Source organism: Echeneis naucrates, chromosome 14 (assembly GCF_900963305.1).
Source record: "Echeneis naucrates chromosome 14, fEcheNa1.1, whole genome shotgun sequence".
NCBI lineage: Eukaryota > Metazoa > Chordata > Actinopteri > Carangiformes > Echeneidae > Echeneis > Echeneis naucrates.
In genome coordinates this window covers 1,011,141-1,155,319 of record NC_042524.1, presented here as the reverse complement: position 1 = coordinate 1,155,319, position 144,179 = coordinate 1,011,141, and the positions used below count along the sequence as shown (strand labels likewise).

The window sequence follows — 144,179 nt, the reverse complement described above, 5'->3', positions numbered from 1 at the left end:
GGACTCGGTTATGTTGCCCTGGTGGCTTCGTACAAGTTTAATAATGATGAACCGCAATGTGCTGTTGATTACAAGCTAACAAATATTCATCACACAGCACAGATTAAATGTTCTGAAGCAGCTTATCCAGCATCTACCTGCCTTTTTTTCTGGGAAACAAAAGTTTCTTTGCGAACCAGATCAGCAGCTGAAGGAGAAAAAAGGGATTCTCTGTCAGATAACAGATTAGGAGAGAGAAGGAGTCATATGGATCTGAAAACAATAAATTAAACCTGAAACAAACTTTAATTAAGTCGCTCATAGTTCTGATTTGAATGGTTAACATTTTGATTGCTAAGTTTCAGTTAATTTTCCAAGTTTTAACAGTGAAACAAACTTTTTCCCTTCCTGCTCCCTCTCGTAACGAACCAGCCCCTTGGTCGTCTGCCAGCAGGTATATAGGTATAAGACTTCATAGTTGGATTCTGTTGCTAGGCGACACCTTGCTGTGAAGAGAAAATGGTGGAAACATCTGTTTCAATTTTTCATTTCTTATTTTATTGTTGTACAGCACTTTGCTTCAGCTGTGGTTGTTTTTAAAGGGCTATATAAATAAAGTTTAGATGAGAAAGAGTTCACAACTGTGTTCAATTCCCATGTGATAGTGGCAGTTTGTTGTTGCTATTGTTGTAACCATGACAACAGAGCTCGTCTGATGTTAGGGAAGGATTGTTGTGTCACTGTTTAATTAAATGACATTTTACACAGTTTTTTTATATTAACAATCAATTTGTGGAATTGCATATTATAAAGTAAGTAACAGAGATAGAAAAGGACCGACAATTTCAGTGTCCTTGAAGTGAAGTGTTTGAATTTACAGCCATTAAATCTGAAAATCTACATTAAAAATCCAGGAATAACCACATTAACGTTAACCTTCGATGATTCACAAACTCATTATGTGTAGCCTTCGGCCGAACCCTAACCCGACTATATATTCAGTTTTCACTCAAAAATAGAAATCAAACAAAAGGTCTGAAATAGAGGTCAAACAAGCATTAAAGGGGAGGCCGGGCATAATTAAACTGGTCAAAAATAAGTCGTTTTGGAATCCATTTGTTTTCTGTCGTTCTGCTATATTTTAATTTAATAACAAAATGTCCAGAGGATTTTCATGCAAATGAACCGCCATCATCATCCTCAGGCACCCGAGCGTTGGTCTGATTATTGGAAAAAGATTTTTCTGAAAACTCAACAAGCTGTTCCATTGAATTTAAATCACATGAACTCAGCATGAGCACTTTGACTGAAGCCACAGCGTTAAGCTTTGATCAAGTAAATGTAATGATTTTTTTGTTTTGTTTTGTTTTTTTCTTGGCATAAATTTCAGACCATCGGAGCTTCTCACTGTGTCCACCTGAGCCCAGGGAATGAACGTGGAAATAGTTTGGATTACAGAACGCAGAGCTGCAGAACCCAGAGGGCTTCGGACAGAACCAAAATAAATGTGTTAATGTGGTTGGTGAGCATTGACATCTGTTAAATGAGGCGTCTCTTGTACTAATGGATCCTTCTGACACAGCTGAGCACTGTTGAAGCGAAACCAGAACATTATGACCGCCTGCCTGACCATGGAGGTCTGGACTCCTCTGGACCTCTGAAGGTGAGCTCTGGGATCTGGACCCAGACGTGCACAGCAGTGGCTGTTCAGTGTTTGTACTTTTGATTGGAAAGCTGTCAGCTCATCCGAGAAATTCACCTCCTTTTGCTTCTCATCTTTGGGAGGGAGACTCTCAAAAGACTCTCTTATGAATAAAAAAAACATCCTGAAGTGAGAACCTTCTTGTTAGACCACATTTGTAGCTCATTATGATATCTGCATCAATATTTTTGAGGCAAAAGTAGTTTGTTTTGTGGTTGGGGTTTTTTTTTTTTGGCCCTCCCAGCATCCCTCAGTGACTAAACCAGGAGTCCTTATGTTCAATCATACCACCCTGACGCCCACTGATGCTCCGCCAGCAGCAGAATACAGCAGACCACTTCTGATCCAGGTTTTGGTCTCTCGATCTCGTTTCACACTGAACTTGGCGACTGACGTTCACAACAATCATGACTTTGGACTCTCCCTGCAGGCTGTATAGATTTATCTGCACTTCACAGGGCAAGAGGAGAAGCTTGTGAATAACCCACAGCAGCTGGAGGGGCTCACGCTGTGTTCCTTTTCTGTTTTTTTGTTTTTTTTTGTTTGTTTTTTAAATCTCTTTTAGTATTGTTTTGAAGTTGTGGCACAGTGTCTGTGTGCACAAACATCCACATCCTGCTTTCATCCTGCTTATCCTCATCTTTGGAATCTTGTTTGTCCTTTTATTTATTTATTCATTCATTAATTTTGAGGATCTTCCTCAAACAAATACGCAGTTGTTTTTCTTTACATTTCAGGACATTTGCTGTATTTGATATCAGTTAAGACATCAGATAAGCTTACAAAATTGACACAAAACCTGTCGCTGCCTCAAATTCCAGTTTGATAAAAATTATCCGTTATTTAAGGTAGACATATTTGTAGTTAAATGAAGCTCTAAGACAACTTCCCGTTTCTTTCCTCTTGTTCTTTTTAAACCTCTACCCCTCAGAGCTCAGTCTTTGATCAGTCTCTTGCAGCGGTTGATCTCCGACTGCAGTGAAAATTTAACAACTGCATGTGGATTTTAACCCCAGAAGTTCCCAACGGCCTGCGGCTACGCTCTGATGTTCAGAATGTTTTGGCAGCAACATTAGAGATCTCCAAAAGAATCCAGGTCTGGTTTTACGAGCTTGAGCCTTCGTTCAGGTGTACCATGTTTCATTTCACCTCCTCCTTGTTTTGACTCGCACTCAAAGCTGCATTCATTGATGCTTTGAATAAAACAGTCAAACCAAAAGACTCTAAGGTGATGATGACACATGAACAAATAATCTAGTGATTACAAAACACAAGATACAATTATTACAACACTGTACAGTATTAAAATGGAGAGCAAAAGAAAGAAAACTCTAAAAAGGTATAAATATATTAAATTATACAAAAACACTGCAGGTGCAATGCGACATAGGACAAAATAAAGCTTTGGTCTCTCGCATCGTTTCAATCGAGTTGAGCTTTGAATATTTTAAATTTATTTTTTGTTGTGTGAATAATTTATGGACATGTTTTGCACACAAGAGATGGGAAGGATCGGTCAGAGTGAGCAAATCTGGGCTAGATGGAATTACTCAGAGAAATCATAAATTCACAACACAGTACCACCCTGGAACCAAAGACTGCAGATTTGACTAACGATGAGCCAAATTAACAAACCAATCAACCAGCAATTAACACAAAATCATCCACAATAAAGAGACATGCCAGCTCAGAGTGTCACTATTCATTTCTCAAATATGTAACCAGACAATCAATATTTCTGGACGATAAAAAGTTAAATCCCTTTTAGGATCAACAGCAGCAGCAGAAACAACAGCAACTTTCAGATAATTGTCAAGATGGCCGACAGTCAGTGTGTGTCCTTCATCGGTTCTCCGGCCAACAGATCCACAAACATGGCAGCCAAACAGAGAATAATCAGCCGATACCTGCTGGACTCGGCGGCATCCAGGTGACACCACAACAACCACAACAGCAACAGCAACAACCACAACCACAACCATAACAACAACAACAACCACAACAACCACAACCACAACCATAACAGCAACAACAACAGCAACAATCACCACAACCACAACCACAACTACAACCATACCAGCAACAACAACAACAACTACAACAGCAACAACCACAACCACAACCATAACAACAACCACAACAACCACAACCACAACAGCAACAACAGCCACAACAGCAACAACAACCACAACCATACCAGCAACAACAACAACCACAACAACAGCAACAGCAACAGCAACAGCAACCACTACAACCACAACAACCACAACAACAACCACAACCACAACCACAACAGCAACAACAACCACAACCACAACAGCAACAACAGCAACAACAACCACAACCACAACAGCAACAACAGCAACAATCACCACAACCACAACAACAACTACAACCACAACCACAACTACAACCACAACAACAACAACTACAACCACAACCACAACAACAATCACCACAACCACAACAACAACTACAACCACAACAACAACTACAACCACAACCACAACCACCACAACAACAACAGCAACAACAACCACAACCATACCAGCAACAACAACAACCACAACAACCACAACAACAGCAACAGCAACAGCAACAGCAACCACTACAACCACAACAACAACAACAATCCCAACAACCACACCAACAACCACAACCACAACAACAGCAACAGCAACAACCACATCCACCACAACAACAACAACAATCCCAACAACCACACCAACAACCACAACCACAACAGCAACAACAGCCACAACAGCAACAACAGCAACAACAGCCACAACAGCAACAACAACCACAACAGCAACAACCACAGCAACATGACACCTGCTGGCCCATCAGACTCTTACCTTGGCGGTTCGGTGGCTTCATCAGCGGTGGTTCGGCCCGTGTCCAGCCTCTGTGCGGTCACTCCGGCCCGGCTGTTGGCGGGCTGGTGTCGGTTGTCGTCAAGCTAGCATCTTTCCGAAGAAGTCGCCTGTTGCTGCTCCTCAGAGTCATTCTTTTTGTAAATCCGAAAACTGCGTGTATGTTTCCCTGTTTTCTTTGAGACACGATGACTGCTAAACATGGCAGTAAATACGACTTAGTTCCGAAACTGAGCAGGACCAGAAGTTCGGTACCAAACTGCCCAGAGCGGGTCTTTTTCTTTTTCTTTTTTTTTTTCACGTCTGATTTAAAGTGACCTTGAAGACACAGCGCCCCCACGCTTCGGTGGCGACGACTGGAATTGTACGCAGGCCGACATCTTAAAGTGAAATCATATATAAACATTTTTTACACATGATCCATGATTATGACAGCACGAAAAAACTGCCAATCTTTTAGAGACCCCCCCAAAAAATTTCACAAATCATGTTTTCAGGGGAGCTGAAACGCCCCCATGCTAGTTGGCACCCTGATCTTCTGAGACCGTCTGCAGACTTGGAGCTTCCAGGTCCTCTGACCAATTAGATGGCCGGCCTGGTCTTAGCCACGCCCTCACCTGCTGATTGAGTTCAAATCCCTTGCTCCTGGATTTGGCTGGCTTCAGGCCTCTATGTGGTCCAGACCCCAACAGGTAGAACTGAGGTCAGCTGTCCATTCTGACTGCCAGATGATACCAAACGTCCGCTGACGTGACCTTTGAGGTGTGAACGCTGCTTCTGTTAAATCTGTGAAAAGCTCTGTGTTAGTCAAGTCTGACTCTGCAGAGCTCGGTCTCAGCAGCCGTCTGCTGCAGAGTCGCTTCTCGAACTAATGCAAGGAAAAGCGTTGTATATTTAAAAAAAAAAAAAAAAGAAATAGACCCCAACTGGAAAAATTATCTCTTCATTGTGCTGAAATGAGCTGAAGGACACAGTCGGGCGACGCCACATTGGACTAAGACCTCACTTAAAATCTCCACGGGGAGAATATCACTGCAGCAGAAAGAGATTGTCTTTCTGCAGAGACCTGAGGAGGAAAAACGGCTCAGATCCAGGTCCTAAAGTGGGGCTCATCGTTACATACAGGGAAGGATTTGGGAATGTCTCCAAATATAGGATGTACAGATAAGCCTGTGCTGTTGTTTTTGTCTTTAACTCCAGTCATTGTGATTTAAGTGTGGATTCATAACGAAGGTGCATTAGTAATAAGGCAGTTTGAGAAAGTATTATCTCCTTTAAGAGGCACCAGGTGTGGAGATAGTTTCTTTTAATGGCATGTTTAAGATTAGACACTGTATGAATAACTGACACCCACACTATTGTATTCCACAGCATATTAAAGAAGAAGATGACTAATTCAAAAAGAAAGTGAACAAATGAGTGCATAATGTTCGGATCGGTTGTCACGTGACAGACTCAGTCATTTCTTTCGGGTGATGAATCAAAGTTTTCCGATATTTCCATCGACGGCGTGTTTTGGAATCATTTGTTTTCATCCCCTTTTGTTCTAATCTAGTTTTCTGTACCAGTACAATACATTTTGTCAGTGATTAGAGTGATTGTAACGAGGCGCAGAGCTCGTTACTCACCGAATATGATCCAGTTCCTTCGCTGCAGAAACAAATGGCTGTTAAGGTGCAGCCTCGTAATCAGCCCAGCTTTTAGTGAGACACAGATCGATGTTTGCAGGGGCTGGAGTTGTGTTTGCTGTGTCGGTGTTGATTGTTGTTCACAGCCACAAAAGGGGGCTTGGACAGTGCTCAGGAAATGGTGCAGCAGCACAATTAGCTTTTGTTTGTGAAATGTGTCCCGATCTGAACTGTGAGTCACGGCACACTGAAACTTAGAGCTCAGTTTCAGCTCCAAAGTAAATCAGAGCTGGTGTGCTGGTTCTTTTTAAAGCAAGGAAACAACAAAAAACATGTTTTTGAAATATGTATTTTAGTTTGTTCAAAATACGAGCAGCAGGTTTGATTTCAACCTGAAGTGTTGGCGTTAGCTTCCCTTTGCTCTTGTTGTCCTCTTTTCAGCACATGATGGTTCACTCATGTGCTCTCTGGCCATTTAGTCAAGTGATCTCTGGTCAAGTTCAAGAGAACATCAGACTCAGTGTCCTGAACCTCCAGGTTCACAAACTGAAAAAAAAAAAGGCCCAAACTGTCCGAGCATTTACTTGATTCTTATGTCAGGGCCCCGATCATCAGTGACCATCACTGAGATCAGACTGATTCTGCTGTGAATTATGGCAGCGAGGTGTGGGGATCAGAGGATTTCTTTGTGTTGTCTCTGTGTTTGCTCAGCTGTGTGTGATGGTTTTTCTGACTGCCAAGACCCCCCCCCTCAAAAAAAAAAGAGAGAAATCTGTGTATGCTGCTGCAAAGAGTCACCATCTGTGGGATGTATCATTAATGTTTAGCTCCGCTCCCAGCTTTGTGCAAAACGACTCATATTTTTCATTTTCTGAACAATAAAAAATAAGTTGTTCATAACGTAGAGGTCGTGTTGTTTATTTTTTTTATGATGTAGCAGGTCTAGGTTTTACGCTCGTACTGAACTGTTTAGTCCACAGAGAAATGCTCACAGCTTGTATTAACTTTTTAAATCAGCTGTCAGGACTTCTGGTACTTATGTGATGTCACAACAAAGCCGTTATCACTGTTTCTCCTTCTTCTGCTTCTTCTCAAGGATTGTTTTTCCTCCAGAGAGGAGTTGTAAAACTACACCAAGATGGATTTTGGTCCTTTAAACCACAAATACATCATCTCGGAGATATCAGCACTCCAGTTAAACACCACAGAGGTGTAAAACAGTACCGTACTTTACCTGCGCCTCCAGCAGACTGTTTGGATGTGACTGGGTCCAGGAATGAGGCCGAAGCTCTGTGCTTTATAACTCCTTGTCACCTCCAGGTGTGAATTTGATGCTTTGAGACTTCTCAAGACTTTTTGTTACATCATTAAATTTAGTGCTTATGCCAGCAGACATAGAAACATCTTATGCCACCTGAGTGTTCAGGGAGACGTCGTGGATATGGAAAGTTTGGAAAAAAATGGCTTCATTTGGTTTGAGCTTCATCAGCTCTCGTTTGTGAAGCTCCATATTTGTCATGTGGGAAATAAACAAGTTTTTTTTATTTTTAGATTTTTTAACACTATTTTCACACTCACATTCATGGCGGAGAATCTCTCTTCTGGTCTGCAAATAGGCCCGATACATAATTTCGCCCCCACAGGTCTGCATCATGGGAAAGAAAATGTATTTGGCCTCTGATGGATATTAATGCTAATAGCACTTAGCACGTTTGAATCGAATACATCGGGTGACAATGCAATCCCCCTGAAATTTATGACTCAAACATGCATCACACAAATATGTGTTGTATTTTTTTCCTCTCTCTCTCTCCTGCCTGAAAATCAGCAGCATGCTCATTCAGTAATCTGCAGCATATTGGTTTGTGACAAATGGCTTCACTCTGAGTCAAAGGAGGAACAGAGAGTATTTGTAAACAGCCAGTAGCATTCTTCAGCATTTATTACCAGAACATTAATCTTGATCCGTCGGAGCATATGCGCTGTAATCTCTCCGATCCTGATGAATTTGTTAAAGTTGTGACATAACTCCCATCAACCTGAATGATGGCGGGCTCGGCTTGTTAGCTAGTTCACTGTGGCTCGTGGTCAACTGACAGTTGGACTGATTTCAGGTAAATGCAAAGAGAAGCCGAATCTTGCAGGTTTACATGGCTTTGTTTTGTGACATCAAAAAGCCCCAGAAGTCCTGATGGCTGGTTTTAAAGTTCACTTTCTGAATATTGGATATGCTGTGAGCATTTCTCTGTGGACTGAGAGCTTTGATTATAGATCAACTATCAGGGACAATCACAAAACGGGAAATGCTTAAACCTCAAGTAGTCGTCCCTGCTTTCTTCTCCTGGAGGGTGAACCTTTTGTTATCAGGTTGTTAAAGCAAGCTGCAGGAAGGGATCGTTCTACTGTTTACCCCAAATCAGGAGAGAAAGGCTGTTTGCCTTTCTTCTCTTGCCTTACAATATAGATCCAGTTCATACTGGGTGTTCTCTTTTAGTGTGAAATGAATTGATGTTAGGTTGCTGCACTGTATAGATCACTGGACAGTGTATATTATGTAAAATGGGCCACAGTCTCATCCCAGACCCCACACCGTGCCGTGTTGGCACAGCCCATCATAAATCTCCAGACCGCACTCCAGAGTCTGTGCTAACATCCATATACAGAGTACATAAAACCGATCAAACATTCATTATACAAAATCAATAAGTGTGTAAATGTGCTACATTAACAGCTGTCATCAGCCGCAGATGTCAAACATGTGACGAGTGGCCCCATCCATGGAGCATAATCACGATCTGAAATTTCTATCTCTATCTGATCAGGAATTCTGATGATGAAAAATCTGCACCAAAGCTTCTGATGCTCTAAATATCTGATTGTCTTTATTCTGTCAACACGATAAACTGAGAAACATACACGGATCCAGAGACTCAGCTAGGCCTCTGATTGGCTGTGACATCACGCACCGGACGATCTAATATAAAATAAAACCGATCCCAGCAGCAAACAGTCATTCTGCAGATATCCTCGGCTGCAGACGGTGTCACTTCCTGTTTGGGGATGAAAACATGCTTTTGTATGTGCTTCATCACAATGGACTCATATTGAGTGGATTATTGCACCTGGCATCTTGTAATGGCGTGCTGTCCTGCAGGACCACCAGCGCACCAGAATCCTATAAGACCAGCAGCTAAGACCCTGTTGGGACTCAGACAAATCCACGAGCTTACATCGCTGCCTTTGAAGGGATACAAATCACCAACATCGCTGCTGGAACAAGCTCAGGCGGTGGGGAGCCGTTGCTGATGCATTTATCCCACCGCTCATCTGGATTATTGTTGTGAGTCTCTCAGAGACCTGGCGCTCAACAAGTTTAGATCCACAAAAATTTACAGACCTGTTCGGTTCAGTCTCAAAATCTTCTTAAAAGGTCCCATAGTTTACGTTTCTCCTGTCTTTTATTTTGAAATGCTGACATCCAGAATGAAAAGATATACATTCGACCCAGCAATCATCTAAATGTAATTTTACATTTCATCCCTTCCCTTCCAGCCTTGTTGAGACATCACAAACTCCCAGAGGTCCTGACGGCTCTTTTGAAAATCAGTTTCTGAATGTAGCGTTTCTCGGTGGATGGAGATCTTAGAGACTTTCATTGGATTAATATAAAACCTGGAAATTTGATGACTTCATGCAGCATGTGAGAAGAACACGAGTCCACAAAGACATTTGGGACAGAAGCTGAAAAACCTATTTTTCACTTACATGACTTCAATTTTGAAGGATGTGTGATTACTGTAAAAAAAAAAAGGAGAAAACATGCTTCTCTGTGTCACGGGGTTAAACTGAACAGGATTTAAAAATACGGAACAACAGCTGCTCTTTTCCAGCATCATAAAAACATGCTTCATCACAGACTCTTCCAGAATATTCAAATGAAAGTCTCAACGTGGAAGATGGAATAATGCTTTTTAAAAATGAAGATCCAGCTGCAGCTCTGGCTTCTCCTGCGTGGCATTAAGGAGGAATATAATCAAATTTCTGCAGATATGACAACGTGTGGCAGCTCGTTCCCCAACTTGGTGTTCATACGGAATTGAAAAATGTCCTCTTCTTCCTTCCCTTCCCCCCTTCTCTCCTTCTCTTCACTCCTAACCCTCTCTATCTCCTGAATCCACTCAATCATTCTCCTCTTCCTCCACCTTCTGTCTCTCTCGTCTCCCTCCTCCTGTCCGATGTTTTCTTTCTCTGCATTTTTCACTCCACTCCCTCTTTTTTGCATCAACCTCCATTTTCTCCTTTTTCCATCTTCTCTCTCTGTCTGTTTGTTTCAGTGTTGCTCTCTCTCCACTCAGCCATGTCCTCCCCCTCAGTATGCATGAACAGACTGTGGGAAGGTGGTGGTGGTCGGGGGTGGGGGCGAGCTGGACCGCTGTGCTCGTTTATTAGAAACTTTGAAAGAGTTTCAATTTCCCAGAGCAGCCTGCAGTGTGGAGTATCTCCTCGACTGTATTCATCGCACTCAGGCAGAGTACGGCGAACTGAACCAGCTGCCTTTTGCATTTGGATTAAGAGAAAATATCTCTTCTCTTTGCTCTGACAGCACATGCAGTCATTCTGAACTACCACCGCCCCTTTTTTATTTTCCTCCTCCATTCTCGGCCCAAATGCCCAAACCGTCTCTTTAACTTTCCTATTCCTCCCCCGCAACCATTTAATCCACTTCTCTCTCCATCAGGCAGAACTCTCCGTCCTCTTTCGTTTCTAATTTCTACCAGGAATTCCACTTATGGCTGCTTCTGGATTCAGCACACGCCCCTTCCCCCCCGCTCCTCCTCCTCCCTGCAGCCCGGCACAAATGAACAAGCCAGCCAACAAAACAGGCAAACAAACAGACAAATAAATAAAAGCGAAATTACATAACAAGATGTAATTCATCAGAACACAATCAAGAGGGAAAAGGGGGAGCGGAGGAAGCAAAGTCAAACACAAAGTCATTCTGCAAAAGACAAAAAAAACCCAAAACAAAACAGCAAAAGCCAGAGGAAAGGAAAGAATTCAACAATGGGACACTCCCCCGGCGCATTTGCATGAATTATGGGCCTAAAATTGAGGAAGCGGTGATTGTTAGTCTCTATTAGATGGTCTGTCTCTCTCCCTCATCAGCGCGGAGCGGCATGCTGAATAATCATTCGCTTCAAGGGCAACGCAGCATCCTCAGTGAGCTCACAGCGAGCCTGTCACCGCAGCCAGAGCGGCGCCCGATGTGGGCTCGCCGTGGGTGTTGGCATTAATCTCGGTCACTTCCTGCAGCACAAACAGCCCTACCCTTCATCCCATGATGCTCTAGTTTACTGCTTCCACCATCGAACTCTTGCCAGCCCACTTTCCAAGGGGCCCCGTGGCCTCCTCGAGTGCCCAGCTGCAGCCAGGGGAGGAGATTGGGCGCCGTTATCTCAGCTTCTTAACTTTCCTCTCAGTCCCAGACTTCAAATCCAGGCGTGACTTTGCAATATCTTTGAGGAATGGGCGCCCTTGGCAACTGCGTTGGGGATGTTGATGGAGCAGAATGAGAATGCCGGTGCTGGCGTTGCCAACCGCTGCCTTGCCTTTTATTAGGTGGCAGTTGCCGGTGAGGTCAGACGAGGGCGGGAGGACAAGCAGGTGGGGATATTATATCAGAGCTTGATGCGACTGGACCGTCCGTCCTCATGTTGTGCTCGGACGTTTTAGCTTTTCTGCAGAAATCTTAATTTTTTTTGTTTGTTTTTGTTTTATATTATCTGGGAGAAAATTTAGCTGGAAAATAAGATTAGATATCGTTATCTGTCCCCAGAGTCACAGACAAGCATCAGGCAGTTTGCTAACACATATTTCAGAAGTAAATCGATATCAATATCACTCATAATTCCTTTCTTATACACACCTCTGCTCATTAGTTGAAATAAAACAAATTGTTCATTTATTCAATAAATTAGCTTCACACACTTCACATGTTTGCTGCAGCGACGCGCTGAAGATCCTGTCATTTGCACGTCTGCACATGTTCAGACTAGAAACAGCTTGAGTAAAGAGAATAAACACACAGTTGGTTGGAAAATAAATATCGAGAATAAAAGGGAGGAGAGCTCGGAGCATGTTAGTGCTGTCAGGACGAAGCACGGCAGTACGGCAGCAGGAGTGTTTCGGTGTGTTGTGTGTTGTGTAGACGGGCAGATTTCTTCCTGTCGACTTCTTCAACATACACAAGACACCTGAATCTAAAATAAAACATCCCGTCTTTGTTCAGATTGTGATATTTGGTTTCTGGTGTGAGTCTGTGTTTGTTTTGCACAGTTTGTAATGTCTGCGTGTTTCGCTGTGTTGCACTGTGTATTTCAGATGGTGCCTGCTGCTGTGCTGCAGAATGCACTGTACTGTTTGGGTGAGCGGAGTAACAGGAAGAGCCTGATGAGGCCAGCAGAAGGTCCGCTAACACGCTAACATCGCTCAGTGCCTGCTGATACTTTGTGGTCATGATGGAATGTCTCCAGAAATTTCACACTGGAAAAAGCTCAGCAGTGGAAACAGTTTAGGTGTAAAGTTCAAATATATTCGACAGCAAAAGTCTGAAGATTCAACAGAGTGTTGTTTTTTCTTTTTCTTCTTTAATTCTCTTGTTTTGAGAGCAGTCATTTGTGCCCAACAATACGGCTGAAAGAGTTGAAATGAAAATATGAAAACAACTGTGATGTCTGATTAAAGACAGCAGTAGGTTCAGCCTTGGCCATTTTAAATGTCCCATAATTGCTTTTACCTGAGACTGAGACCTTTGAGACTTTCACTGATGAATATAAAACTCCGAGACAACGTGGAGGTTTACCTTTAAACTTTCAGACCTTCACTGGATTAAATGTTGCTATTTGCTGTTTTGACCGAGGAGAGGCCAGTTGAGGCAGGGAGACGGCGAGAAGCAGAGAACATGTCAGATGTGATGTTATTGATGATGTTGGAACAATTATGAGCTCATTATCACACAAAGCTGTGCATCCATCAAAGCCTGAGCTCGGAATAATCACTATAATGAACCGCTCTTGCTCTAACAGGCTCGTGGAGCGCAGGTCTAAGTAAGGACGGCCGCGGTCGATGTGGGTGTCTGAGCTCAGGTGGCCTGCTGTTTGCTGAACACTGAGTGGAAGACAACCATTGTCAACGCAAAAGTGTCCTTTAGGGTCGCACAAAACGGAGGCACTTGTGAGATATCCTTTAGACATTTAATATCACCTCCATAAAAGCTGTATTTCAAATGATTACCATATTACTAAACACAGAAAGGTGACGAGCGAAGGATGTATAAATGCAAAAATGAAGTTGGTAGCAAGCACCTCAGCAGGCAGCTCTCTGCTGGTTTTTGTTTTCATCTGTGAGTCATGAACAAACAGACGTAAAACAGACCCACAATAATTCACCAGCAAAGCTGCTGAGTTCCTGTTGCACCCAGTTTCATTTTGGCCTAAAAGGCCCTAAAAAAAGATCGCTGCCAAATCGTGAGGAAAGCAGAAAAAAAAGGTCTTTCTGACAGCCACATGCTCGGATGTGATGGGAGAATCATGTCGACTGCGAGCGCTGGGAGTCGGCGGGCAGACAGAGACTCCAGTGTAACGGGAGAGAAGCCTTTCTGTGCTGCGACTCAGATTGGGGAAAAGGTCAGCGGATTCGGTTGGTATTCTGTGGCCGTTCACCGTTTTTTTTTTTTTTGGCAGGACACTTGACGGCGCAGCAGGCACTCGAGCTTGAAATGATCTCGCTTCCTGCGGCCAGGAGGCGAAGGCTCCCGTGCCACACAGCATACGCAGGACGCCATAAATCCTACAGTGTAAATAAAGACCCTCCTGACTCGCTCCACCACATCTCGCTCCTTCTGTCCTTATTTTGCTGTCTTGTCTCTTTCCATTTTCAATCTTCCTCCTTTTTTTTCCTCGTGTTTACTCCTCACTATCTCTGTCTGGGTTTCTCCGCTTCCCTTTTCTTTTCCCCTGTTATTTCAGAAGACATTATTTTCGAGTCCACCTGGCTTCGCAGCACCAAAGTGTGGTTTGTGGCAGGTTGTTATGAAGAAGAAAGGGAAGGTAAATTTCATTTAGGCACAGTTTGACTTTATTAAGTGCGCAGCAGGCGGTGACAGAGGTTTATCCGTTGACAGATGTTCCGAACGCCGCTCACGGTGTTAGACCACTACCCCCCATCCTCGCCTTGCACGCACACACGAATATACGGTCCCTAATTACAGGCTTACGACTCCCCGCCGAGCGCGTACAGCTTCCAGGCCCAGCAGGTTCGCTGCTGCAGACAATACTTTGCTGCGTGTCACGCAACAAAACAACATTAATATTTACTGTGACACAAACCCTGTTCCACAGCCAGAGAGTGTCAAGCTTCTAAAAAAACAAAACAACAGCGACCAAACAAAACACTTCATCCTATGAAATGGTAGCTGCACTGATGCTGCATTACTAATTTATGGTCAGTGCCACCTAACTATTATACGTTGAATTGCAAAAGAGCAGCAGCGAGTGATCTCCCTCCGTTTCATTTCCACTGAGGCTGAAACGAGCCTGACAAGGAAACGTCCTGCTGAATGATTTTTGATGTATTATAAATGTTAATAAGGTGGATTAAAAAACAAACAAACTATTTTTTAATATATCTTTCCTCACCATTGTTACGATGTCATTGTTCTTGTTGGAACTTGTCGGGAAATTATTTCACCCCTTGCTGGTCTCTGAGTAAATTTGTTAAAATATGTTGAATATGGTGTTCCTCCACCTGTCTGAGAAGCGGATGAGCTGTTTTTAATTTAATCAACTCACAGTTTATGATATGTGTCAAAAGCAAAAGGCAGCTCACTGTGATGTCGGTTTTTAATCTGTCTGCCAGCCATCTTTGTTTTTTTGTTTGTGGAGCTGACGAGGCATGAATATATATATGTACACATTAAATAAAAAAAAAAAACAACACATATATTCGTGTGCATCATTAGAGTTACAGTTAGTGGCGTGGTGGAATCCTTACCCAGCATGCTCCGGGGCAACATGTTTATGAAAAAGGAATATTATCTTTGAATGCTAACTAGTTCCCCTGTTTTTGTCAATAACTCTGCAGCGTCTCTGGTGGATTTGAGTCCCTTGATGGAAGAAGTATGTTCCACCATGAGTGAAGTGAGTTGTCCAGTTAATGACATCCCTGGAGGTTCAGCGTAACACAACTTTACACACAGTGGCCATACAACGAAAAAAGCACTGGGGTGGTTATTCTTGTATTGTTGACTTGCTGCAGTATTTATTTTTCTTCCTAACTGCGCATTAATCTAAAAATCTCCATCATCCCAATAACATCAATGTGCATTTACAGACTTTAATATAGAAATGTATTTATAATACATTTATATTTTTTTTTCTCATTTTTAGTACATTTCATATACAACTTTTAACGTTCATGTGTAGATAATGCGTCTGTGTTTTAACTGTTGCTCTGGCTGATTTAAATAATCATCGTTTCACTCTGAGCTGTGGGAAACTTTACAGGTAAACAGAAGATGGGAACTGACAACACAGAGAGCTGCATACTGGATGCAGTATAGTTTTTGTGTAATCACTATATTTGTATAATATGTTGCTAAAATGACAGTCACAAACTTTACTTTAGATATTTTGTCATCTTTATTGTAAAGGAAACACAAACACAGTTCCCCGTGTTTGGATATTCCCTCTCAGCCAGTCGGGGAATTTCTTTTCTGCCTTCTGCTTAGCGTCACCTGAACCAGCTTGGACCGTATGCCGAATGAGGATGAGTTATGTAGATTCCTGAGAGTGTTTTGCTGCCCTTGGCCTGTTGGTGTTGTGGGGGGCGGGGGGGTTGGCCTGGCAGAGCAATTGGTCTTCCTCCAAAGGGAAGAAAGAAATTTGCATTTTAGGCAAAGATTATTCATCAAAGCTTCTGTTCCAAGTTCCTGTCTCTTAATATCATTTCCATATCTTAACATTAGGGTAACCTTGAGACCGGCTTCGACAGTAAAGTGGAACCTTGTGTTGGTCAAGTTGATGAGGAGGCTCATTAGCTGGATTTCTCCTCCAAAGTCCACCTCATTTGGCCTTTTAAATAAATTGCACTTATGCCGACTAAGAGGTGTGGCGAATACGTCGTCATCTTTCAAACTGTATGAATTTGCTTTTAGAATCAGCTCAATGTCAAGCAGGACTTTGTTTCCTCTGAAATGCACGACCTCTCTCAGGGAAGACTTAAAACGTATTGCAGGGTAAGAGCCTTCCCTCACGCTGGCAGAGACTCCGGGCGTCTTATATGAGCCATAAGATGGTCTCCTGAGTCGCCCCCCCGCCGCCGCTGCAGGTGTACACAACACGCAGCTGCTGGCACATCAGCAACTCACTGCCCAGATATCGAGGTCACAGCCTTCCGGCCGTTTACTTCAGTAATAATATGTCGATATTTGATGACGTTCTCCTTCTTGAAGATGAAATTTGGGCTCTGAGTCATTATGATCATCGACCAATGGGTTCGTTTCCTCTGTCTTTGATTTGTGGGCAGATTAACCCTTCGGGTGAGTCAGGACGTCCTCGTGAAGGTGAAGCTGATGTATAACAACATCGGGAAATCCTGACATCTGTAAAATAATCCTAGTTTCTTTCTCAACTTTTATGGTTGCAGCTTGATTTATTGTTTGCCGAGCTGAGATGCACCAACAAGAACAATGACGAATTACCAAAATAATTTACTTTCAACAGACAGCAGATGGAACAAACAAACAAAACATTTTAAAAACCTCCCTTGTTGCTCCGTTTGAGAGTTTTCTGAGATCTGCTGCTTTCTGACAATCAACCACAAATAAAATTGGCCAATAATGTGATTTGAGATGTATTTATTCTCAGTTCAGCACTGATATCCTCTGAGAAGACAAATCACACGAACCACGGAGTCAGAAATCCTTCTCAGGGTGAGACGGCAAACACAGCGACACCTTCAAATCAGCTCGCTTTCACCGTCTTGTCTCTAAAAAGGTTTGTATGTGTTCAAAAATCCCAGTACCTTGTACCTGAGCGACGATAATTAGGTGTGTGGTAGATTATTATATTTCTTTGTTATGAAGGCGGCAAGAGATGTGTTCAATTACACGACCAGGCTGCTTTAAAAATGTGATTTTACTCATCAGCGGCTCGAAACTTTACATTGTTTTGAATCACATTTGTCCATTTAGCCTTCTGAAAGCAAAACGCTGTCGAGTGCTGAGAGACTCTGGATTGTCGTTGACTTGTTAATTGTTTTAGGTGAAGAGAGACGTGAAAAAACCAGACGAGACAATAAATAACAACTAAATACTAATTTAAAAACTAGGGAAGAAGGACAAAGCTGGAAGGTGGGTTGGGCCTTTTGGTTGACAAGGACAAGTTGGGCAAAGTAGGGCCATTTCCCCATACACTTCAATACAACCTGAGTGGTGTCAGCCTCTGATTGTTATTAGAACGAAGGTTCTTCAGCAGTTTGTAATGAAAATGATCTCAAAAATAAATGAAACAAGCAAACAAACAACAACAAGGAGGCGAAACGATCTGTCCGTAACTTCTGCTGCAGCAAACTGGATGCTGCTGATGATTTTGTCCTTTAAAAGTGCTGAGAAACCACATTTTCTCATCACACAATGTGCCGCTTTCTTCAGATAAGCCTCAGAACACACTGTCAACAGTTTAGAGAGACACACTTCATCTGCATGGATAGATAGCTCTGAGCACAAGAGGGAAATAAAATCTAAATATTTCAATAAGTTGGATGAACTGAGCGTTTTAGATGCAAGTCAGCAATTTCAAGCTTACAAGTATAAGTAACTTTCTACAGTCTCACTTTGTGCTTTCTGAATGTATAAAACAGGGAGGTTTGCTTTCTGAGCTACGGTGGCCCAGATGGGTCTGTACTGTGTCTGAGGTCATTTCTGCTCCATGTTCGATGCTTTTAGAAGGAAATAAAATGAAATGTGATGCTAATGAAGCTTCACAACAATGATGAGTTGGCAGATGACACAAACAGCATGGAAAAACATTTTGTGTCAGCGACCAACAAACAGTGGCTCCCTTATGTTTGGACTTTTGGTAATCCCTTTCGTATTTCATCGACCCATCACAGACACAGATTTCCATCAATAATTAATCTGCATTGCGCCCACAGCGAAACAAACAAGTCTCCTTCAATTCATTCAGACTTCCAAATTGTGTGTGTGTGTGTTGCGTCTCCCTCCAACATCAACCTGTAACTTTCGGTCTTGTCTTTGGATAAAACTTTTTCTTTGAACACTTTTGATGCTTCATCTCAGCGCAGCAGGACGTCGACAGGCTGAATGGCTGTAATCTTTATTTTTGTTTTTTAGCACAAAGGGAAGTGAAATCCCCTTTAAAGTAAACAGGCGCTGAGCTGGATCCACATTGATTGAGATCTTGTGTCTTCATCGGAGAGAGTTTCTGCGGCAGGTGAAGAGCCAGGTGTCGCTCGCCTCTTTAACTTCCAAATTTGCACTTTCATTGCCGAAGCAATTACCAACACTAAGAGTGTGACAAGAACAGCAGAATGTGAGGAGTGGAGAATTGAATGTGACAAGCCTGAATAAATTGCACCACTTAGCAGCTATTTTTACTTTCCAATGTACATAAGTTAGTGATGATTAGATGGCCCTGAAGCACGTCTGTTCCAGTTTCATGTCACATTCTGCTTCACAGCAAATCGCAGCAAATGTTTTGCAGCTCCAGCATCGTCAAAGCTGATTGGACGGCAGGCATTTACTTTATAAACGGAGTGACACCAGGTTTTCTGTCCACGGAGACGTTAATTATTCCGGCGTCACCCCCGTCTGAACTGAAGTCACACAGCTCCACTTCTCCAAGTATGGAGCTCGTGCTGTCGATGTCTAACGCTTGGCGGGACGATGCGTCACCTCGGCCTTTAAGACAGCTATAAAACTCGGCCACTCGGACAGCAGCTGAGATGGACGGCGTCTTCCCCCACGTTGGGACACAGCTACGGACAGAGGTGTGTCCAACACCGTCGCCATGGTAACCACGGTGACCATAATAATTCCGTCTGAAGCACCGCAGCACCGCTGACCCCACGATACCGTTCCACCACCATTTTACGGCCTCACGGTTTAAAGGAGTAACAGGCAGTGAATACAAAACCTCCTTCATCATTTCGCTCCTTCCTGCTTCGGGTTTCTAATCGTTTTGTTCCCGCTCCACTTCTGTTCCTCCCTCAGGTGTTTTGTTGTCGTCTTTAAAGAAACTGACTCAACAGAATTGGGGGCGATCCATTATCCGGCCAAACTTTTTCAGTTTTACTTAAAACTGCAGTGTGTTCAGACAACGCACAATTCAATATTCAATATTCAGGAACTTGTTTTTGTCTCCTTCTTGCTTCTGATTGGCTGGTTGAGTGACGTGTGACAAAGAAAGCAGGAAGTGTGAGGACTACAGAGAAGAGATGTTGTTGTTGTTGTTTGAGGGTTTTTTTGGCTTCATTCTGAAACAATTCCACCAATGAAGCCACAAACTGTGCTCAGGATTATTTCACTGCTGTGCTGTCCCTTTTAAAAAGAATTATTGGAGTTCGACATTTTTTACCCGCTGTGGATGTAAACACCTTCAGTTTAAACATGACTCAGCACTTTACCTCTCTACTTACTCTTTTTATTTCAAATCCAATATGGTGGAGGACAGAAAGGATCCAACTTTGTCCCAAAACGACAAATCCAGCAGTCAGCGAGGCGACCACAGAAGAGTTGTCTCTGCTCTCTGTGGCGTCCAGCTATTTTTCATGGCAACATGAGGAATAAAGCAACTCCAAGTATTCTGACCTCAGTCCGAGGTGGGTGGGGGGCCGCTACAGTTAAATGATGTGAGAAGCAAGTTTTGAGGGTATAAGGACAAAAAGGGAGCTCGTACTTTCAGATATGTTCTGAAACAAATAAAACCTGAAGGAGAAAGTGGCAAATTTCAAATAACTCTTGGGCCTTTATTCTGCCGTCTCTTTAAGCGCTTTGCTCGCCTCCCAAATGGGCCGTACAGTAAATCACAATAAGTGCTTCTTCCGTCCGCACGTTGCCTCCACAGAAATATGACAAGGGTGAGGTGAGGAGCGGTGGCTGTGCGCGTTAGCGGGCCGATGAATAGAAATATTATTGTTGTTATTATTTTTATTTATTTACTTTGTCGCAGTATGTGTGGAGAGGGCGATAATGTTCCTGTAATGAAAGCTGGTTCCGGCTGCTAACAGGATTAGAGCTGAGAAATGAGCATGCAGCATTTTTTCCTTCAAGCTACACGGAGTTCAATTTAAACAGCTCTCAGTTTTCTAACTCTTCGCCCGTCATTGTTTCCCAAAGTGCGTTTCTTTTTTGGGTTGTTTGTTTATTTCTGCTGCGTCTCACCTGTCCAACCTGCCTCGGTGATGAACTGCAGGACAAGTAAAACCGAAACAAACTCCGAAGTGAGTTACAGTTTCATTACGAAATAATATTGATGATTTTATTTTCCAACAGTAACACAAATTATTCAACAGCTCTTCCTGATGACATGAACATCAGGAAAAGCTCAAACCGCTCTTGACTTTAGCTGGAAGACTGAAAATTTAAGCTGATAGCCGAGTGTGTGACTGGGCGTTGGTTGTGACATCACAAAGTTGCAGAAGTCCTAACAGCTGATTTTAAGGCTCAGTTTGATACTTTGCTGTTACTTCATTTTTTCTGTATTTCTGTTTTGAGGTCACTTTCTTCTTGTAAAGCATCTTTGAGACTTGTTAAAAATGTTCTGATGACAAAATGTGCTGTTATTAATATCATTACTTCTGAATGCTCCAACAAACAGAAGCAGAAATAAGGAAATCCAAGTGAAAGTCAGTGAAAAGTAAAAGCAGTTTTAGGTCACTCCTCCTCTCTGAGTCATGCTGTTTATTTCCCTCTCTCTCTCTCTCACTAATTACTTTGGGTTTTAAGTAGCTTCATTAATTCTGTAGTAACGATGCAGCGCTGACCACAATACCTGACAGTAATTCATAATTAACACATAGCACTTCCACAGTAACAGCAGAGTGCCTCGGAGTTAATTATGCGGGGGGACCGGTGGAAGCGTATACGAGCGCTCGGTGACATTGTTTGAGTAAAATGCTGCTCTCTGCTTTTTGGAACAGTCGTCTGTGAAAGGAAGTGGCAGCAGACCCAGTTTCCACCAAAGCGCCGCCATCAGCAGATTGTCGATGTGCTTTAGCTCAGAGACTTTCTGACTGGATTCAGATCATCCCAAAAAAAGGAAATCAGGTGATGTCCTTCCTTTAGTTGTTATACTCACAGACACATGCAAAGCCATAATTCAAAAAATCCAGAAGATAAAGATCCATGTCCGCGTGATTCCATATCAAAGCATCAAAAGTCTCAGTCCACTTTGTGATGCGATCCCGGCCACTCCATCCATCTGGGCCCATCTGCTGTGACGCCAGCCAGAATCTGACGGATCCAGAGCCACCATCACACCTTTCCAGATCCATTCGAGCGCCGATGTTGCTGAGAGAGCAGCCAAGAAACATTTAGAGAAGTGATCCAGTAAAGATCCTGCTCTGTCTGTAATCATCCCCTCATTCAGACACTTGAGCGTTTTCATTTGCTCTCATTCTGTCCATTTCATCATCTCGGCTCAGTCGGCTCTGGCAGCAGAGACTTTTTTTTTTGTCAACGCAAACAAAGATGTGAATCAGGAATCAGGAGTCTCTGAGCCAATCAGCTGTGTGGTCTTTTTTTTAAGAAAACCTTTAACATGTCTCTGAAAGGGATTGTCCAAAGCTCTGAAATGTTCAAACACACGCACTCCCACGTGCACGGCTGTTATTCAAATGATCGCTGGTTTGAATTATGGGCTCCTTTCTTTTTGAACAGTGAACTCTTTGAACGGAGTCCTGACAGAGACGGAGCACGGGAATAATTGTTTCGTTGCTCCGTCTGAAGCGGGCTCATCCATCAGACTGCCACGTGCTCACACTCGATGTGTATAATGTGGAGATGAGGACGAGGCTGCCGGGCGGCTCGCAGCTCGTTGCTGATATGTTCATTCTCTTTTTTTTTTCGCCGCACACAGAGAACAGATGAAGATGATTTTTCTGACCGTGGTGGCTGTGTGTCTGCTTTCGTTGTTGGAAGGCAGGTTTGTACTACTTTGGCATTGTCATAAAAAACCTCCCAGCAGATTCTCAGTGAGCTGCATTTGTCAGAGTTGCGAGGGCGCCTGCAAATAATATATATATATCTGATGTAATCTCTGAATAAATGAACAAGCCCACTATTTTCTTTATATATTCAGTCACAGTGCCTGTGATGATGAATCCAAGCTTTTGTAAATGGATAAGCACATTCACACGACCTTAAATACCTGGAATAAATCAAAAGGCGCCGCCTCAGACATAAGAAATGATCATCTTACAGCCATAATCTACCTGAGTAAAAACAAGGTGGAGAAAATGAATCAGACGCTGCTTCGACGTGGAGGCAGCATAATCAGAAAATTAGTTTCCAACTGGGAATGTTCACGATCCGGGACGCTCCGAGTTGTGGACGTCACACATGCAGAAACAGGGATGAAGACGTAAACGGTGTGTTGATGGATGGCCTGGTTTATTTTCCATTATTGTAGTTGTTCTACTTCTTATGACTTTATTATTCAGGAACAGAGCGCATGCAGCAAATACAAATTTAAACTAACGTGTCTGTGAAGGGACATTTAAAGGACAGCACAGTAAGAACTGTCCAATGTCGACATTTCTTTAAAAATCTAATTCTTGTCTGTTTACTCTTTTGGGAAGGAAAGAAAAGTTTTAAACCAAACAAAAGAATGAAACTGAAAAAATGCTTTGTTTTGATCATTTCATACCTCGATGAACTCAGAGGACAAACTTAAAGTACGCCACTGTCACTTGTCACTCCACATGGGGACACTTATCCTAAAAACACTGACCCGCTTCTGACTTCAAATTAATTAAAGCAAAATCACGATTTCCACTAATTACAAAAACCTCAGAGTCGTCCTGTTTACTGAAATGGAGCTGTGGTGTCGGGGGAAGTGTTACATCAAATGTGAAATCATTTTCCTCTCTTGTCTCCTTCTAACACATCACACAGACGCAGGCTGGGTTGGTTTTAATGAGCAGCTGACTGCAGGAGTGTTTTAAGATTCAGAAAAGTTTGTAGATTTTGGGCTATCGACAACAGAAACGGGATCGACGGGACATGAGACCATCGCAGCGAAGCAATCAACATCAGTAACAGGAAACAGAACAGAGAGATAAGATCCGGCTCAGGATTACACTCAGATCCAGACAGAGGCCGGCTCAGATCTGGAGGCCAAGAGGGTGAACGGCATTCAACTGTCCGTGAGAGCATGTGAAGGAAGGAAGGAAGGAAGGAAGGAAGGAGGTAACTGCAGAGGGAAGAGGAAGAGTGTATAACTCCGGTCACATCCTGAGCCTCCTGGGACAACAAAGCGGGCCTCGTCACCCAAAGGTTTGTGAGAGAGGTGGGAGCCGTGTCGATGTGAAGTGCTGAGCTCCGTCAAACTGAGAACAATCTGAACGTGAAGAGTCGTTCAGCCTGATATTTACATAAATCTGTGAAGTCGCTCTTCATCCGAGGCAGAAGAGGGGAACCTTTCTCCTGATTGGCCGACTGTCATCTGCATGATTTATGGGCGTCTGCTTTCACACAGCGTGGGACCTTTAGGCTCTCTTTCTTCAGACTTTGCTGTCGCACCAACGAAAACATCTCAGCGTGACAGGTTGCAGTGAAATTCATTCGTAGCTGAGTGGGAACATATGAACTACAATTATAAAATATAATTACACTGTGAATAACTGAAAACCTGAAGTACAATATTATGATTACATCATTACTGTGTGTTTCCAATAAACATGCATTATGCATGTTTATTCAGTCACCCAAACATGTCATATATTTATAAATATATACATGAGAGTGGCCGATGACATCAGACATTCACCTCATGTTCGAGCAATAACGTTTAATCCGCCGTCACTTTGCACCTCGAGACGAAGGGGTCCTACAGTTGGACAGTCAATCATCGTTCCTGGACTGGTGGAAGGACATCACAGTGAATTAAAAATCTGCCCTGCTGCACCTTTTCTGTGGTCGTAATGTAATTACAATAAAATACCGTCTGACTTCCGACGACAGAATTTTAATAGAGCAATTAGGTTTGGGTTTCTACAGATGAAATGACAACGGTTGGATTAATAAGAGCGATACCTATTACAGCTCTCATTGCGTTGATTTAATATTGCTGAAGAAGATCTCGAGAAAACCCAGAAAAGGAGCAAAACAACAACACCCAAGGAGCGCCATTACTTTATGATGGAAAAGAAGAAATGTTTAATAGTTAAGGGAAACAGATACCAATACAGCTTAATGAGAAGATGAAAGCGAGGAGCCCGAGTCACCTCATTCAGCCGGCGTCCTCAAAGGAAATTAATATTCATAAGGATGTAATGACAGAATATGAAGAGAAGGAACAGACAACCTTGTCAAATTCATTATGTCTGAATAGACATTTCAGTGAAACAAAAGAGCTCACTTTATCATTTGATGTTCATCAGATCCAGCGAGCTGGCGTGCTTCCAGGAGATACCGAGGATCCTGACGCCCTCCAGAAGTGCTGTTATAATTTAAGGATTTTGACTGATTCCGGTGCAGCGCTGTGAAGTAGCGAGATCTTCCCTGATTGAAACATTAAATCAGAGTGGAAAGGACAGAAAAAGTAGGTGCATCGCAAATTGGAAAAATCTCCGTGAAGTGTAGAAGAAGCTGCGCGGCTCAGAAGTGCTTCATCGTACTATCGAACTCTGTAAAGGCGTTTTAGAGGTGTAGATTTTTCTGCGACGGGGGAAAACAGAAAAGGGAAAGAGGAAGGAAGATGAAATGAAACATCCCACATCAGTAAAGGTGGATGCTACTCAGATTTAGAGATTTAGAGATCCTGGATTTGGTGAATTCAACAGAATTTCATCCCACTGAAAAACGAGAAGCTGTCTAAAGCACAAACATGGCCGACCGCTCACATGACATCACGGCATCATCAGTATGAGACAAGCACAGCTGGATGTTTTAACTATAATCCAACTACAGCTTGGAAAAGTTCTGAAAAGTACAACAACTCAACCAACCTGTTTTCATTTAAATCTCTTCATCTCTTCAAGCGCTCGTTACGAGCCCCGGTGCTTTAGAGAGACTCAGCACAACTCAGCGTCTGTCACCAGCTCGTGGTTCGTCCCAGTTCGTCCCCGCCGCCACCTGAACCGCTGCGCCTCGTTAGGGGAAGTTAGGTCGTCTTTCACGTCACATCCGGCTTTTCTTCTCACAGACGACAAACAAAACTCTCTGATGATGACCTCATGACCTCCAAATGTTTCATCCTGGTGCCCGACGACAACAACAACAAAAGTTATCAAAGACTGTGAGGCTGCGGGGCTCAGAGGAGCAGAGCCTCTTTAGGTTTTCATTTTTTTAACATTACTTCAACGACCTTTCTGTTTTATCAGGCAGCAACGCAGGAGAAATTATCAGGAGACACACGAGAGACAGGGTGACATTCAGCGACAGTGTGCTGTTGGATTACCGCTCATATTGCCACGGTGCCGCTACCGAGTCACGCACAAATAAAGATGTCGAATGCACTTAACCAAAACGAGGCTGGTGCAGGAGCAGGTTGAAAGCATCTGATCATTTAACACAACAGCTTTGTGCGGCAACTTGAGTGTAAAAAAGCACAAAAACATGCTTTCCAAGATTGTCAACACCGCAGGGGGAAATGATTTCCAAGTCACAAAAACAACTTGGCAATATATGTGACAACGCTGTAAACGTCGGTTCAGTCCCCAGGAGCTCCTTTATTCCATATGCTGCCGGTGCATTGAACTCAACATGACTACATCAGGAAAACTATTTGTTTGTTGTGTTGTTGTTTTAAAAGAGCTGACATTTGTAAAACCATTGGTGTCCCTGAAGGACGCCATCTGCGAAGGGCTGGTCCTTAGCAGCCGCTGTGGACCACCAAGGCCCCCCCTTTGGCCCCATCCAATCACACTACATCATCAATAATACACAAACTTCCAACTTTACAGACAGGCAGAGCAGCATGTTGGTTCTGTGTGTTGTCATTGAGAGGATGAAATATGAACCTTCAGTCAGCTTTACTCGCCTCTATCAGCCTCCGCAGGGTCAAAGGGCGCTCAGCTTTATGTTTAGGGACACCGGCCAACATCGCTGTGAATGTGCTGATTCGATGCGGGCTAATCACGGTACAAGTGGCTCATAAATTATGGTCTGTGCACAGAATTTACGCCACATCGGCTGCACAACCGCCATCATCACCATCACCATCATCATCAGGGCCTGACACAAAGCGAGCACAGCACCAGTTCGTTTTAACGACTCTGTCATCGACTTTGGTTAAAAATAGAATCTCTCCGGGCTGATGGATGAGTCTGTGGCTCAGATCAGTGCCGTTTCCTCTCTCTGATTTATCTATAGATATGTAAGTATTTATTTTTGAAACATAAAACACTGGAACGAAGCACCTTGAGCGTGGCACTCCGGCGGCACCGGCGGACTAAAGCCCAGGTGTGCACCTGTAAGACAGGCCGACGTGTTTCACAGCTGGATGATGTCGGCTCCAGATCTGCATCGGCGGTTTCTCATCTTCCCGGAGCTGGAGGAGTTTTTCTCTTCGCCTCCGTGCGTCTGTCTGTCCCTCCTTCCCATCTGCTGGAGAGAATTAGCTCGTATTATACATCTTTTAGAAAATGACCACAGATAGTAGTGATTAACAGTTGAAATGCAGCGAAAATGGGCCGTTAAAGAAGATTTCTTGGAACTTTTATTTTTATTTTACATTCAAATATACGTTTTTATTCACTTGAATGGGGATGTGAGCTTTTCATTTTTTATTTTTTTGGTCCCTGGTGTATATTTTTCAGATTCACTAACTCCAGACAGTATTATCATTAAAAGATGTGAGTACAACCAGATTACAGCGATATGAAGGCAGAACTATTACAGTTTTATTCCAAGGTGACTTCCACGGCACCTTACGACCAGCCGGCCCCTCAGCTGAGAGCTGCGTTGGTTTTTTCACCCTCTGCGTCGCCATTTTTAAAAATATCTCAGCTAATCTTCAGCTGATTAAACATGTGACTTTACTGTAATTTAAATGCCGCGCCTTTGGGGTCAAATATAAGACGTCCATCGCCACGGATTGTCTTCCCCATGCGGTCAGGGTCAGCATATGGCGCCGCGACCGCTTGCTGAGCTGGTTGGTGCGATTTACGTCACAGCTGATGCAGACGCTGACACATGTTTGCCTTAAGTTCCCCCGGGCGAACATTTGCTGTCGCTCCCTATCCGCGCCGAAGTCGGTGTGCAATCGCAGGAAGTGACAAGGTCGCCCGAGGCCAAGCATCGACTCTGCATGCACAATCCATTGCACACAAGTTCGACTGTGTTTGCTGGCCAAACAAAGTGTCTGCACAGCCACTTGTTTGGTTTGGAAGATTAATAATTATTCCCACAAATCAAATCCAGCCAAACACCTTTTCTTTTTTTTTAATCATCTCATCCTTCGCGCCGTCTTCGAGTGCAGCTCGTCTCTGTCTGGTTTCTGTCTGGGAAATGACTCAGGTCACTCACAGGCATGGCGTCGCACACAGGCACGTAAATCAAGTCGACACATCCCCATAGGAGCGCACATATGCCTTGACACACACTCAGACGCACACTGATGGCTTTCCTGGAGATTCACTGTGGCTGTAAAATGATCTTGTAAAAGGGAGGTGGGGGCCCTCCTGCTTCAGCTCTGGAGGGTTCATTAACCAACACACACACACACATACACATGCAGACGCACACGGACAGACACACAAACAGACATAAAGTGACCCCAGGAAGAAATTCATTCATTTTTATGCCCCCTCTCACCTCGAGACTATTTATTTGTTTTCCGAGTCATTAGTTTAGTTTAGCAGCTTTTCAGACTTTCCTTTTTTTAGGGTCTTCCTCACCAGCTCTCTCTCTCTCTCTCTCTCTTCACACACTCCATCATTGACTTGTTTCCATCACAGGCTGTCTATAAAAGTTGGCCTGGACTGGTTGTAAATAAAGGTCAGATTGTATTGAAGTCTATGGGGAAATGTCCCCACCTCTCACTTGATTTATCAGCTCAGTAAATGTTTCTCTTCAGTTTATGGTCTCAGTCTCTAGTTTCAGTGTTCATGTTTTAACTGATGCTGACATTTAAAGGAAATGGATGGATTAGGGGGCGGGGCTACATCTGCGGTCGCATCAACCCCTTGTATGGTTATATCCCCCCCACAAAAAAAGATGGCTGACGGACAAATGACTCAAATCTTAAACTGATTTCTTCTCCGTGAGGACCAGATGGCCTATTGGACATGACTAAAACAATAAACAAAGTAAAGTTCAGTAATGTTTTTATGTGCATTTGTTTTTTGATTCCCATGAAGATGACTCAAAGCTTCGTTGCCTTGTGTCTCTGAACAATCAGCCCTCCATTTTAGTGACAGCAAAGACTCCAACCTTCCTCTTTATAACATCACTAAGAGCAACGTGCAAAACAGAAATCTGAATGATTTTAATGAGACTTTACTGTCTTAGAGGACGGGAGGATTTAGGAGGTGATTTAGGAGTGAGGAGTGGAGCTCCTGTGTGTCTCTGACGGCAGAGAGCTGAAAAGATTCAGAGGATGTTGCCCACAGTGTGTTGGTAACAAAAACAGAAGACAAATGTTGTGCATTTTAAAAACACAGCAGCACTGTGGAGGGAATTAATCACTATCATCATCAGGAGCTGGCTCATGTTAACGGCGCCTGAACAAAAACACATGCTGCCGAAATCAAATCCAGAACATGCTTTCTTAAACCACGCGGATGTGTTGTTGTCCTGAATGTCTCTTTTTGCTGATATCATTCCTCCAAAATAAAAGTCTGAAGCTGAAGACACACAGAGTCTTTCACTGCTGGCTGAAAACCACCTTTTTCAGATAAATAAGGTGTTTTTGTGTGAAGGAATCATTTTAACCCGACAACATGTGAGGTACAAAAATCAATCACTTAACTCAACGGGAACAAAATCCCAGAGCGAGTCCTGCATGGACTCCTTATTTGGCACAATAAAGAAAATGTGGTTTCAAGGGTGAGCCGGTGGGTTTGAAACTGTCTCTGATTTCCCATCATGCCGCAGAGGCGCCGTCCAGATGGTAGCGGTGTGAATAAGTGATGATGGAGGTGGGTGGTGTACCTGATTATACCCTGTAACCTCCTGCCAAGTCTGGTACGAGTCTCCTGGTGGTGTTAGCAGTTTCCTATCTAGGATTCGTGCTTCCTGCTTTAACGAGCGACAGCAGACCGGCTCTGAGAGGTGCTGCGGGCGCCCTCCAACAATTACCACGAGCCACGAGGATGCCTCTCCTGCGTCTTCCCATTGTTGTCGTGGCTCAGCTTGCGGTGCGTCTCCACGGGCGCCATATTGTTTCCAGACATGACGCACGTCTTTAAACAAATAAACACACAACACAGTGTTTGGCTGCTCGGAGCAGGTGCTGTGTATTCTGTCGACCTTGTTCCGCTGGGTGTACAGTCTCCTCCTGTATATTCATGTCAGCATATTCATAGCTCGCAGTGAACCATCTGTGAACTCGGCCCATGCCAGGACGACTTTCTGCCCCGGCGACATGAGCCAAGTTTGACCCACAGCGCACCATTTTGCTAATATATGTGTATATATGGAGGAGTAATATGGGGGGGGGGCGCCATTCAGCAGGTGGTGAAGGTTAAGAGAACGGTCTGTTAATGTGGCTGCTGAACAATGCAGACATTTAACGAAGCAGACGCGCTGACAGATCTACAGAAACGTGGTTCAGACACAGAGAGCAGTGCTGGTTAAAGCCACTTCCACTCCATTTAACCAGCGTTTCCAGCTGACCTTAATCATTCAAATGGATGAAAACACTTGTGTGTTTCTTCATCCGAGCAGAGTTAAAGGTTGGACGTTTTACGCTTCAGCTGCAAGGTTCAGTCTGAAGGAGCATCAGTGACAACATCCCGTTTTCTGTCGTTGACGACGATTAAGGCGAAACTACCTCCACTCGGAGGCGCAGATTTGATTTTAATCTCCATCTTGTGTGACGCTAACTGCTGACAAAGAAATTGGAATTTATTCTTTTTGATTCTTTGATGCAAACATCAGCCAGCAGAGGGAGAAGCAACATAAACACAGTTTTAAGATCCTGGACCATTCACACCACATGGACCTTTAAAAATAGCGTTCTCCTTCCCCTCTTTAAAGGTCCGCACGGTCTAAAGCTAGATGTTAAAGAGAGATTCATATCAGATTGAAATGTGATTGATGGTGTTTTCATGCCCACCTGTGAAATATTTGAAATTTAAGGATTTGACTTTAAATTGTTTGTGCTGAGCTGCAGAGCAGAAAAGAACAATGTTCAAAAACAAAGCCAACACACTGAGCTGCTGCAGTTTGAGGCTAAAAAACAAAAAGCCTTGAAACTAAGTCAGCCTTTGAGCTGGTGGCCATAGTTTTAGGTTTTCTTTCATTTTAATTATTCATGACTGAATCACTTTGGTGGTTTTTTTCTGATTTGCATTTGCAGCAGTGTTGTATTCAACGAATCCAAAAGCTCGAAGAATCAAACATGAGATTTTATGGCGTGCTAAATCTTTTCTGCAGGAAAATCTTATTGAATTGTTGTTGGATTTATGTGTAAAGCTGAGAGGCAGAAATGAGTGAGGAGGAGGAAGAAAGAAAACAAATGTTTGTTGTTTGATCAGAGATGGAAATTCAGACGGCTTCTGAGGTCGACTGAGAAGAGTGAAGGCCAGAGAGGAACAGACCAGGAGGCCAAACTCAGCAGAACGAGCTCTCGGTGGCGGTGATGGCGGGGATCCCCCTGACCGCCCCCCGTGGCCTTCTGTCCCACAATCCATCAGGGCGTCTGAGGCTGCGTGGCCAAATCTGCCCTTTCAGCCAAACACACTCACAGCACGACAACTTGGCAACTGAGCAGAGCTCTGACATTCACCCAGATCCCAGGACTTTTCCACACCCCCCTCTCATAGACCACGCCCCCTCTCATCAGCCAACTCAACTCACCTGTGGCCTGCTCGTCCTGCCAGCATAAACGCTCCTCCAGCTGAGAGCCTCCTGTTTTGCCAGTTTGTTTGGTGCTGAGGTTGTGGATCTGACGTTCTGCTCCTGAGGTTCTGCTCCTGAGGTTCTGGTCCTGAGGTTCTGCTCCTGAGGTTCTGGATCTGAGGTTCTGCTCCTGAGTTTCTGGATCTGAGTTTCTGCTCCTGAGGTTCTGCTCCTGAGGTTCTGCTCCTGAGGTTCTGCTTGACTCTGGTTGTGGTTTCTGACTTTTGATTTTGAGCTGTTAGCTGCTCTTCATTGGCTGCTGGTAAAATATAGAGTAGAATTTAAAATCCTTCTTTTAACGTATAAAGCTCTTAATGGCCAAACTCCATCATATCTCAGAGAGCTCATAGTTCCTTACTGTCCTAGCAGGCCACTCCGCTCTCTAGATGGAGGTTTACTTGTGGTTCCTAGAGTCTCCAAGAGTAAATCTGGAGGCAGATCGTTCAGTTATCAGGCTCCTCTTCTATGGAACCAACTTCCAGTATCGGTCCGTGGGGCTGGACTCTTTTTTGTATGACAGAGCTGATAGTTAAAAAGTTAGTCATCTACTCTTTAGCTATGCTGCTGTAGGCCGAGGCTGCTGGGGGAAGGACTGAGCTTCTCTCGCTCCCTGCTGCTCTCACACCTTCATGAATTCCACACTACAGCATCATGTTCCTGCCTACACCTGTTTTGAATGTCCCCCTCTCCTGCTCTCATTCGCAAACTGAACCTTAAAACCAGCCGTCAGGATGTCTGGGACTTAGTGATGTCACAGTGAAGCCCCGCCCACCTGGACCCAGCATCCAACCTGTCAGGAAATCTGATTTGATTTAATAACTGAGCAGCTCACAGCCAACTTTAAACTTTGTTGGGTTCATGAAGATGTTAAACGAAAAATTTAGTCTTTTTTTTTTTTTTTTTTCTCCTCCGGAGCTGTTTCCCAGTTGCAGATGAAAAACTATTTAGTGAGTAAATGAGGTCACGCAGATTTCATGTTTGGATGATCAAATCGAGCACACACTGGTGATCAAAGCATCGTTGTGAAAACACACCAAATGTGACATCTTCATTCTGTCAGCCTGAACCTCTTTTCCAGCAGATTTCTCACAGATTCAAGCGAACAAAACACTTTCAGACATGAAAAATATCCAAGTTTAAGACTGCTCGGAACGTTTAACCTTTTCCAAAACACTGCAGCTTTTTATTTATTAATTGGATGTGAAATTTAAAAGGAATCAGGAGATAGAAAGTCGGATGTGACGTTGTGGATCTCTGGAAATGTCAGCTGTGATGGCTGTGTAATAAATCAGCCGTTAGTTGCTGGCGACAGGTTTCACTGAAGGAGAAGTTGGTAATTAATAAAATAATCAGTGAGATTCAGATCCAAAAATACGAGACGATGCCCACGTGAAATGTTTTGACATCTGTAACTCGGCGTGAAAGATAAAGTGGAGTCTCGATATGTCGATGGTGTGGGGGGGGGGGGGGTCGTCATCTCTCTGCGCCTGATTGTCGTTGTGTAGACAAAAACAAAGCCCTTTGTGTTTTATTTTTCTGTCTTTTTGTTCCTCCTCCTCTGTCACCTCACTTCCTCTCCGGCTGTTGCTTTGGTGAAAGTCAGATTGTGTTGAAGTGAATGGGGGAAAATGGTACTCCCTCTTCCTTTACTTATTGCATCAAGCAATGTTGAAGGTAATTTTATTTTTATTTTTTTTCAGCAACAGCAAAACAAATGAAGCACAAAATTCACAACAAATATTCATCAATGCGGAGCTGGAGGTGCTGCTTTGTTCTCCTGACACTAATGAATGTGCTTTTTGTTCCTCATTTGTCCATGATTGAAACTTACAGAGTGACAAGAACAATAATTAAAAGCTTTTCATCCCCTGAAGTTGAGCTGATTCTGAATAAGTTTAGCGTTTTGATTTCTTTTTTTTTTTTTTGACAACTTTTATACGGGAAAAACACACATGTGACAATAAACTATAAAAGCTTTAATGTGAGACTAAAAGGCTTTGACTTCAAAAGTCAACAAAATGTGACCAAGCTGCGTTTGTGAGTTTTTTTTTTGTTAGCTTGAAGTGTGACAGTCGATGTGGCTGTGTTGTAATTGCAGTGAGTGTGTTGTCAAATTAATGAAGATGTGTTTAGTCCATTTCCCTGTGCTTTTTAAGTGGCAGGAAAATGGGCCACCGTACTTCAATATTTCTCACTTTCAACCTTCCTCAAGTTCCTAAATTTGATGTCACATTTGAAACAGAAATAATCTACAGGTCCAGCTGAGGGTCATTCTGAGTGTATGCTGGGAAATGTTTACACGTCATTGATCTTCATTTAAAATTCAAGTTAGTATCCAAAGCACAAGCAATAATGTGATTCTAAACTGATATTTGCATTTTGAAATGATACAACAAAAAATGTAATATTTCAGAAAACTCATCTAATCTGATTGGGAAGTCGCCGTCACATCTTTTCGCTCCATCATTTCAATTTGGCCTCTTCTTTCTTCAGCTTCATCACTGAAATGAGGATGTTTTTTGCTTATTTTATCTGAAGTGTATATATTTTTTCTGTGGACAAAAAAGCTAAAGGTTATTTCATTTAAGAGCTTACTTAAATGTGACGCATTTCTTTTTATTCAGATAATTCACCGTCAGTCCACATCTGCTCTAAAGTGGGGCGAAAGAAGAGAAGCATTAGCATTCATGTCCCCGTGATTACAAGACGTGACCCAAGTGGAGGCGCCACAATCCTCCACATGATTTAATGAATAAAAATGTTCTGCTTCAGACTACTTTTCTATTGATTGAGGAGGTTTGATTTTTCAACGCTGTAGAGCCTTCTTTAAATCATCATCCGTTTTAAAATCTTGTGAAAAGAAGTCAAGCTGTATTAAAATCAAGAACGTCAGCGACGGCATCAAACAGAAAAGTTAAACATGATGTGAGCTGAACTTGATCTAATTAAAATAAACATATTGTTTCTCTGACCCTGAATTCGGCGTGCTGTGGCGGCCGCCCGCTGGGGACTCAGCAGCCCGGCTTGTTGCTCTGGTTTGTCATTAGTCATGCAGGTTGTGGTGTGATGTGGGGCTGTTTAGGTCACGCTGCTCCCAGGAGAGTCCATTTCTGCTCCTGTGACCTCGCACACTGCATCAGCATCTCGATGATGACTCTGAGCAAACCCCCGCTGCATCTGCTGCAGCCTGTTTAGCTCCCTGCTCAGGCATCACAGGGCCGGCCGCCATAATGTCGAAGTAGAGCAGGCGTCACCTTCGTGTTTGGGATTACTGGAGTGTTGAAGACGGAGCCCTCGATTTACCAGCTGATCTACGTCTCAACCTCCACGAATACAGTCTTTAGCTTCAGGTGGCGGCTGAAGGAGTCACAGAAAGGGCCGTCTTTGCAGGGTGCAGTCTCCCATGACTGCATCATTACGCTGCCAGGATCCACCTGAGGCGATTTGGTGTCTTATCAGGATGCAGCCTGGATGCCTCCCCATGTCCAACCAGGAGGCGACCGCAGGGCAAACACAGAACTTGCCGAAAGGATTATACATCCCAAAAGGTCTGGAAACACCTCTGCATCCTCCAGCAGGAACCTGAAAACAGAGCTGAGGAGGACGCCGCCTCGCTGCCACAGACTCAGATAAGCAGCAGATAATAGGCGGATTAATTGGATAAGGATTTTATTTTGTTACAAAACAATTTCTGTGAATATTCTTGTTTACATCTAAGTGCAGCTCGGTGAATGCCTCGGAGGAGAGACTCCGAAAATGTGCACCATTATCCTTTTATTTATTTAACAATTATTTGCATCTCATTGGTCTCTGTGACAACGCAGACTGGCTAAAAACACATTACGGTCCCACTTCAGACTCCTTTTCCTGCATAACCAACATTTAAGGTGTCTGTTTGTATAAAACCTAATGAGGCCCGTTGTGTTTACATTTCCACAGATCTCCCTCAGACAGAGCTGTCAGTGTCAGACCGGACTCCGGTGGATTTGTCTCCTGATCTCCTGAATTCTTATTCAGCCAATGTTGTGCGTTTGTGGCGAAGAGTTTAACGACTAAAATCTAAAATACTCGATTGGCCGACCTACTGAGGTCAACCCGTCGGCCAAACTGCTCGGCAAGGGCAGTCGTTAGCTGCTCGCTCTACGTGTTGTGTTTGTTTATTTACGAGCTCGTACAAGCGTGTGTGTATGTTTGCACATAGATCGGCGTGTCGCTTGTCAGGAGGGGAGAGTGTTTAACAAATGACTGCCAGCTTGTGGACACAGGGGCCAGGGACCTCTGCTCGGGAGTGGGCCAACAATAAATCTCAAAAATCAATATGACAGGGCCCGGGGTAATCAGTATCAATGATTTTAAACTGGAATAAGTCCCTCAGGGAGAAGTATGATAAAATCCTCTGAGCCGCGAGTCTGAAAAACATCCCGAGGATGAGGGATGGAGAAAAGAAAGAAAGGGAATATTGATGCCTTTTCCCAGAATCCCCTGCAGCAGGGTTGGGCTCTGTTGTGCTGTGTCCTCCTTTCTTCGTCTCAGCTCCCGTCACTCTGCTGTCCGATGTTTCAACCTGCTGCTTTTTTGCTCTGTATTTTTTGTGTGTCTGATACCACAGACCTTTAGATTCCTTTTTATTTTGTTTTATTTTTGAAATTCAGTATGTGAGACTGACACGCTCCTCCTACTCTCCGGCTGTGTTTTTAACCTTTCCTTCAAATAAATCCAAAGATCAGATTTAATTAAGCAGCTCAATTGTTTGAAATCTTGTGAATTCTAATTCTTATTAACCAACACGAGAAACAAAACTGTCCTGGAAGAGTGAATTCTCCAAACCAGAGAAATACCAATCACAGTTTTTAGTCACCACACGTGGAACCAGATCTGATTAGGAGATAAAAACGCTGCTGCAGACAGCCACATGGGGAACGGAAGGTTCCCGTTGGTAAATCAGTCCTGGACAGAAGAAAAACTCTCCAAACTGAACTGTTTCATTGTGGAGCTCCTTCACTTCTGATCCGTTTGTTGTGTAGATTTCATTCCTCACAGGACTCCTGCTGTTGGCTGCAGGTCTCGGAAACAGCGACCTTTTGGCCATTTGCTGAAGTCCGTATTTAATCTTTTTTTTTTCTCCACCTCGTCTTGGCACCGGTTAGGAATCTGGTGAATGCTCGTCCGTCATGCGTGAAACATCTGGAGCCCTCTGTGTGTAAATGTCAACAAAGAGCATTTTGTCAGCATTTTAAACATTTATCTGCCTCAGAGTTTCTCTTTGCAGGATTCCCCCCAGCTGCCCTGGGTTCCCCCCTGGATGTATTTTAAACCCAGATAACACTCTAATACCCTCAAACTGACTACAGCCAGAGCTCCACAGGCATTCATTTCAAATGTATTTTTTTCCCAGCAGATAAATGTTGGCATGCCAAATAACTCGCATTCAACGGAATGCAGAGCAGACGGGCTTCATTTTGGCTTCAGTGATACCAGAAGGCGAAGTGACGCACGTTTCACCATCACATAGAAGGAAAGGCCCCATTTTTATTTATTTATTCCCTCAAACCTCCACCTGAGTTGATTGAATACACCTAATCAATAGCTGTGATCTTGATTCATATTCCTCGGGGCTCTGCGTGAAATATGAAGGTTGAGGTTGACGATTCAACTCCAGTTCATGACCTTTACTGAATGTCATCCTTCTTCCCTGACATTGTTTGCTATTCTTGAATATTAACTCACATAACTTGCCCGGTGTGCGGCCACGGTGCTCAGACGGGCTGCGCTGAAGGTCTCCATCGCTGCTCGTTTTAGCTTTGTTTTCAGATATCAGGTCTCAGATACTGAGTGAATATCACAGTGGAGGGAGCTGCAGACTAAAGTCTTCATCTCCTCTTTATAACATCTTCAATCACAAACAATCAGTAAAACAAACAATACAGAGAAAAATCAAAATAAGACCAGAAATGGCACCGGTGGATGTTGACAGTAATTAGCATTAGCTTTGGCTGTAGCCATTAAAATAGTTTCTACTGTAATCTGGATCCTGAACCTCCAAACAAACCAAACAGAACATTCTGGAGCTGGAGGTTTGACATGAAAATGCCACGCTCGAGCAGAAGAGACAATCGAATCTTACAGCTCACTGTGGGGAGGGGGGCGTTTGGTGCTGTGACTTTCCCAGGATTCTCCAGCTGAAGCTCCATTCATGTCTTTCTTCCCACCGCTCGTCATTTCATTTCCCTCCCATTGTCTCTCCAGCCCTGGACTCATTGTTTTGCCTTGTCCTTCATCACCTCAGTTTTTATGTCCCCTCCCCTCCCCAGTCAGTCCATCTCTATCTGTAACCGTCTTTTCGGAGCAGATTAGTCGCCATCAAACTGCCAGCGGTTGCTGACTCATGAGTCTGAGCAGCTCCAAGGTTAATCTTTTGCCAAATCTTTGTTTAACATTAGCTGCTGGCTCACTCCGCCGTCCTCGTCACTCTGTTAGTGTTGCCAATGCTGACGCTTACCAGTATGTGCACAAACGCTCATGTTCCGGGATCAATGGCCAAGCTGATGGCGGGGGGGGGGGCTGACAAGCAGCAGTGATGAATTGCACTCCTCCCTGCTAAATTTGACCACCTCGACCTTCACGGCAGAGCAGCTTATCGTGACACGCTGCGTGTTTTCTGCCTCAGTAATGTGCTGTAAATCTCAGCTGCTCTCACAGTTCACCATTCATCCCTTCTGTAAATATCACTCACCTGAAATTAAAGTTGGGCCACCTCCATGTGGCCGACATTCAGTTTGTTCCAAACCAGCTGAGCAGCTTTGTTTTGTTTTTGTTTTTTCGTTTCCAAAATTCAAATACATCTTCATGGATGAAAGACTGGGAGAGTTTAAAATGTGATCTCTGACACATTTAATTCATCAGTGTGCTTCTTAAACTGTTTAGTCTTTTGTCCTGGTCAACGTTTCAACAACAGTGAAATCACACCTTGTGTGTCCTTTATTGTCCTTTTGCGTTGCTGACAAATGAGTCACGTGGATTTTTAAAATGCAGCCTTTGAGTTTGAAGACCTCGGCAGCTGAATCTACCTGTGTAGTACGGACTCGCTTCACCGGGAGAGTTTCCTGATTAAAAAAAAAGAAAAGAAACTTTTCAAACACAATTTTTGACCTTCAAATCAAATTAGCGCTTCCTGAGCGCAACAATCTGCAGAAATTACTTTTTGGGTTCTTCTTCAGCAACATGGTCATCAGGGCTGCAGAGCTGAGGTGATTACATCAGTGTTTTCTTTTTTCTGCAGTGATAGCACCGACTTTCACATGCAGCATTATCCTCTTCGCAGCTTATTCAGGCTGATGTTTCTGTCCTTCCTCCAGCCCATAACGAACCACCAGAGGTCAGATGTGGAGAAGCTATTTCTAATTACTTTGTGCTGCTGGTTATATGTCTTATTGAGTGATTAATGTTTTCATAGATGCTTTTTTTCTGACAGGGTTTCAAATGTAAACATCTGAATTCACTTTGTATGAAATGAAGAGAACTGAGCAGAGCAGCCGCCTGTCAGTCAGCAGTCAGAAGCTGCATTTGCTGGTCCAACCTCCAAATTTGGAATATGTTAAAATCCATCAGGTCGTATGTTGTGGTGCTTTACCTCCACCGCTGGGACAGACCTGAGACCTTTAGCATAGCCAACAGGTCAGGTGGGCCCCATTTTTTATTTTTAAAGCAGGTATTTCCATTTGCAGCTGAAGGTCAGCAGGAGGCTTTTCCTGCACGTGTCTGCTCCTCAGCAGAGACCTCAGTCCACATGAGATGTGTCTCTGTGAGAGGAATCACAATGATGACAAAGCAGGAGGAGCTGTGACATGTAGGCAATGTACAGACGTTCACAGCCATAAACCCGGCGGAGCTTCGTCCCTGTGGAGCCGTAGCTGCAGCATTCAGCTTCCATACAGCCGATAATAAGTCATCCGAGCTGTGAGAGCTGAAGGACCCCCAAAGCTTTATTATCACTGTCTTCACACACATATGGGGGGGGGCACACCGTCAGCTCAGGATTTACAAGATGGCACATATACTGTATGTTGCTGTTCTGACTGCAGGAGACAGCGCTACATAAGAAAAGGACCGACCTACAAATCAACAGGGTGATAAAAGATGCTGTTTTCTTGTCTTAAAGGTCTCGTATTTTAACTTTTCCTGTGTTCCAACCTGAAGTGTTGATATCTATGAGAAGACAAACATCTCAGTGTAGTTTTACATCTCTGGAGCGTAACAGGTCGGTGAATCTGGAGAATAAGACCATAAACTCATGAAACGAGACGTGGGCGATATGGGACCTTTAATTATCTAATTTAGCAGATGTGGAGCAACTTGGCAACCACGAAGGAACCAAACAGGCCCAAAGTCTTTGAAATATCTGCACTTTCTGTGTCGGAAACGATTTTCTAGAATTTGACTTGTAGTTGATGTCATCCTTCAGGATATATAAAACCATCCAGCTTCTTATTTATCACCGAGCCGCCATTTGGCAGGTTTCAGGGTCGTAGTAAAAAAAAAAAAGAAGTTCAGAACGTATCAGTTCCTGTTCATTCTGCCAAAGATTTCCTCACAGGAGCGTCCGCAGTGCTGTTGTGACGTCTGGCTCTGTGTGAGGAATCACCAAATCAAACAAAAAGCCAAATCCAAGCAAAACAGTTACACAGGATGATGAACCTGTGAAGTCACGACAGGAATGCAGGTGAATATATCAAATGGGCAGCAGCTTTGGAGGGAGATGGCTGTTAATGGCCCCCCCTCCGTTCCTACAACCTTCCACGACTAATTAAGAAATAGTGGAGAACACCTGCCGGAGGTGGAGTGTGTTTCTGCTTTAGTGAGGATGAAAACTGCCAGAGTGAGGATTTATTATTATTCCTTTTTTTGTAAATGAGGGTTAATTCAGTCCGTCCTTACTCTGACATCAATCCAAATCTGTAAATTAACCCCAAACTGCTGCACGGACCTGAGCCTGGAAGTCTTCCAGTCCTGGAGTGGACTCACACCAAATCCTGTCCTCAGTTTTCCCTCCAGGATCTGATCTGCAACCCTTCAAAATAAAATGACAGAAGAAAATATAGGTATATATAGGAGCTTTTTTAATAACATTAGATAAATGCTGAACTTATTGAATTTCTTATTTGTAAATGTTAAGATAAGAGGACTATACAGTGTGTGTGTGTGTGTGTGTGTGTGTGTCTGGTCCATCCGGAGGTTCGCCTCTTGACTAATTAAGCAGGTAGGCGGTGCAGATGGTGAAACTGCCAGCACAGGAAGAGCTGATGGCCATTACTGCGACTTCTGCCTCCACTTTAATCTTTCTTAGCTGGAGACAGAGAGCGAGAGAGGAAGATGACCTAGAAATGAGGAGGCGAAAGGAAGAAATAAAGGTTCAGACTGAGAAAACAGATGGAAAACTGTGAGATGGAGGAACAAGGATGGGAATATGAGCGGCAGAAGAACGGGGGAGGACAAAAGCAAAATAATAAAAGTGAATCGATGGAAATAAAGATGGCCAGCGATAACTCTCCCAGGCAGCCGTTACAGCCCATCCAGCAGCAGAATAGAAATATAAAGCAGCATAAATGGACATACTCAAGTCAAACGTTCAGGTACTTCAGTTTAAACTGCACTTGAGTACACATCAAATAAATATATTTAATTACATTCCAGCGCAGTGGAACATATTTCCCTCAGCAGCACATTTGGGTTTTAATATTGAAGTAAAACTCCTGAATCCCCGAGTGACTGTCAGGTTTTGGGTTAAAGCTGGTGTTAGTGTTCTGTCCATGTCACTTCCTGTTTTATTTTGTAGTCCTGGTCCCTTCGTGTTCCCGGTTATGTTACTTCCTGGTTGTGTCCCATGTTGATTGTCTCCCCTCCCCTGATGTGGATCACCTGTGTCTTGTTTACCACGGTGTATTTAAGTCCTGTTTTCAGTCTTGTTGTTGTCTTTGTCGCGTTGCCGTGTTGTTGCCCTGCCCATGCCCTGTCCATGCCCTGTCCACGCCCTGTCCATGCCCTGTCCACGCCCTGTCCACGCCCTGCCCATGCCCTGTCCACGCCCTGTCCACGCCCTGTCCACGCCCTGTCCACGCCCTGCCCCTGTCCATGCCCTGCCTATGCCCTGTCCATGCCCTGCCCCTGTCCATGCCCTGTCCATGCCCTGCCCATGCCCTGTCCATGCCCTGTCCATGCCCTGTCCATGCCCTGTCCATGCCCTGCCCATGCCCTGTAGATTTTTTGCTCTGTCAGTTCGTGAGTAAAGTCCTTTTTTTCCACCTACCTGGTTTTCCGGCTCCTGCATCTGGGTCCTACCCACAACACGCTCACCGCGTTCTGCCCCCCCAGTCCTGACAGTGACAACAGAGAGGACATTTACTGTCGAATATCAAAAAGGTAAAGGACTAAACTCATCAAATCAAACTCCATTTTGATGTCAAAACAACTGATCCAAACTGATATCAGAAATTGGCAACATAAGGCCAAATTATTTCACACAAGCTAACTTTGGTTTAAACGTACGTTTTTATTCACCCACAATGAAAACGCTCAACTGACGTCCAGGTCCAGGTTCTCCCAGAATTCTTCCAGAATTCCCTTCTGCGCTGTCTTTCTTTTCCAGATATTCATTTTATTCATTCCTATAAGGGACAAAATCTGCCTGCGATAAACGTCAGAAACATTCCAGGGGTTTAATCGGGTGTGTAATATACAGCGTTCATTAGTTTATGTAGCCTTTTATTCCTCTTAAAGTAATTAATAAAGTCAGTCAACGTTTAAATGAAAAATAATGTCCTTGTTAGGAGCTCTGATCCGCTCTCAGGGAGGAAAGAAACTGCAATAAATAAATAAGAAATGAGGCCGGTGTCTTTTCCTCAGAGATATCAGGTGTCCTTTCATGTCTGCCCCCCCCACAACAACTTCGGTGTGTTGGTTCGCTGCAGCTTGATTGGTTTGCAGTAGCTCATTTCTCAGCCGGGCTCCAGCAGGATATTTGCAGTGTTCAGGATTTCTGAGTCCATTTGAGCCTCGTGTGCCGTCAGCCGCCGCCTCCACAGGAAATTGAAGCCTTCATTCTCCCCAAAGAGTCTTTTTTTTTTCTCTTTTCGGGGGAGTTTGGTTAAACTCTCCCCTGCAGACGCTGAGTTTCCCAGCAGACACATTTTCGCTCTCAGCCTGTTGGGTTTGCACGTGTGTGTCTGTGTGGAGTTCACTCCTGTTCACACGGACGGCTGCAAACGTGCCACCACGAGGGCATGAACTGCATTCAGAGCATCTTGATTAAGGAAAAAGCAGGTTCAGGATATCGAGACCTGAACTGAACCGAGCGGAGGAGGACTGAAGAGTGAAGAGTCAGATGATATCGATAGAAATAACAGCCTCCAGATTTACACACAATCTTCTTATCAGTCCAGTCGGTGTGTTTCTGTCACAAACAAACACAACGTAATCAGATAAACGGCAGCAAACGAACACTGTCAGATTATTCCACTTCTTCTCAGTGAAATTTTACTCTGAAGAAAGAAACGAAGGAGCTAAATATGGAGATTGATTATAAAGCAAGTTCAGGTCTGTTTAACTTATTTCCAGAAAACCAAAAAAATCCACGCAGCAGTGAAGTGACGAACAGGTGCTGACCTAAATAACAACAGATGTGCATTAATTCAAACACCAATAACATTAAAACAGAGCCCAGCTGTTTTATCTGGATTCTTCTCTTCACGTCAGACTTTCCCTGACACCGTTGAGAGATTCCTGTTTTCTGTTTTCATCTTTCAGTGTTATTCAATTCAAAAACTTTCTCTGTTCCTGCTGAGTCTTGTGTTAAAGAGTTTCACTTTAGTTGCTGCCAAGGCCGAAGATCACAAAGTGACCAGCTGAATAAATGAGCAAATCACAGAAGGCTTCTGCTCCTTTTGTTTGATTTCAGGATTACAGGTTACACAGAGAAGTGAGAAGCGTGTTCTCAGGATATTCAATCATCTCACAGCAGCAGTAGTTTTCCCTCTGAACTGATTTACAGTTGCTGGATTGCTTGTAAAAGTCTTTTTTTTTTTTTTTTTGCTTTTTCCTGCGTCTGCGGTGGGATTTAATTTTCTCATATTGGTGAAAATAAAGTTGTGTTCGGGAGGCGGCCAATAAAACATCACAAGTCAAGCGCCCGCCCTCGCAGCAGCTGCTCGGCATGCTAATTTAAAGAGTGATGGCTCGCACACGAGGCGGCACTAACATGATAATGCAGAGGCTCGAGGCGGGGGGAGGGAGGGCCGCTCCAGAGAAACTTCACTCGGACACAAGACGCAGGTTTTAATTTCAGCCCTTGGCAGATCAGCGCCACCCTTCATTAACCCGCCCCGACCTGCTCATTACTCCACACTCCTGCTCTAACTGGGCGGCGCCCTGTGTAACCCTTCGCTGCTGGAGGAGAGAGGAAGTCACGAGCTGAGGTGGCGTCGAGGTTGGGGAACGGATGCTGCTCCCCAGATTGTGGGTGAAGTGGCTGCAGCTCTTTTCACCTTCGACTGGAGTGTGAAATGTGTGCAGGGTTTTGTCCTGACATTGGCTCTCTGTCTGTTTGTTTTATTGGCGGCTGCTCTGCTGGCCTTGACAAGTTTCAATTACAAACTTCTTCAGTATTCAAACAAACGGTATCAAAACCTGTTATTTTGTGTGGTTTGCACTGAGAAACCATCAGAGCCGCAGACCGTCGTGACGAAGGACACCGTGTGCTTGTGAAATGTCTTAACTTTAACAGATTGCAGAGAGCAAATGAGGAGTTACGGCAAGAAACCATCACAACCTTTGACCTTTGACCTCTGACGCTGTGTGTCATCACACAAACAGGGTTGCAAACACTCGCTCTTTTTCACACTTGCTTCGACTTGAGCATTTTCCCGAGTCGCCGTTAAAGGAAAGCTGCTGATTCAGCCTCTTCTTTAAACCTCCATATGCTGCGCGGCTCCACTTGGCTGAGCTGCTAATTCCTTAAACTGTTTTTATTCCCCGGAGTGTGGCGTCGGTGTGCACAATGACCCTGGACCTGCTTTTGGCAGCTTTCATCTGGACCGGATGGAACCAAAGTTCAGTTCAGCTTCTGGGTGTCTGAGGCTCAGAATCATTCAGGTTTCTGTATCTGGATTATCACAGCTGGTCACTAAGAGGGATGACTGTGAACGTGAAGGTTTAATATTGATAACAGGACGGTGACGGGATGTTCTGAGTGATCCTGTAAAAATAAACACTGATTGGATTCCAAAAGTTCTGACGGTCAGTTCGAAGGCCAAATCAATTTTTTTCTACTTTCACGATAATATTGAACCGAGACCTGATTTCTGCCTTTTGACTGTGTGGGACTAAATGAGTCGCTCTCATGAACAGTTTATATTGAAGCAGTTGTTATTTCCGTTTTTTACTAACTGATGTGATGGATCGGTGTCTGACTCTTATCGATGTTTAACCGCCGGCTGCTGTTTGGTTTAAAATCTGGGCCGGGAGAGTTGACGTGACCTCCAGAGCTCCGTGAAAACTTCACTGGTGAAGTTTTTTTTTTTTGGTGCTGATCCGGTCCCCAGGTTGTTCTCCGGATCTACTGCTCCCTCTCAGTACCAAAAACGATGACTGCAGGAGATCCGTGCGCTGATCCCACATCAGCACTTGGCTAATTGGAGGAACTTGGGAAATAATAATAATAATATGGGCTTGGGAGGAGATGATCAGCTTAGAGACGGGCCATCCCTCACCTGCTGACTGTTTCTTTCTACCTCCTCCTCTCAGGTGATTAGAGAAATCCCCCCGGACCCCATCAGAAAGCCCGAATCAGCACACTCATACACTGAGGTAAGTGTGTGTGTGTGTGTGTGTGTGTGTGTGTGCTTGATTCCAATTATCCTAACAGGAGTAAATGGTCCACTTTTCAGGGACTACTTTCAGCTGCGGATTAGAACATTTGCGGTGCCGTAGTGTTGGTCTGTGTGTGTCAACAGTCATGAAGGAACATGTCACACAGTGCGACTCGGAGTGACTCACTGATGTGTTTTTAATAGTTCCTGAACATCGACGGCGCTCTCAGACTCCGACAACTCTTAGCTGGAGAAGTCCGCTGTTTATTTTGGCAGTTTTAAGGGATTTGTTGGCAGTATGGAAAATATCCTCGGCTTCACTTCATCCTGTAACAGACACTTTGTCAGACAGAATGTCTACGCCAGGACAAAAAAAGGAATCCCTGTTTTTATCGACTAAAGCTGCATTTTATTTTTTAAACTGCTGCAGGAAATAAAAAGAATCTCTGACTGAGGCAGATAAAGTCACCGAACTCTAATTACATACGGCTCTATAAATATGTACACTTTATCAGCAAAGCACTTTTTGAAACTTTGATTACAAAAAAATAAACAAAACTGATTTTAAAGAAAAAGAAAATGAAACAACAAAAGTCCAAAAAAACGATCAATGACGAGGTGTTACACTTTAACTGCTAAAGTCATCAACCAGAAAGTGAACGTTTTGATCCTGACGGCTTTTCACATTCGTTGAAACCTGCATTCTATCTAATGACCATCATATTGAAGTCTATGGGAAAATGGCCCTGCTGTGAATGTTTTATTCTTGAGTTTCGATGGTAATACAGATGGCAGATCTGATCCAGAATCTACCTGGGTGTAGCTGCAGGTCTCCGTGGCTTCCTGTCAGCGGTGAGAATAAACACACAGTCACGGCCGCGTTCTGTCATGTTACAGTACGGTTCGACCGATTTCACAGGTGTTTCCCAAAGCAAGAAAACAGAAAATGGCTTTTTAAAATCAAATTGAAGCACACGGAGAGGCCACGCCAGGAACAATAACCAACGCTGTCTTGTTCCCGAACCGGTCATGAGTGCACGTTTGGCTCACTTTGCTTCCAGCAGTCTGCAAAATAAGAACGAATGACTTTGAGGGAACTTCAGCAGCGAGTGTGTGCATGCAGTGATTTTGTGTTTTCCTCTACAGCAGCTTCTCGTGTTAATTTGTTTGGTCCCTTATCTCCTCTTTGCTGAAAGGAGCGAAAAACCAGCAGATTATTACTTCAGGAGGAAGAGGCGGGTCAGGTTTGGGTCCCCCGGTCCGGTCCACTTGAGAATTATGTGATAATGCAGAGAGCTAAAGGTCCGTCCTGAACAATAACAGCTGAACCGGGAGGTGAAGCTGCTTTCACATCAGACACACTTTAGGCAGTTTGTTTTCTTCTTGTCGGATCCTAAAGGAGGGATTAGAAAATTACCTTGACCGCTAATTATGTAAAGCTAAGGCTGTTTATTTATGTAACAGGCTGTTGTTGTTAGAACAACCCAGAAAAAGAGCAAAGTCACTGCAAAAATTAGCAAACAAAATGGTCATGAATGCAAGTTAAAAAAAACTAAACAAAACAAAAACAAACTGAGCGAGCGAGAGAGGACGCAGAAATGAAATAAAAGAAGAAGAAGAAGAAAAGAAAACGGAGCTGCCAATTGAGATATTGAGTTTAGAGTCGTGAATGTGAGAGATGAAAAGGTGGAGGTGACGTAGAGGGGGGCGGGGTTATGATGGCGGCCTGGCCTGACTCCAAAGGTTCCCAGTGGCGATCCAGCTGCTGCTCAAAGCCTCTTCGAAAGACTCGGAACGAGCAAGCGGAATGGAAAAGTTGGGAGAGAGCGGGATGCTCAGCCGAGGCTCAGGAGGGAGGGAAACAAAAGCAAAGCTTCAGATTCTCTGCAGCGACAAACAGAAAATACTAAATAATTCAGAAAGATCCACTCTGGTGGTTTGACTGCAAAACGCTCAACTTGCATTTTGTGTCATCAAATTAAAAGTCCGTGTAAAACATTAACTCCAAATTAATCCAAACCCAGATTCTTCCACTTTTACAGTCATTTCACTAATTCAGCAGAACTTGTGCCGGAGTTCGGTTCAGTGGGAGGAAAGAAACTGGAGCCTTCACAGAGCGAAGGGATTTCCACCGGCTGGATGTTCTGCTGCTGATAATGACTTACAAGATGTTTTCTCTGATTGATATCTTCACTCTGCCCAAAGGTTGAGGAATAGACTTTAAGGCTTCATCATTTTAGCCACTTTTAGAAATGTCACCACATATTCACAACCAACCTCAGCCAGCGTGACTCAAAGGCTGTGATGAGGAAGAGGAGCTCATTTTTCTGTGTTTGGGTAGTTTCCCTCTGTGATCAGGAGTTAAACATCCAGCCGCCTTTTGTTCTGCTGTCCAACATGCTTTATTTTATTAAGACGCCATCAGAGTCGTCCCAGATGATGATGTTTCAAACGTATTTCCAGGATGTAGACACTTTAAATGGTGAATGCTCAAAAAGCAGATGGTATCAGACTGAAGAGAAATTCCTCAGTTATCTTCCGGTGCAGCCGGCGAACACTCGTTTCTCAAGGTGATACTTTTGTCTGCCGTCCTTTTTAAATGTAAAAAGGATGAAACGTCTCAGACTGAGGAGGACACTCGTCCTCCCACCTGCCTCTTTTTTTTTTTTTTTTTTTACCGTCTGCTGGATATTTTTTAACAACATTTCCGCTTCACTGAAACAGCAAAGCCCCCAAACTGCTCATCTCCGGCCCGACGGAGGGCCGACAGAGGGGCGAAATAAAAAGCCTGTTGGCATTTTAAAACGTTCCTTGTCACTTCTCACAGAATAATGGTTGCAGGAAATATCCTCCCATGAGGCCTTATGATAATAGGCCCATATGTGCTGGCCACGGGTGGCGGTAATTAATTGCTACACGATACTTGTGAGGTCGCTCTGCCGAGTACAGTGACCTCCAGACATGAGTGCAATGACACAGAGGGGCTTTTACAGAGCGGAGAGTGCTGCCGCTGCCGCCGCCGCCGCCGCCTGGGGATGACCGAGAAGGGGGAAGAGGGAGGGGGAAGGCAGATTAGTTAGCAATTTGACCTTTCCCGTAAGGCACCAGCTCATCGCTCGGTTCCTTTTGTCACCAGATTAGAGAATTTAAATGCAGTGGGAGGTCAGCGGAGGATTTACTGCACTGCACCGTCGACCGGGCTCCGTGACCATCTCTAACTCTACACCGTGGCCGTGTCGCTGGCTGAAATATGCTAAAGCCGTGCAAGAGATTGAGTGAGCGAGCGAGCGAGCGAGCGAGGGAGGAGAAGGCAGGAGAGATTACAGAACAGATTAGAAAAGGAGGAAAGAAACCAGAGGTGGAGAAAATCGGTGAGAGAGGAAAAGGCAGAAAGGCCACAAGAGAGGGAGGAGATGAAAGCAGCCTGAAGTCCGAGCTTTTCAAGATAGGCTGAGATGAACGGAGGGAAAACGAGTGAAGTGAGGAGGGCGCCAACAGGAGCCGCTCAACGAGGGAGGAACCCACGTGATCTTACAGAAGTACAAAAGCTGTTTAGCCCATAAAGGCGGGTGGGCGTGGCTTTCTTGTGACATCACAGAGTCCCAGAGGTTCTGACGGCTGGTTTTAAGGCTCAGCTTCTGAATGCAGGCTCTGACTGAGACCTTCAGGTGCTCCACTTTAAAATAGAAGCTGGACCTGATTTCTGATCAGAATGAGAAGACAGCAACTTTCAAACTGGCACCTTTAAGGGACATTTTGGGAAAATGTACACTAAATATGAGGCTCCTGCCAACATCTGCTTATCTTAAAGCTGGAGACACATTGAAGAATCAACTATATGTGGATTAGTGAGCTTTAGAGGTGGGGGGACGACATCGATGTTCACCCGTTTAGCATCCATCTTATGTAACCTGTTGGAAAAAGCACAAAAAGCCAGTTTCCTAAATTGTGGAGTCATTGCTGTGACGGTTGGAAGGACAGATCCTTGCAATGACTTAGGGGATTTGTGTGATGCTGATGCAGAGGCAGAAGGCCTTTAAATTCTGGAAAACATCAAGGCTTGACCAACCACGTCCCCGTAAAGAGGCGTGACAAACTTTATGGATAGCAGCCGCTGTTTTGTGACACCAGACTCACTGTTGAAATCTGAGAAACAGACGTCATCCCTAAAAATAGCTTCCAAGACGTGACAGACGTTCCCTTTGAATCCCGATCAGTTGCTGAGTCATACTTCATTTTCTAAATGATTCTACTGGAGCTGCCGCAGGTTCCTATTTCCAAAAGCAGACTCGAAGCCCAACAATGACAAACCCGTAAAAAAGAAGTGCATCGGTGCGTTGAGGCGGTGGAAACTTCATGTTATCGACGGCCTGCCGGTGAAGATGAGCCGGATTGTCGTGTTGCTGGCGTAATTACAGCATCCCTTAAACTGGAGCTGTTTAAATCCAGCAGATACACTGAGGTGCTCGGACGGGGATGTATGTGCTGCTGGGTGCCAAACTGTTGGCATGGCAACCTGATTGTCTTCGACCGGTGTCGTGCTTCCCTGAGACGGAACAAAGAGCTAACCCTGAAGCATCCTGGTCCTGCTGGAGGGTTTTAAGTAAGGAAGATGAGGCTGGAAATACATTCAGCACTTAATTAGCGTCAATTCATTTAAAAAAGGAAACGGCCACCGATTCTATAACGGAAAAGTCTGAGGAGAGAAAGTGATCAGGATGAGGGATGTTAGATGAGCTGAGAGTGTAGCTTGCTGTGTTTTTAGAGGAAACCTCAGCTGAAGTGTTGGTCCGTCTTAAGTCTTTTAATTTTTTCCATAAAAAGTTGAAGGTCTATTTTTCTTTTCCACACTCAGATAAAATGAACCCATCTTTGTTAAGAGCAGAGCAGAGCACCAAATTCATCTTAACAAGAGAAGTTGGTGTGAAAGGGAATCATCCGAGGAGAGTCGGGCCTGAATTAATAAAAAAACCCCAAAAAACTCAGGCCTTCTAAAATTCAGTCAACCTGAACGGACCTGCAACCATCTTTTCTGCACTGAACCCGCTTTTAACCCACAAACTGATCCGCTTAACGCCGCAATTATTACTTTTTAAAATCAGATTCTTTGTCTTTATTGTTATTAGAGTTGGACAGTCTAATATATTCAGATAAATCTGTGAAGTCGATCTCTACTCCGTCTGGAAATCCTCCAAACTTTCTGAGACGCTGGATGTTGGTTTCACCTTTTGCCGCCTCCGTCTCAGCACATTACTGCGTCTCACGCCAGAGTCTTAATTAACACTAATGACCAATTTAGCATTTCTACACGGAATCGACTTGTGTGTAATTGTGATCGATGGATGAAGCCGTCGCGTTGATCAGTCAGCACATTTATGTAAATGAAGTGGAGAGATTGTCTCTGCAGGTTCGGTTTCAGACAGACAGATGCTGTGTGGCGGGCCGCGGATTTCACTTCTTCGAAAACAGCAAACGACAAAAAAACAACGACTGCAGCAGGGAGATGGTGGCACGGACTCGGCACCGAGCAGCGGAGGCCTATTAGCGGCAGCTGGAGCTCGTTCAGAGCTCCATGAGAGACGTCACGCGACACTCTGAGCGCTAACAGCTCTCCGTGGCTCTATTTCTGTCTGAATATCGACAACCGCCGTTCTGAGGCCGGCCATCCGTGCTCAGGGACCAGATGAGTGACCTGGACTCTGGATTCTATCTAATGACCATCAAAAAGAAGTTAGACTGTGTTGAAGTCTATGGGAAAATGTCCCTCCTCCTCCTCCTCCTCCTCAGTAAACGTTTTCCTGATGAGTTTATGGTCTCAGTTTACAGTCTTCAGTACAAAATCTGTAAAACATAAAAATGTCCTCGTCTCACGGATTCCAAAAACTGATGTGGTCATGCATCATCTCTGCAAAAGAAAAACATCAACAGTGATGAGTTCACCAGTTAGCTCCAGCTTTTATCTCACTGACTGGGCTCACAAGTTAATGATGTTAGCAGGCAAACATTTATTTTCCTGCCCCTTTCAGGTCTGACCGGGCAGAGATTCATCAGTTAAATGACGCACAAACGTAATGAACTAAAATGAAGTTGTTAATAGTTGAAGACTCACTTTAACAAACGAACCCGGCTCCCCCTTCAGCTGGATCAATCAGAGAAAAATGAAGTTCACCACCCAATTTAGTTCAGTTTAAGTCGAGCAGAACTGCGGCTCAAAGTTCAACATGAGACATTGTTAGATCCACTCCAGTTTTTCACACTTCAAGTGAAGTATTTCACACCTGAGTTCAGTTTCCATCAGCGGTCTAAAACACAGCTGTGGACGAGCTCGGCAGCTTCAAACTCAGACGGCGGTCTGCAGCACAAATGTAAATGTTTACTGTCGTCGTTCGATCAGCTGCATCTTCCCTTCAGAAGGTAGAAGGCGTCGATTTGTTGATTTTCTAGTTCCAGAAGTCCTGCAGCTGGCTTGAAGGCTCAGCTCGGGTTAGGGTTAGGGCTAACCCTAACCCTAACCCTTTCATAATAAATAATAATAATAATAACTTTATTTATCTCGCACTTAAAAAAAGGAGGGCGTAGAGAAGGAACAGAGACAAACAGTCTACATCAATGTAATTAAACATACAGACAGTAAAACCAATAAAAGGCTGAAACAGAGACAGAAAAAATATAACAAATAAGAGTAACATGGTAAAACAACGTCACACAAAAGCAAGTCTAAAAAGAGTGATTTCTCTGCTCAGACACAGTAACTTTATACATTAAATGGCACTTTTAACCTTTTTAAGTCTTTATTCCTCCAAAAAACTAAACTAGAGAAAAACCTCCATCCGTCCATTTATTTCCAGGAATGAAGACGTCGAGAGCAGATCTGACAAATAAGTAGTAATAAAAGGCACTAACAATATTTTCCAAACGTCCTTTTTCTTTTCAGTATCGGCTCTGAAGAAACAAAAGCCGTCTTAATGTTTCCTGCGATGGATCGCCCACACAAATGCAAGTTTTTAAATCCCTGAAAATGATTTTCAAACCCTCACTGAAGGGACGGAAAACTTCTGCGAATGGGAGGTTTCAGGAAAATACATCAGTCAATACGAGACGCTTTTCTAAAGAAGAGCAGCACATTTCGGAGATATTGGGTTCAAGCACGTGGCGGCCTTTCAAATGTAAAGATGTTCACGGTGTTGGCAGCCGGCAGCCGCTGCAGGCTGGTGCGACTCCAAACTTCTGCTTATTGTGGGGGAGGAAAGCAATGAGGTGAGGAGGAGCGAGCGAAGGAAATGAAGAAGTGGAGCTGAAATAAAAGAAAAGAGGAATAAGAAACAAAAAGATGAAGAGATACTAAAACCTGCCGAAGGCAATCAATTAATTTCACCATCTGCGCTTCAGCCACTGTGTTTGCACGGCACTTTCTTTCTTTTTGCAGTCTTTAGAGCGCACATGTGAATAATTCATTATCTTTATCGATCTGTCGGTGACCAATAGGAGCTGCAGGGACAGGGACTAAAGCCGTTCTGCTGAGTCTCTGGGGCGGACGGCACAGCGCCTCCTCGTCCCCAAACAGATGTCAGCATTAAAATCTCACTCTCCCACAAAAGCGGTGCCGGTCCAACAATCGTATTCTTTCTTCAATGACCCTTAAAAGCAGTTTTTTCCGGTTCAGAAACTAGACAGTCACAAAGGTGTCGTCACCTTGTTGAGCGGCTCTGCTGCAGCCAGAGGTCAGAGGTCAAGCTACCCTTCTGGTATCAAACCAGAGAATCTTAACATCATCCCTCCATCCCTGGCTGTCAAACTCTCACTTCAACTTGTTAAATGTAATCTGAGTACTCGAGGAAACCAAACTGCCGGAGCAGAGCTGTCAGGATGCTGTTTAATGACCGCTCTCACCTTTTTGATAGCCATGGCCGGAACAGGGCTGACCTGTTGAGACAAAGAGCCGGCCCAGATCCCAGTTTGGGGTTTCTTTGGTTGTTTGTTTTCATACACAAATCGCAGATCAGGATTTCCAGTCTTCTCAGGCTTCTTTATTCTTCTGCTCATCAGGTCTTCATGACGGCCCAAAGTCGGCGCAGACGACACACAACCCTATTTTAGGATTCTGTTATCAGGCGTCACTGAAAGGACGATCGCAATATCTCTTAGAAAAGTGCTAATTATTGGTCCAAGATGGCAATAAATGGAAATGTAACTCAAAGGTCATTGTATCTTAGCACACTGTTCCATTAGCAGGAGATTTAGAGGCTACGTTTTACTCTCCTCTCACTCCAGCTGCATATTATTAGCCTTCAATACGGCCAACGGCATTTTGTTATTTAAAAAAGAATAAAAAAACTTTTTCAGTCAAGTCTCTTCCCAAGTCAGACAGAACTGTGCAGGATTTTATCCCATCAAATCAAAGAGCTCAAGTCCTTGTTGTGACTTCCAGTTGGTCTTAGGATAAATTTTATGATCTCAGTTCTTGTCCATAAATCTCCTCAGGAGTTTGTCCCTGACTCTCGTTGATGTACTGTCGAGATGTATCGCTGGTACGCTCCTCGGACTTTCTGCTTAGTGTACCGATAAGTCAAAGCAGCCTCTTCAGTTTCAATGACGTCAGTAATCAGTCTGTCATGTATCAAAACTGTAAACAAGTTGAACTACATTCATGTTTTTTATCATTAACGGTTTTCAATTAGAGCAGATTCTCAACAGCTCTCCAGACGGGGCGTTGCTAGGAGGTTTTTGTGACGCAACACAAACACACATAAGTGTGTTTCAAAATAAGTCCCGCCCCAGGACCGGATGATCTTTGTTGTCATGGTTACAGTAAGATTCTTTTCATAATGATAATAACAGACAGCAGAAGAAACAACACGAACTGCCACTTTCAGCAGGGAATCGTTTTGTTGAATCGTACATCCACCCTGGTGATTGTGATGCTCTACAAACACTTGTACCGGCTGTTGTCATGACTACAGCCACTAGATGTCGCCTGGCAACAAATCATCAGCGCAGGAGAGTCTGTTATTTAGCAGCATCCACTCCCGTTTACCTGCAACTTGAAGAATGCCAAAGTTTGATTGTGTTGAACTTGTATTTGTACACAAATCCCTGATCTGCTGGCTGCTCTCTCTCTCTCTGACACGTATACACAACTCACGGCTCATCTGGTCAACTGCCAGCACCGACACGTTGCTCAGTCAGCTTCTGCCAAACAGTGCGACTCATGGAAGTGTCTGACATTCGGTGGCAACAATCCCAACAACACTGATCAAACAGCAGATATGAGGCTTACACGCAGGCGGCGCTGCGCTTATCAGCCTCCAGCAGCACAGGTCTGAACTCTCTCCATGCTAAGTTGATTTCAATAGACGGAAAACTCAATGGCACTTCAGCTTCCTCCAAGCCAAGTCACTTCTGTTCCACTCAGCTCGCTGCAATTTAATGCATTCGCTGCAATTCTCGGCTCATAATCAAATGCGTAACAAAACGAAATATATTTTTCGTGCGTGTGATTGTGTGTGTTTGATAAAAGTAATCTGATCCGGAGTGAAGAGGTGTTTTTAATCTGAGGCCTTCCAATCGTATCGGGCCGTAAAACTGACATGAAAAGCGCATTAATGACGGAGCTGGAAGAGGTCTGACATGAAAAGGCAGCAATCCCTGAAATCGTTCCTGCATTTGCATATAAATGAATGTCCATTTTGTCACTTTGTAGAGATAAAATATAAAAGTGATCCAACCTAAATGTTACTTATTAAAAGCTTCAAATCGTTTAAAGGCACATTGCTTTTATTCGGTCACCGGTGAGACATCATTTTTTAAAAGGAGGAAAATGTCCCTCGCTCCTCCCTGGGAACGCTGGGAACTGTCCACCTCACATTGACGTGTCGTGTCCACACAGTGAGACATTCAGCCCATATGTCCGTGTTTCTTCTGGCCCGAGTCCGGCCCATATGCTGCATGATTGTCGGATTCTACTGCCAGATCTGGACGTCCGGAAAATCATCCGGCTGACGGCCAGCGTTGGCTGTTTTTCTCACAGCTGGACTCCACCCAGATGTGGAGGTACATGGGCCAGACTTGGACGAACTCTGCGGACCCAGAACGAAAACCAGAGCAGAAGTTTCATCTGGCCATCTGTGTGGTGAAGTAACTTGTACAGGTTGGACGTTCATCATCAAAAAAATAACTTCGGCATTAAAAAACTACGTTTAATAAATGACTAACTTGGATTTCAACATGGTGAGATTGTAGGTGGACGAGGTTTCAAACAAGAACAGAACAGGAATTTAACTTAACACGTTAACAGGATCTATTTTAAAAAAAGCACTAAGAAAGTTGGGAAAACGCAGATTGGCCCTTTAAGCAGCAGAAATAGCTGAATGTGGTCCAACAGGTAGACGATCGAAGCAGATCAGATGAAGACGTGATGCCGCCTTAAACTGCCTGTTTTCCTGTAAGCCGGCGTCACCTCGGGGGCTCCGTGAACTTCTTGTTCAGCTGATTTTCTGCAGGAAATGGATGGGGAGAAGCAGCAGCTTCCTGTCTAAGCCGTTCAATAAGCCGCTGTAGAACAAGGATTTCCATTTACATGTGGAAGCAAAAAGAGAAGATCCTGAGATTGTGGATTAGTCCTCTGGCTTTTCTTCTCAACGGGAAGAATTAAGGAGTCGACTTGGGGGAGCTTTATGTGGCAAAAGGAGTTTGTGTGTTTGTGTGTGTGTGCAGGTGGTAAAGTCGAACAATTCACCTGCTATAAATACACATTCGATATCTGAAATGCTCTTTATTTTTTTGTTAATAGTTTATTTGACTGACTGTCATCAGCGTGTTAACAAGCTGAAGGTTAATATCAACAGTTACTTTTATTTGCTTATTGCAGTTTTTTTTTTTTTTTTTTGCAGCTAAAAGTCATGAATTTAATTTACCTCCTTAAACTTCTTCCGATGATTAAATCACAAATAATCATAATTAAAATGTTAAAATCTGCAGTGGATGAGACGGCATCCCGCGCCTCCGCTTTGAACAAGACAACAAGAGCAGAGCTGAGAAAAAGCAGTAATGAAAATCTTGGTGCTTTCTAATTTTGTCATCTGAACGGCTGGAATCTTCTGCCGTCGATAGTTAATTCCACATGTTCCCCTTTTACTGCCATTTATAGTCATTTCTAGTTATGATGACCAGCTGGGAGGAAAAAAAGGATGAGAAATGGATAAATCCTTCACATTTGTTTTAGAATTATACTCATTTCTTTATCACACAAATCTGTGTATTGGCAGTCAGATCCAAAATGAAGGCGTCTCAGTTGTAGTTTAAAATGTCCTGAATAATAACATCCAAATCTCGTCCAATTCACCAAGAATGAATCACAAAAATTCACGATGGTTTGACTGCAGCTTTTCTGATCAATCTTTAAAATATGGGAGAATGTTGAAAGATGGACTTTAAAAATCTTTTTTTTTTTTTAACTGCACGACTGTGTGAGAAACTGGAAACGGTGCCTTCAAAAATGTTTCAAAAATGCAACAGACCAATGAAATATTGCTTTCGCAGAATGTGCAGCTCATTTTACGGAGCTCTGCGAGGTCCAACTGGAATCACACATCTTCTTATAGCTTCAGAAACCTTCAAGTTTGCTGTGTGTCATAAGTGTGTACATGTTTGTGCTGTTATGGATTCAAATGGATAAATGATTCATGATGTCTTACACAAATTAGTGTGTTAACTGATAATTAGATGACAGGAGGAATGAATGAAATCCTGAATGACTAATTATCATTTCCTTTGTGTCTTTATTCCCCAGACGTGGATTTTAAACAGCAGGACACTGAAGTGACGTTATAGTCGACCATAGTAATGTTAAGGTACAGTACGCTTCCCGTCTTTCTCTCTGCAGCACCAACAAAAATCTCAAACATTTTCTTCTGTTCTTTTCCACCTTTGAGAAATGACGAGGCGTCACAGGCTGCCAACACAATTCCAGTTTTCTGTTTCACACCTGTCAAAGATGGTTGAAGATTATTTTTATAGAAATGTTTATGTTGGAGCTGTGAACTGAAGAACTGATGGCAGAAGGATCCAAACTAGGTGTGTAAAGCAAAAAGGTTGCATTTTTAATTATTATAATAATAATAATCAGCATAACTGTGACGTAATTGTGATATTTCTCATCATTTGGTCTCCTTCATATATGGCCAACAAACAACTCCTCCTTTTCCCGGGAAACTGGGCCGGAGCTATCCAAAGATTCATTGGGTACCCGAAATGAAGCTTACCTGGCATAAAGCACACAAAGTGTGTGTGAATATCGAGATATTGTTAAAGACTGAACTACTAAAAGGCTTTAAAAACAAACAAAAAAAAAAGATCTGGACATCAGGAGGCTCGCTGGAGACACAAAGTGGAAACGTTTCCTGCTGAAAAACACTCAAGTTGACTCGAGTTGACTCAAACAGCGTCTGTAAAGCTGCTGCTGCTTGTCTGGTATCGAGAATCGAGGTAGAAAAAGAGTTTCCCCGACAGATTTTCTGTAAATGTCACAGAAAAAAAAAAAAAACGTTTGTCATCGACTTCCTGCGGAAAGGAAATCCAAAATTAAATGTAGATTTCAAACACAAATTGCTGTAATTTTGTATCATCATTGTGAGTCAGAGTGTAACAGGAAGTCCTCGTCTGTTGTTGTTTAGCGGATAAATTTACCCACTCAGACTCAGACACTCAAATAAAATGGCGGACAGTAAATGCAGCGGCTGTCCAGAAAACTGGGAGTCGATAATTCAGACTGAGTGGAGCTGCTCTAACCTGAACGAAGACACAGAAGAAGTTCACTTTGTTCCAAGCAGTCGAGGCAAAAATCCATTTACAGATAAAAATGGATTTTTAATCTTTAGAGTTGTGCAGCCAACAGGAAGAAAAGTCATCATTCATTTTCTTCTTAAAGTTTCACCTTTCGAGAAATTCCGGCGGTTTCTGAGAGCAATATAAGATCGCTGCAGTAATTCCACCGCGTTGTTGCCGAATCGTTCCTGTTGTTGTTAATCTGTAATACGTTCCTTCGACGAACAGTAAACTGCCAGATGTTGAAGATTCAAAGTGTTCTGGGAATACCAGAATCTTTGGTGTGAAAAGGTTCAGAGAAGGTTTTTAGTGAGTGGGCGGACTTTAGGAGGTCTGGAGGTCTAACTCATCCTGAGGTGTGACCCGGATTCTCTGCCATCCATCAGAGGAGACGGAGCTGAAGCCTTTCTCCCCCCAAAAAATCTGCCATGGACGGGACGAGCCGCTCCAAAGCGCTCCTCTGCTGGGCGGGAATGAACTGTGAGATGCAGGCCATCTTTTTTCATCTCCTCCATATCTGAATGTTGTCCGACCTCCTGCCTCGGCTGGACGCCAACAACTTCATCCTTTCTCCCGTCTCTTCTCGGCCGCCTCCGGAGGAATGTCAGTGATGTGCACGCTGTTGGGTCAGCCTCTGTTTGCACAGGCGGGAACACAGGTGGAATAATCCTAAACCATGCATGTCCCCCCCATGTCCCTGCACGGATAATATTCCATATCATTCCTGCTGTCCACATTATGATGACTTCAGGCAGCAGAGGACACCAACTCCTGCTGAGACCTTTGTGTTAAACCATGATCGACTCGCTGTGTAACATTTATACAGTTTGTGTGGACTAAGATCGATAGTTGGAGCCTCTTTCCCAACATCGGCCTCCGTCGGGTTCTCGTTGAACTAAAAGACTGACAGATCCCTTCTGACCACCAAACAATGAGGTGGGGGGAAATTAACAGCACTCAGGTGACGGAGCGACGGTGTGTTGACTCCTGTGGGCCGGGTCAGATTGTTTTGTGAAGTGCCAAGCGGTGATGTTTTCAGCCAAAGATGCCATTTGCTAACAGATCAATGCGGTGCTTCACATGTGAGCGGTGAAAATGTGTGAATGTTGTGCTTAAGGAAGGAAGTTTCATCCGACACTGGTAGTTTAAGTCGCTGTGTTTCGTCTGCGAGGGAGACTTTTATTTCATAACCATTATCTCATCCTCTCTGCTTCCCTCTGAGGACCTCGAGCGCCATCCGTCATCCGGCGGTGACAGTCACACCCCACAAAGACAGCCTCCTCGTTTCTGACTCAATGAACCCCCACGGCAGCGATGCCAAACAAACGCTAAACGCTGCACCATTTTTCATGCCTCCCGTCTCCATTCTCCTCCAGCAGCGTGTTAGCTCATCAGACCTGGCCCGACTCCCGCCTGCCAAAGCCATCATCGACATCATCGCGCTCCAACGGAAACACAAGCACTGCTTTTCCACGGAAAAACCAAATGTTAGGGCAGAATAGGAGCACTGCTCAGATGGTGCGGCTGAGGAGGAGCACAGTGAATGAGCTGAAGCAGCACAAACTAGGGAGGTGAAAGATGACAATTAGTCTGACCAACGGCTCACCTTCCATCTTCCAAAGGATGCAGCTTCAGAAAACAAACTGGAAAGGACAAAAAACTGAAGACAAAAAGTAGAAGTTAAAGTTAAAGCAGCACAGACACACGTCTCTCTGACCCGGGCCGTGAACCGGGATTTACAGCAGGAGGGTGGAGAAGGTGGCGGATGCCTTTCTTTACCTTTTAGTGTGAGAGCTGATTAGAGGCCTTTTCGAAGTCGACCGTCTCCTCGATCACTGTTTTATTTCAAGGACAAATATGAAAATGGTGTCTTGCCCAGGAGGTTGGAAACTCCTCAGACCTTCCAGTAACAACTTTCATCATTGTTATTTCAGTCTGGTGAATTTCACTGGGATGGAAAAAAATCCTGCCAAGATTTGCACATTTTGGCCCCCGTGCCAACAAATGACCTACAAATCTGTTTGTGAGGCCGGCTGCAGCTGAGGGTCATCATGGTAACCCTTATTGGATTTGGCACTTTTGCTCTTAAGGTGTATTTATCTGGCATTTTAAGAATTTGCAGTCGGAAGCTTCAGGCTCAGCTTTCATCGCCGTGCGGTGCCTCTTTGTGTCTAAGCCGTCAGATTTCAGATTTTATTTTCTCGCAGGTTCAACCAGCGACACACCACAGCTGACCTGCTTGATCCCCAGGGAGGGGGTTCCTGTCCATCTTCAGAGTGCCCTCTGTGACATTTCCAGCAAATGGAGGCAATACAGGGTAGAAAAGAAAGAGAAAAAAAAAAAACAACACAAACACACTGGCACCAAAAGGTTTCAGTGCTGTCACAGTCGCACAATAGTTCCAGACAGCAACGGCGGCATGTTGATGCAGCTCTCTCTGATACCCCTGAGAGGCTGGATATTGGGTTGAGGTGGGCGGGGCAGGGCTGGGGGGCGGAGACTGCTTTGTTGTGACATCACAAAGTTGCTTCTCTGTGGACGGGCTCCTTTGATAACACACAGGATTAGTATAAAAGCTAGACCTGATTTCCCTTCAGTGTTATTCTCATCCTGTCAGTCTGGGCACGACTTCTCCTTGAGACACTCGTGGCATAAACCTTGTGATGATGACTGCTGAGTATTCGCTTTATTTGCACATTTAGCAGGAAGACCATTGTTGTTCTTCAGTATTCTTCCGAGCACATGCAGTCCTATAAAAGGTGCTGCTCTGAGGCTGGTTAAGCAGGTTTCTGTTGAGCTGTGATGCAGCAAAAAAACTACTGCTCCTGTACTTTTTGGGAGAAAACATCAGCGCGTTGGAGGAAAGTGAAGGCAAATGACAGACCAAGAGAGTACAGGACGTGCTCCACATCAGCGGCTGGTGACCGACAGTTTCATTGATTGTTAGAGATTTCAGATTACTCTCAGTGATTTCACGGAGTTCACTTCCTCAGATAGAGACGAGGGAGCACACGGTATGTAAACGATGAATACCTGTCGAGGACCACAGCGCTGCTGACAAAAGTCCAGGTGAGCCGCGGCCGCCTGCGACGTTCCAAATGACTCATTGACGGGCAGAAATCAAAATCACTCCACCTGCTCCTTCAAGTGCTGAAGTTGGAGCGCTAAGTCAGCAACACTGAGGAAGTTGGGAAATTAAACAGGCATTCAGTGGCAGGAAAGACATCAGTCCACATATAAACTGATGCTCTAATGAACAGAGCAGTCATGTTTCTGTTTAAACTCACAACGGCTAAAGGTGGATGTAGTTGCTAACAAGTAGGTTAAATATTGTTGCAATGAAAATGGAAACAGTCCACCTTAACAGGCGGCAGGCAGCTTGTGTTGTGATGTGTTAACATTTTCACCCCAAATGAAAATAATGATTTCTTTACTTTTAGAAGAGGGCAACAGAGCTAGCGTGGGCTGGAGTTATGGCTCTGTCCGGTCTGGCTCCCGGCCCGGGGCCTCCACAGACATCCTGTTTGGGTTCATTGGTGACTCTAAACTGTCCGTAGGTCTGAGTGCTTGTTGGTCCTGTCTGTCCAGGCTGAGCTGTGATTGGCTCCAGAACCCCCCGTGACCCAGAAACAGATAAGGAGTAGAGGATGGATGAATGAATATGATAATCACTCCTTCCTCAGCCCTGCTCCAACCGGCGCTCTGTGATCTGGCAGCATCTGATCTCCTTCGTGTTGCAACGAGGCATTAAGGAGAAAACGAGGCCAACATGGCTGCCGTAATGAATTTGGGTTAATTGTTTTAGTGTGAGAGTATCAATGCTGCTCAGACCGGGTTTAAAAACGGAGAGTCAGATCTGGAGCTGCAGGAGAGAGCGCGTAAACAAGAGAGGCTTCAATTTGATTCTAGTTGGAGTTTGAAATAAATAGTCATATTTATTCATGATGACATCTGTGACACAATTCATATTCAACCAAGGCTGCACGCATTTGGACTCGGCTCTAAAACCCCGTCACTGGGCCGGTCTGGGCCTGTAATTGGCTGTTTTCATTCGCAGAGAGAAGCAGGCTGGGAGCGATCCAGGCACTGCAGCTGGGGGGGGGCAGGTTGGGGATTTTTTCTGGCTCTGCTATGAGTCACACAAGAACACAATAAAAAAAACAATAACATTCATTATGCATTACAATGGGAACGATGCACAGAGACACACCTGATGGGGACGAAGCAGACAGACGAGTGAATGATGGACAAACAAAACGTCCAGCTTCCTCCTCTCCCATCAGACACACACAGAAAAACGTCTCGTCCTTATACACAGACACGGATTTACGCACTGACAGACCGTAAACAGACAGATTGGTTTATTTGTTATTCAGCCTTTTCTCACAAAAATAATCTAATTGGACAAACTTAACATGTAAAATTTGGAGCTGTAGAAGTCAAAGGTTTCTGTCTGAGGGGCCTCAGATTTAACTCCGCTGCAGCTGTCAGACACACCAGGAAGATCCCGCCAAAGTGTCAAAGGTCTCGGTGTGCAGAGAAATATTCACGGCCTGCATTCAGAACTTCTGGCCCACATCCCATCCAACCCTTCAGGACTTGTTTTCTTTGTCTGGCAAACCTTTAAGTAAAACAGAGAGAGAGTGTCCAGACTTTGACAGACTCCGGTGAAACTCGACCTTGTCCTTGTGGATTTGGAAAAAAGAAATTACTGAGCTGACTTAACTGAAGCTGAACGCGACCTTTGGCCCCGAAATCTGCAGCATTTCTATTGGCTCATTCAGTAAAACAATGGTACGCCGAGCTCAGAGCTTCAGACACTTCATAATAAAAGATGGAGGGTGAAGTGTAAAATATGTGACCTTTAACCTTTTTAACACATCTACAACTTTTTAGACTTGCAGAGACTTGAAATATGGACTGAAGCGCTTTAACTATCTGATCTATCTCTGCACCATCTCCTCCTCCTACTCATTTAAGGACCAGTTCTTTTAAATAAAGACCTCGCCTCCGCAGCATATCGGCCTCCACTACGTCTCCATTAGGAGACGGAGCGACGGTGCTTTGACCTTCCTACCTCCGGCCTGCTGGGGATTTCCCCTCTCATTTATCGATTAATACATCATCAAGTGGAGCAGGAACAACAGCGAGGTTCCCTCGCCTCCCCACTTAAGATGCAGGACTCGTCTCGCCAGTTTAACAATGATTGCTATTATTCTTTCTTTTTCTTCTCGGCTGCGTTGCGCTCAGTGAGAGAGCGGCTGCGTTTTCACTGCGGAGCGAAAGAGGAAAAAAAAAAACAAAAGCCCAGAAGACGCAGAATTGTCCAAATTACCAGACTTAAAAAGAGAACATCTGTGAACTGGAGGGGGGTGTGGACGTGTCCGCCACTTAACCTGTTTCATGTATGTAAAAGGATTTTAACCTCTTTTACTTAACAGAGCACCTTCCTTTTTTCTTATCAAAGGCGTAGCGCCGCAAAACTGCTGGATGTGACATCAAAGCAGCGAGTATTCCCCGAACCTATGAAATCAGCCTCACCACAAACAAGCCGGCAGAGAGAATGGGATCAGTGTGGCTGCGGAGAGAGAGGGAGGAAGAGACGGAGGCGAGGGCGGGGGGGGGGAGAAAAAAGAAAGTGCAGCTTTGTATGAGAAGCTTTGTGAGGCTTTTTCCTCCCTCGCTGTCAGGCCAAGAACGCTGTAGTGGAGGAGAGAGGAATTTACATTCTCCAAAGGACTCCGTCGACCGTCTCACACATGATGCTGTCACAAGCTCCAGCTGACCAGCAGGAAACACAAATAAAACAGCAGAACTGTAAAGGTCATTGGGTCAACTCTGGGCCAAATGCTGTTGAATCTTTCAATATCATAAAAATTTAAATTCATCTACTCATGAACGTATTTACTTAAAGACTGCCTGTTTGATTACGCTGTGTTGGAACAACTAAAATAAAAAAAACCACAAACAAGTTAGTCAGTAACACTGAAAACCACCAATATTACAATTTATTTATCCAATCAATCACAGCTTTAGAAGGAGGTAAGACCAACTATCTAATTAACATATATCTGAAAATAATTTAACATAGAAGCACAAAAACTAAAATGAAAACATGTCAAGGAATGCATCCAAAATGTAATAAATATGCAAATAAATGCAGAAATAAATTGTAAAAATAGGAATAGCATTAAAAGTGTTTGTTTTGCATTGATTTTTTTTTTATCTATCTGTTTTATGTAATGTAATTTTTGTCACAAATGGCTTCATAATTTCTATAAATAAGCAGCATTTAGTGAAAATGTCAGCAACTTTATGGAGTTTTTAACAGTTTAATTTCAAACAAACCATAAAAAGATAGACGTAATAACTGCAATGTTACAGCAGCAGCTGATAAACATCTGTTGAGGGGGCGTGGCCCCAAACTGCTGGAAAAAAAATGGTGGATTCGTCACGACAACACGACACTCTCCCACAAGTCCCGCCTCTTTAAACTTCAAACCACAAGCCCACATGTGTGCCTGCTTCTAAATCTGGAAAGGAAGGCAAAGAGCGAGACGGACGGCTGCAGCAAAAAGACAGAGTAAAAGGAAAAGAGAGCAGCAGGAGACAGTCGGGTCACAGGAGTCCAAAAGAGGCGGGGGAAGCAGTTTGGTCTTGGAAAAGCTGACAAGAGGGCAAGGCAGAAGGGAGGGAGGTGTGGGGGGGGGCAGAAAGAGAGAGAGAGCAGAGGTGGCTGTCTGAGTTGGAGCCGGTCAGTGAAGGCCTCATGCAGCTTCTGAGCACCTACTCAGTCCCAGTTTGATCTGCCTGACACACCTCAGGACGCCGGAGGGGACGCAGAAGGACGGAGACGGGACAGGAAGGACAGGAGCCATGGTAAGTTTGGGCTGCTCATTCACTGCTGTGTTAGTGGGGGGGGGGGGGGGGGGGGGGGGGAGGTGGGCCGAGCTCTGAGTGCCGTGAACTCATTTATCAGAAAAAGAATTAAAGCTGCAGTTTGCTTCTTTTTTTTTTTTTTTTTTTGGGGGGGGGTGTTTATCAGAAGTTTGGAGTCCCCCCCAAAGAAAACAAAGCAGTTAAATGAACTGATTTGCTGTGAAGACAGAAGTTAGAGAGGAAAAGAAACTTTCTTTCCTTCTTCTCCCAAAAATGACATTTCAGGAAAAGTGATTTTTAAGGCTTTCCCCGCTCTTTATCTTCAGCGTTGGTGTATATAAAGGAGGGGAGGGGAGGGGGCGGGCTGGCTGGCTGGTTGGTTGGTGGGGTGACCCCCCCGCCCACACACACACACACACACACACTTCCTTCTATCAGTCCCCAGCAACACATTTGGTTTCAATTACTCTGCTCCTCCGGGGATCAAGCTGCTATAAATAAGTAACAAGAAGCCGAGTGTGGACAGGCTGCTGCCTACTGTCAGGGTTCAACTGGGGGGGGGGGCAGTGGCTGCCTCATTCTGATGAAGGGTGTGTGTGTGTGTTTGGGGCGAGAAGTCTTGTAGTTCAGAAGGTAAAACTAAAAGTTTGGAGTCCAACTTAAGCTCCTCCGGTCTTTTATTTTGAAAGGTTTGGATCCATGAAGAGATATATTTGAACCAAAATCCATCTCTGTAGTTTTCCATCTCCTCCCTCGGGGTTCTCTTTAGAGCTCAGGTCAGTACGCCAGCCAATCAGGAGAGAGGATGAGCTCCTCTCTGATTGGCTGAGTGTTTTCTGATCAATCACGTGAAAACGGCAGATTTTACATCAATGCTCGGACAAACCAAATCCTGCGAGGCGAGGTGTGACGGTGGTTCTTGTTTGGTTTTGGCTTGGGGGTGTGGCTGAGGGCGGTGACTGCTCAGTTGTGACATCACAAAGTCCCAAAAGTCTGTTTGCTGTTGATCTGAAATCAGCTCTAGGTTCTTTATGAACTCAGTCCTTGTGGAGGTCCACCTTTACACCTTTATACCGTACCGACCTGCATGTTGTTTGAAACAAACTTCTCAAAGTTCAAAAAGGAAAGTCTCATAATCAACATGAGGAAATCTTTGATTTGAATCAGGAGCTTTCTGGTGAAAGATCAAAGAATGGAACAAACTTTTTCAATAATTCGATCATCCCGAGCTCAGACGCTGCAGCTCGGTCCAGATCGGGTTTGTGCTCAGTTTACAAATGACTCCAGTAATGACTGGTTCACAAATAAATCTCATCTTAATCAGGCGATCGTTTTGATCAGCAAAGGGTTCAGTAACGGAGGAGAGTTTGTTTATATCCAGACAGAAAGCCGATGAATTTTACAGAAGGGTTAAAGGTTCTCTGCAGAGAACGTGAACGTGACGAGAAAAAGTTTTCCCTCCTTTTATTCTCCGCTTTGGATGATCACTGATGTGAAATTCATTCATAACTTCATCATAACTTTCTAAGGCGCAGAGAGCTCAGACAGATCTGGTGAAACAAAGAATATTTAAACACCAACCTTTAGATCGTATCCTTTTTTTTAAGTTGTTCCATTTTGAGCTCACGTAAACAGAAAAGTTGCCAATAAAATCTGTCTGTTAGACGCAGAAAGGTGAAATGAGTTTTGTCCCCTCATTCTTATTTATTGTCTTTTATCTTGTACATTGAACAGACAACCTTTTTTTTGTGGTCTCAGGTTATTGTGAGCACCATCATTGTCTTTTCAAAACCAGAGTTCACGCAAAGATCAAGCTTTGTGTTTCCAAAGTCGGACAGGAAGAGCCAAAGGAAATTAGCTGCTCAGCCAGCAGCTTTTTTATTTTTTACACCGTGACGTCCCCGAGAGCTTTGACCTCTCATTGTGATGGACTCAGAACATTTACTGATAAAGCTTATAAATCAGGGAGGAGGAGGGACATTTTCCCATAGACTTCAACACAATCGGACTCCTGCTTACAACCAGTGGAGCCGGACCCCCCAGAATGACCATTTAAGCCTCTTCGACGTTACAGAACAGACCAGAGTCCAGGTCCACAGACGGTCCATGCCGCTTGTTGCCCCGCCCACTGCCCACTTGCCCCGGGGCCAGACAGCAGCTGTCGCTCCTCACGGTTATATTCGGTAACAGAGACTGTCTGTTTTTAGCATCCAGGTCTGTCACCAACACAAAGTTAAACAGACTCAAAGAGTACCAGAGAATCCACAGACAGCAGTTCACACCACCGAAGGAGAAGAGTCCATTTTCTTTAGTTTAAATTCACGGCTACATACATTTTCTGCCCGCCGCACGACCCAAAGCTGATTTCCTGCCTGTGAAAAGACGCTGATTAACGTGAACAAAGCTCTCACTAAGAGTCCTGCAGCTGATTCGGGGAGACGTTCAAGCTGTGATAACTCAGATTGTAAACATGTTAGCATTGATTTTAGCACAAAGGACTGCTGCGGCATCACAGAGACTCTTGGTCTTATTGATATTAAAAGCAGTCAGGTGAATTATTGATTTTGTTTTATCCTCTAATAAAGCCTGAAATAATGAGTCTTAAAGCCGAGGTGGGCAGCAATTCTCCGCCGTCGGTGGGAAAACATTCGTTATAATTCCTGAGAAAACAAGATGCCTGCGCCTCCAATCACAGACAGCGTTCCTATTGGCTGTTTGTTTTTTTACACGTCCGGTCAGATTGGAACGTGTTAATGAGTTTGTCCACGTTGCTGATAGTTCATCCTTCTGTTAACTTTGCGGCTGCAGCCTTTTCTGGTCTTCGGTCGATTTCTAGATTCAGAAGAATTCTTTTGAATTCTTTTGACGTCCTCGGCTTTTCCAAGCCGCCGCAGGTGACAGCTGTGATGCCTCCAGCTGAATTTGCGTTTGGGGGTGTTGACTCTGGTTCAGGTCCATGACTCCGATTCAGGACAACATTCCTGCACAAATGCGACAAAGGTCAACATCTTTTCAGCTCTGCTGCACTCTGGCTGTTTATAAAAGTGCACCTTGGCCAACAACCATCAGGGCGCGAAATAAAGTCAGATTTTTCTTCACTGTGCTATCAGAGGAGCTAACATTAGCAGTTACCAAACCAGAAGATGAGAAACAGAGCCAACGGAACATTTTCATTTCTTGTCTCTAACTCCAACCCTGTGAGGAATCTTTAATATTTAACATACCAAAGCTCCTTTTCGTGATCATCAGATGGTGGAATGTTGGATCATTTCAAAGCTTTTTTCAAAATCCTCTTCATTTTAAAGCTGTTCATGAAACATTTCATGTATTTAATGAAAGCAAGACAGAAATAAGATGGTAAGCTTTATATGGGGAATCTGTTTAAGTCTTTAGCATGTGTATATTTTTCCACCTACAGTTTCTATCAGCAGATGCATCAGGTGTTGTTGTGCAGAGTGCTGCCTGACAGTAATGGCTCCTTTTATTCCAACTTGGGCTCCGAGGAAAGCTCTAATTAAACCTTAATAAATGCAGCTCAGACGCACATTTAAAGATTTTACACGTGGTGACATTTAACGAGTTCTGGCTAACAGTAGTTACTGAGCTCATTAATTACAACCACAGGCGCCGCAGGCTGCTTTGCTGCAGTCACAAAGTGTTGGCTGGATTAGAAATCACAAACAAACAGCCTCTCCAGAGGCGTCCACCTCTGAGTTCGTCCCAACGCAACGGAGGACGCTTTGAGTCAACATGGCCGCCCATATGCAGCCCAAGATTTAAGAGCTGGAGGCTCTTCTTGTTGTTCGTAGTTACTTCAGCCTTGAGTGAGAATAAACTCAGTCTGAATAACTGGCTTTCCTGGAATACAAATATCAAAGATATTTTTCTGCGCTATTCTGTAGCGTTTACAGAAATATTTGACAGTTTCATCCTGAGGAACCGCCTCCTGATGTTTTTGGGGGTGTGGTCATCGGGAGTGATGGGCGGCTTCACAAATGCCCCGCCCCTTTGCCTATTCACACCGCTGCAGCTGAGGCGCCCAGTCTGAGCCTCAAAACTGCCCCATCTTTAGCACGATCTGTTTCTCAGACTTTCCTTCAACTCTTTAGAAGTTTTGCAGTTTCTTTGTCGACTTTGTTTGACGCAGCCGGTTTCAACGTGACGGATGACGACAGTCGATGAAACAACCGCCACCTCCTCAGCAGATTTATTCTACAGATAAAGCCTCTCTTTCTATTATTTTCTCAGCCCTCCTGCAGACAAATGGGGGGGCATCAGTGGAGAAGCATATAAGCCTGAGAAGATGAGGTGAAAATAGGAGAGGGGGATTTGGTGAGTGAGATAATTTGGGGATTAGATTTTGGAGCAGGAAATGGGGGGGGGGGCAGTCCAACCTCTCCCTGTTTGGCTCGGCTCTAATGCTTGTGGTCATTTGGCTGCAGGCGAAAATCCACCTCAACCCTCGAATGGAGATTTCAGAGATTCTGAAATCACATCGACGTAGAAAAAGTAGTCGGAGTGTGTTTGCTCCATTTTTTTCATTATTATGATTAATTTCACTGTTTAATGAGCTGTGTCTCTGAAGCTGTGTGGACACCTGGGGGGTCCATCCGTCACCGTCTTCTTAGTATTTGTTTCCTATTGATGTGCCATGCAGCCGTCCGCAGCCACCAGGCAGGTCAATTAAGAGGGAAAGTTCTTATTTCCTGTGACGGCCCGATGGAGCCTGCTGCCATTTCACATCATTATAGCTTCCTCAGACCTCGGCCAAACCCAGAGACAAATATAATTATGCTCCACAGGCCGATTGGTGTTGGCTGCTTTAAACTGCACACTTAAAACTGACTTGAAAAATAAAACAAAATGAGATTATTTTATTCCCCACTTTTTCCCGCTTCAGGCTCAGGTGCTGACTGTTGGTTCATCCTCTCTGATTTTATTTTCCTTATTACCGGACGGATTGTGTTCATTGACTTCTGTGATTATGACACATTTATTGTGTATTTAAAACAACAAAATGCCTCCAACAACGCCTCCACCCGTCCATCAGCCTCTACAATGCTCATAATGGAAAACTAAGACTGCAGCGATTTAAATGTCTGCAATCAACTTCTCTTTTTCCGCTGTTTATTTTTTTCCTGCCTTGCTCCATAAAAATTGTTATTCATGGCACAGATAATAATAGTGGGTGGAAAGATGTGGTGCAGCGCTGACACCCAGATGAATGTGTGTTTTATGAAAAACAGCTTGTTCTCCCGGTTTCAGTGTGTTAATTGATGGTGTAACAAACACAGAAAGGTTTCCGGTCCAAGTTGGTACAGCTTGCTTTATTAATCAGTGTGTTTTGTTCGGAAAGACTATTGTTTAGAATATCAGCCAATCAAAAACTAGCCCATGAGATACCATTACACACCATCTCTATATCTGCACAATCAATGTGCTGATAGAGATTTTGTTCAAGTTTAAATTTCTCAGTATTGATTTCTTAGGAAGCGTATTTACTGTGAAAAAAGGTCCCGAATAAATTAGAAGCCGTTTTGTGTGATTTAATAAATATTCCGCTCTTAATGCTTCATGAGATGAGGTGCAGTCAGTTATTTCTATTTATCCAAAACTTCACCACTAATACATCTATTTTCCTGAAATGTCCGTGTGAAGAAATGTGAGAATTCAGTTTGTGGCTTTGTGGCGAGATAGAATATGGACAAAGAGTCTGACTGTGACTTCGACAGGAAACATCTCGAAGCAACAAGTTGGCATCTGTTGTCTGGATCAAACCATTAACTTGGCGTCCAGTAAACAGTCGAGGCTTTGCTGTTTACACGACTCCGACTCTGATTACAGCCACCATTTCAAGCGTTGTGTTAATTGGCAAGGTGTTTGTCATGTTTTAGTCATGTTGACAATTAGGAGGACGAGGCAGCAGCGGCAGATTTTCAGCCTACATGTGTGCTGTTGTTGTTGTTGTTGTTTTTGTTCAAGTTCTCCTTGTGGTTCTGGGTTTCTTAAAGGTGAACGCCAGTTGTGCGTTTGACACAAACTAACATCACAAACGGCCCAGATAAATGAGGAGGTCACTCTCTCTACAGCTTTGAGTGTTCCTAAACAGGAAGTGTCAGATTTCAGGTAAAGCACTCAGAGAAACTAAATCCTGCCGGTCTGGAGGTCCAGGTGGGCGGGGCCTGTGACTGCTTCGTTTTGACATCACAAAGTCGCAGAAGTCCTGATGGCTGGTTTAACGGCACAGACTGAGACCTTTGATAATTTCACTGTTTTAATATAGAACGTACCATTTTGAAATGAAACCATCTTTGAAGTCAAAACCGACATCGTTCAACTGTGAAAAGGAATGCAGAGACGTTGGGCTGCAGATTGGAATGTTACAGTGATGATTGTTGAGCTGCATCTCATCAGCTTGTGGAGAAGTTGGTGTGAGTTTATTGTGTTGACAGAATAAAGACAATCAGATGTCTGGAGCTGATTTTTCATCATTAATGAGCAGAACTCCTGATCAGATAAAGACAGAAACAACTTTTCTTTGGAGAAGGAGGAAACATTCAGAGTCATCTTTGTTTTTCTTGTATTGTGATCAACTCTCCCCTGAGAACCGGATGAAGGTTCTGGATCCGGAGAAGGTGACACGTTTTCAGTCTCTGATCCTGTTCCACTCTTCCAGGGTGTGTTTCTCATTTTCCAAACCTTTGACCTTGTTCCATCCAAAGGTTGAAAATAAACTGACAGTCAGCCAGCATCTCACCATCCTTCATCTCCTTCTGCAGAGAATCTGGTTTGTTGTATTTTGCGCTGACTTCCTCCTTTTTTGTTTCTGCTTGGCTCTGCAGGTTCAGAGAGTTCTTTATTTGTGCCCACTTGTGCTAAAAGCCAAAAGGACTCGTGTCAGTTCTGAGCCACTTTGGATAAAAGTGCTCTTCAAAAGGAGCGCTCTTGAAAAATAAATGAAATGAGTGTTCAGTGCCGCTGACACGGTGGAAGGCTGAGACCGGTTCAGCTCACATTCTTGAGCTGTCTGTCTTCGTTTCTTATCGCAGCAACTGATTGGAGATGGAGAGAAAACTTTATTTGTAAGATAAACAACACTAAACAAACATCAGTCCCACTTTCCTGTTTCACCATAAAAACCACAATCATGGCAGAAGCTCATTTGTAAATACAGCGTAGAAAGGGACACGCTCAAATTCATTTGAAAGAGGAATTGCTCTGTGCTGGACCTCTGTGCATGTTCTTCACTGAGGGATTATGGATATACCGAACCGTTTCACAGCCAAGGAGGTTGTTTGTGTTGGTGGGGACCCCTGCTGAGCCAACAGCAAACACCACAGCTGAGACTCCAAGGATCCGTGTCCAGGAAGCTGCCTCCGGCTGTCGGATTAATATTTATTTACTGTGGTTTTGGAAAGAGAAGCTGTGTGCCATCTTGTAGAAGCCACAGAAAAGCCACAAGGTTCCTCTGAGAAATCCCCCACAGACTCGTCGGATAGGCAGACGGATCCCGCTGAGCCGGAGGAAGGTGGACGACCAGCACTTCTGTTTTCTCGTCCTGCAGCTGCAGCCCAGCGAAGGCCTCCATGAATCCGACTCATTTCAGTTAAAAACAACGACGTGGTCTGGGTTCTATCTCAGATATCTCACAGGTCTCGCAGTCTGGATTCAGAAACAGCTTTGAGATGTCAAGCTCCAACAAATTTGTGGGAATTTTGTGGAAAAGTTCAGAACTGATTAAATGTTCTATTCTTTATTCTACATTAACACAAATGAGGTGTGAAAATAAAGGAACATGCTGTTAGTAGTTGTTTTCAGAGGCGAGCGTACGAGTGTTTATGGTTGATGAAGATGTTGGACCCTCAGAGGCGGCGGTGGGGGATAAAACCGAAGGAAGGGAAGGAGAAAAAGAGAGCGAGCGAGGAAAGAGACAGGTCATTTAGCATCACGGCGAGGACTCAAACATCAGGTCTTCTGTTTCTTCATCCGTCCCCATTAAAGTCTCAAACTGCCTCGCTGGCTGCATTTCCATAGAAGCAGCCCCGGCAGTGTGAAGATATCGAATTATTTATCATACATTAGAAGTCTTAAAGATCATTTTCAGAATTTCTCTCAACACCTTTTTGATAATTTAATGGCACAAAGCGGCAGAGATTAATACAACAAAATCAATATTTCTTACCCTCAGAAACACGCGGAAACACACTGATGCCGGTTCAAAGCCTCAGCTCTGTTAATACAACATCGGACAGCTTGTTTGTTGTTTTTTTTTTAAACCAGAAGAAACCATATTTGATTGGAGCTGAGGATGGATCTGCCCTGCTCTGTACTCTCTCCTGATTGGTCCAGTCTGTCAGTCACAGAGTAGCCCCGCCCCCATCCCCTCCTTTGTTTCCCTCTAAATGGAGCATCATTTAAAAAATGTAAACTACACACTGAGACCATGCATGGGGCATTTCCCATAGACTTCAACAGATCGATCTGACACTCACAGATGGAGTGATCATGTCCTCTAATGGACTTTGTGTTCTTCCAAAAATATACGTGAACATGTTCAAGGACAGCGAGAGCAGAGAAAGAGATCCCTGGAGCGGAAGGTCTTCCCTATATTTACGTCCTGAATCCTTCCCTCCTCTATCCTCCTCCTGCCCAAACTCTCTTCATCTGTCTGAAGGGCTCGGCTCACGTCTTAATCACCGCAGGGGGCCGATCCAGACTCTGAGCTTGGTGCAGTCACGCCCGCCTCCCTGCCGATGCTCGTGTCTCTCCAGCTGAAAGTCTTCAGGTGTATTTCTGTTCTGCTTTGCTGCGACGCGGCCCTCTCTGATTCAACGTGCTTTAAATCCGCTCAACGATGAGAAGCCTTTGGTTTGATAATAAAGTCGTGCTAACAGAGAGCCTGTTGGCCCGAGTGACATTAAAGCTGAAGTTAATTATACTTGGAGTATCGCCTTGGGGTTCTCAGGCTTCGCACTAAAAAGGTGGAACTGTGATCTGTGAGGTTTGAATGAAAGGAGTTAGCTCACTGCTGTAATGACGCCTCGTCATTTGACCGTCACCATCTTGATTGTTTTTTTGTTTTTTTTGTATTTCTGAGGTTCGGTCTGTCAGTCACACAGTAATAAACACATAAAGTCAGCTTTGGTCGATTTCATTGTTTGTATTGAATCAATAACAAGATGTAGACGAGTTGTTGACTGTAGATTTGTGGAAAAAGAACTCCACAGCAGCACTGATCTCCCCTTCAGATGTTTCTCTCCTCTTGTTTGAATGCTCCCAGAATTTGGAGATGCAGCTCCACGCGAAACCGGAGAGATCGTGTTTGCTTTTCTTCCAAACTGCTGTTTTATAACCGTGTTTCATTAACGCTTTGATTATTTGTCTCTTAAATACTGTGTGTTGGGAAATTAAGTGCAACAAAAGCAATTCCAATAAATGGTTTGCTTTGTGTTTGCAGCGTGTGCGACAGTGTGAGACACACTAACAACCCCAACATGAATCTGAGTTCAGAATAAAGACGTAATTCTCAAATGTTTCACCAAATAAATAGAACTTTAATAACAAACCAGACCTACAAAACTCAGTCGCAGGAAATCTGTGTAAAAATGACAGTGTGCGATAAAACGTGGATTAAACAGATATCAGTCACCGGCCTGCCAATTATCCTAATCATGTGCTCAACAATGGCTAAAGCCAGGGAATAAAAAACCAAACGAAGCTTTTCTTTCTTCATACCAGATGAGGAAATAAAGAGAAGGAGCTCAGAGTTACTGAGCTGTTGAAGTATTCATCATGCCCTCCGGTCAAACTCGCCTCGAGGCCGGCCTCACGTCTGCACGGTTGAATTCCTGCTGCAAATAAGCAGTTTCCTTACCAGCGAGGTGCTGCTGCTTCAACGGGCATGTGTGCGTGTTTTTACGTCCCTGTGGAAACTTAAACTTGACCCGACCCACGAGGATCTGGTGTCCCTGCAGGGATCCAGATTAAGGCTCTCTTTTCTGGGTTACAGTTTTCTAAATATTTCCGTTCAAACACATCTTTTTAACTTTAACAGCTCCCGGCACAAACGTTTTAGTTAATTGAATTATTCACGGCTGTATTAATTCAATATTTACAGTTTTGTTTAATGCCATCTTTGAAAATGAAACGTTAATTCACCACTGATTCCTCTTAATCACTGCTGACGAAGTTCATTGCGAACTGTAACGCTAACTGCTGGCGACAACGGACGACAAAAATGAGCCACAGAGACACAAACTGAGGAATGATGAAAGAAACTCTAAAGTGGCAGCAACATACAACTAAATCTGAGCATTGTGAACTTTGATCTTTGGCCACATGAGCCACCGCTAACTTTGGATAAAGGTTAAGGTTTGGCATTTAGCTGTGAGGCTGTTGTCCAACCTGCAGGCGTCACAGCTGATCCAGTCTTCCTCCTTTTCCCAGATCGGGATCAGGTCAGACCGCTAACTGTTTGAGTACGCCGTTATTCTGTGACCTTTTCAGTGTCTGTAAGTATTAACTGCACTTGTCTGATCGGAAACGGGCCGGTAAGCAGCCAACGACGAGGCGGCCGTGAGTTTGGCCTCCGTGTTAATGAGGAGCAGCCCTTCATTCACCGAACGTGATAAAAAACACCGGCATTTATCTCTGAACTCTGTTTCCTTCCATTCCATCAGACAAATAGAAAAATACCTGAATATCACGTTTATTTTAGAGTTCAGAATATTCCCGTCACATTATAAACTGCCTGTGTTAACGCTGTGAAGGAGACAGATGTGATGTTCAAATCAACCTTAAAGAGACATTCACATTTTAAACAATCCATACTGATCAGTCAAACTTTTCTTTTGTTATTCGTGTACTCTGCACTTTTGTGAGTCTTCGTCTTGCACTTGTTGTGTAACATCATCAGGAGCGGACTGGTGGCTGCAGGGAAAGTTCTACCTTTGACACAGTTGGGTATGTTTTGTGGATAAATATGTCCATGCTGTATGAGAAGTGTGTTCTGTCTTGTGTACATCCACCGGACTGATGTTGAGATAAACAACGTGGACGGTTCGGAGAAGAAGCTGTTTTCATCAGAGTTTCATCAGATTTCTTCTGCTCTTCGGCTCCACTGGTCTGATACTCTGCTGCTGCCGCTGCCGCTGTTGTTGTTGTTGTTGTTGATGATGATGTTGAGGGTTATAAAGGGAAAAAATAAAAACTTGTTCTGAGGTTCTGGTGCTTCAACTGTGCAATAAAAAAATAAAAGAATTGCTCTCGGGGCTCTCCAGGCGAAGGAGGAGGACAGTTAATGGCAAAGTCGGAGCAATACATGACAGTAACTGCTGGATCTCTTCAGCCTGACTTAATGCGCATTAAAGATAAAACAAATACGTTTGGTAACATGCAGCACATCTGAGTAAAACCCCAAAACCATTTAGAGAAGAGACGAAGCCTCCATCTTTTTAGCTCCTGGAGACGACGACATTCAATCACCCAAAACCACGAGTCTGTGAAACGCTGAGTAAATGTTATCGGGCAGCCGATCACATCTCTCCACATGCCTGTTTGCCCACACGCCGAAACGGCCAACAAACCGCCTCTGGCTGTCAGCCATTTTGTGAGGCGTGCGGGCGGCTGTAATGGCGTAGCCCGTTTGGCAGGAGCCGTCAGCTTCCTGGTACCGATCCACGTGTTGTCTATAAAAGTCTTAATGGTCGGAGCTGCCTGGCTATTTGGCAGCAGGAATAACCAATAACATTTTGTAAAAGCTAATTTCTCTCTCTAATCAGAGACAGACTTTGTTTTTGGACTGTTGGGTTTTCTTCTGGCTCTCGGAATGAATAGTTGGCTGAACAAAAGGCGACCGTTGGACGGCAGCAGTTGAACAGAGAAAGAAAGAAAGAATGAAAAAAGACTGCGAAAGGCCAATGATTTGATTTGCCTCCAATTTGCCGCTTATTTTCTTCGTCTCCGGCTCTTCAACTCTGCTTTCTGAACACACACACACCTCCACTCTTATGAGAGTGGCCATTATTTAGCCTGTAACCAAGCACCATTTTCTTTTCTCTGTCAGCCTGTAGCCCGAGAGCTTATTGGAAAGCTATCAGTACTCTTTGTGTATGAATGGTGACTGTAGAAAGCGCGGAGGGAACGAGGAGTTATATTTCATTACCGCCGAACATTCATTTGATTTGTGATACGCTTTGAGAGGCGAGCAGATCCATAATGTGCCACACTGTTCGTGTACAAGAAATCAAACAAAGAGCAGGTTTCTAAAACTTGGAAAACTAGTGTTTTTTTGTTTTTCTTATCAGAGTTCATTTTGGCGGCACAATCGCTCCCTCATTCTGGAATATTTAAAGTGAATGTTGGTTTTAAAGTTCATTAAAAAAAATCTCCGGACTAATTCATCAAATGTCGGACTTTTTCATTTCTCTGTTTTAGTTCCATATCAGTTTTCCAGACTCAGTTTATCTCAGTCCATCACGGCAGACGACGGAGAAATAAACAAATGTGGAGAGAGGAAATGGAAAAACCTTCCTGTCAGCGTCAGTATCTCATACGTGGGTTTCTTTTATTTATTTATTTTTTCATAATCACACTTTTTGGTGTAAACAAACGTCAGCTGGACCGAATCAAGCGGGGAGAGTCGGAGAGAACGCTTTATTAATCCAGTTTAAAGTGAAAACTGTTGGCTTCTGAAGAATAATCTCAATCTGCTTCTTCTGCATCGACGCTCACAAACGTAGTGATCAGAAAGACGAACTGAACTGCACATGAACCTGTGACATCACAATGCAGGCTGATTCTGACAGTATTTCCTGTTACCTGATTGGCTGGCCGGTCGTTCATGGCCGTTTCTCTTTGGTTGAATAACCTGAGACAGTTTTCAGTTTAATATCGGCCTTTAGACGACCCTGAAGAACCCCTCATCTCTCTCCATCTCCCATCAAACTTCTGACCATGCACGATGAGATTTCTCCAGTTTTCTTTGTTCTTTGTTGTTGTTTTTGTTTGTTTTTGCTTTTTGCTGACTGCTGCTTTGGAGTGTCCTCTGGAGCTTTCGGCGCTTTCTCCCCTCTCTCCTGCACCATTTGTTTCAGTTAGGGGGTAATGTGTGTGGTTGTCAAAAACGATTGGCTTTGGTGGTCTGAGGTGCGCACTCTCAGGCGCAGAGGACAGTAAATTGTATTTTTCCACAGAGTTATTAGGCCATTATTATGCCGTGTGAAGTGAACAATGCCTCCTCGTCTTCACGGGCGGACAATTAGAATCATCATTAATCGGTACTATCGGCGCATCGACGGGGCAGAGGGGGCATAATAGAGTTATAGACCACTTATGGGGCAATCAATCAATCTGATTGCTATCTAAACTGTCTTTCATTGTGCCAGGACTGAGTGGCTGGTCAGCGGCGCTCTGCAGACAGTGTTGGAGGATGCGTGAGGAATGTTTATGGCATGTTGGCCTATTTGTGCTAATGGTGAGGTGAGCCCGCCCCCCCCATCTCTGATGTCATCATCATCTTATCCACAGAGGCTCTGCAGCTGCATCACAAATCTCTGGGCTCTATCACAGAGGCCCAGTGGGTACAAATGATGGCTGAATATACAGTCTAACAGCCAGGGGGGGGGGGTGGCTGTAAATTGTTGCTGTCATTAATACCTGCAAGCAAAGTCTGCATCTGAAATCACAGGGAGGTCTGGTTGGCTTGTTTTTGCCCCAACAGATCGATGGTGCTTCACACGTCCGTCCTGTCGGTATCATTTTCTCCAAATCCAGCTGAACAACCTGATTACTAATTTGTGCCAAAAAAAAAAAAAAAAGGAAGATTTGCTTCCTGTTGTCCTCTGATGGTCGGTCTCTTTCCCCCCGCCTGTTCATACATGCAGCTGCAGGGAGATAAGCAGCAGCGTCGAGGCAGAGGTGGTTATGTTTTTATGGAAACTTGCTGCACTAAAGCATAAAAGGTGCAAAGACCCAAAGCTGCGATAAGGAGAAAAAGGTTTAAAGCCTTTAAAGCCCATTCATCTCATTTAGATCAGCGCTTTGGGGTTTTTATTTTGCTTCCTTCTTGCGGACATGCTCTGATGGAGGACCCAGCAGCAGAAACAGGGACCATACTGGATGTGCATTCATAAAAACAACCCATAATGAATGATTATAGTTTGTCTGTCAGAAAGTGTGTTTGCCATCACAACTTTATTAGATGATAATATATTAAAATGTTCTGTTTACAGCTTGTTCTGCAGAAAAAAATGCTAATAATGCAGCTTTAACTGCAGAGTTCCTGTCGTGCTCTGGATGAAACAGGAGCACACAGGGAATAAATGTAAAGGTCACCGCCGCCCAGAGCTGCAAATTGATATCAGTAAGTGACATCCAGCTCTAATAGGCTGCTCTCTCTTCTGTCTGCCTCCCCTTTAGATGACCCAGGAACAGTGCACTCATAGGAACAATGTCCAGAGTTCAGAGAAACCACAAGTGTACAAAGTGGGAATATACGGCTGGAGGAAGCGCTGCCTTTACTTCTTCGTCCTGCTGCTGATGATCCTGATCCTGATCAACTTGGCGCTAACTATCTGGATCCTCAAGGTCATGAACTTCACCATAGTAAGTCCACCTTTGATTCGGCTCAGACGGGAACGTGTGCATGTTGGAGGTCATTTGGAAGCTGTGTGAGGCAGGAAGGGACATAAACTCATGTGTCATGAATATCTGAGCAGCTCTGCTCTATAATAGATGTAAAAAAAAAAAGATCCAATATCTACAAGCTCGGGCCTAATTTTTTAGCCTCTCACTGAAATTAATTTGGTTCACATGGATGTCATGTTTGCCCCTCTTCCTGATTTATTAATGTGGTGTTTGATCTGCTGCTCTGGAGTCCTCGTGTGAATGTTGTTTGCAGGTTTTGGTTTTGATATGTGAAGATTTTATCTTACTTCTGCAAAACAAAATGAAGATTAACAATCAAAACTCATCAGCTGATTCAGCAGCAACCAAATATTGTCATTACTGATGAATTAGTAGGAATTGAAATAACTAAATAAACATGAAGCTGATCTGAGCAGTTGGAAATGAGCGTCGTGCAGCTCGTTCTGACCTGGGTGACACCAAGTGGTCGTCCGAACCGCGACGGCAGATGGACAGTAAATAAAGTGAAAACTGCAGGAGCCGTTCGTCTGCTGCTCGTCTTTGTTCTCTCCATCTGGACCGCATTTAGTCCAGGAGGATAAAACCTCCTCGATCCAACACAACACAAAACCTGCTGGAGGCCAAAGGTGCTGACGTGAAACGCAGTGTGAAGTTGTTGTTGTTGTTGTTGATATATATTTGTATGTATACTGTCTTTGTAATTTTGGTCCGGAGCCGAATCACTGCTGGGTGATCACACAGAGCACAATCAGCAGAGTCCTGATTTATGGACCCCTCCAACGTCAATACATTTACATGACATTTACTTTCTCTCATCTGTCAAACGCTTTTATCCAACGAGACTGAAGCTCCAGCCCCGTAGAGGACTTGGATTATCAGTATTAATTATCATTAATCATGAAATGGGCACTTTGGTCTGTCAGAGTCTCTGGATCAGTCCTGTATGTTTCTGAGTTTATTGTGTTGACAGAATAAAGAAAATCAGATATTTGAAGCTGATTTTTCATCATTACTGAGCAGAACTGCTGATCAGATAAAGACAGAAACAACCCAAACACATGAGAGGAACTTTTCTGTGGAACAGAAGGAAACATTCAGAGTGTGAACTGATCAGACAGATTACCTGAATATTTTTAAAAATGACAACTTTATTAATAAAAACATTCTGCATGATAAACTGATTCGCTTTAATGCGGCTCTAAAGGGGTTAATAACATGAAATAATGGAGAACTAGCTTCATCCATCTGGCCTGCAGTGTCTGAGATTTTATGAGCTGATGATAGAGTCACTTTTATCCAACCAATTAATGAGCAGTAAAAGATCAAAATAGGCATTTAGCTCCATAAAAGTAGCGTGGACTATGATATTAAAATATGCACATATTTAATAAAAGACGCTGCCTTCAGAATCAGATCGTTGCGTCTGTTACCTCCCCGGTTAACTCTGTGCTTAGTAATCCACTGTGACTGTGATGAGTCAGATACAGATGCAGCAGAGTGCGAAACACACGCATGTAGCACATAAAAACACACGCACACGGCCGCTGCCGTGAATAAAACATGAGGTTTGCTCCACAGCGAGGCCTTTAATATGAGATCTACATAAATCAGAGAGCAGTTTCTCAGATGCTGAGCCGTGCGCTCCAACAGAGCGCCTCTGCGCTGTAATGTTTTTAATGTGTCTGTTTTCTAGATGATGGAGCAGGAAAAACACGAGGCAGATGTTTGTGGAAATGGAGGAAATCCAAAATCAGAGTAAACGTGCTCCTGGAATTAAAGGTCCGCTCGGTTCATGCAGATTTATGAGCTCCACAGCTACAACCATGGAAGCATGGTACCTTTAATTAGCATTAGCCTGTTAGCATATTTGATGAACTTTATCCACCAATGAGTGCATTTAATGCCGTAACCATGACAACCAAAGGACGTATTTGTTTAGCTCCATACAGCAGCTTCTCAAACTATCAGATGTGTTTTGTGTTTTTACTGCTCATTAACATCAATGATGTCTGCTGTCTACAAAAATGACTTCTTGTATTGAACAACCTTTTGATAGCGTAACATTATAAAATATTGATCATTTGGACCTGTTCAACTTTGCAAACCTTGAAATTCGATAATGTTTTTTGTCTTCGGAAAGCTGCAGCTGCTGCGGCAGAGGTTAAATCTGCAGCTACGGGACGTTTCGTTATCTCCCGAATTAATTCTGAGGCTGCAGAACACGAGGGCTAAATCCAGACACCAGCCTCAAGAAATCATTTTCTGAATAGAAATCCATGAATGTACATGAGAGCCGCAGATGCTGGGAGATTTATACCTGTATTCGTAGCAGCTGAACTCAAGGACTTTGAGAGACTCGGAGCTTTGGAAGGAAAAAAGAGGTGAGAGGTGTGAAGAGATAAAATATTTAAACCCACTGTATTTACAGAGATGAGTTTGAATAATGAATACAGCAGCGGTAAGCAGCATTCGAGTATGCTGTAGCTTGCGGGAGGAAGTGTTGTTATTTCTACAAATTGTAAAGCATTTTTTAAAATAAAGCTCTTGAACTTCAGTTAACCTAAAAGCATCACGCAGGATCAGGGAGGGAAGCGTGTAAATGCACAGTAAGTAACACATAAGTGTTGTGAATATAACATCTGCATCACCGAGCAGAACGTTAAAGCTCTGACCTTTGACCTCAGCGGATTTTTAGCTTCAGAGAGTCTCATATCAATATCGCTGCTGTTGTCACAGCCGATCTCTTCACCGTCCACACAGATCGACAACTTAAAAGCTCCAAACGTTGTCACGACCACACACAAACACAAAACCGCCATCGACAAGAGCATATTTGATATCAAAGCGGTGAACATTCAGTTCGTTGGCTCTTCAGGTTAGTGGCTGTCTGAGTATTTCATTAGCCATTTGGCTGCTTTTCTCTGCAGGAAACAGTCAGCTCTGGCTGCTTAAAGCTCTCATTTTGTATAAAATAAAGTCCAGATCGACACGTTAACAAGGTTCAGAACTTGATTTCCATCAGAGCCGCTCTTTAACCCGATATGAGGAAAAACGCTGCACCGTAATTCCCCAGCCGTCTCCTGAATGCACCTATAATGTTGTTGCCCCACAGCTTGACAAAGTTTTCCAACCTAATCACATCTGCAAGCTTAAAACTAATCAGCACGTAAACAGCCAACACAAAGGGGGATCTGTTCTGTTGAATAATCAGACTTGTTGACACGTATTACCGGCTGGCATTTTCGCCGTCCGGGGCCACGTTCTCCTCTTGTATTTTCAGCGATTATGTAAATGTGTGTCAAGTCCAACCGGAGAGGTCTCTGCTCTGTGAGCGGCTCTTTGGGAAACTCACATTAGTGCCGGTCAACAGCTCATCGTTAAGTGTAATTGTCACACGGGAGCACACAAACAAGCACCTGTGCAAATACTCGTGTGTTTTTGTGTACGCACACACGCTCTTTGTATGAAGGTTTATTCAGGTCAGGCTACAGTCGCACACTTCATATTTGTGCATCTGATCCTCCGGTTTGGCATTTTAAAGGGTCCTGCTCTCACTTTGTGATCTGCGCTCCTCCTTCCTCAAGATAAAAGCTCGCAGGTGGAAAAAGTGTCTTTCAGGTTGTAAACAGTTTGTGTGTCTCGTTTATTTGTTGGACACGCTCGGTTGTGTTTCCTGTTTCCTGTCATCTCTCAGCTGTTACTGTTCAACCGTTGGCAGAAATCATTTTTAAAAAATGTTCAGGAAGCCTCTGAGCCTCCTCTCCTCTGATTGGCTGGCTGTGTTCTGCGGGAGCTAATTAAAAATATCACAGATTTCACTTGAAGAAGCCAAATCCTTCAAGGCCAGATAAAAGGAGCGTAAAACGGCAGCAGGTAAGAAGAAAGATCTCCAGCTGAGGAGTGTGTGAGATCTGCACTCCGTTCTCCGTGGCTGTCAGTGTCTGCAGCGTTTTAGCAGCTTCCCGTCGCGGCAGACAGGTTGAAGTGGCTGCACCTGAGCTGAGGTTGTAATGAGTGAAACTAGGAGGAGGTGCTGATGTATTAGCTGCCCTCCTGTCCAGGTCCTTCCACTCCACTGAACCGGCCTATTTGCCTGCCAGACGAGAGGCCTGCAGGGAGGAAGGAAACTGATGTAATGGAGAGACTTCAGTGCTGTTAACTCACCGGTGTCAGCGTTCCTCCTGATTAGCTGAGTCTCTGCAAACCGGAAAAAAATAACACCAAGTACCTCCTCCGTCAGGGAGGATGTGTTTCCTGTTCCGGGCAGGAATGAACTTCAACTCATTGATTGACTTCATTCATTTTTTTATTGTTTTTGGCAGAATTAGCAACTGCAACATTGCAAAATGGAGGAGTAACAAAGACAAGGTGACGGCAGGAGGTCTAAATCAGGTCAAAGTTCTGAGAAATTCTCACAGCCTGGATTCAGAAAGTGGACCTTAAGACGAGCCAACAGGACTTCTGGGACTTTGTGATGTCACAACGATGCAGTCTCCAAACTGGACCCACAGTCCAATCATGCAGAACTTCAGTTTACCTGAAATCTGGTGAACCATCTCTCCTGCTGCGTCGTGGGACACAATCTGACAGGCGAAGCTCAGGGAAGCATCTGTGCTCATGTTTGTGTTTGCACTGAAAGTGTGTTGGCCACGTTTGAAAGCTGAGCATATGTCCGACAGAGCCGAAGCCTTTCTGTTTTAATCAGCCCAGCCGTGCACGCAGGCGGCGTGAAGACTCCCGTGTGACTCCTGTGAACGTGGCCCGAAGCTCCATTTTATTGTTTTTACACGTGTAACTGCAGAGTGTGAGCTTCCAAACATGCAGAAGGTGTTAACGTGTAGATCCAGTGAAAGAGAAGAGATTTATTTCGTGTTTTCATCAGAGAAAACAAAATGTTTAAAGGCCCGACCTTCACCACGGGAACCTCCTCCTCGGAGGACAACCACCTATCAATTCGATTTACAGAAACGTAATGCAGGTCGGCTTCCTCAATCTCAATCGTTTAGTTATTTTCCCGTGAGCGTTCTGCTCTGCACCTCGTGGCGCCTTGTTCTGATTTGGAGCTGACATTATTCTTGCTCTTTTTCTCAGTTTGATCATAATCTCCTCTCCGACTGATCGGGTTCCATCTCAGCTGCACTTAGTAAAAAGCGACCCTTGAGGTTGAACTTCGTCCAAATGTTCCTCTTCATCAGCTGCACAATTTTTCAAGTTCTCTTGTTGAAATATTCTCTGTGGTTTGCTCCCAGCAGCAGCGATGAACTGTTTATTTCCTGGAGCAAGAAAAACCATGTAAATATTACAGGTGTCAAAACTGAGATAATTGACATAACTAGATGTTTTTCACAATCACACATGAAAAAAATATGACAAGGACGTGCAGTTATTGACAGTTTAGATGGAGGAACGCCGGTGGAGAGGCAGATTTTAGCCTGAAGGTTTTCCTCCCATCACTGCAGCTTCGCTCAGAGTGACAGCTTTCTGTTGGTGGGGGGGCCAGAAGAGAGGAAGAAGGAAACAGGGATGGAGTCCAGGAAAGATTTCCTGCATCAATCAGAGAAAAAGAAAATAACACTTTTACACAAAATTAAGTCTCAAAAAGGAAACGCCGAGCAAATGTTGATCTTCCGCCTTCATGGTCGGAATTTTCAGAATTTAATTTAAGAAACTTCGGTCTCTGGCCTCTGTGAGTCCAGAGGGGGAGCTTGACCTTCCCGTCTCCCACCAAACCACGACACTCCCAAACGAGCAGCACGTTGTTTATTCATGTTGGCCAGATTGTTGAATTCAGATTCCAGCAGGAGGTCACAACGACGTCTCTGAATGTGAAGCAGCCGATATGTGAGGCTGGCTGTCATGACCGGATGTGTCTGAAGCTTAAAAGGAGTCACGGCCGCTGGTTTCGTGTCACTTTGGCTTTTACTTGTCCTGTTTCCAGAAATCTGCCTGAAGAAGTCTGGCCTCTTGTCTGAGTCTCTATCAGGGAAAAAAACACTGAAAATTAGCATCGAACCAAAAATAGCAGGAACTCCTGCACTTATTTTCAGCAAAGCGACGGAGCAGTTTGTTGTACTGTCGTTTTTCATTTCAGATTCAGGGTGCTCCTTCTGCCACAGTCAGTTCTCCTGTCCTTAGATGGCTCTTAATTGCCCCGAGGTGCCCTGTGATGAACTGACTCCAGCCCCTTGGCAACCTGACGGGGAGCTGGATGATGGATGGATGGAGATTTATAAATGTAGGAGGAGAAAGTGCGAGTGCTGTGATTCTTCCTCAGGCTTTCTCCGCCATGGCAGGACAAGAGCTGAGCAAAGGCTGCCAAAAGGGCTTCTGATTGACAAATTCATCACCTGGACACGTGTCCGCGGCTGTCAGGGTTCGATTCCAGCAGAGGAGCAGCAGTGACATAAAAAACCAAGAAGTCTCGTCTTCCTGTAATTCGCAGCATCGTCTCTGAGAAAGACGGATCTGATGTGACGACGGCGGCGACGCCAGGGATGAACTCTGTACCGACATCATCTCAGAGGGAAACCCCAAACATAAAGTGAGACATGAACCTCCCTTCCCCTTATGTGATGCACTACGATGTAACTGCGGAAATAAACAGCGAGGACGGGAGATGACCTCAGAGCTGCTGAGATTGTTACCTCCTACTGAAATCTGAGAGAGGAGCGGCAGCCATATTTATAGCTCACAAACACACACACACACACACAGAGCGTTGAGCTAAATGTGGCCTGTCATATAAAGAGCTGTTGTGCTTGTTGTTGTGCTGTTTTATGGGATGAAGTGATTTGGGCTGCTGCAGTGCGGCGGCAGCTGCAGAGTCTTCAGTCATTTTCTATTAACCTGCAGGTGAGACTGTTGAAGGCTCCATGTTCTTAGCATTGTTTGTATTCTTTCAATCTTTTTTTTTTTTGGGCTGTGACATGTCCTCAGTCCAAACCTGGCCTGCATGATGTAACCTGCGGCCGCTAAACTGCAACAGGAAGTGTGTCACCGGCTGGATTACATTCAGGGGAAAGTTAGATTCTGGTCTGAAGCTAAACCTCCAGCTCGGTAAATGAGTGGAGCTTAAATAAGTGCTGTGAGAGTCTGAACAGAAGCGGAAACCAGTTTAAAGATGATTTAAAGACGACCCATCATGCAGAATCTGGATTAGTGAAGAGAAAAAATTCATTAGTTTACGTCCAAAATAAAGATTTCCAGTCTTCAGTCAGCTCATCGCTGAATCATCCACAGATTGATTGATGGACTCATCAACGCCGCCAGCAAATCACAAATATAATAAATATCATTACAACATCGTGCAAAACTGTGGGAGGGCTGAATTATTAGATGTAATGTGCTGTCGAAAGTTATCGGTCATCATAATGAGTCAAACTATCTTATCATAACTGTCAATCACTTTCTGAATCTATCTTTGTTTAATGTGAGTTTATAATAAGATGAATTAAAAACACAACTCTAGGCTACCTGACAGAAATGATGCCGACAACAATTACAAAAAAGATTTCCATCTGGGGTCGAGGCTTCCACAGTGTTCCTCTTTCAGGTCCAGCTTCTTCTTCCCCCCTGCTGAAATAGTCACGGGCTGCATCCAAAACATTTCTGCCCGCTACAGCCGCCGGTGCCGTTAAATCCACGCTGCTGATGAGATCGGCGTTACCGGCTCTCTTTGGGGACAATTAAGCATCACTACCTCAAGCAGCCTTTAGCGAAAGTTCAACAGAGTGAGAGAGAGAGGCGCAAGAAAAGAGCCAGAAGGGGAGAAAAAAAAAAAAAAAAAAAAAAAGCCCATCAGCAGGCTGTTGTCACAGTTCACATCCAATTCATTTCAGCAGAATGAAAGGAATAATGAGAGCCTGACAATAAGCATGCAGCGCATTTTGGAAGTGTGAAACAGAGTTACAGCCGAAGACACTAATTACATTTGAGGCAGAGAGAGCAAACTTCATGAATCCAGGGCTCAGAGGATGACGGCTGCAGCTCAACTTCAACATTTTATGGTCCTTAATGGGAAAATGTGTTTGCTGACAAAACGCAACAGAACACGAGCAGACAAAAACAGAAATCTATGGAGGTGACGATCCGAATGTTACTGCTGAGAAAATATTTATGTTCCCAAATGGAGAATCTGGAGGTTTAACAAAAGACACATCTGTATGTCAATCAGGCTGATGGGTGATATCATCATTTTAACAAAGAATGAAAAATGTTCCTGAACAAGAGGACCAAGCAGCCTCCACCCTGGATTACACATCAGCTTTGGAAAATACAGAACTGATGTTATTTCCAGAGCGTCGCCGTCACCGACACGTTCCCCAGGAACGAAGTTCTACTTTTAGAATGTCATTTTAAAAAAAACTGCAAACTCGTTAGGCTGAAAACAGTAAATTCAAGAAAGCTTAAAACAAATAAATGTCCACCTGGATGCATTTCACACAGATTAGTGCAAAAAGAAAAAGACAAATAAGAGCAGAATTTAGCACGCTGTCATAACAAACACGTAAAAAAAAGCTGCTTCATTTTCTTCGCTTTTTCATACAAAACTTTGTTTTTGATAAATCCAAAGGTTCGTTTGGTCCGCGGCCCGGATGTGAAGTGGAGTCAACGGTCTGTCATTCCTGTGGCATCCCACCACATCTCCCAGAATGCCCTGCAGCTCACACAGGTGTAGGTGCCTCGGCCTTCGAGGCCTGAGGCAGGGAGACGAGAGAGAAACAATTTTCTCAAACTGCTGTTTGAACTCTTCTGCTGTGCCACCAGACCCCAGCCGGGAAAACTCAGCAGACAGCTGCTGTCTTTTGTCCTGCTGAGGACAATGTGGACGGACAATCACGTCCTGTTGAGTAGACTCATCAGGGGACTCATCGGCCCGCTTCGTGTGATTGGTCCAGTTGGGCCTCGGTGGCCACATGAGGCCTCGTACCCGCCAAACTGAGCACATGAAATGAACCAGGACCCAGAGAGGAAGAAAAGCTTGATACTGCAGATAAATGTGAGCTTCCCAAAGTGTAACATCGTAAAAACCGTCCCAAGTCGGAGAAGAAGTCATACCATCCGTCCAAAAATAGCACGTAAAGACGAGTTTAATGAGGATGAAGACGATCGATGTGTTTGACCCTCTGAGATCCATCCGGGCCTTCACGGACCACTTAGGATATCTGGGTCACTTGTTCTGTCTTAAACTGTCGCTTCCCATCCGTCCCATTTGAAGTACAAAGGCTGTTGTCCTATTTTTTTTTTTTTAAAGAGCCCGTGGACTTCAGTCAGGAGTTCGTGGTGGACGGATCCGGCAACAGAAACGTCCAAATACGAGTGCGAAAATCAGTACGTATCCAGGTCTGAGAGCTCCGCCCCGTCAGGAATTCACTTTAGGATTCTTCCTTTACTTTTAGTAGCTTAAACACTCTCGTTCATAAATAAGAAAACGAGAAAGGAAATGATTATCTACAGAAATCAGGTGAAGCGGATTCATTATTTTCTCCTGAATTTCTACTCACTTTCACAACTTTACTCGCCTGAACTCCGACAACTTTCTTCACTTTCCCAGAGAGGAAAGAGTCGTAACTTGACAGATGAGTCCACATTACTGTGGTTGAGCCGGAGTCTCGGGTTCGTACCTCCTGGTCAAAGTCGTGCAGCTGACGGCAGTCGTTTTAAAACTAACTTGTAATGAGTTCAGGACGAGTTCAAGATCAAAGAACGTATCAAACTTTGTTGAGCATTTTAAACTCAGCCTCAGTAATGATCCATCCATCACGCTGTCTGGTGTGGCCGAAACAATCCTGAGCCTGTTATTGACAGAGCGGTGACAGAAGCTCCAATCATCGCAGCGGTGACAGAAAGGCTGAAGTGGGTTAACAAGAAAACAGCAAAATGTCTTCTGTTTTAGTGACAGAAACAGAAACAAACATTGTGCTCACGAGGCAACAAGGCCGTTGTAACATGAGAGTCATTAGTTTGAGCCTGACAGCGATCCCATCACATAATTACTGCTGCTGACATGCCCTTGAGCAAGGTCCTTCACACCGGCTCATGAAATGTGAGCAGATGAGATCGGTCCATCTCAAACTGTCATCTTATCCATTTGTTGATTATGTTTATTTTCTTCCTGAAACATTAGTTGCTTCTTGTTGCGTGCAAATCGTTGTAAAGGTGAAAATAAGTGCAAAGTTCAAAATATTTGATTAGGATGTTTGGTATTAAAAGCTTTTATTTTGAAGGGTAGATATCCATAAAAAGACGCATTTGTGGATTTAAGAGGCAAATGTCCTCTGTCTTGTTTTACGTCTGAGTCAGCCAATCAGAAGACGGAATCCAAGTTCCTGTCGGCTGGTTTTAAGGTTCAGTTTGTGAATCCACACTGAGCTTTTGTCTGCAGACTCAGACTTCTGAGACTTTCACTGGATGAACACAGAACCTGGACCTGATGGAGGCCCGTGCCAGAAGTCACCTTCTCTCTCACCTACCTACCACTTTCTATGGCTGTAATAAAAAAAAGGCCAAAATTAGAATATAAAAATAAAATTCCTACTTTATCCAACACACATTTAATTACTTTGCCACCAGACACCAGAAATAAAACCAGAGATTTATGCCATTATTAAAATTAGCAAAACTAGTTATGAACTAGAAGAGCAAGTTTGCTGGCATGCTCTGAAATCTGCATCACTATTATTCCAAATTTTATTGCAGCTAGTCGCAGAGAAATTCAGCTTTTTGTGTTTTGTTTTGTTTTTTTTTCTTCGTCCGTCAGTTCACAAAGAGCTGCTGCCGGAGCGTCCTGATTATTCTCCGGCTGGAAAAACAGCTGAGATGATGAAAGCTTTGAGGGCATTCTAACGGGAGGAGATGTCAGGAAACATGGTATGAAAAACACAATAATGTAGCGATGGAGACTGAAGCAACAAGTGCAGGTTGTTGTAGGTCAACTGGCTGACAGAGCTGCTGTTTGTTCAACCTCCCACGTCAGACGTTAATTTACCTGAATAACTCTGACGTCGGCCAGTTCAGGGAAAACAGCACGAAACAAGAGCGTTAGCGGCACGGAGCTGCAGAGAAGAAGAGCCTCCATTTTCTGAAATGCATCAAAGTCATCGACCCAACAACGTATCACCTCTCTGACTTTTCTGTTATTACTCTTCAAAAGCTTTCTCGGCTCCACTTGCTTCTTGTTTGGTGTTTTGCTTCCCAGGTAAATGTCTGCGTTGCATCAGCTTCCCTCTTTGAAGAATGCATTTCTAGAAATCAGCTTTTAAGAGCACTTTTATTTTTCAGTTTGATAATGAGCTGAGGCTCGATTGCCTTACTAAAACCACTTCAAGAAGATTTTTCGATCTGGGACCCCTGAGCGCCTCCACTCAGACGCTGACTGATGGGGTTTCCGGGCAAAAAGAAACAGTCTCGTATTGATTTGTTACCTCATTTTTTTCCTGAAGGGGATGGAGGCGCAGCCAAGGAAAGAAGGAGAAGGTTGAACGAGAGGTAAAGGGCAAAGAGCAAGAGAGACAGGAAGTGAGGAGAGCGAGGCAGACGTAGAAATGAGTGAAGAGGAGGAAGGTCTGCTGCTCTCCCATTCATTTTAGTTATTAAACTGGATTAAGAGCAGTGAAACAAAGGACCACAGTTTCAGTGCTGGAGCTGCTTTAAATAATATTTTGGTTTTGAGAGGACAGAGGTACGTCCCAGGTCTGCTCCAGCCATGTGTCACGATGACACATATGGAACAATCCCAGAACTTCCTGGTTCTGGTCTGGTCCAGGTCAGGGACCCGTTGGTCGGTCTGTATAATGAGAGCGCTGACTGAGTCTTAGGCAGCAGCTCTTTAAAACAAATCAGCATCTCCCCGTTTGATGGACTCGTGTCAGCAGTCGCAGGCTTGTTTCATGCAGATAAACGCTGCTGTGAGGATCAATATTCGCTCTGACTGACAGCTATTATGTCCGGCCTGGCAGCGTTTAGTGTTTCCCACAACAGGCGGTACCATCAGCAGAACCGGAGCGTCTGAGTCGATGACAGAACATTTGAGCGGTCAGGTTTGGGGAAATCAGTCCATCTATTCCCGCCTCTTCAGAAAACGGACCGCCGTGCTGAGAAAGTGTTTGATTTTCTTTACGTGTCTCTTCGTCCTCGGCGGCTCGTCTTCTATTTACATGTTTGATGGAGCGGCTGTCAGCGCCGTCTTTCACTGTCAACATTCACAAATGCTACAAATCCACCATATTGATCCGGCCATGGAGAGCCTGGCCAGACACACACACACACACACACACACACACATTCTGTTTAAAAACACAAACAAACACAAAACCCATAAATGATTAAGTGCAAACTGGACGCCTCAGACGGGAATATTCTTAATTTTACACACTTTTACTGACATTCTGGTGACCGCCTTATTTGCCTCATTGAAAATATCCACGACAGAGATGATGGAGTTGATAATTATACGGTTTATTGGTTGTTTGGCAGGAAACTCGTCGACAGTTTTACTGTATCTGTTGTGTTGTTCTTCTTTCTATCGCGGTCAGTTGAATAACTTTGGGATTCAGACTGACGGTTGAGCGTTTGTAAACTGTGATGGGTATTTTTCAGGAAACTAAATCAGTGGAACAGAAGTGGAAGAAGTCATTAGCTGCAGCTTAGAAAAGCAGCACCTCAGATGCATCGACGTAGGATTTCATTTTTGTCACACCTTCAGGTCTCATCCCAGTCGGCCCACTCGGGTTTAACTCTGAGTTTTCAATCGTGTTCTGCTCTTCTTTTCTTCATCGACACATAAACGAAGACTAAAGAGGCTGATTAAGCTAAACTAATATGAACTATCGCAGTTCATATATTTTACAGCACGACATTAATTTCCCATTACAGACCTTGAGGGGACAGACGGATGGAGAGATGGTTGTGCACTTTTTACAACCATACGCACATTTCTGGATGTGTGATAATATTTTCGGTGCATGTTTGCTTGTGCTTCCTGTATAAATTTGTGTATGTGTGTATCTCTCTGTTTCGTTTCGCTTATGCATGACTTATTTTTCTTGGCTCAGTAAAGCCCCATAAGGTAGAGATCCAAAGGCAGGGGCGGCAGATAAAGCTGACAACGTCCAGCCTGGCTTTCCTTTTTTTTTATTGGAGGCAGATAACATTGGGAGAGTGTGCACACAATTCACCACAAACCCAGCGAAGTAAACTGAACGAAAAAGAAGCTGCCAAGAATATTTTTTGGGCACAGCCTACAGATTCCACACATATGAAAAAATAAATGAAAATACACAACCCATCTGTGACTCCCCATTTAAATAAAGTTACTACTGCCCTGCCACATGACAAATCAGTCCAAAGAGACGGCATATATAAATATATGCATATTAAAAAGGTGGACAAATTAGGTAGTTCTCCACTTTCTTCTCTTTTGACTCCGTTTTTTTCTTCTTCTTCTTTTTCTCTAAATCGCAGCAGGAGGCCACATAAAGACGATGACGGGGGTTGATAATCTCTGATCTGCTGCTGTAATGTTTTTCATTCAGCATACCATTTCTCCAACCCTTCGTCTGTCCAACCCCGTCTCTGAGGCCGTCCAGTCCAGATTATGACGGGAAGGCCGGAGCATGTTGGACCCTCGAGGACGGAAATGCGGCGTCCACAACGTGTTTGTGTTCTACAGATGCTAAATATGCACATCAGTTTCTCCAACGGGTTTATAATAATGAAATGTAACTGCAGTTTTTGTGCAGTTCTAAATTCTAATCTGTTATTCATGTACAGATGGCAGGAAATGTTGGACATATGTCTCCGTGTATCCAATTAGGCCTTTCAAAATAACTTGCATGATTTTAAGAAAACATATTTTAACATATTTTAATTATTATTATCAGGACACCTGTAGGTTAATGAGCTCGATGCTTTGAGTTTGGTGGGTGTCATTAAATTCAATTCAAACAAACTAATTAAACTGTGCCTTACAGCGGTAATAATCTGTGTGCACAGATTTCTGAATCACTCGTTTTTACACAACACGGCCTCAACAGCAGGTCTGAAACAACTCAGAGTGCCTTCTTCTGCCAAATTCTGAAGACTTACTGAATGCTTACTTCTGTGGGTTTATTTTACAGCTTTTTGGATTTGCTGGTTAGTTGTATTTTATCTATTGTTCGATTTTATTGTCATGTTCTGGAAGGTGTGTTCAGGAAGACGCCTAATTTTTAATAATCTGTCGTCAGATTGTTCTGTTGTGAGATCGCAAAGTTAAGGAAGTGCCGGCAGCTTGTTTTCAGCTTCACTTTCTTGGGGGATTGCGTCAGTATGAAAGTAAAAGTGAAGAGAAGCCGTCTGACTTTGGCCGTCCGTCCCTCCCACTCTCTGTCTGGGCGTATTAAGACCTTCCGGGCGTCGGTGTCCCTTTCATTCTGCTCGTGCCTTGAAGACAATGCCATTCAATCAAAGCAGCCCTGAGATTCAATGAAAGTTTTCATGTCGTAAATTTCTACACGGCGCTGAAGAAGGGCAGCATTTTTATTGAAGACCTCTTGGAGCTCCAGGCGCATCATTTAAAAGTCTCTAAAGCACGGAAAGGGGAGATGATGATGCCACAGCAGCACGCTGTTCCTCTGACAGGAAACGTCGGAAAACTTTGGATTTTCAGTCTGTGAGGTTGTTTATGGATTCATCCAAAACGGATTCCTGCATGCTGACGTTCCAGGTGGCTGCTGCGGCTGAAGGAGGTGTTGAACTTTCCTGTTTTCAGCCCGAAATTTTACTGCATTTATTGAGAAGGCAGATTCAGTTCAGTTCTGCATCAATCCGGTCTAAGTATCAGAGAAACGCTCACAGCTCTGGGTCTTGGTTGTGTCGGAGGATACTGACACGTTCCAAAGTTACAGAAGTCTCAGCAAAGAAACATTTACCAAACAACAAATCAGCAGCGGACGTACTGGTCAATAATTCTGACTCATTCTGTTTGTTCACACACAACCCCCCGTTGGAGAAGGAGCTAACAGGAAATCTGTCGACCTGTGCTGCTGACGTTGGGCCGTCGAAGGCTCGGGGAGCAAAGGGAAGTCGCACAGAAGACTCTCGAAACCGCAAACCTGCTGCAGTTTTTTTTTTTTTTTTCACATAATCATTTAACAACAGCAAATAGGAGGACGCAGCTTTTTCGCAGAGCTCAGGTTCAGACAGGTGGACAAAGAGAAGACGGTTAATGTGGAGACGAACTCTTTCATTACTTCCTGAGTCTCGTTTTTTCTTCTGTGGTGTCGTCTTCTCTCAGCGTCAGTCGCCTCATTTGCACTTCAATGCCTCATTTTGTCTTTATTCCTAGAGTTTATCTATCTGCTCTTATCTCTCCCTGATTTTATCACCCCCCCACTCTCCTTCCTTTTCATCTTTCATTCCCTCCCCCTGCTCCCCCCCGCCTTTCCCATCTCGCTGATGGATGATGCGGCGCCGCGTCGAGGGCCTCAATCAGAGGACCGGGGGTTTCTCTGTGAAGAGCAATCTCAAAGCCAATTCCACTGATAGCCATCACCGGATTTTGCTACATGACGTTGCAGCTATCACACCTGTGGAACGAGAGAAGCTGGCGGCGGTGGGGGTTGCTGCAGTTGCTGCCCCAGCTGTTGCTGCCGCTCTCAGACAGTGAGGGCAGAAGGGGAAAGCTTTCTGTTATTATCAAACAGATCAATTGAAAAATGTATTAGTTTGGAGTTCAGCCATTTTGGCACACGGAGGACATTCAAAGAGCTTCGACTGCTGCAGGATCGGAGACGGAGACGCCTCATTGTTGTCGGTAGTGCTGCTGCTTTTTTTTTATGTGCACTGAAGCAGGTTTAAAGGTAAAGGTAGTTCACCTTTTCCGTTTTGGACGCTTCAGTTACCACCTTCTTACCACCTTCTTATTATTTGCTGGAAAAAGGTGAAAAGTTCAAACTGCCGAAGAGTTAAATTTACACATGCTGGAATTTCATGTAGGAAATGTTGTTTGTTCATGATGTTGTCACGGTATCTGCCGCTCACACTGAAGAGCTGATGGCTGTAAGTCAGGCTGTGAGTGACACAACAGTGGGACCACCAAGTCAGACTGCAATGAAGTAAACGTTTTCCTGATGAGTTTATGGTCTCGGTCTTTACTTTCCAGTCTTCAGTACAACGATGATGATGTTCATATTTTCAATGCCGGAGTGAGGGGGCGTGGCTACTGTGTGACTGACAGGCTGTGCAACCCAATAAGGAGAGCAGAGAAAAGCCAAGATGGGAGATTGGCACCTAAACTACATTACAAACTAAATTACATCCAGCTTGGGCACAGCAGTGCTGGTTTTCCACATAATACCGGTCCTGAGGATTCTGGGATATGCAGCAGATGTCGCTTTCAGCCGCTCCACCTCGACATCCCGCTGAGGAGGCTGTACACGGTGTTATGGAGCAGTCGGGCTGTTCATGGTTAAGAAAGCATTTACTTGCAGTTGAAGATTTTGTTGTTCTTCAGTTCGGTTGCAGATAAACAGATTGTTTTATTCACAGTCTGGAGGTGGCACTGGGAGCGAAGAACACATCGTCAGCTTGCTCTCTGTCGGAGAGGAAGTCATGACTGACTTTGGCTCCTCTTGGATTCAGTTTTTCTGATCTGGGCTCCGGCACTGCGGTGCAATTTGAAGGTTTGTCGACCACTAACCTTTATATCAACTCTGTGATGTGTGCGGGTTGTGAAAGTGTCAAACAGTGACTTTCTCAGTGTGGAACTTTATACGGGCTGCAGAACATAATAGGATGTTTTATTCTTTATGGCAGCATCGCCACCGCACTTTTTGTTCCCTCTCTGCTTCAAGAAACACGTTGAAGTCACTGAGGAGAATTTTTTCTTCCTTTCTTTTTATTTCGCTTACATCAGCACGGTTTACTCTGAGACACACTAATCAGGCGGACGTTAACGTCAGAAGGCCAACAAACATTAAAGCTCCCTGTTTTAAATTTTAAGTTGTGATATCCAAAAGGAAATATAATTCTTCTTTGTGACAAACAGCATTTTAATGCAGTTTTATATCTCCTCCTCCTAATCACAGTTATGTCCAAATAACAACATTGTTTGTGTATGAAGTTGTGTAGCTCTCTGCAGGCTATGAGAAAAAAAACTCATTACAACAGAAGTTCAAACAAACAAATCAGCCCCTTTAATGCTTTAGAAAAAGAAAACTGCCTTTAGCCGCTCCGGGCACATTCTGGAGTTTGTGGAACTTCTTCTGACGTGGCAGTCTGGACGCCTGAGACCGGAATAACTCGGACTGTGTGGGAGTTCACCTTTAACCGTGCAGCAGCACGATTAGATATCTCATATGCAAAAGTCTGGCTCCCTGTAATATTTTCCACGGAGCATCAAGACGTCTATATTTGCTTTAGCCTCGGGTGGCGGCTTGATGCGTATCGATGTAGACGCTCAATAGTCGGCCGAGAGCTCTGCGTTATTGACAGCAGCGAATCCCCGCTCTCAGAAAAGAAGAAGGAGAGATGGTACAGATAAAGAAACAAGGGTGGATGCTGATGAGAGGGCAGATAAGAGGGGGGGGGCGTCAAAGATCCAGTCTCATATTTCCCAGCATCCCTCCTGTTGCATCCACAGCTGCGTCTAAATAAATCTGTAGAATAACAGAAGGAAGCGAAGCTGCAAAGCTTATTTACAAGACCGACTTTTTCTTTGGCAATAGACCCACAAAAAGGTAAACAGAGCGGCCGAGTCGCACAAAAACACACACACACAGGAAGACTGAGTACACAATCAGTCCAAGGAGGACACAAACAAGAACACAACAAAAACACACAGACTGACACGATAAATTCTCAATAACTATCAAGCAAACAGAGCAGCAACGCTGAGTGTAGATCCTGTGGAGAGAGAGAGAGGCCGAGAGAGGAAGAAAGGGATGAAGGAGAGGGAGAGAGAGGGGGGTGATGGGAAGCTCGGTATTTTTGATGAATTAAGCCACAATTTAGACAAACAAAGAGAGAAAAGACTCAGACAGAACTTTGTTCCTGCTGCCGATCTTTGTGTCTAAACTCGATTTCTGCCTTTTGGTTCATGAAAAGCTGAAATGTACAAATGATGAACACAAGTTGGCCAGATGACTGACCTCATTTATCAATATTCTGTGAGACTACAGGTCAAATATCAGAAGATGTGTCCTCTTGTGTAGCTGTGACGTCATCATCTCAGTTTGACGCCACTTGATTCGATTGGACCGCGTCGGCGAGCGGAGGAAGAGAGATGGCGAAGGGGGAGGTGAAGAGGCACACCTGAGCGTTCAGAGGCCGCTGAATTATTCATCGCTGTGCTTCTCCCTTCGCTGCAGCTCGAAGCTGAATGCAGAGAAGACGAAGGGTCCTTCCTTCGTCTTCTCTGCATTCAGCTGCATTCAGGAAGAAGACGCGAAGGGAAAGAGCGCCCTGTGTCGAAGAGAATATAGAGCTTCTTTCCAACCTCTTTATCCTGCTGCAGTCTACAAACTCCAGAATATCAGTCAGAGCAATGCGACTTTTCCTCCATCTTTGATAGTGACGTCCGGAGTCACCTCTGCACATCGGACGCTCCTATTGGCTCCGCTGGGTGATGTCACAGCCAATCAGAGTCTGTGGATCAGTCCTGTATGTTTCTGACAGAATAAAGACGATCAGATATTTGGAGCTGATTTTTCATCATTAATGAGCAGAAACAACCCAAACACATGAGAGGAACTTTTCTTTGGTTACTCTAATACACTTTTTTTTAACCTAGAAATTAATGGGGAGCCATCGTTTTAATTTTCTGATTCAGAATATGTGGAGACAGTAATAAAAGCTTTTGAAGTTTAATGTTCCACAGGTTTTTTTTTTTTTTGCCTTATTAGTTGACTGCTGTCATCACTCCATGTGTCCACTCGCTTCCTGCCGCTGAGTCATTCAAACAGCCTGCGAGCAGAATCACCTCCCAGTTCACTCATTCACCGCCGTCTGAGGCCAGGCAGTAAATTGAAACGCTCTCAAATCCTCATCTTGTGTCATCACTGGGAGTCGGAGCGTCTCCTCCGACTGCAGCAGAAAACAGTCCACATCCAACAGACACTTTTATTTTCTGCTGTGAGATCGTTCGCAGGTTTCTGGATTGAGACGGTGACATAAATTGCTGAGGTGGGTTCCTTCACTTTACAGTAAATACACCCCCGTCTCCGTCTCCCTGCAGCCGTCAAACTGTCCAACATCTCCCCAGGACACTCAGCATCACATTTCTCTCGTCATGGTGATGCTCCTCTTCTTTTTTTTGGATGAAGGTAAAATATAGTCTAATTCATTTTCATTCATTAAGGTTTTGTTTTGTTTTTTTTTTTTTGAGGGAAGACAACATGGCTGACGGATGAATCGACGGGTCACCGTCAAGTTCTTTTGGTCTGGTTATTGGATTTCCTTGATAATCCTGACTGAGATGTGAAGTCTGGTCCACTGATTGGGATCAATCCATCTACGAAGGCCGCCGTTTAGACAGTCTGGGGGATGGGGGGGGCTCCTTCCTGGAACTTCAGCAGCGTTGGCCTGTCTGACAGCCCAGCTGATTTCCACGCGGGAGATAATTCATAATCACAAGATGTTCGCAACACGGTGCCAGAATTTCAATGTTTTACACATCTGGGGGGGCATTGAAAACCATCCTCAGTTGCTTTGGGATTTCAAGGTGTCTTGATCTCTATTTTTGCTCGTCAGAACCTTGTGGATCAAAAATACAACAAAGTCTTTGCAGGAGAAGATCACAAAGGCAGATATCTGTTTTTTTTCTGGAGCTTCTTATCAGCTCTGAAACAATCCTGCAGGTGATCTCATATAACATGTATAATGATCGGATGGAAAGTGAAGTGCCGTCTCTTATCGCCCCCGTGTTGATATCTGTCGGCCTGTTTCTGTTGACAACGAAAGCCTCTGTTAGCGATTCTGTCATATTTTTTTTTAGAAGATTATGGTTTTAAAGGAACGATAAAATCCAACGCACAGACAGGAAACGTCTATTTCAGCTCGTCACTTCTTTCCTAAAACTCACTTTTTTATTTAGCCCTTTTTCTTCCTTCCACAAACTGACATTCAGTTTCTGCTCTCACGTTAAAATAACTCTTCATTTACCAGAATACTACATGAGGAAGTGTTCTGTGTTTAAATGAGCTCCCGCAGAGAGGAACTAAAACGATCCCTTCAGCTTCGTGCTAACTTGTCTGTTGAAGTAATAATTATGTTGTCTCTCCTGTAAAAGGCTCTTAAAATAAAACTCAGGTCAGTCAGGTTCACATCCCGACACATCCCGCAGTTTTGGAGCAGCACGGCGGCGTAGTGGTTAGCACCCCACAGTAAAAAGGTTGTGGGTTTGGTTCCCGGCCTGGGTTTGAGTTTGAGTTTGCATGTTCTCCCCGTGTCTGCGTGGGTTTCCTCCCACCGTCTAAAGATGCGTGTTTAGGTTAACTGGAGACTCTAAACTGACCGCAGGTGTGAATGCGAGTGTGAGTGGTTGTTGGTGTGTTGGCCCTGCGATGGCTGGGCGACCTGTCCAGGGTGACTCCGCCCCTCGCCCAAGGTGAGCTGGGATTGGCCCCAGCAGCCCCGCGATGCAGATGAAGATGAGTGAGAGTGTTTCTTCTTGTTATTTTTTAACTCTAAAATGATTATCGAGACAAAACAGCATTCAGGTTTTAGTTTCAGTTTAGTTTGGATTTTTCTCTTCACGTCTCGCCATGAATCCGTTTGTGATTCTGATGTGTGACGATCGCTCCGTTTAAAAAAAGGTCGCAGAAACGAGCTGGTCTGATGAAGGTGTCTCTCCTCACACCGTCAGCTGTGTGATTCCAGGTTTAATGTCTCCCCGAGCGGCCGTTACAACACACAGATAAATAACAGGTGTTTGTCGTCAAACTGCAGATGTCAGGAAAACAAATGGCAGCTCGAGTCTGCGCCATGTCGGCAGGGGAAGAGTCTGGCCTCGGCCTCGGCCTCGAGCCCGGAGAGAACACGGGGAAAACCAAACTTCACCAAAGTTCAACCTGAGTTTGCTGCTCAGTCGAACCTCGTTCTGAGTTAACTGTCTGCTCATCTTATTTTCTGAGTTTACAGAACATACAGTTGTAAAGTCAAAAAAGGTGAAATCATTTTCATTGTGTTTTCCTTTTTATCCACAAAATGCTTTTAGTCAAGTCATTTTCATTCACCACTCACCAGATTCAGCTTTGGGATGTCAGAGCCAGAGAAACATTAAATCACATTCATATCTCTCCTATTGAATTTGCTTTGACAGAATGTCATTCAGGAGTGACATTGAACACTTTATTCAAAAATTTAAAATCAGATTAGGCTCCCTTTGAAGAATTAATGTCCTCTTGTTTTCTTATTACCACAAAACCCAACGGTGCCGTCACTCTTCGTGTCCGTCCTTGACTACGGGCTCATCCTGAACCTTCAACACTCTGCAAACCGGCATTATAGATGAACCAAACTGTCAAAGCTTCCATTCTGCCTCACATTCAAAGCTAATGAGCTCTTTGTTCTCGGGTCTGAAAAATGGATTTAATCTCAGAGTGACGACGTGATTTCTGTGTTTTAACTGCGCTGGATCTGGGCTCTGGATGTTTTGGTGGATTTCTTTGAAAAGTGATTGAAATGAATGGATGAACTGATTGTGACTGTGTGTTTGTTCCTCACAGGACGGAATGGGCAACCTCAGAATAACAGAGAAGGGCCTGAAACTGGAGGGCGACTCTGAGTTCCTCCAACCCCTCTATGCCAAAGAAATCCAGTCCAAACCAGTAAGTCACACAACTACACACCGCTGCTGCTGACACACATCAGAAATCTGGGAGGCCGGTGTTTTTACGTTTAGCCTGATTAGCCTGAATGAACAGCTGATGCGAGACTAATTCAGCAGTTGTTAGATTATCCAGTATCCAGTGTTACGTCCACTTTTTTCCCCACATTAATGCAAAACTGGTAAAACGTGTAAATTACTTGTTAGCAAAAATATTCTTTCCTCTTTCACGGCGGCAGAACAAAACACAAAGCAAGTAGTCCCGAAGGCAGCAACATTCAGGTTGTAGTGACAGTGGACTGAACCCCGAGGCCAAAGTGTTCCTCAGTCCGTCCACGTCCTCGGGCTCTGCTGCTGACGGGCAACAAAGATCACCAGAGGATCAGTTCTCCTGAGCTGAAAGAGCCTCAGCGGCAGTCCAAGCTTGTCCTGCTTTTCCCAAAACATTTGTCCAAAGACCAAATAATAATCCCATCCAGCCACCCCTGTTCGCTGACAGTGATCCAGACTGCACGGTCGGAAAGTTCTTTTGTGTACCTGAGAGAGCGGGAATGTAAATATAACTGACCGAAATGAAATTCCTCTGCGGGGCCGATGTAGAGAGATACACATAGACAATTAATGAGGGAGGCGGGGGTTCGTCAACCACTTTCCCACCGTGCTGCCCAGACTGCCAGCAGGAAAACTGCAGACATGCTGGAAGGACTAATGACACAACAAGAGATGTCATAACACTGAAAGGCCTGAAAAAGATTTCATCTGGAGTTGTGTCACAACAAAGAGAATTACACAAACAAACAACACGATTCTGTGACTTGGCGGGCTGTGACGCGTGTTGACGAGATGAAACACGAGGAGATGGCTGCGCCATGTTGTGTCATAAAAAGTCTCGTCACGCTGTGTCTTTTCATAACGAGACAAGAAAACACAACATCATGGCGGATGCCCCGTAGCCCGACGGGCCCACCTGTTCCCAGCCAGATGGTCTCGGCGGGGAAACGAACGGAAACAACAGCCTTGGCGCCGTTGTTAACACGCCGTAGCCTTCTCTCACAGGAAACTCTTTGGGGGGGGGGGTTCACCCAATCCACATGCAGAGCCGGTCCGAGGTCCCCCGGTGGGTCCGGTTCACAAATTAACATTCTGAGGTGCTTCCTGCCTCCGACTGCAGAGGGAGGATCGGAGCTGGGAAGTGTCAGAGAAATGGAGAGACGGGCACGATAAAGCGATCGGCGCTCTCTCCGGCCCTCGCAGCGGTAATAGCAGTAATAGTAATAGCAGGTAGCGGACGGATAGCTTGATAATGTGAGAGAGCGGCGTGCTTTATCTCTGCCCGTCTGAAACCTCAGCAACCTGAGAGGGAGGGAGGGCAGGGGGAGGGAGGTGAGGAATGGGAGCAGAGGAAACAATAATAGAGACAGAAAGAGGAAGGAGGACTGAACTGACTGAATTAGGAGAGCAGCAAGACGCCAGCGAGGCGGCGTGATGTTATGGAGTAAAATATCCACAGCTGGTTCTCCACGGGGGGCCAGAAACAGCCGCAGATGATCTGAGGCGTGTTTTACACAGGTGACCATCAATATATTGAAAAATATGCCAGTTGGACGTCTGGCTGACTGCAGTTGGATGAGATCATTATTAAGGTGAACCGCCTCCAACCTGCAGATGGAAAAATAATCAGAAAAATAGAAGAATAAAGGGGACGAGACAAAACCGAAGAGCGGAGGGAGATATAAACAGAACAGGACAGACGCTGGATGGATGGCAGGTAGCTTCAGCAGACGAGCTGAGAGGAATAGTAATGTGGAGGTCGACAGAAGAAGGAAAGCCCCGCCGTCAGAGGTCCATGTGGTCCGACGGTGGTTTTATATTCATACACTTTAAGAGTCGTCTCTCCTCTCTCGCAGCTGCTGTGAAACATCGTCACGCTTTCACAGCTGCTGTCGTCTTTCCCAGCTCAGAGCCCGGCTAAACTCAGCATATGCTGTTAAAACAGAGTGCCAGTTTGTTAGGTACACTCAGCTCCACCAATGTGGTTCATTCTGCTTTGAAAAAGCAAAAACCAAACAAGATGGCCGACGCAGAATTTACAAACCGATGTGTGATGTCACAGTCACCTCACGATTCAAAGCACAAAAGCAAATGAGCTGGAGTAGAAAACAAACAAGTGTTGCATGGCGACCCTTTCTGAAATAAGTTTGGCCTGTTTGCTGTTTGCAGCAGAGCGGCCGCTCTCGCTGCCTCCGGCGGCGTGGAGCTCGTCTGAGCGTCTCTCTGTGTTTTCAGCAGCTTTTAAGTTCAGTCTTTTGCTTTTTCCCCCCAATTTGTGGCCCTCAAGCAGAGTTTTGTCAGAAAAATGCCTTGCTGTGGTGCTCAGCTTAAAAACTGAGCGCTGGAAAACGCAAAAAGTTTCTCTCAGTGTTGAACTTCACCTTGATTAGATTGTTGCTGGCAGTAAATTCTGCTGTTTTTTCATCTCCCCAGAAAACATTAATGCCCCGCAGAGATCAGCGCTTTCTTCATTTAATCAGCATATTTTATAACCTCGGTTCTAAATTATATTTGGATGTTCATGTTTTTAATGTTCAGCAGAAGACACCAACAATACAGAAGTACATTTAATGGGACTGAACCTTGACGGAAAGATCTGCAATAAAAAAACTAAAATATTATGTAAACAAAGGTTTTATGATAATGAGACATTTTCTTTGTCAAGAAAATCAAAATCACTCAAAGGTAACAAGCTCAATTCGATCGGTTTAAAAACCAGGCTTCAGGTAATCTGCACTGAGATTCTTTAAACTGATGAAATGTTTTTGGAAGTGGAAGAATGATGTTGACAATGTCTTCATTCTTTCAGTCATCAAAACAGAAGTTTCTTTCAACAAACTCATAAAAGAACGTAAAGTTATGAAAGCTGAACAAACCTCCGGCTTTAGGATTCAGCCCTGTGGTCGTAAGCTTTCTGTTTTATGACTCTTTAAATGTCAAAAGAAACTTTGGCTCTGGAGGTAACGTTGATGTAACTACACCTTTCATGCATCAGCACCTTGTTAGTTTTAACATTCAGTTCACACACACGCCGCTGTTGTGACACCTTCCTGCTTGTAAATCACACATTTTGCTGTATTTACTGTGGGAACTTCAATAAGTTTGGAAAGAGCCATAATGTTATCAGTAATATACACACAAGGCATATCCCTCCTCGGCACAATGGTCCGGCCGTTATCTCTAATTAAGAAGTTGACTGAGGCATGAAGATTAGTCAGGCACAGAGAGAGCCGAGCGTCTGACGTGAGCAGCATTTGGGATTGTTGTGGGGAGTTATCGAACAGAAGCCTCCGCACGCGGATGGTCGTGGCGTTTGAGTGTGAAGTCGTACGTTTCCACGCGTGTTGGGCTGCGATTGTGTCCCCTTCGTCCTCTCGGCTGGCTCGGCCGATAAGCCCGGCCCTCGAGAAGGCAGAGGAACCAATCAGGTGATGACGCTGCGGAACTGATATGAGAGAGCACATTTCCTTTGTCTGTAAGCGGTTCCTCTGGACAAACGCTGTTCTGAATCTAAAAATAAAAAGGCACACGTGCAACTTCAGCGTTGCCACGAAGGTTCACGTGACGCAGATTCATCGGCCTCGGTTGAATTCCTCGTGTACATTAGATTCATGCGTGACTGCAAATAAATTGAGAGTAAATGTGATTGTGAGGGTTCCTTCTTTATGTCCAGGGTGAACTCCACCTTTTGGCTGCACAGATAAGCTGTTTAGATTTGCACATCTCACAACCATCTCAAAGCAGATCGTCTTAACTTCCTAAACACTGTGCTGATGGTGTTTATTTCATAAAATGGACCAGATTTAGTGTAAAGAGAAACATTAAATTTGGGGGCTCAGCTGAGAAGAAGGGCCATTTTCCCATTGATTTCAATAAATACTGACTTCCTTTTAAATACACTCTGTGGTTGAGACTTTTGTGACCTTCTGGACAACGTTCCACTGTTGATACGCCTTATTAATGGCCGGGATACTTTTTCTTACTCATAAATAACGCTCGTTAGCAGTTACGCCTCAGACTGAATTAACCCCCCCCCCCCCCCCCCCCCCCCCCCTTCTCCCCCCACAGGGCCGACCGCTGTTCCTGCAGTCGTCCAGAAACGTGTCGGTCAATATCATGGGCAACAACAACCAGCTGCTCACACAACTCGTAACAGGTGAGAAGACACAGAAGAGTTACGAAGCAGGAGCCTTCCATTCGTCAGTTAAGACTTTTTTTTTTTTTTATTGGGTCGTCCTTGGGCGTATTTCACATTTTATTGCCACTGAAAACTGAAAAGTATAAAAAGGCGTTGCAGATTTATTGGGATGATAGATCATTATCCTCCATTTACAGATTGTTGTTTTGAGCCATTATTTCCAGTCTGATGAGGTAAAACTCTCCAGTTTCTTCACGCCGAAAGACGGATTTGGGAAAATAAGTGTCATTTGTTCGGTAGATTTGTTGTTCCCCGTCACTTTAGTCATTTTGCAACTCTTTAAATTCACGTCTGAACTCCTCGGGGAGTCCAGACTCAGCTCTGAATGTCAGAAGTCATTACCTCACCTCCAGGATTAAACATCAGTGCTCACATAAATTGTGCCGTGTCAGTATGGCCTCAGTCGCTCCACCGTGACTTTGCAGTTGTGTGTTTTTCTTTATGTTCTCCCATTTCTGCGAAACACACAGGAAACAACTCGGACGTTAAACGGCGTGCTGATGTTTGTTTTTCTGGCTCAGAGGAGAAGGAGGACGGTGCAGAGAGCTGTCAATCAGTCAGCTGGAGCGACAGACGTTTGATTTCTGTTGAGGAAAAGAGTTTCATTAAATCATCTCATTCCTGCTTAAAGTTGAGGGGTGTTTTTTTAAGGTACAGCGTGACGGATCGTTTTTGAGGCGCAGAAGAAAAGAGCATTTGTTTGCTCCAGTCAGCAGCTCCTGCAGGACGCCGTCCACGTCTGCGTTTTGAATTATTTTAAATCGGGAAGTGATTCAGTCACAAAGCGGCTGCTCTTTGATGTCTCCTCTCTTTCTGTCTGCTCGGTTGTAGGATCCAATGGATTTAAAGCACGAGGCAAGATGTTTGAAGTCAAATCCACCTCCGGGAAGCTCCTTTTCTCCGCTGACGAGCAGGAGGTGGTGGTCGGCGCCGAGAGGCTCAGAGTGATGGGTAAGTGCCCAGCGGGCCCGGTGGGAAAGTTTCTACCATTTGCTCGGATCAGACGACGTTAGTTTCTCCGGAAGGACGCGGATTTGTTGCTGTGACTTTGGCTGTTTGTTTGGTTTGTGATGTTGTCGGATGCTGTCGGATTTCAGCTCTTCAAAGGACCCTTTTATTTTGAAGGGTTAACATCAACAAGGAGATATATTTGTGGTTTTAGGAACCAAAAATCTGAGTCTGTCTTCTGAAAGCTGCAAACCAAATCCTGTTTTGTTGTGACATCACCAATTCCCAGAAGTCCTGACGGCTGGTTTTAAGGCTCAGACTTTAGAATCAGAGACCACATGGACCTTTAGACCTTTAAAAAAAGCCTCTTCATTCTTTGTGTCTGTGTTTTATCTCCTTTGTGACGACTCAGCTCTGAAAGGTGCTGAATAAATACAGAGCATAATACCGTTTTTTATTATTTTTAATCTTTCCGGAAAATGTAATTTAATAATAATTTATTTTACCAACCGGTATTTCTTCCTTCCCCAACTCCAAACAGAAAATGTGCTCGTTACACACACACACACACACACACACACACACACACACACTTTACTTCTGTAACTGAGCTGATGTGATGTGTCAACCTGATATAAAATAAATGCAAAGTAGAAGAATGTAATGCTTATATTAGCATTATAAGCAGGTGGTAGTGAAGGAGCAGGGCTCAGATCTGTGCCGGTAGTACTCGTGTTTGATATGAGTAAGATGACAACTAGTGAGAGAGGATGAGGAGGATTTTTTTTTTTGAGCAGGAGAGATTTCGACTCGGTATAGAGAACGATTGTGAGCGCTCATATTTGCCAACAGGGCCGAGCGGGGGGGAGGTGACATGTTCTCCTTAGACAAATGAGTTTTGTGCTGATGACAGGAGATAAGACGTGTCAGAGCTGCTCTGGCTGCGGCAGCCAGTCGGCCTCAGAGTGACGCCGCCGTGACAGATGACTTCCTGTGAGAGTGCGTCGGCGCCAACGGGGGCCACTGACGACAAATTTAGCTCGCTACAAAATCAGGAGGGTAAAACCCGTCAACTGAGATGATGAATATTCTTGTTGGAAGGCTGATGGGAAATGCCCACAGGAAGTGGCAGGTTCTTCCTTTCTTAAAGCTCCCATTTTGTCTCCCTTTTTGAAATTCACTTTGCTTTCTGTCATAATTTCTACATGATAACAAAAATGGACATCAGGTCGCCTCCCGCTTTATAAATATGGAGTTTTTGTATTTTTCTGCATTTGAAGATCAAGTTACAAAGAGAGGTGATGATTTAGTTTGTAGCTGACATGTCAACCATCAGCCATTTGGACTCTCTCCTGATTGGATGGTCCAGTCTGTCAGTCACACAGTAGCTCCGCCCCCCCTTTTTTTATTGATGTCCGTGTGTGGAGACAAATATTTCTGTCCCAGTTTTTTTCTTTCTAATGGACTTGAAGACGCTGAGAGATCTTTTGAGATGAAAGCTTTTGTTTGGACAATTGAGCGTCTTAATTTGATCTGCAGCATTCCAGCCTGTAATGACTTACTGAGGTGAAATTAGTTTTACAACTTTCAAAGCAGGTTTTTGTGGATATGTGATCAAATCATTTAAAAAATAACTCGATATTAAGCAGCTGTCAGCGAACAATGACTTAAAAAATAATCTACGTGTCAGAGTTTGCTGCCTTTTTAATTTCTTTCAGTCCTCCATCCTTTTCCAACATTTCCTCATTTCCTCATTTTATTTCTTTACTTTGGTTCCTCCCTCCCACTTAAAACGTCTTTTACCCAATCCACTCCTGTTTCCTTTGCACCATCCGTCATCACTGTTTCTATTTGTGTTCACTCAGTCACTCAGCCTCCTGCCCCCCGTCCATTTAATCTGGCTCACAGATAAACACATATTTGAAGTGTCTGTGTCTCGACTGGGCCGTGCGTTTCCACGTTAGCGCTCTCATGGGTGGCACACACCTTTCACCGACCGCTGTGTTGGTGCTTCCTCTTCATCCTCGTCTGCGTTCATTGCAGTCAGCCACATCAGTGAAGAGCTTCTCTTCACGGGATGGAGGGGCGACAGAACAGAAGAGGGTTTGATTCATATTCACCTGTTGCTGCCTCTTTCAACTCACTGTCCAACTCTAATAGCCACAAACTTCCTGTTGATCAAAGAATCGGATGACGACGCGCCGACGTCATCCGATTCGTTTGTGAATCTTTCTTTTTATTTATTATATTATTATAACGGTCAACAAAAACTCCAAGCAGGTTCTTTCATTAAATGGCTGAACTCTGTTTGTTGTGTTTGTTGTTTTGGTCGGATTATTTAAAGCTCCATCAGCATAAACGGCTCCAACTCATTGAGTCTGCAAGAAAACAAAAAGTTTCCTATCAGCGCACATTTACACAACTTCACTGTCTTCACCGTCTTTTAATTACTTTAGTCAATTCAACAACAATCCAAGAGCCGCTCGTACGCACAGTTTGTGTCCTGCGGGGACAGATATAGAATAAAAATAAAAACAAAACAAAACACAAAGTTATCCAACTTGTGGCGACAAAGAAAAGCCACCAGGAGAGGAAGCTGGGGGGAGAGTCATAGAGGGAGCACAGATGAGAGAGCAGCCAGTGATTTGCCAATTAGTCCATTTATCTCAACAGGCGTTTGATGAGGTGGCTCGGGGCTGCGAGGATAATCCAACACCTCGGCCCTCCACCTTCCCACAGGACTCCTGTTACACTAAGCTTTCAGTGTGTGTGTCTTCTTTGTGTATCCGCTGCCAGCCTACCTGGACGTCATCAGTTCTGTCTTTGGAGCCCCAAACAATCACCAATCAGCATAAATGAGTTCTTTAATCAGAGAAAAGGGACTGTTGATAGCTGTGGACGTTAAAATGTTATTTTGGGTGGATTGTATGTCAAAAATTTCCACTTCTGTATACCTACAGGATGTTTTTACTTTACGTGCCACAACAGTGTCACCCCCATTATAGGGGACATAATAAAAGCACCATAAACTGACGTTTTCAGACAGGAATGGAACACTAGCTCCGCCCCCAAACCCCGCCCCTTTCCCTCTGAATGGAGCATCATGTTGTATTTCAGACTGAGACCATAAACCTGGACTCCACCCTGAATCATGGAGGTGACAGATCAGAAAACTCTCAGCCGGCTCATCTTCACTCAACAATCTGCTTCAGGGTACAAAAGTTTTGAGTGATATTGGAGCCGCCACGTGTCGGAGTCCGGATCGGGCCCGAGGTGTGACGTATGAAGGGTCAGTTCGGGCTTATAAAGCTGTCACATGTCATTACCGAAGCCATCTCTCCTTCCCCAACAGTAAAATCTATAATTATACTCTGCAGATCGCTTTAACTGGCCAAACTCAGCTCATTGGAAATCCATGATGCCGCCATCATCAGCTTCATTATGGGCTCCTGCAGCTATTTCCAGTCCAGTCCGACCGGCACCGGGACTCCCAGCAGACACACAGTCAATGAAAACACAAACTGTGGGAATACGACAACCGGCCGGATCAAATCACTGTCGAAATACTTCTTTTTTTTTGTAGTTTGCTTCAAATCCACTTTTGGCAGCAGACACTTTTGTCACATGGGAGAAGATGCAAAGAGCTGTGACACGCAGACAATCAGAGAAATGTCACATCCAATTTCGGTCTTGTTTGGAAGCAACATTGCTCGTGGGTATTTTAGCTCTGCAGCTAAAAAAAAAAAGAAGAAAAAGGATTCTTACAGCGTGTAAAACGTCAAATCATTTCCAGAAATAGTTCCACACGTTTATCCTTGAATGCCTCCAATCCGCCTGGGACTGACTGGACCGGGCCGTTGGAATTATTTAGACAGTGTGGAGTTTGTGTTTCAGATGAGCACAATTTAGTATTTTCTAATCCGTCACTCCTGCAGAATGTGTTCACTCTTTTGATAATAATGATAATAATTGTCTGTTTTTTCATGCTCCATGTCGTCTAGTTCTTATTTTATATATTTCTTTAGAATTTTTTCTTTGAAATGGGGCCATCATTTAACAAATTTGCATCATGTTCGTAGGGACATTTTCCCATAGACTTCAGGACAATCTGACTTCTTTTTCCAGGCAGCCTGATGGTCATTATATAGAATAAAAACTCATTTGTTTGTATAAATCTTCAGCTGCAGCGTCGTTCTGATGGAAGATAAAACCCAGACATGTTCTGGTCTTGCTGCTGCCGCTCTAAATGAGCTGGTCTGTAAGTCACCAGGTCGGCTGATATTCCCGTTTCGTCTCTCCCAAAATAAACACTGCTCACCCATGCGATACGTTTTTTTTAAATTCCATCCCCGCTCTCAGAGCTCAGGAAGGAAAACCGCAGAGAATACAGTATCTGGCTTAGAGCAGAGAGAGAGTCACCTTACCGATCCAGTTATTCTGCAGGGACGAAGATATGTCTCAAATAAACCGGCTGCAAATGAACTAAATGTAAATATAATCCAACATCCAACGAGGACTTTCTGCTGCAGCGACTGTACAAACTCACATCACATCACATTTCTCTTTATTTACAGCATTTTATCTTTGACTGGGTTCAGACTGTTCTCTGGAGGAAGCTCAGAAAACAGGAATGAACTGAAAACATGCGATCGGTTCGGGAGAACAAAAGGCCTTTATACGGCCTCTTAGCGGGTTAGCGGCTACGCTAACGTTTCTCCTCAGACGCTTCAAGATGAAATTTTATTTCAGCAAACTGTCGATTCGAACTGAGCAGTTGAATTCAACGATTCTTTGATCGAAGTTTGACTTTCGAGCTGATGAAGAAAAAGTTCCTCACATGCTTGTTTGGGGCGTTCAGGAGCTGATTTATTGTCGGTCAGATCTGACAGATTCTTCAGTTTGACTGAGGATGATTCTTTTTTAGTAAACGCCTCTCTGACTTATTGAGATTCTCAGAGAAAATGCATATCAACCATTTAAATGAATTCTCTTTATAGAATGAAAGTTTTCTTGATATCATCTGTTCCTCTAGAGAACAGGAACGTTCTCTGGCCCTCATTAAACAGATTTAGCTCTCCTCCTGAACTCAGCTGAACTCAGACGTTTAAGGCGCCAAATTGCCGAAAAGCCTCCAAATCCTGAAATGTTTCCAAAAATCTCCACAGAATATCACGACCTGCTGATGTTTGACTGCGTTCTCGTTTTAACTGACGCCCTTTCATTGACCCTCAGAGAGGAGGAGGAAGCCTTCCTCTGTTATCTGCAGCTTTGATGGACTCGCTCAGTAATTACCTCTCCACGTTACGCCGCTCGCTCTTTTTCATTTCCTTTGGAGGCGAGTCAGGGACGACCGTGTGATCACAGAGAAGAGTTTCCTCTTTTCTCTCCCGTCCACTTTTCAAATAAAAATTCGTTTCGCCGTTGATGCTTCGTCTTTCCTGGCGGTCGGAGATCAGAGCCAGGCGGCGGTTTGGTGGGAATCTCCATCAAACCCAGAAGATTCTGTGGCTGAGAAACTTCAGTCATCGACCTAATTTCACAGGTCAGCACCTTAAAAATTAATATCTCCTATTTATAAGGGTTCTTTTTTGAGCTTTGCAAAGTTCTGCCCTTCTGTCATACCTTAATATGTGACAAATCAAACTAGTGCCACCATCACTCATACCTGTAAAATAATATATTATGAATGGAAAACAGCCAAAGACAGCAGTGATAAAAATCTTATCTGAAGTAATTATATATTAGTAGAAAAACAAAATAAAACATGAAGTTTTCTTTTGCTTTGTCAACACAAATAATGCAATAGAGGTTTTTATATATATGGATATATCATAATATGAAATGCTGCAGTAAATATCACTATATTTGGTCTGTAACGTCAGCGCTGTCTGATTTTCTCTGAGAAAAATGTGTTTCTATATTAAATGAATATTGAATTACCTGCTGCTGCAGATACAGCTGCTCATTTTAAGGTAGCTTCAAGCAGTTGAGAGCCAAATATTCCATTTCAAAAACTTTTTAATGACAGTGTTTATATTTAACTGTGGTAAAATAAAAAAACAAACTAACAACTAGTTTGCAAAGTTTAACATCCAACTGGATTCCTCCCGCTCTGACGTTCAGGACTTCCTGCCAAGCTCCAGCAGCATCTCCAGCTGACAGATATGAAAAGACCAAAGCAGCATCTGGATCTCCCGGTCCGGTCGTTCAGAGAGCAGAACCAGGATGATCCACCGAAAAGTGGGATCAGAGTGGAAGATGGATTAAAGTGAGCCAAACTCATAACACTTTAACAGCCTCTTTGTTTGATGTAACAAAAGAATAAAAAAAACATGAAATATATATATATAAAAAAAATAAAATTGCTTGAGAATGTACAAGAAGCCGACTGGGCCCAAAATGATACACAAGCAGTCTTCTTCAGAAGTCTGTCATTTTTAATATTTGACATTTAGGATTATTTTAACAACTTTACAACTTTCTTACAGTGTGAACTGAACTCGGCTCTTTAATTGGCTAATCTAAATTCGGACTCTTTCATATAATTCATGTGTCACATGAAATGCTAACAGTTAGCCAACAGTTAGCTGTGACTGATTGAGACTCGTGGTGCGTTCAGTGACACCTGGACAGAACATCGTCGCACAGAGAGCTCTGCTTTTTATCCAGCAGGTTTTTATGAAAGCAGATATCAGTCATACTTTGTCGTTATTTGTCTTATTTTCTAAAAACGTCAGCTAGTTGATTTTTTGATTCTTAGCTTTTCTGATCTTGACTTCTCTGTGCTATCGCTGACAGACCTGCTGAGCTCGAAGTCTTTGAGAATCAGATCTGTTGGCTCTTATTAGCAGCATGATCTTCACTTTAATCATCAGTTCGGCGCAAACGGTCAAAACTGCAGCAATTTGTCGAATTTGTCTGAGCCGTTTTAAATGAAAGAGGCAGGAAACAGACATGGCTTTAATTGACCTTTGACCTTCTGATCCAGTCTTTGTTCAGCCAGCCACAGAAGTCACAAGATGAAATACTGAAACTCACAAAGGAAAAACAAAGTAATAGATTTTCTCCTTTATTCATCACATCGGGCTCTTCAGGCTCTGAGAAAACTGCAGCACATTAATAAGCTCTGGGGTTAAAAACCATCAGCTGTGAGGGCAAATAATGTTTCAGCTCACCTTCGTTAATGTCTGCTCATTCTGACTGTCACTGATGGGAGTCCAGAACCTGCTGGGCCAAGACCAGCGAAGGCTAAATCGAACAAGACCTCTTTAAAAACACCTCATCCTTCAGGGAGTCAGACTGAAACTTCAGGAAATTAATTGGAAAGTTTTGAAGAACAGCCCCTAACAAACGGAGCTCTCTCTCTCTTTATTGTGTGCTGTTGTTTAACTCCACCTTTGGCCTCGCCCTCCTCTCCTCCGGGCTTTGGTTTTACTCTCAGTCATTACAGAAACAGCTCCGACCTTCAGCCTCGGCCAGCGAGCTTCCACGTGGCTCACATGCGGGAAATCAGATGCGGTCCGCAGGAAGTCCTCCCTGCTCTGGGAGTCAGTTTTTTTATTTTTTATTTTGCTGTTTTTCTCCTCAGCTGCTGAATTTATTCTGCTTCCTGCGGGACGTGAGCCTTCAGCTGCTCGCCTGTAGCTTCGGCTCCAGGGTCACTTCAGATGTTATGAAGCCTCCGTTGAAGTATTTGCCCTCGGGAGTCTTTTCTCTCTCTTTTTTTTTTATGTGCTGGACCATTTTTCAGTGAGGACAAACAGGAGAGCTGAGACAACAAACCAAAAAAAACACAACAAAGTGATACCATGCTGCAAAGATCACTGGACAGCGATGAAGCCCACTGAGAAAGGGGCCCTTTTTGCCCTGAATCCTGCCTCCCAGGGCCAATCAGCCCCGGCTGTGTTTTTACCAAGTGGCACCACGAACTGACATCACCCATCAGGTGTTGGACTGTCGCAAACATCACATAAATATCCAGAACAGATGGATTTACTGACTGAGCCCAAACTGGGATGTTTGTTTGTTTTTCAGCAGCTTTCATTCCCACTGAATCCCTCCAGCATCAGTCTGCAACAATGATGGCATTTCAGTGCAACACAAAATCAGACAGCTCGGTCGACAGTAACGGAACCGGACCGGCAGATAGAGGTTGTCGATAATCTGATGAAGCTTCCAGTTTGATCTTCATCCCGTCAAACTTCTCCGACAGCTCCGACTTTTATTTCCAGCTCTGCTACCCTCAGGTGGACTCAGTTTGTCTGTTATAAGACCATAAAAGACACTCTGGAGTTAGAATGTGGCGATGGCGGCGGCAGGAACGACTGAAGCGGTCGACATTTCAAGGTTTTCATCAGACATTAATGGAAACGTGTTTGTGCTTGGGCGGTCATTGACCACGTTAAGGAGATGATGAAGAGTTCATTAAAGCCCAACGACTGACCTGTGAGTGTGTGTGTGCGTTTGTTTGTGTACCGGATTAAACAGACTAATAAAATGAGTAAACTGAGAAGATACCTGTAAAACGCATCGAGTTCTGAAGCGAACTGAATCCCAAATGACTTTTCTCTTTTTTCATTTTCGACCTTGATGGTTACAAAATAATCTCAAAGCTCAAACATCTATTGGCACTCTCCAAACAGACGCTGCGTTCGGGGCTTTGAACGTTAAGACCTTCAGAACCTGCTTCAGTCTTTGATCAGTGAGAAATGATCTGACTCTGATATTAAGTCCAAGCTCATAAAAACTGAACGAGAAGCTCGTTCCAGTCAACAAAATATATATATATTTTTTATCCTCCATTGTTGAAACAGATTCTGTATGAGTTTACAAGACAAACCAAACAGAGATCCTAAACGCACCAAAGCGTCCACATATTTAGAATATCACCAAAGCGATTTTAATTTAGCTGCTTTTGAAGCAGCCTGACTCTGTTTGGCCGGGTTTGAAACCCGAGACCCCGGCAGGAGAAGGCAGGCTACCTGTGTCCTGACCTCCCTGTTCCCTCCCTGAGAAGAGCTGGAGTGTTTGTGCGCCTCACACCAGGCCGCGGGGTTCGAGGACGTCTCCTGCAGCCTCGTTTCATTGCTGACATAAATCCAGGCGCCGGCGGTCATGGAGCCAGATTAGATTGTAAGCGTGGCGGAGGGAAAGGTGCTCCCTCGTGCCCCCCCACTCCGGTCACCTGCAGCTGGCGGCGTCGCTGACAAACGAGGTGCGTCAGAGGGGCCTGGCGAAGCCGTTAGCAGACATCACGGCTGGCACTGTTTGTTTTCCAAAGACAGTTATATATCAGCGACAGGCAGCGAGCATCATACAGGCAGTGGAGAAGTGTAATGTGCTCTCTGTCTTCATCCCCCCCACCCCCCCAACACGTAATGGGCCATCTGTGTGAGAGAGGAGGCGACTGCAGTTAGCGCTAATGTAGTCATAACATCTAGCATGGAAGCATAACCGACAGCCATGACGCCGTTCTTTCATCGCTGGAGCCAGAATTTACTCCGAGGTGACTTTCACACTCATCTAAGATCAGTTCACATGGTGAAGGGGGGGCAGGAGGAGAAGCAGGAAGCAGAACTGAACTCACGTTTGATTTGAAAAGGCTGAAGAGGTTTATTTGTTCCAGCAAGTTTCCGTTTTTTTTTTTATGGATGTACAAACTTCTGTGTTTAAGTGCAGACGACAGGAGACCTTTAAATATCTGAATATCTTTTAGATTTTAGTAACAACAGATTAGAAGATGAAATCAAATCAAGCGGCTGAACTGTTGGTCCCGACAGTGAAGCTGTTTGTTTTTTTTCTTCGACCTCCGTTTGTTTCACAGCGTTAAGCGGAGCAGCTGCAGAGACGCTGATTAATGTGTAACATGACAGACACGACCTCGCATCCTCACCTGCACGTCGAACCGTCTTCTAATGTTGGCTGGATCCCTTTTTGTTGTTGTCGTCGTTGTTGTTGTCGTGTACATACTCTGCTGCTGTTCATTTACCCGAGCGCTGCCCTCATTTGTGTCTGTGTCTGCCACATGGCTCCCTCATTAGCGCTCCAACAGGCGCTGATTGAATTTCAGGGAAACGCAATGAGGATTTCAACACAAACTAAATGAAGGAAAATTCACGCCAGATGTCGACCAAGTTTTCAGAGATGCACACAAATGAAAACCAGGACGTCGGCGGGGGGAATGATCAGTCCTGTACTGTGCTTTATATCAGGACACACGGACACCTAAAATTATTTGTAGTTACTTTGACGTAAGTAATTTTTTTTTTAAGTCTCTTCTCCATCATCAGCGGAGAGTATGCATTTAACACAAGGATTAATGAATTGATTAAATGGTTAAATACTGAAATTTCAAAATGACATAATTATATCTAATCTTAAAAAGCACGTTTCCTCATAATGAAGCAGCTCCTGGCGCCGCTGCAGTGATGGACGTTTTCTCATTTGGAGTCACTTAAACACAAACATGCTCGTCCACTCCATCTCGACATTTTTTAAACCCTCACCAAGTCCCACGATTCTCCTCACAGCCAGCTCCGTGGTTTCTAAAATGATTAAAAACACATCAGTGAGTCACAGCGTTGCACTGGGAGACATGTTCCTTCATCACACACTGCGGCTGCTGTAAATACTCACAAGAGCACCAAATGTGGATTAATTCACCGCTGAAAATAGTCCCCAAAAGCGCCGTTTCCTCCTGTTTGAATAACGGTGAAGACGGCGGAGTGCTGCCGTGTTGGGAAGCTGCAGTGACAGCTTAGACATAAAAAGGAAACTTCCGTGAGTCATTTTGTTGGAAGGTTCCTGAAGAGGAAGCGTCCAGATCACAAGATCAGCCTCAGGACTCGCTCTGATGAGCAGATTCATTCATTCTTTACCGTTTAGCTGACGTTCTGCTTCGTTGTAGATTTACAGATTTCTGTCTGACATTTGGATTTTCATCACGGTCAGTTTTAAAGTTTCTTTTAATCGTTTTAAACTGAAGACTGTTAAAGTGGACAGTACTTCATAACACAAAAGATGGACAACAAAATTACCAAAGAAAACGTGTTTGTGTTGTTTTACAGCTGACTAAAAGCGTTCAAGGTTTAAATCCTTTAACTTGGCTGACTTTGCTCAGAGGAGGCATTCGTCTAATTTTACTTGTTCTGTTCTTTCTTCTGTTTCGCTGAAGAGTCCAGACTCTGACTTCTGTCACTCGAATGAAGAAGTTAATCGACTTAGAATTTAGAGGTTTCTTTTTTTGTGACAGAAATGCTTTAGGTTCTGCTTTCTTGTTTTTTGACTTGTCATCCAGAAATAGCAGCTCATTAACACGTCTGAGTGTGAATGTCTGCGATAATGAGTGTGGTCGGCTACAGCAGGAAGTGGGATTTACAGTTCCAGGTACAGTAACATCACATTCAGACAGCGGGGGGGTAAATGTGTGTCTGTGTGTGTGTGTGTGTTAGGAGGGAGGTTTACAGCCCTGTGAAGAGGCTTTTAAGGTGGCAGGTAGTTGTGGTCTTAATGGCCCGCTTCGTTCTCCCAGAGGAGAGTTTTTGGAGCAGATGGCTGCTCCGGTTATAGACCTGATAGAAAAATACATCAGAGCCTCCACCGCCATTTAAACCGCCACATCACCTGACTGACAGTCTGGAGAGGAATCCCAGTTCAGAGCTTTAATGGCCGAAACAACCGTAAAGCTGCAGAGGATGGAGCAGTTTCCTCTGATTGTCCAGAAGAAATGTGTTGTCTTTGTTGGTGTTATTGGAATTATTACTCATAAACTCAGAAACATTCATTCATTCACCAACCCTAACCCTTTAAAAGGTGACCTGCTGACCGCTTTAAGAATCAAAACGTATTTCTGTTTTTTTTTTTTTCCTGGTCAATAAATGACTCGATCTAACGGCCTAATTCGTGTTTCACTCCGTGAATTAGTGCGTCTCTGCTGTGTTTCCACTTGGCGGCGGCTCACCGTACATACATGTGTGGGGAAAGGTTTCCCTCCGGCTCTGTAATATCTGTCTTCATAATACCCACAATGCCCTGCCACCAATGTCTGTGGCGTGGATAAACAAAATAACGTCTCAGGGGCCTGAAATTGGAGTGTGAATGCTTATATCTGCTAGAGTTTATAAGAACTGTTAATCTTCCCCTTTCTTTTATTTACCCTCCTCACTCCAGGCGTTTCTTTCTCCACCACATTTCTCTCGTTTTCCTTCCTTTCTTTCTGTCTTTGGTTCACTCGCTCACTGAAGCTGCTGTTCCTTATCGGTGCCGCTCGCTCACTGACATGAAATACCATTAAGTGAGTCTTCACGAGGCCTTCAAACACAGCTGATTTATCCTGCTGCATGCTTCATAAGTTCTTGATTGATCTCAGCGGAGGACGACAAAAAACAAAAAACTGAGCGAAGGACAAGGGAGAAGTCAGAGCGAGGGAACAAGTAAACAAAGAAAGATGAAAATCTGAAGAGGAGGTAATGAGGAATGAGCGAGGGAAGGACACGAAGATGGAAAAGGTGGACGAGGATAAAAGGAAAGAAACGCTGATAAGGGAGGAAAACGAGGCAGAGATGGATGAATCAAAATGTAAAATATAGGCCGTAAAAAGGGGGAGGAGGAGGAAATGAAAGGAAAGGAAGGAGGAAAAGAGAAGTAGCCAGAGAGATGGAGAGGAAATTCGAAGAGGGAGGACTGGAGAGAAAGAGCAGGAATAACAAAGTGATATGAGAGCGAGGGAAGGAAGGAGAAAAAGGAAGGAGGTGGTTTGAGAGACTTGATGAAATAATCTCAGGAAAGGAGGCGTAATATTTAGTAAAAACCTGGGATGAGATTTATCGACCTCTCGTGTGGTTTGTTCACGTTTATGAGGCAAATAGCGGAGGACAGCAGAGGATGGTGGTGATGACGACGATGATGATGATGAGAGGAAGGACGGAGTGGTAAAGAGCATCGAGCGGTGTGTAAATGCAGGTGGGCCTCATCGATCTGCTCATCGATCGCTCACCAGATGAGGACTGATTACAGCGCCGTTAAGAAGCACATGAAAGGAAACGCTGCTGACACTCAGACACCGCCGCCACGACTGTTAATGGCTCCACGAGTACGAGCGTCTGTCCGATATTTGACCTGCCGGCCGCTCAGATTGCTCCTCCAGGTGTGGAGAGATTGTCTGGATGAAGCTCCCAACAGTTTTAGACTTCCTTTGACTTCATTTTATTCTTCAGTAATGTTTCATTACTGCTGCGTCACAAAGTTCTCGTTCAGTCGTCGAGAAAAAACTGACGTCGAGTTTTTCATTCACAAAAACTGAAACGTTCTTGGCTTTAACAGTCAAACCATTTTTTGTTGCTCTGAGCTAAAAGCCAAAACGTCCCTTTCCGTTCTTTGGTCCTGGTGTCTGAAGGATCCAGATCCTGATACCGGATCACACGGCTCTTCGGAGCCTGAACCTTTCGTTGCAGCTGCCCGCTCCGACTTGGACATCACAGGCAGACTAAACTGTCGAGGCAAAAGTCGATCGTGTCGACGTTGGTTTGTTATTGGAGGAGTACGACTCACACAGATCAGGAAATCCCCTCCAGAGGTTTGAGACTCGACGAGGTCTGCGTCTTCAGTCCAGACCATCTGGGGCTGAAAGTTGAGGATGGGGAAGCTCAAAAGTCAGAAGGAGTTTGAACGATTCGCAGCTGAACAGACGATAAAGGTGACTTCCACTTTATCTGGAGAGACCGGCTGAAAAACAACTGAATGTGATGTTGATCCTTGAAGAAGTATCACCTCACTCAGAAACCTCTTGAGATTAGAGATAAAAGAGCAGCAGCATCGACTCCGTCATTGATTTTTTTTTTTTCTTTTTTTGTGGTTGTTTCTGCTTTTCTCCTTATTTTAGTGTCAGGAAAGATTTGCTCTGGAAGTCGAAGTTTTGGGGGTTTTAAAATGCAGCAGCATTTTTAGATTACAGACCTTGACTGGAATGAAAAATTTAACTATTCAGTTCTCTGTGAGTTGAACCAGCAGCTTCCAGGAAGGAAATCAATCTAAACTTAACTTAGCTTTGGAAAACAATCCGCAGTGACGTAAAGTATATCCCAGTCATGCTTAATGGGCCATAACATTAAAGTGGAATACTTCATTATGACATCAGGTGGAAATGACTCCTCTGAGACCTGAACAGTGAACTCAGTCGAGCTGCGTCGTTTTGTTTTGTTCTGCGCTGAAACAGAAAATCACTCACACAGTCCACTCCTGAATAAACGTGTGTGTTGTGTGTTGTGTCGTCACTTTGGCCTACTTGTGTAATTCTGGTTGGTATGAAATTGGTTGCACACTTCGACACACACGACTCCACAACTTTCGTGTGTCTGCGTGAAGAGACTCACTTCCATCGACTGTGAGTCATGACTCATTTGTTATTGAATGAATACTTTGTGCGAGTGATGGTCGCTGTGTGATTCGTGAATCGGTCGGCCGCCTGAAAAAGCTGCTGAGTCAGCAGAACGGAGGAGGTGAATATTGATGGAGGTCAGCTGATTAGAAAGAGCAGAGACGAAGAAATGACCAACAATCGGTTTGTGCGCTGCGAGTTGAAGCAGAAATCAGATCGATGACGGACAACAGAACTGAGACGGCAGCGTCCAGATACTTTTGGCTACACAGTGTACGTTGAGTCTGTGTGTGTCTGTGCGTGTCTGTGTGCGTCTGTGTGTGGTTCAGGACTGCACTGAGTTCAAGAGACACACACATCCTTCCAGGCTAATTAGCTCAGTCTGACACTTCAAGTCAGCGTCCCCGACAGGCCAGCTTTGGAGACAATTATCAAACGTCCTGCTCGCCGTCTTTCTGTCCTACTGGAGGCTCAGGACTTCATTACTGCTGCAGGCAGAGACACAGACAGACAGATGGACAGACGGACGGACAAAGACACAGATGGACAGATGGACAGAGACACAGACAGACAGATGGACAGACGGACGGACAAAGACACAGATGGACAGATGGACAGAGACACAGACAGACAGATGGACAGACAGACGGACAGACGGACGGACAGATGGATGGACAGAGACACAGACGGACGGACAAAGACACAGATGGACAGATGGACAGAGACACAGACAGACAGATGGACAGACAGACGGACAAACGGACAGACAGATGGACAGACAGACGGACAGAGACACAGACAGACAGATGGACAGACAGACGGACAGAGACATAGACAGATAGATGGACAGAGAGACGGACAGAGACACAGATGGACAGACGGACAGAGACACAGACAGACAGATGGACAGACAGACGGACGGACAGAGACACAGACAGACAGACAGACAGACGGACGGACAGAGACACAGACAGACAGACAGACAGACGGACGGACAGAGACACAGACAGACAGACAGACGGACGGACAGAGACACAGACAGACAGACAGACAGACGGACGGACAGATGGACGGACAGAGACGGAGACGAAGGCTCGGGCTCTTCACTCGTCTTTAACCGTCTCTGTGTGTCCTCGGCCGTCTGTCCGTCTCACCTGTCGGCTGACTGCTGTTGGTCTCTTTGCTGAATTACTTTTGTGTTGTTGTTGCTCCATACGGTTTCCTCTGCATGTCTCATATCTCCGACAGCAGAAGAGCTTTAACAGTTTTAGGACAGACTCAGCTGCTCCTGATGAACACCATCTCAGTGATCCTCCGACCAGGAGCAGAGACTGTGAGACAGGTTGTTTTCATATTGCTCCAGACGGGTTGACAGCTCTTCAGTCGTCGGCGGGCTGAGGCGGATTCTGGAGCTGACATCACTGAAGCCACGGCGGCGGTGTTGTTAAAATGTCTCTCGCAGATCACTGTCACTCCGGCGGTGTGTCAGCACATTTAAGGAGCAGACAAAAAAACTAAACAAGGAAAGCAGAAGTTGTGGAGCGATACGACCCCAACAGGAAATGATTCCTGTTCACCTGCCGCCGTCTGTAATCTTCCGGCTCCGCGTGATGACGAGTCCAGGAATTGCTCCGGCTGTCACCTCACTTTCTTTCCTGCCCCCCCCTTTCTTCTGTATTCAGTACTTACTTTGATCTCCCCCCTTCTCTCTATAATCCACCGGCTGCATTTACTATTTGACAGCCCAAACTCACTGTTGAGCTGGAGAATCGCCCCCCCTTCATAAAAAAGCTGCAGAGGAGAAAGAGCAGAGCATCTCAGCGGGGAGCGCTGCCTATTTATTAGAAAGGGCTGCTGGCTGCACCTCCAGTCTGACTGAAATACTAAAAAGGGAAGAATATTATGTACTCTGCGGCGGGAAAACGAGAGCGAGCAAATGATGGAATGAGGGGAGATAATAGGAGGCAGAAACAGAGAAATATGAAATGGGTGAATATTAAAGCTTCCTGCAGGCACGACTCTGTCTGCAGGATATCGTACACTCACCTCCAGGAGCTGGCGTTTCTGTTGAGATGATTGTGACTCCAGGAACATAGTTTTTTTCTGTGCCTCGAAAAAGAAAAAGAAAACTCCACAGTCCGTTTTCCAAACCAAAATATATCCTTGATCCTGAAGAGCGGGATTTAAATATCCATCTATAAGAATGATATTCAGGATCCTCAGAGGACTGAAAACCTTTTTACCGCTCAGTAGTTTCATCCAGAAGCCTAAAAATGATTCATTAAATTGATTCATGTGTTTGTTACAGTTAGAGACAGATCAGGAAGCTAAACGTGGTCTGACCCACCTGCTGCACCGTTTATACTCTCACACCAACGGGATGCATTTTATTTCATGTTATCACAGTAATAATAATGAAGAGAAACCGTATCGTAACAAATGAACACACGAAGCAGTTTCAATATTTTTGCGAAGAATCAGCATCAGTTGCACCTTACTGAACAGCGTCGAAGCTTGGTGGACAGTTAATAAGTGAAAGTAGACATAAAACAAGTGAAATGAAACTTTCCTACCACAAAGCCGACGAGCATCGTGCACAGAGACGTATTTCGGTTGCTCATGTGTCGCCAACGACCGCCACCAATCACAGAAATGACTCCTGGAGGGAGTTCTGTCTGCGGCTCAGTATTTCATCAGCTCGGAGACACTTCAGGCCACAGCTGATGATATCCGCCGCTGGTCGACACGCCCCTGTGCACATCTGCATGGCTTCACATAGACACGCAGCTGCTCAGGCAGACGCATTAATCTTTAATGGCGTCTCCTCCCCTCGCCATGTCGGCCCCCCCACCTTCCCTTCCCAACCTGGGTCCATGAACATGTCAGCAGGTGACGTATCGCTGCTCCTGCAGAGTCTGTGATCGGAAAATCAGATGAATCCAGTTTTATTCCCAGAGCTGCATGTGAACGGCGTGATGGCGCTCCAATACAAATGAAGATGGCCTGTGGCGTCGCCGAGTCAGGAAACATCTCTGACACCACGGAAACGCCAGAATTCTCTCAGCGACAGTGTCGATATTAGTTTGACACAGACGCAGACGAAGTTGACCCACGATCTCTGCTAGACGCTCCAAATGTCTTGTTTTACAAACACGTGGCCGACGCCTGCTGGCTGGTTTCGCTCAGCCCGTTGGCTGCAGGTGCTCCACAATAAAAGCCTCCCCAGTGTTGGGCCAGCTAAGAGCTTTTAATGTGAAGCACCACTTCTCGTTTTATTTACACATGAATGTCAGCGGACCGGTGTGACGGGAGGAGCTTTGACTTGTGGGGCAGCTTCAGAACTTTTGTTATGTTTGGTATGATCCAGGTCTGTTCAGGACTGCTGGGCCCTGCTGAAGATGCTGAAAAGTTCCTCAACACCCAAACTGATTTCAGATGAACTAAAGCGTTTCTGTCTGTCCTCAGTCATCTCCTTGTCAGAAATTTAATTTAATGGCTCAAATTAAAGTAATCAAACCAAAGAAACTGGAAATAAGAAATTAAAAAAATGTAAAAAACAATTTTCCTCACTCTGATGAGATCTGCCGTGTTTAAACTTTGTATACTGACGATGATAAAATGCCGGAGTGGATGAAATAAAAGGACGGCGGTTTGATCCTTTAAAGTGGTGAGTTAAGGCGGACTGACAGCCAGAAGCAAAGTAAAGAGCTTTTTGTTCTTTTTTCATTCCGAATGAGAGCTGGGATTTATAATGTGAGGCTTCTGTTTTATCTTCACTCACTTTCCTGCAGCAGTGAAGCGGTGACATGCACCGAGCCTTCACTTCACCACCCCCCCAAACTAAACCTCCCCCAGTTGGTTCACCAGCCAGCTCAAAGCTGCATCTCATCGGTTTAGTTTCATCTTTTTAAAATGAAGTTCCTGGAAAATAAAGGACTTTGTGCCTCTTGGTGAAGTTCTGAGTGTTCTCACAGCTTGAGCTTCTCCAGGAGTTTGACCCCTGACCCTGTGGTCCAGTGGCTTTCCTCCCTTGGACCACTTTGTGTCCTGTGCTGACTAAAAACTTCATTTAGGTAAAAAACGAGTGGGTGGGGGGGCAGAACAGACGTGTCTCCACCTGTAGCCGTCATTAAAAGGAGAGTTACTGTCCCACTTTTTATTTGTGACTTCTGGACAGGTTGGGCCGTGTTATGTAGAGCTCCCCGGAGGGAAGGAGGGCGTCGTAAATATCTCCAGACATCAGGGGGAGTCGGCCATTAAACTCCTGTTTAATTGAAAAATACTCGGATGTGTCAGAGTTGTCCGTCCGAACGAGAGCGAGTTGTGGATGTCGGCTGCGGTCTTATTAACTTCTCAGCATCACATCTGAAGACCATCAGGTGTCCACCAGGTTGGAGGTCCACAGATGAAGTGGTGGATTTATGTTTCGCAGCTCTGGACCTGTTTTTTTTCTGGTCCTGTGTGGATCATTTGACTTTCTGCGGAGTCCTGAAGGGGCTTTTCTGACCGTTTAACATGTCTGTGGCGCTGAAGTCTTCTCTGGTCTCCTCCAAAACCGCCTCAATCTGGATGGAAACTGTCGCCGCCTTTTTTGTCTCTGAACACATATTCAAACGAAACACAGCTGCCTGCGTCCAATTATTTTTTTGAACCTCATAGAATTTAACACCGAGCTGCTTCTCCCACACATTTCCTTCTCCAGAGACGTGATCTCCAACTGAAGCGGCGGGGCCTGAAAAACAAAACACATCCACGTGATGCCGCCGCAGCGTCACACCTCCTCATCAGCCGCGTGTCATGGCCCAGTTTCCTGTCTCACTCTGGACCAAAACAGTTTCCAGACAGTCTGACGTCCAAGTTTGGTGCTTCTTGGTCCAAGTTGTGGGTTTATTCACATCGTTTCCTCAAATCGGTTGATTCTCTGATCGGAGTTTCTGTTTGCTGGAGAGTCCAGTCCTGGTCCTGTTCTGGTTCTGTTCTGGTTCTGTTCTGGTTCTGTTCTGGTTCTGTTATAGTTCTGTTCTGGTCCTGTTCTGGTCCTGCTCTGGTCCTGTCCTGGTCCTGTCCTGGTTCTGTTATAGTCCTGTCCTGGTTCTGTTCTGGTCCTGTCCTGGTTCTGTTCTGGTCCTGTCCTGGTCCTGTTCTGGTCCTGTCCTGGTTCTGTTATAGTCCTGGTTCTGGTTCAGTCCTGGTCCTGTCCTGGTTCTGTTATAGTCCTGTTCTGGTCCTGTATTCACAAGGTTCAGTTAATTTGAAGATGCATTCAAAGTTCTTGAAAATGTTCTGTTTCTCAGATCCAGATTTTCCTTTCACTCCATTTTGCAGATTGTTTGTGACATTTTGCGGTGTAAATAAAGGTTTGGAAGAAAACTGGTTAAGATGATGTTCAAAGCTGCAGCGACTTTGAAGGATATAAAATATGACACTTTTTGGTTTATGAAATATTCAAATGTCTAAAATTCAACAATGAGAAATAAAAGCTTCTGAATGTGTGGGTGTGTTGGAATGTTTGACTGGAGCTTCACGTGGATTTGTGTTTTAGAGAAGGCGTCCAGAGTCCACGTCTGATGTTCGTGTTCTGTGTTTTTGTTTTTTTTAGGGGCCGAAGGAGCCGTGTTCAGTAAATCAGTGGAGACACCGCACGTCAGGGCCGAGCCCTTCAAGGAGCTGCGGTGAGTCCGTCATTTCCTCAAACATGTACACTGAATGAAAAGGAGAAACTGACAATCACGGCAATAAATGCACTGAAATAATATCTAGAAATAGAAAACGAATAAGGGCTGGAATGCGTAAGATTAAAAAATGACTCTATATTATATATATTCCATTATTTTTTGTTATCACTGCAGCACATGCCAGGTGGTATCTGGGATCTTTTCATTGTGTGGGTGATGTGAGCTGTTGGGAATGATGTGTGGGCAGGTCGGTAAAACTGCGCCTTCATTGTCTGGATGTGTGTATGACTGTTATTGTTGTGTTGTGCCATATTCTATTATGTGTTTTTGTCTTGGACGCCCTCTAAAACAAGATGATTCATCTCAAGGGACTTTTCTCCAATAAACTTCAAATCTGTAAAGAAAAGTTGAGCTCAGAAAGTTCCTCTCATGTGTTTGGGTTGTTTCTGCTCATTAATGATGAAAAATCAGCTCCAAATATCTGATTGTCTTTATTCTGTCAACACAATAAACTCAGAAACATACAGGACTGATCCAGAGACTCTGATTGGCTGTGACATCACCCACCGGAGCCAATAGGAGCGTCTGATGTAGAGACGTGACTCCAGACGTCAGTATCAAAGATGGAGGATGAGAACGGACAGATAAACACACAGAAGGAGTCAGAGAGTCGACTGATCTGATCTGATCAGTTTATCATGATCACTGATTCGGCAGTTCAAGGAGGGAAAACATCACGTCTCCACTTGAACCCATCAGGGAGCAATAAGTCTTCAAAGACTAAGTGATTTTTGAAAGTTTATTCGCTTCGGCACACTCAACGGGATTAAATCAAGAGAGAAGCCGAAGAAAGGAAAGTTACTGTAGCTGGACGGCTGGTTTGGTTGGACGTCTGCAGTTCAAAGAAGATTAACCGATCATCTGGAATCAGCCCAGATAAACACAGTCGGACACGGATATTTTTGTTGTTGTCTAATTTTGGCGGGGCGGGAAATCTTTTCTTTTGAAGGTCCCATGTTTTAACTTCTCGCGTCTTTTATTTTGAAGAGAGAGCTCGGTCTGAGCCCCAAATCCAGCAAGGTTGGCCGGTGTGTAAAGGTTAATACCTTTAAAAAATGATGTCAGTCACTAAAGTTAAAGGCCGTTCTCCGTGGGAGACATTTTAAAGGGTCGCCGGAGGAACAGAGGTTTTTCTTCTTCTCTCCTCAACGATTAGAGGACGTGGACATCTACCCTTAAACTAAATGAGACCTTTAATCGTAACAATGAGCGAAATCACTATGATGGCACATTTTACCGCGTTCTTCCCTCTTCAATCTAAATTTATGGCACTTTATTCTACACTCAGTTGATTCTAGTCCTAAAAAAAAAATAAAATACAGTGAAACAGTAATTCTGTCGCTCGCCTGAATCCGAGCTGACAGTTTGTACGGAAATAAAAAGAAACTGGGTGAACTTTGACTTTCAGGGCAGCCAGGGGTCATAGGTCATCAGTCAGATCCAGCAGCTAGCTGGAACATGAGCGCCATGGCAACAGAGGAGAGAGAGAGAGTGAAAAAGATTCTGGTCCACTGAAGTTAAAGTCAGATTAGCCCCGCCCTCAGAGCCGAGTAACCTTTGTTTTATTTTGAGATCTTTATTTCTTTCTGGCTTTCTGGTTCCCTCCAAGTTTTCCGGTTTCCTCCCACAGTCCAAATATTTTTACATTAGATGAGTTGGTGACACTAACTGGTTGTGTATCCCCACATATTGGACCGTTGCATTGAAGTCTATGGGAAAATGATTTAGAGGAAAATAGACAAAGTGAGTCCTCCTCAGTGCCGCTCTGCTTTCTTTCTCCTCCAAATACGGTTTAAAAATAAAAGATGTTTGGAACGGTAGCAGGGTCAGATCTTTGTCTGACCAGACCTTCATGTTCATCTGCAGCGATCTTTCTCACTACGCAACACAATGACATGATTTGATCTGAACTGAAAGAAAAACTATGTGGAGCCGGGGGCAGCTGAATGACGGAAGGAAATCATGAAAGAGTTGATAAAAGTACAGACAATGAAGATTAAAATGAAAGGAGGAGAGCAAAAAGAGACGTGAGCGAGAGTGAAAGGACTGAAAAGGAAAAAGTGTGGGAGGCAAAAGACAGGCCGGCTTTTTGTTTTGAAAATAAGAGAGATAAGAGACGGAATAAAGGAGGAAAATTGACAAAAGGAACGCCGCTGAGAACGCTGCCATGGGATTATGGGATGGACAGAGAAGGACTGATGACAAGCATCTAAAAACAGCGAGCTCACAGCATCACTAAAAACCATAAAAACAAGTGAGTGGAGCACGGATCATTTCCGAGTGACCATCATCTGTATAATTAGATCACAGCGGCCGGCGATTTCTCTCCTCTGTATTTATGTGTTTTTGGTGACGGCCGGCCGATTGAGAATGAAATAAGGTCCAAAAACAGACAAGCTAAAATCTAATCTAACCCTTCTGGAGGTAGCAATCAAGGATTTAAATCCTACACACCAGAGCTGTCAGTCTTTCATCGAAGCCGTAGCCATCAAATCCATCTGCGCCCTGATGTCTTGTCAACAGAATGTGTCCTTGAGTCAGACAAACGCCTCCATGAGAGGAAGATGGCAACAGAGGTGAATCTGATAGCGACCTTTGATTAATGTGGTGACCGACTCAGACTACAGGGGAAGATGAAGCTTAACGTCACAAATGTTGACGACGCAAAGTTGCTGACTTTCAGATGGAAGTTGTTGCAGAAACTGATCAAAATCTCATCTTCAGTCCGTTCCGTCTGATTCAGTTCACTAAAAAAACAGCAACAGCAAAAACAGAAATCCAGAAATCTTATTCCTGAAATAGAATCTAAAAAGTAAAAAAAACAATGAGCAGCTCCGAGGATTAGCAAAAGAAAAAGCACAAAATTCAGATGGCCTTTCCAACGTTGTACATCGATCCGACAGGACGCCGTGTGTTCACAAACCAATCAGCTTCACTCGGGTCGGCCCTGATTGCTGTTTAACCTGTGATTTGCTGCGAGGCGCGACAGGAGCTCGGTTCAACTACACCGCCAAACTGTTCTGACCGCTGGGTCCACGCCGGGGGAGACGATTTAAAAGAGCCATCGTCACCAAGGACGAGGTGAGAGCCGCATGGCGAGGAAAAGGATGAGTACGAAAAGCAGCCACACACCTCAGACTTTGCTCACTTTACAATTTCTGTCTTGTCAAAAAGCTCCAATCATTTCGGTTAATATCTGAAGGCGGACGATACGCAGAGGAAGTGTGAAAAGTTATTAACCTTTGATCCCGGCTGTAGATATGAAGCGCTGCCTAGTAAAGAGCCAGGATAAGAGGATGTACAGCGGCAGAATAGAAAACAAGGACGAGGACAAGACAAAACTTTATTGATCGCGACGGGGAAATGAGGTTGTGGTGGCCATTAAAGTAATAGGTGACAACGGGGGACAAAAAAATAAGACTAATAAAAAGCAGACAGAAATTGACAATGGAATATAATATTAAAAAAGGCAGATGGGCGGTTTAAAATGCATCCTTCACTTTAAGTTTCTCTGTTATATTTGAGACTTCAAATTGAAATGAAAGAAAAGAGAGAGGAAATGAAAACAGCACCGCTGTCGGAGAGAAATGTTTCAGTCTTTGAGGAGAAAGAGGGATGATGGACTCACTTGTTTCTTTCTGTCTTCAGCTGTTGAGGTCACACCTCCCGTCATTTCCTCAATGACCCTTTTGACCTCGGACCATCCGATATTTGGTCCTGAGCTGACCGACAGACGCCAACCACTTTTTCATCCGACTGATTTTACAGGTTCCTTTTGCCTCTTTTAGGGGTGAAGAATATCTGACAGGCATCCCATGTCCTCTTGTAAAAAACAACCCCACGGGGTGTCAAGCTGATTATGAATCTTTAACGGTGGAGTGAAACGTCCTCAAAAGGACAGAAGCCTTTAACATCGGGGTTATTTTGGAAGGACGTGTCCATTTGTGTCTGACGGCAACGAGACATCAGAAAGTATTTCTAATGATGCAGGCAAGACAAGACTCACAAGACCAGAAAGTGACGCAAAAAACATCCATGTACCTTCTCTTTTGTGTGATGTTCTACCACCAGGCTCCTTTTGCTCCATTTCATTCAAATCCACTGTTGTTGAGAACAGAAAAGAAGGTCCAGGATTTCAATGGGCGTGCAGAAATACGGTTAATGAGACGTTTAAAAACGTCCAGCTGGAAGGCGTCACGTTCAAAGCCACAACATCTGGACCGTCAATTTTTATCCTTTTGTTTTGCCAAGTCAAACATTAAAGTCTCGTCTGTGCTCACTTGATGTCCAGATACAAGAGTTTTAAATTGTTCCGGCTTTAATCTGTTTTTATTTGCCCTCCGGGGGCATCAGTTAGTCAGAATACTAATAACAAGTGTCAGCACGCTTTAGGGAGGATGAAACGAAAGCTGGCTGATTCTCGGCGATCGGTCTGATGTGTGTGGAAGGAAGGATGTTTGAAAAACTGAGTAAATTAATCCGATTTATTGGAGCACTTGTTTTAAATTGCCTTATCATTATAAAGGCAGAAAATCAAACGGGCCAAATGACGACGCATTAGAAGACATCTTTATTTTATCTCCCCGTTAAAACTCTGATTAATTCATGTTAAGGCTTCGCCCTCTTTGGGCAAAGAGTGAAGGGTTAATTCAGATTCTTAATTTGGCTACTTGCTCTCTCTCGTAATCAGTGAACTTTTTTTTTTTTTATTTTGTCGTAAGCGTTCACTTCCTCGTGTCCTTTACGCAGCTCATCTTTAACAGTAACCTCCACCGCCATCAACACCGACTCTCAGCGGACCCTTTGAGAGAAAAGCTGCGGCGGTGACATTTTCCTTGATAGTTTGCATTAAATGTTACTTTACAGTCGGGCCTTAAACTTAAATTACCTTTGAGATCAGCGGTCAGCTGTGTTTTCTCTCAGGAGAGCTGCTAAAATCCACATTTTTAGAAGAATAAACTGCCCTTTTCTTGTCAGGTCCAGCTGGAGAACGGCGGCTTTCTGCTCCCCAATGATATTTATGGATATATAGTTTTCTTCAAGTTTAGAAAAATGTCATCAAAAACATTTTAGCATTTTAAATTCAATCGCCATTGAGGTAATGAACCATTTTAATTTGTAACAGCAACAGAAATTCACAGCAAAAGACATTTGTGTGGTCTCAGGTTTGTCCAGCGTCCGTGGTGAAGACAAAAAAGCAGCACAGCTGTTTAATTTGTGTTTCAACTTCCTATCCTGAGATAAGAGATCAGCTGATACGGCGTTCTTACACTTACATCGATCCAGAACACGAGCTGATGATATCTGTGCACATAAACACAACCTTTAATAGCTGCAGCTCATCCACAACAAGAGCGCCCAGACCTGCAGCTCAATAGCATGTGAGCGTGATATCAATGAAAGGGAAACAGCCGCCGCGGCGAGGCCTGCAGAGACGGCGTCCTGACTGACACCTTCGCTGCTTCCTGTAAAAGTCAGCTCACGGCTCTGAGTGGTTTTGTGGAGATGTGAAGAGGAGTGGGCTGATTTTTTTTTAATTCCGTTTTAATCCCCAGGCTGACATTTGGAAACAGCCGCAGCTCGCAGGTGGGCTGCAGCGTTTAAGAGTCGGATCCAGTCGGCTTACAGTCCGGTCACAAAAACCAATAAATGCTGTGCTAAAAAAAAAGAACTTAACTGTTTTGATAAATGTCAGATTGTAATTCTTGTAATTTTGAACGTGCTCCTCGTTTTGTTTGCTGTCTGATTTGAGGATCTGAGGATTTGACCGATCTGCTCTGTCTGTTTCAGGCTGGAGTCTCCCACCCGTTCTCTCCTGATGGAGGCTCCTAAAGGCATCCAGATCCTGGCCGAGGCCGGAGACATCCAGGCCATCTGCAGGAACGAGCTGCGACTGGAGTCCAAAGACGGCGAGGTTTGTCAGCCAACAGCTCACCGGGATCTGCCGAAACCAAGTCCTGGTCTCAGGGGTCAGATTAATAATGAGCACAGCAAGAGAAAACAAAGGAAATCTGTTCGAATGACGACCAAAGCCATCAGTTTTAACGAGGGACCATAACAAGTCTCATTGTTCCCAGATCCCAGTCATCAGCAGAGCAGAAATAAAATCCCAAACTATAAAAATAAGTTTTAATGAGCAAAAAATGCAGCTGCTTTTTAATCACGAACTGTATTGATTTTTAACAATAATCCTTCTGACCACGTGGACGTGTAAACGTCTGCCAGCTGCTGAAGATAAAGGACACAGAACATATGAAGCATGTGCTCGTCTTTCTAAATGATGGCTAATTAAAACGACCAGCCTACGCTGTTTTTCAATCAAACCCTTCATTAAGTTGTTTATTTGGGCGCTGAAGGAGAATGAGCTTCAGAAATAATTTCCTGTATTTAATACAATCTTGGCGTTTTCCGTTCTGCCCGAAGATAAAACCTCCCACTCTGAAATTAACTTTTGTTGTCTGGCAGCCATGATGGCTGATGGGAGCTCCGTCTCAATCCAGCGTTTCTCCCGTCCAAACTTATTTTTAGCAGGTGACAACACAAACAATAGTCGGCTCGCTCGGCCAACATGGACGTTTCACTGCTGGCCATGTGGCCGTCCAGCAGAATCTGTTATGTTCTGTGCGACTGAAGTAGATTGTTTTTCTCTCTTTCACCAATTTCACAGTCTTTCCTCCATCATTCCTCCTCCGCCTTCCTCTGACCTCTTTCTGTCTTCCACTTTGCTTATTTACCATCTTTTATTTCTCTGTTTCTATCCTCCTTTCATCCCTTCCTGCCTGCTCCTAAATTCCTCCAACCATCCCCTGATTCGTTACACACATCAGTCGTGGCGTTCATCACGGTCGGCTGCGCTGATAAAAGGATTTCCCTCCTTAGGTTGCACCAGTCGTGTTGTGTCAGATCTGTTAAAATCAACGGAGGAGGATTAGGGAGAAGAAAGTGTTTAAAAAGTTTCCCACAAAAACAGTTTCATACACGGAGACGGAGAGAGAGAGGCAGATTCAGGAAAGTTAGTCCGTTTAAAGGTGACCGCAGGAGGCCACGCCCACATCACCTCCCCTCGCCACTGAATTCACGATGGTCGCTTCATATAATTAGAATCGTGGTTGCACACACCATTAGTGCTGCATTTGTCAAACCTCTGTCGCACACACACACACACACACACACACACACACAGGATTTGGTCATTAGACGCCCACAAACCACACAGACTGATACTGATGTAGAGTTTGTGACTGACCGGCTTCAGGAGGTCTGAATCTCTTCTGATTGGCTAAATGACAAAAGTCATTCAGACCGTCTGGACCTTTAGGCCTCCACCGTTCTGTGTTCCCGGGTTCACCTGTACTTTCGCCCTTCCCGCTCACCTGAAGATGCCCCCCCCACACACACACACACGTTGTCCGCTCCTTGTGGTGAAAGATTTGTCCAGCAGCAACTGTCGGAGGAAGTCAGCTGAGACTTCCAGGTTAACAGTGTTCCAGGTCATTTGATGGCGGGCGATGCCTCCCCGAGGCGCCCACTAATGGCTCCTTTGCCTTTTTTATGGCTGTAGAGCTCCTCCTCTCCTGAAACACCGGCCCTCGGATGAGCCCTCCGAGGCTGGAGGGTGCAGCGGGGGGGTTTTCATGCAGGAGAGGAATGAAGTCAGTTTGTTCCAATCAGCGTCAGGTTGAGGAGGACGGTCAGTGTGTGGGCGTGTTTTTGAATCTTGACTTCCTTTTTATTGCCGAGGAGTCGACAGGTGAGACCTGCGAAGTGTTGCTTTTTACTTCTGTCGATCGGCGGCGTAAGGTTTGAACACAGCAGCTCGCAAAGCAGAGCGGGGCGACATTTGGTGTTTGTGTTTGAATGATGTTTTCCTCTGCATATAAACCGGCAGCGTAGAATAAGCATAAACCAGAAATGATGTCCGAGCCGTCTCACCGTCTGTCTGTCCCCCCACCTCAGATCTCCCTGGACGCTCGGAGGATTCGCCTGATGCGGCTGCCGGAGGGGAAGGCCTCCACCAGCTCCTCGTCCTCGGGGACCAGGCAGACTGTCTACGAGGTTTGCGTTTGCCCCAACGGGAGGCTTTTCTTGTCCCAGGCCGGGACCGGATCCACCTGCCAGATCAGCAACAACGTCTGCCTCTAGGACTCGATGCGTACGAAGAGGAACCAACACAGACAGACAGGCAACAACAACTACAACAACACTGACAGATGTACCAACATCCCCTCGTCTGATTCGAAAGCGAACACAGACGCACACAGAGACTGCCAGAGCTGAAGGATAAACAATCACTGATACTGTCCCAACACACACACCAAACACACAAACACTCGATACGTTTGAAAAAGGACCAGTTGGACTCATTTGAACTGGACTTCAATGCTAAACATATTTCTTCTCTTAATTTTATATGAGGAAAAGCCTTTGGAAACAGCATTTAGAGCACCATGGGACACAAACCAACCCCCCCGGCCTCACGCACATCGAAGCTCTTTATACACACAGTACATCACAACATGTCAGGCTTTTAAATTTCAATACACAAAGAAAGGACAAAACATCATGTCGCATTTTTAATTAAAAAGTTGTTCAACTTTTTAACACACCGCACGGGACAGATCATGGATGCATATATGTATGTGTGTATCTCATCGGTCTGACACACAAACACACACACATGCACTCACACTCTTTGTGCTCCTGGTAGAAACTGAAAGGAAAATGAAACCTCCAGAGATTTAACTGATCTGTTCCCTTTTTCTCCCCCATGAGCATTTCAGTAGCAGAAGCAGTGGGGTGATCACCTCTGACGTTATTGCAGTGTTTAACCTCCTGGTTTCTTTCTCCGGCAGAGGAAAAGAACTTGGGTGCTCTCTGATTCAGCCGGCCGTGTGCGTGCTCCGTGTGGGTTTGCATTAACATGAAGTGCCGTTAGTTTGCCGGTGTGATTGTGTGTCAGCGGGGAGATTCTCTTCTGTGTCACTCATTGTATTTTTCATTGCATATGAAGATGCCATGTTCCAGTCATATCCCAGTTTTAACGCTGGCTGCTCTAATTATTTGGATTATTTGGTTTTGCAGTGACAGCAAATGATCTGAGATGCTAACGAGGCTAGTGAGGAGCTAGCTTGATGCCAGACTTTGTTTATTTAAAGGTCCTTATCTTTTTCTGTGTTTTATGTGAATTGTTGATGCCCTATCAAACTCAGAAAGAGACGACAGCAGGCTGGGCCGGGCTGTTAACTGTGACATCACAACGTTACAGAAATCCTAACAGCTCAATGAGGGGCTCAGTTTTCTGAGTACAGCATGGGGCCTTTAAATAAGCAGTGCTGATTTCACATCATGCCTCTTATGATAGGCAGGAAGGAGGCACCAGTTCCTCCACCGCTGGCCTTTGAGGAAAGCGTCTTACATAAACCACTGACTGTAAATTGAGCGAATAGTTGATTTAATGTTTTCTTTGACTGCTTCTGCATCGACTCCTGCTCTCCTGATGATGAAGAATAGTTTTAAAAGCAGCTTGAACCTCGACGGTGGTCACCCTACTTGTTTCTTGCGCTGGGACTTTTTTTTTTTTTAAGAAAAAGCAAGCCACTCTGTTGAAGGAGGGGAACTGTGCCTGTGCCTTATGTCGATGCACTTGTGGCAAGAAGAAGCACATCTCACAGACTTTCTTTGGCATCAGCGGGTAACACAATCTCTGGTTTCAGTTCAGTTTCATCCCCACTCACTAAAACCGCTCTGTCTGTTCGAATGCAAAGACCTTCAGCCTCGTCCCGCTGTAGCTCGTCCTGCTGTCGACGCCCGACTCGGACAAAGGGTGTGTCTGCTGTTTTTCCCTTCAGTTTTGGGACGACCCGCTTTGATTTTTTTAAAGGTTAATGTGATGAAGTAGAAGCGTGTGATCCTGAAGAGCTGAACACAAGCCACTTGGTCAGAAGGACATCTGCTGTCGTTAGCTAACTGAAGCACGATGAACGCTTTCATGGTTCTGTTGAATTGAATTGAATTGCCAACAACAACAAATCAGGCAGGCTTTGGGCCAAACAGCAGATCCCGTTAGAGTTGAAGGGGGGCGGGAACAAAAGTCCTGACGGCTGGTTTTAAGGTTCAGTTCCTGAGTCCAGACTGTGAGGGTTTCTCTGAGACTTTCACTGGATGAATACAGAACCTGGACCTGATTTAGGATCAGAGACCAGATGCAGGTCTACCATTAGACCCCGTGGCTCCCAAGTGGCTTGTGATGCTGAACACACTCGTAGTAGCGCACAACGTTTATTTAAATCCTGTGTTGTTGTTTTAAAGCAGCACATCCTTTCCAAGAGTCGGGCGCACTAACCTCCTTCCTGTCGCTGTATATTAAAGGACTTCAGAAATAATTCACAACAAATTGAACCTATCTGATGTATTTGTTGTTGGTGTTTTTTTGTTGGTTTTTTTTTTTAATACGTGTACACAAGAGGAAATACATCTTTTTATACGGTTGTATATGTAAATATTGTACACATGATAGCGCCAACGCGCTTCAGACAATACACGAAAAGGGAGAATCCTTTTTTTATAATGTACATCATTATGTGTTTTTTTACAAAAGAAATAATGTTAAAGGATACTCGAGTTCGCATGTACAGCAATGTAAACACTTCGCCTGTGGAGACAAGCTGGGTTCGTTTTTAATGCCTTCTCCTTCCTGTTTCACACAAACACAAACCTGCTTTCTTTTCTTGTTTACTTTTGTTGTTGTCGTCGTTGTCGTCGTCGTGTGGGGCCCAAGGTCTTTGCATTCTCTCCAAGTGTGCTGTGTGTGTAAACTTGTGCTACTATGAGTGAGTTTCTTTTGTTCTTATGCTCCACAGAATTACTCTCAGAGAAGCAAACACACAAGCCAAAAGTTCAAAATATATATATAAAAATATACAAATGCCATGAGAGACATGGCACACAGGGTTGGAGAGAAACTGCTAAAAGTATTTTTAAATGCAGAAAGTTGCAGAAAAACATCCATCAATTGTTGATTGGTCCGATTCAGAGGCTGTTAATTTTAAAGGCTCCTTCCAAAGCATTTCGTTTCTGAGGCAATGAATAATGCCACACGTGGCTCCTTTCCCAAGATTCATTGCATCGTACTGATGGGCGCTAAAAGAGAGGAAGAATGAGGAAGTGTTACAGTAGACAGCCGTCTTTGGAGGGGAAGATCATCCATCGGCCATTTGGAGCTGCAACGGCTCCTTCGGGATATTTCTGCACCCTGAAACCTCGAAGTCAACAACTGCCAGTCAATCAGTACCACTGAGCTGATTCCTCCAACCCTGTGTTTCCTGCTCTGCACCTCCTCCGACCGGGCTCCATCACCGTCCTCTGTCCTCAGTCTGAAACTGCCGTTCATGGAGTAGTTTTCAAAGATGCCAAAATAAAAGGCGTTGTTGAAGTGGACTGCAGTAGTTATTGGATCCTGATCAGAGAAATGACCAAGCATTGTTCAAGTGTTCTTCACACTTCTCTGGAAAATGCTTAAATCTTTACTTTGCTAAGTGAAATGAATTAAATTGTGACAATTCATTTTTTAAAAGGAGCTACTAGCTATTTGTTTTGCCACATAGCCAAGATTAGCATTAAACATTTATCTGTGAGTCAAGGCAGGTCGACGAGGCGACACTCACAATGTTCCAAACCAGAGAGATGGTTGAATAAAAATAACTTTTTACGTTTCTTTGAACTGTAGCCAAAGTCTGATATAACGACAGAAACACAACAGTAAAATTATTACATTTAAAAAATATATAATGACTGGATAAAACCTTTACAGAATTTATTTCTGCTTTAGGAACAAAAACATATTTTCAAAAATTCAATATGATGTGATACTTCTGGAACAGTTTTATTTTTTATCATCACAGAAATAGCTTTTGAATGATAGTTTATTTACAGATTATATAATAAAAACTGATGGATTAGATTGAAAAAGGTAATAACCAACGCAGACACAAACAAACAGTACAACAATCCATCATCATCATCATCACAGAGGACTCCTCTCATTGGCATGACATCAGGAATCATGTGTTTTGTTTTGTTTGTTTGTTTTGCTCCGAGTGTAACAGGAAGTGGATGAGCGTCTCTTTAATCCAGAGAACTGTCTGCTCATTTCCTTTTTCTTTCACAATCACATCCAGCGATTTAAAGCTCAGGCCTTTTTGTCTGAGTCAAAGCTGCAGTCGCCACCACGAAGCTGCGGCGAGCGTTGGCGTCCGCCTTCTTTCAACAGACGGCTAAATTTCCTTCAGCCCACTTTAATTGGATTCCTTTGGCTCCGGGGCCGAGCAGAGTTCAGCACAGGTCACGCCTCCTCTCTTGTTCTTCCCGCGCCATCAGCAGCGTCGACCGGCTTATGAAGGCGAGGCCGGTCTACAAAGAGAGCGAGGGAACGTTTGATGTGGGCTTCAGGCCGGCCGCAGGCCTCAAACGGGCCGCTCGTTAGCGCAGCGGCTAACCTCCAGCTGCTGACACACGGCGAGGAAAAATATCCATCTTAGCGAATTCACAAAAGAGCAGATTTTTATCTCCATCTGAACAAATTCAACTCAAAATCCCTTTTTCAGGAGCACTTTGCTGCTTTCTTAGCTAACGTGCATCACTTTTTCCAATTTGACTCCCAGTTTCTGAGTCAACATCTCCATCTTTGACGTCTCAAGGTCAGCTGACATTTCTGACAACGCTTTTAAGAAAACACCTCCTTCATCGTCTTCATCTTCACACAAAGGGCCTCTCAGGCAGAGACGTCTTTGCTCTCGGATTATTGAAATAATAAGCCCCATAAAGGCCAGAGTGGGTTATTGACTCATCTCTCTCTGTCTCGTGTCTCAGTTGAGAGATTATTATTTAGAGTTTTCCTTTTCTTTAAAGAATGGCACCTACAGGGCTGCCGGAGTGAAGGTGGAAAACATCGAACACACGTTTCGCTGATCGCGGCTCATTGTTGGTCTTCCTGTGACTAAATATCGAGCCCTTGTGTTGTGCTGACTGATGCCGTTGCATGTTTTTAGTTGTTGTTGGGTTTTTTTTGTGGTGGTTCTGCTTGAATCTCTTGAATGTCTAAAGAACAGAAGGGGATTTCTCTTTTTTTCTGATTCTACAGTAAAAGTCAGGGTCTCATAAGAACCAATACTTTGGAACCAAATTGATGCCAAATTTGTAAAAAAAAAAAAAAAAGAAAAAAGAAAATTTGATGTTGTTTGTCGGCTGCATTTGCATTTTTACGGTGTTTTGGTGGCGACACTTTGACGCCCTCATTAAACTTCTAAATTTACATGATAAATTTTCGCTTATTTTCAGATTTATTTTGTTTGTCACTGAGATTGAAACGAGTGTCACAATGCATTCTCAGTATTTTGTTGCAACAACGCGCCACACAACTTCACATTAGCTTTTCTTGGCTAACGTAGCAACATTAGCCGCTAGTCATTGTAGTTCAGTCTGATTAAATATAACAATAAACTGCTGATTTTATGGAGGTGTGTTTGTTTGTTTGTTTGTTTGTGCGGGCATAAGAGCGCATTAGCGGATTGTGGGTTTTTTTTTTTTCTGTTTTGTTTATTTAATTTCAGAATCATGAAATTTCAACAAAGTCGGCATCAAGTACCAAAACTCTGGCATCGGGACATCTGGAACTAAAAGTCCCATTTACACAAATGATATTCAGAAAGGGAAACGAGCTTCCACTTCAGTTGTCATTATCTTTAGTGAGTGTTGCGATGTATTTATCATATTTATGTTTTTGTTTGTGTGAACCCTTTAAAGACACAGACTTGTGTGTTTGCTGTTTTTTGAGATACACCTGAGTGAAGTGGGCGTGGTTTATATGCACAACATGTTTTTGTTCCCATTCATGCACATCTTTTACCTCACTAAAACAAAAACTGTGTTGTTGTCTGAGATGTGACCTTAAGTTCCTTTTTCCTCTTTTGATCCAACTCGACTCTGCGTTGTTGTTGTTTTTTCCCCACCTGTAAATAAACGGAGCCGTTTCATTGGAGGAGATGTTTCTTTATATCGTTCGCCCTGTTGCTTCATGAACACGTGAAAGGTAGCAGCTGTGTTGTTTGCTCTGCACCGTCACTGCTAACAGGTTTTAATATATTTGGACGAAAAATAAACAGATGAAAATAAAATCTCTGTGTTTGCTTGAGTTGAGCTTTTGCGAATCTGAGATTTGTGAGAGTGAGAATTAGATTTGTCATTTTTGTGAAGACTGACTGACGGGATGCCGTGTTCTTGTTTGTTCCTCCATTTACGCAGAGAGGATCTTTACACATTCTATGCAAAACAAACGGATATCAGACGCGCTGTGATGATGCCAGGAATTATGTCAGTGGACTCTTTAAATTTATTCTACTTTCTGTAAACAGTTTGTATTTAAGAACTGAGTTGCAAATTAAACTGTATCAATAAACTTATTTTAAAAAAGACTCCCCTCCAGTCGACAGAGATTTTTGTTATTTTTTGTTTAATTTAAAATGAATAAAAGTGTAAGAACAGGTTTAATACTATTTCATTACTTACCTCATAACTTGATTATTTAAACTCCATCCAACACGCTGAAAAATGTCTTATTTTAATTTGCTAAATGAAGTCTTCAATCATCTAATAATGGTGTTCCATAAAGTAATAAAACACTATTATATTATTTTGGAGAATCCCATTGATTTCATGCAATAAACACCAGTTCATGGGGCTCAGCTGGTGTTTTAATGTCAAACACAGTAAAGTAACATCTGAAAGTCTTACAAATATTTGAATTGTGTTTGAAGCTTTGCATGGAGCCCATCATGAATAGATGAGCTGTGACTTTTCTGTGCAGGTTCTGTTTCCTCGTCTTTCAGAGAAAACTAACTCATGACGGAGCGAGCAGGCAAACAGAGCAGCTTCAGGATGAGTCCAGTTCTTTGCTAACATTTCCACCTCTGCTGCCTCCTGTGTTGCTGTTGCACAGTTCCAACGACCACACGGGTTTAAATTTAACGTCAGTCCTCTAAAATCCTGGTTAATCTGAGATCTGGTTTGTTGTCGCCTGTTGTGCGTTGTCATTTTAGCCTGTGTTCACACAGCTTTGTGCATCGTTGGTATTTTGTCGCGCTGCAGGCGGCGAGGTGCCGCCATTTGTTTTTTTTTTTCTGTTTTCTGCTTCGGGCTGTGTGCTCACTTGAATCAGCTCCTGTTCAGCGGAAACACAGAAGACGGATTCACAGCAGGGAACAACAGTCACATTCATGCCTGACGAAATAACAACTGCACAACGCCAAGAAGGCGGATTGTCATTTACACTCACTTTATGAACTGTGAAGGGCATCTCTGCCCTCCGTCTCACTTTGTCTTGCTAATATTTGCACACATTCATTACTTTGGTGAAGGTCAAGCAGCCTGCTCGTCCGGCGCTTCGGCACGGATTGAAACCAGCAGCTTCGCAGCGGTCAGATCACCGAAGGACTCGGCTCCGGTTCCAGCAGGAGCTCTAATAAACCAGCTCCCCTCAGAGTTAATGTTGGTCTGCTGCTTCTTCTTCTGGCTTCTGGAAGACGTTAAAATCTAAACGCTGTGAGCTTCAATTCTTGGAATTCATTCTCAGATTTCCACAGTCGGACGATGTTTGTTTTTTTTTTTTTAAGATAAAGATTGGATGTTCACACGGGGCGTAAATCAGCTGCTGACTTTCTTTTCATTGAATAATTACAGAAAAACTCGGATCTGATTGTCAGCCAGAATAATCTTGTTTTGCTGTCGCACTAATGGATTTTCTTCTTTTGTAATTATTGAAATCGTCGTCATCAGGACCTCTCAGTCCTGATCCCAGATGGTCCCTCGATGGTCTTTGTGACGCCTCCATTGTATTGAACTGCTGATTGTGTTATCGTTGACTCTGTAAACTCTGTTGACACGATGATGAGCCGTTAATGAAAAGAGGCTCCAAACTGCAGGAGTCTAATTAAGCTATCGGCTGCAGGTTTCCGGCCATCGAACGACTGTGATGATTAATTATCTGTTGAGCTTTTTCAACGTGATGAAAGTCGAGTTTCACAGAACATGACAACAGCAGGTGTGTGTCTGTGTGTGCGTGTGTCACTGATGGCTCTACCCCTGATTGTGTTATTCTGGATCATGTCACTTCCTTTCAGCTGCTGGTCCACTGATTCCAACTGAAGACGTAAATCTTCAAGGAGAACTTTGTCGTCTTCACAAAATAGCAGGTCAGTGTTGTTTTTAACAAACTCTGTCGGGGGCTAATTTAATGTCACACACATCAGTTGTGCAGGACGTTTGTGTCAAAAACTGGAGTTCCAGAAATACTTTCAAAAAATAAATGTCAGGAAGACATTCAGCCCGACAATAATAATGATGATCGCTGAACCGATTTTTTTGTGGAATTTGTCCGTTTGTCCAAGAATTTTTTTTTTTAATCTTTGCAAGACGTTTTTGTTTTTAAAGTTTTGGGGTTTTTTTTAGTCCCAGATTGTACATTTAATCACAGTAGATGCTGAATGTTCAGGAGAAAGCTGCTCTGTTTCAGCCTCCTCAGGTGGTGGAAGAATCACGCTGCAGTTGTCGAGTTTTGAGCTTCATGTTGCTTCTCTGCGTAAAAATCATTTCTTTCTGCTCAGCTCTGTGTTGCTTTTCTGGATTTCTGTACGTGTTGTTGAGTCGCCTCAGAAGGATCTTTCTGGCTCCAAAGTCTTGAATCCTCTTCCCTCCTCATGCTGCACATTCCGTCTTCCCGCCAGTTTCATCGGCCTAAAGAACATCTTCTCTGCAACTTCAGGAAGTGTCAAGCTGCTCTTCAGCAAACTCTGCTATCATAAATAAATGCAACCCAAAAATATATTAAACTTTAATTATTGGGCTTTGCTGCTGTGCTGGGATGTGAGTAGTTAAAAAAAAGAAGAAGGATTTAAATGAAAGGAAAAAGCAGTGGGTGAGAGCGCCGGGAGCCGTGAGACTGATGGTATCCACCGAAGCTTCCCGCCTGGTCGGGAAGTAAACAGAGAGAGACAAAGGAGCCTTTTAATATCAGCTGACATTAACATGCATCTCATATCAACACTGAGCACCGATATGATTTAGAGGGCACACAGTTATGTCTGGCATTAAAATATGTCTGCAGAAAAACACAATGAAATCAGATTCCTCATTCCCTCATAAAACACAACTCATTAAACTAGTCTCTCTCTCTCCCTCTCTCGCTCTCTTTGAAACACATGAATTCATGAAAATTGACAGCAAACACCAAACCTGGAAGTCATCGTGGCTCCTTCTGCTGCTCAAAACTTTATTTAGGATCAAGGCTGTTTCTACAGAAGAGGCTCGTTTTATCGAGACTTTG

At 44.1% G+C, this 144,179-nt stretch overlaps 1 protein-coding gene across 1 annotated transcript; it reads left to right on the top strand.

Moving 5' to 3' along the window:
* The first annotated feature begins 64,709 nt into the window (after window positions 1–64,709).
* On the top strand, window positions 64,710–137,199 carry sgcd (sarcoglycan, delta (dystrophin-associated glycoprotein)). Its single transcript, XM_029519708.1, has 8 exons — window positions 64,710–65,048; window positions 79,467–79,652; window positions 101,399–101,500; window positions 105,619–105,706; window positions 106,580–106,699; window positions 126,670–126,742; window positions 132,596–132,719; window positions 134,762–137,199. The coding sequence occupies exons 1-8, from the start codon at window positions 65,046–65,048 to the stop codon at window positions 134,945–134,947; spliced, it is 882 nt and encodes a 293-aa protein (XP_029375568.1). The 5' UTR covers window positions 64,710–65,045; the 3' UTR covers window positions 134,948–137,199.
* The last annotated feature ends 6,980 nt before the right edge of the window (window positions 137,200–144,179 follow it).

Coding starts and splice junctions, on each gene's coding strand:
- sgcd (XM_029519708.1), top strand. Junction 79,653..101,398: donor AGGTCATGAACTTCACCATA/GTAAGTCCACCT, acceptor TGTTCCTCACAG/GACGGAATGGGCAACCTCAG. Junction 132,720..134,761: donor TGGAGTCCAAAGACGGCGAG/GTTTGTCAGCCA, acceptor CCCCCACCTCAG/ATCTCCCTGGACGCTCGGAG.